We start from the raw sequence: 144,179 nt of genomic DNA, 5'->3' as shown, positions 1-144,179 counted from the left end.
GCTGCCAAGCAGACATCCCTGTGACGTGGCACATGGTGGCGATCCTGAGTACAGGAGATGGTGAATTAAGATGACAGCTCCGTTTTGAATTGGGACGTTGGTTACAGTCAAACTTGTAGATATCTAAGCACCAGGAAGAGGGGGCTGCTGAGGGGGAAAACAGAAAGAGGACGTTGAAGATCCCAGAACAACTTGAGAGAGCTTTATTGCTTCACTCTGGCCCAGTCTTCTTGATCTGAATCTTGGTCATGTGCACCAAGTTCTAGGCTGTTTCTCTTCCTTTCTTCATCTGTTAAAAAGAAATAATTCTAAGCATTAAGCAACTAAAGAGTTTAATACAGTACCTGGCTTTTGTAAGTAAAGGATGTCTCTTCCCAGGGGAGCAGCACTCACCATAAGGCCACAGTCATGAATCTTAGTGAGGGTGATTAAAGTTGTAGACGTGGGAACCTCTTAGGATCAGCCATAACCCAATCAGGGTCAAGTGCTAAATTCCCTTGTATTGTATTTATTGGGGGGTGTGCATTATATGTTTTTAAAAAGAGATTAAATTATAAATAAACATACAGTGCTCCAAGGCTGGATCTGGCTTACCAGCTCCAAGTGGCCTTGGTTTTCTTAATTCTTCATGAATATGCACCTAACATGTCATTCATTAAACAATGGAAAGCTGGAACAGGGCTAATTGCATACCTGGTAGCAGTATTCATTACAGAAGGCCCTTAATCAGATGGTTAGTGTAGTGACCCTCCCCGGAAGGTGACCTGACTAGTATCTAAAAACACTCACATGTCCAAGGCGAGGTGATGGAGGACAGGAAGTGTAACCTTTGACCAGGCAAGTGGTAACAATGTTGGCCTTTCTGCAAGCAAAGCCAGAGGAATTAAAAGGGAGTCAGTCACCAAGTGGATTGCATTTAGGGTCACCTATAAATCTCTTGGAAACATTTCCCAAAATGTTGACTTTTCTTAGTAATTTAAAACGAATGAGAAAAGGCTTTGTGCCAAACACTGAAAAAACAAATTTGGTTCCTTTTTCATGATCCTACTCCAGCTGTCTATGTCTTTATAACTTGATCATAGAGTACACTTTACTGAGTACCTCAAAGCGATAGCAGTGCTGCAAATCAAGCTGGATTCTGTGCAACTAACTATGTATTTCTTCCTCTTTTGCTGATCAAGCTGAAATTTCTTCAGTGCTGTGCAAATGTGGATGACTGTGAATTTCTCACATACTAAATAAAGTTGATGAAAATTTAAGGAAATTTATGCATTTATTTTGAAGATTCATTTATCTGAAAGACAGAGCAACAGAAGGAAGGAGAAACACACAGAGAGCTATTCCACCTGCAGATTCACTCCCTCACATGATCGCAAACAGGGTGGATTAGGCTAAAGTCAGGAACCTGGAGCTTCTTCCAGGTTTCCCATTTAGGTACAATGGCCCAAATACTTGGGCTGTCCTCTGCTACTTTTCCAGGCCAGGGGCAGGGAGAGGGATTGGAAGTGAAGTAGCCAGGACTTAAACTGAACCATATGGGATGCCAGTATCAGGTAGCAGCTGAACCCACTACGTCATGATACCCACCTCCATGAAATTTACTTTAAATCTCCTTTTGTTTTCTATTTCCCATCTCATGATATTCAGATAATGTATTGTGATGCCACCAAAAATCTCAGTGAGCCATAGGGGACCCAATTCTGCAACTGATTCTGTTTTCACCATTGCACTGTTTATTGCAGGGGTGGGGCCTAGATCACAATGGTCTTTGGCAGGTGGGCGCATATCAAATAAATGTGACTGTGAAGTTACTTCTAACCTAATCTTCAACCTTGTCCCATAATGGGAGAGGGTGAAGATGTAGGTCAGATTGTATCCTTGTTGTCAGTTCTGCCTGTCTCTGACACACCAGCATTGACCAGGTCTACTTAACGGACTGAGACAAAGTAAATGCAGCTTTGATAATGCTTCCTACTTTGACACTACATCACCTTGTTCTCCAGCAAGGTATTGATTTGAAAATCGGCTTCCTGACTTCTAAGTAATTGTCAATTCTTTTTTTAATGGAGTTCCTGTCCACTGAATATACATTCTCTCATTTTCTGCTATATTGGAGACACATTCTGAATCCCTCAGAATCACTGTTAACAGGAAAAAACAGAAGACAACAAGCAGCATTCTGCTTCATCCCCAGGAACTTTCTCTGTGGCTTCTCAAAGATTCTCTCAGCAGCCCCTGCTCTCAGGACATTTCTGAACTTTAACTTCAACCTTGTACTTAGCATTGGTCTACTTGTAAATAAGATGATCTTGTTTCCGTGTAGCAAAAGCTTCTGCCCAGGTTTTGCATTTGTTTTCTTTGGATGGTGCAGTTCTGTTGGTCTCTATGTTATAGTCGCTGTAATATAAGCATGAATTGACCATCACTTGCAATTTCTTTCTGTTTTAAGATTTATTTTATTTTTATTGGAAAGGCAGAATTTACAAAGAGAAGGAGACATAGAGAGAAAGATCTTCAGTCTGTTGGTTTATTCCCCATGTGACTACAACAGCCAGAGGAGCTGAGCCCACCTGAATCCAAGATCCAAGAGCTTCTTTCTGGTTTCCCACACAGGTGCAGGGCCCCAAGGCTTTGGGCCATCCTCCACTGCTTTCCCAGGCCACAAGCAGGGAGCTGGAAGGGAAAGGAAGCAGCCAAGTTACAAACTGGCACCCATATGGGATCCTGGGCCATCGCATGGTCCTATAATTTCATTTAGTAAAATAAACTTTAAATACGTTGTCAGGAATGAGTTAGATATGCTGTACAGGTCTAGAAACTATCAGTAACAGGAAGAGGGTATAAGTATCCAGAAAATGTCTCAGAAAAAAAACAAGTAACATACTTCTCATAAACGACTAAGTGTAAGATTTGACCTTGCTACCTAGTTCAGGTGGAGCTCTGTGACCTTGAGAGGTCACGTCATCTGTTTGCCATGTTCCCCCACTATACAAATACACATGCTAGACAAACGTACCTTAAGGTAAAGAAATCCAACACCCAAAGCAGATAGTACAGAAACTAAAATAGGACAGTTTTCTTAGATTTTAGACATTCTTCTCTATCCTCTAACTTTAGAATCCCAGACTGTTTTAGGAAAGGAAAGAAAGAAGAGAGGGAGGAAGGAGTGGAGAGAGGGAGGGGGAAAGAAAGGCTGTGTCCTTCCCATTCAACGTTCTGGTTTACAGCAATGCGAAGAACCCGTTGCATGCCTCTTGCAAAGACAGGAACCTAACAGTGTGTGCACATTCAAGGTAAGAGAATCACAGCATGAGACATGTATTCCTTTAAGGTAAAAAGAGGAAAGTGAGCCAATAGTGTCACCCATACTTTTGTTTCCTTTCCTACTAAATTTCTGTTTTAAAATCAGACAAGTGACTTCCTGTCCTGGTCATGGCAATTTTTGAAAAGATCCTAAACAGAGGTTCTGCAGCGTCACCAGAGCAACAGGCTGCAAACAGGCATGGGGACACGGGAGCGATCAGTGTTGTGACACTTTGGATCGCCTCAGATCCTGCACGCTCTGCATTCTGTGGCTGCCCCACGGATCTCACTCATACCATGCTCTCCACCAGGTTTGTGCCTTCTGCACTCTTCCATTCAGCTTTACTAAAAAGCTTTTCAAAGATGACATTCGAAGACAAAGAATCAAATTCCAGAATTATCTAAACCCCAATAACACTGGAGACATGAAATTCACAGAATCATACAGCTCAGGGTACATGATAAATAGCACTTTTATCCTTTGGGTTTCCAGTGTACTGTGGTAATGTAACATGTCACTTCTTTGTCTTTACTGGATATGTCTCCTTTCCTCTATAGAGAAACACACACACACACACACACACATATATATATATGATTTTGTGGGAAAGGTAAATTTATAGGCATATTAATGTGTTGTTTTCCAGATATTATAGTAAGTGCACTCTAATAAAGTTTTGCAAAGGCAGTAACTGCCTCCATAAAGTAAACTTAAAGGCAAAAGGTGATTCAGAAGTCAGTATGCAGCTATTGAAAAAATACCAAATTCAGTAAATAACATATTAGGACAAATTTATAAAAATAATAACAATAAGAGGATGGGGGAAAGTACAATAATTAAATTGTCAAAAATCCTTCCCTTGCAAATGCTGGGATCCATATGGGTACCAGTTCACATCCCAGCTGTTCCGTTTCCCATCCAGTTCCCGACTTGTGGCCTGGGAAAACAGTCGAGGACGGTCCAAAGCCTTGGGATCCTGCGCCCAAGTGGGAGGCCTGGAGGAAGCTCTTGGATCCTGGCTTTGGATTGGCTCAGAGCTGGCTACTGTAGCCACTTGGGGAGTAAAACAGCAGATGGAGGATCTTCCTCTCTGTCTCTTGGTCTCTATAGATCTGCCTTTCCAATACAAATAAATAAATCTTTTCAAAAGAGTAAAAATAAAAACCACACTTGCATTTCTCCGACTCTTGTGGCAACTTTCACCATTCTCTGTGCAGTCTTTGTCACCCACACATACTGTACAAAGACTACGTCATTCATATGCCACTGTGGGTTTTGCTTTCTAACCCTTAGGAACACATCCCATTTTCTGCACAACAAACACATTTTGTCCATTCACTATGAGCCTGACAATTTAATGACTCTTAGGCTTAAGTAGCAAAGGTTTCTACTTGAATAATCCATCTTCCATAGAATCCACGCTGCTTATAAGACACATTTGAGCTCAGAAGCTTTCCAGCACAATGTGCCAGTTCGGAAAACAGGTTCTCCAGGTGTTATGGGATTTGTCAGGATTATTCTCACCCACCTAGAAATGCAACCCATGTTTTCAAAAGCCCAGACTCTGCTCTTCCTGCCCAGCCCCAGCATTTCCTTTTGCTCCAGGGAGAGTGCTGGCGTCAGGGTGGAGGAGGTGGCAAGAGCAGGGCAGGACACAACAGCTGAAACTTACTTTTAAGCAGGGCTGAACACGAACCAGTGCCTATATGGGATACCAGTGCTGCAAGGTAAACTAGCCTGCTTTGTTTTTTTTTAAGATTTATTTTTTAATTTTTATTGGAAAGGCAGATATACAGAGAGGAGAGACAGAGAGGAAGATCTTCCGTCCAATGATTCGCTCCCCAGGCAACCGCTGGAGCTGAGCCAATCCGAAGCCAGGAGCCTCTTCCGGGGCTCCCACATGGGTGCAGGATCCCAAAGCTTTGGGCCATCCTCAACTGCTTTCCCAGGCCACAGGCGGGGAGCTGGATGGGAAGCGGGGCTGCCGGGATAGAACCGGCGCCCATATGGGATCCCGGGCGTGCAAGGCGAGGACCTTAACCACTTGCGCCACCGCGCCGGGCCCTCACTGTTCTAGTTTTAAAAAGCTGTTCTTTGTTTCATGGAAGCCTCAGTCTTTGAGTAACTGGATTTCAACATGGTAGTAGGTCAGCAAATTGTGTCATGGGGTTGGAAACTCTACCCACACAGAAAAGACACATAGCTCTCAGGAGAGTTTTCTGGAGGTTCATATTTGATCTGCCTCTTAATGCTTTGGAGTAAGACAGAGCCTTGGAGGGCCCTCAGAGCTACGTGATTGGCTCAAAGATGAGGAGTCAAGTCCAGAAGCCAAGGTCTGCATTTATACACTGCATTCCAGTGTACGCAAGCATGAAAGCGTTCCTCCCAGGCAGGCGGAACTGATTTGGGTAACCTAGTCTCAGGCCATGCTTTCTCCAGTGCACATGCGCAGTAAAGGTCTGTAGGGCCTCATGACTCGTCATTGGAAGGTGGAAAGCACCAGGTTCAGATGCTTCGAGTAGTGGTCCTCTCCCCAGCTGACTGACTACAGAGGAAGCAGGCACCACTGCCTCACTTGTCAGCAGGCTTGGGCGGTGCCAAAGGCAGCCATGTTTCTGAAGCACTAAGCACAGCTGGCTTTGAACCCATGACCCGGATCCCTTTACAAATCCCTCAAGCCATGCCAGCTTTCATGCTTGCTGTTCTTCAGGTTTCACATCGTTTTCCACAAATCAAGCACCCATTTCAAGAGCACTATGCAGAAAGCAGCCCCCTCATACATGTGACAGCAAGGAATCCTCAACTTTTGAGTTTGCATCCCCTCAACCTTGCCTCCAAAGCGAGCACATTGGTTTACAGATTCTATGTGGGGTTGCTCATGTGGGGGATTCTGTCTGCTGCTAATCTATAGAGAAATCAACCCTGCAATGCACTTTGAAGCACTCCGCCCTTCTGTAGACAATGCTTTGTGAAAAGCGGTGACAGCATCCTCCAACATGTCTGCTACGGACAGATGGCTCCTTGTGGACAATCGAGCATTTGTCAGGAATGTTAGACAAAAGGGGCTTTATGTTCATGATGCAGGGACTGCTGTCAACAGCATTTGTTCAAAATTAACTGGCATTAAAAAAAATAAAATAAAACAGGCAGCCTATCTTCTCATCGGTGATTGCACACTGCAGGGCATGCTTCTGTGGGTTCAGAACGATGAATACACGCTTTCAGATATGCATACCTGCTTAGTTTGCCCCTGACCAATATTTGAGGGCATTTTAACAAGTTCATGGAGAAAGGAAATTCTATGACAACTTAATTTTGATACAAAATATTTGAATTTCATGCACAATGTTTTCATGATATGCATTTCTCCGTGAGCTTTTTTATGATCAAAAATACACAGCAAATCAAGTTGTGTTGACTAAGCACAGGTTAGCTACTGAAGAGAACAAATTTATAGAAATTTTGACACAATTACAACTTCTGGAGTATTTTGGAATATTAGTTCTTTCAAAAAGACTGTTGTTTTTATCACCTTACTTACTTCATGATTAAAAAATACCCAATACTTCATGATTCAAGAATACAAAAACATCTTAAAGTCAGGGACAATTAGACATTCCAGCACATATTCAGGACAATGTTTATCTTTTGTTGGTTACAGTTGTAATTTTTGCCACTCTGGGTGCTCTGTGGCTCAAAAGGCACTCATTCTTTTGAGGTCGATCAGAACCCACAACCTTCTTTTCTCTGGTATAGTTCTCGTTGAGGAATCCCCTGGTGGTGAGTGTTTGGCAGTACGGTGTTTCTTTATCCATGTACTGACTTTTATAACATGGGAAATGTTCTGTGTACCTAAACTCCTTCCCTTCCCCCTGTATAGATTTCTCACTACAAAAATTAAGTGTCGTTCTTGCACACCATTGCTTTTTGTAGACAGCAGAGCACAAAACGGGCTGACTTCTCCTTATCACTACATTTTTTAAAACTCCTGAAATAGTTTAGAATCATTTCTTCAGTAGAATACAATATGAAACAAAACACAAGTGGAACCATATCAATTTCGTCTATATTTACACATTACACTAAAAACATTTGCTTTGCTCCTATAATACCAAGTATTGCATTCTGGATAATAGAAAATAATATCTTAGTGGACTTATGATTGTTCATGAAGAGCGGAAATCAGTAACGGGAAAGGAACTTGGGGAGAGGGTTGGAAAATTCCAGAGCCCATAGAACTGTATCATAAAACAATAAAAACACAACAAAACAAAGAAAATAGCATCTTAATTCTCACTGATGCAGTTATGTATTTTATTATTATGATTACCTGCTCATAGGAATCACGTGGGATGCATATCAAACCTGTCATTGCCCGATCTGCCTTTGGAGCTCTCAGATGGGGCTAAGGAGTCTATACTGTCATATAAACACCCAGACTATCCTATGACCAGGCAGGTGGAGGAAACACTGCAGCAGTCCAAACAACAGATCCTTGAAACCAGCCCTTCAGATTCATAGTGGGAATTTTAAAAAAGAGAAGGGCAGGGATCGGTGCACTTAAGTGTATTAATAACATCCACATTTCTATGTATTTTATTATGGTGTCAGTACTCTAAAAGAGGCCTTATATGTGTAAAAGCAACTTCAGAAGCCTTCTATACTCCTAATGAACTCTCCTTTATTAAAACAGAAAAGCCTGAGGCTGGTGTTTGGTCTAGCAGTTGAGATGCTGATTATGATGCCTCCTGTCAGAGGGATGCAGCCCATTCCAGGCACCAGCTCCTGATTCCAGCAGCCTGCTGTTACAGGCTCTGGGAGCAGCAGCAATGGCTCAAGTACCTGCGTTCCTGCCCCTTATGCAGGAGACCTTGAGAATGTTTCCAGTGTCCAATTCAGTCTTAGCCCATCTGCAACCATTGTGGGCATTTGGGGAGTGAATCAGCAGATGGGAGTTCTCTGTATCGCAGATAAAATATATATACACATACATATTAAATGCATGTGTGAATATACATTTAGTTTATAAAGTATAATTTATATATTACATGTGCAATTTATATGTGTCATATAATTTATACATCTACATTATAAAATTATGTATACATGTGTGTATGTACATGTAGTCCCATCAAAAGAAATCCCCACCAAGTGAGATTCATTCTAGTTAGGTGACTTGGTTCACTACTCAAAAATCAAAAAACAAAACCTAACAAGTTAATCAGTTAAAGAAGAAAAAATAACCATACAATCATATCAATGCACACAGGAAAAGATCTGTTAGGATGCAACATCCATTTTTTTTAAAAATGTGTTTATTTGTTATTGTCTGCAAGGTGAAAAAGACAGAGAAAGGAAGAGAGAGATGCTGAGAAAAGTCCCGGTTCACGGGGATAAAAGCATCTTAATCATTGTCTTAATTGCAGGCTAAATAACCTGTCAACATCCAGTTTTGACTGAAACTCAGCAAATCAGAAATATAAGAGAACTTCAAATACTTGACAAGAGCATCTACAAAAAATTTACAGCTCACATCATACTCAATGGTGAGAGACTGAAAGTTTTCTCCAAAACACAGAACAAGGTAGTGATGTCCCTGACACTACTCTTACTCAACATAATTGTCTAAAAAGAAGGATCATGGCCCTAAATGTTAAATGGGAAACTATAAAACTGTTAAAGTGGAAAGCGTAGAACTATATAAAAATAAGAGAAAAGTCTTGGGGGTAGAGCATGAAAAAGAGTTCCTACATCTGGCACTGCACACACCACTCATAAAAGGAAATTTAGTAAGTTGGACTTCATCACTATTGAAAACTTCTACTCTGCAAAAGACTACATTGATAGGATGAGACGATCAGTTAGAGACTGGGAGAAAATAGTTGCAAAGCATGTGTCAGAAGAACACTCAAAAGTCAACAGTAAACATCGAACAATTCAACTAAAAGACATGACCCAGTGTTTCACTGGAGAGGATATACAACAAGTCCATGAAAAGACATCCAAAATCATCAGCTCTCAGAAAAGTGCAGACTGAAAGACTGATGTCACTACACACCTATCAGAATAGACAGCTGAAATTAAAAACAGCAGCAGCAGGAAATGACAACAAGAAACTGGATCATTCACACATTGCCAGTGTACACACACACACACACACACACACACACACACACACACACACACGCTCCCCAGTAGGAAACAGCATGGCTGTCTCACAAATCCTAGTACAGGACCATCATATCTAGCCATTGTACTCTAGGACATTTGTCTCAAAGAGATGAAAGCTCATATTCACACAAAAGCCTGTTCTTGAATGCAACTTTATCCATATTTATTCCTGTTGAGAACGGGAAATGCCCATGAGTTCTTCAATAAGTGACTGGACAAGGGCTAGGGATCTTTTTCTTCCAAGGGTCTTTTGGATACGGATAAGATAATTCACAAACCATACAGCATGATCAACTTAAAAATTAGTCTGTTGTGGCTGTATTAAATTTTGAGTACCACCTGCACTTGCCTTAGTGGGACTAGAGTGAAAGATTTCTGCAACTTTACATGGCCTGCAGGTTGGACGTTTCCAACCCCTGAAAAGCTGTGGTGGGTCCTGACCATGGAATGCTCCTCTGGCTGGAAAAGGAGCAACCTGAGGAGGTACACTCAGAGTTACACTCAGCGGCAAAAAGCCAAACCTAAAGGTCACATACTAGATGATTCCATTTAAATAAGAAGTATATACTTTCAAATGCATATATAGTTGAGAAAATTATAGAGATGAAGTACGACTTAGTGGTTAAGTCTGGAAATGAAAAGAAAGGTGGGGGAGGAGGTAGCTACAGACATCATACAAAGGGGCCTTGTACAATGCAAGAGTTCAGCTTTGATTGTGATAGTTATACAAAATTACATGAGTGATCAAATTGGCCAGAACTACACACACACACACACACACACAACTGAATGAATATAAAATTGCTGGAACCTGAACAAGTCCTGTAGATTGTACCAATGTCAATTTCCTGTTACAACATTATCATACAGATATACAAAATGTGAGCATTAGAAAAAATCAGATAAACATCCATGTATTTTTTTTAATTCGTATTTTGAATTTTGAATTTTATGATACAATTCCATAGAGTCTGGGATCCCCACCCCCAAAAGATTTCATGTACATTTTTTGGCAACTTCTTGTAAACTTATAATTATTTCAAAATACAGATCTCAAGGAAACTACCCTCCTTTTAAACTGGAGGACATGACAGGGAGCACTTATGAGAGTGAAGCTGGGAAATTGGATGAGGTCTTGCATGTTTAATTTTCTATAATTCTCTAAGTGGCTAAAATGAATATATAATGCAAATACAGATCCTCAGCAATCAGAAAACTCAGCACAGATTGGTGGGTTCCACTTCTAAGGCCTCTGACTCAGTAGGTTTGGAGAGGAGCCTAATCATTTGCATTTCCAATTCATCTTTTGCAAGATGAGCTATGGCTGCTGGTCTGGAACCCACACTTTTGAGAACTAGTGGTGCAAGGAAATAGGAAATCAATTGAATCTCTGCTTGTCTGGTCTGGTAGAAGAAGGCTCCTTGATCTGATGGTTAGATAATCATAGAAACTAATGTGAGCTATCCTTTCAAATTTCATTTCTTTCAAATAGACAAATAGAGAAAAATACCCGGTCAGATAAAATGTCTTTCATCTGAAATACAGGACTACTCAACCAGGTCCTGGAGAAAAAAAAAGTCAGCTTACAAAGGGAGATGGCTCCCTCTTACCTCCGTCATGGAGCGAATCAAGCCTTCGCAACAGCAAGCAGAAGCAATCTTTGTGCTCCACCTGCGCTGATGACCCAGAGCCCTGAATTTTCAAGGCTTCCCACCTGAAGGAAGAGCACCCAGTGTCTCATAGTACTAGAGACAGAGTGGAGTGGATAAAACATCCTTCTTTCATTTCACGTCCTTTTCTGTGAATGTGTATCACCACAAAGAGTCATGGCTCTGAGGATCTGACAAGTAACTCCCTGCTGAACAGGCAGGAAAGAAGCCTCATCAGTCACACACTCTGCGGTCCACGTGCAGCCTTGCTGACCAGTAGTTGGGACCTTTGAAGAGTCTTCAAAGCTACAGTTGAGAGCAGCACTTTTGAAAGCAAAGATCTAACTATTGAGCTGAGTGTCCCTAGAAGACACCCAGACACCCTAGTGAGCCACACCCAGAAGGTGTCAATCGCTCCCTTGACTTCCTGCCAGCACTCAATGGTCATCGGCCAAAAGCTCAACGAGAGCTTGCCTATCTGAAATACCAACCTTCTGCAACAGGAAAGCAACGTACTTACTGGAATGCTAAGATGTGCAAATACAGAGCTTGGGCATGCATTCCCTGGTAAGGGGTCAAGATGATTCAACATAAGGAAGCTTGGTCTATCAGCAGGACTTCTGTCAAGAAGCTAACATCCTGGAGCCATTATGGTGGCTCAATAGGCCAATCCCTACCTGTAAGAGCCAGTGTACTATATGAGCACTGGTTCATGTTCCGACTGCTCCACTTCCAGTCCACTCCCTGCTTATTGCTCGGGAAGGCAGTAGAGGATAGCCCAAGTTCCTTGGGGTCCTGTATTCATGTGAGAGACCGGGAAAAAGCTCCTGGCTTCTGGCTTCAGATCAGCTCAGCTCTGGATGTTGTGGCCATCTGGGGAGTGAATGAACAGGTAAAAGATCTTTCTCTCTGCCTCTCTTTCTTTCTGTAAACTTCCCCCTTCAAATAAAAATAAACTAATCTAAAAACAAAACAAAAAAGCTAATATTCTGGAACCTAAAGACATTCTGAACATTTCTAAGTCTTTGCCACTCAAGGCTTGCTCCTTCAATGAGAAGCATAAACATTAACCTGAGAGCTTCTGCAAGACCAAACTCTGCATTCCCTCCCAGACTGTGTGATCCCATCCCATACAAGCTTGAGCAGCTTGGCACTAAGGAATAAGGCAAGACATAGCTGTCTGTGACAGTTGGAATGTTCCTGGTATCTCAGAACTGGCTGTTACCAACACAGACTATGTTAGACCAAAACCAGAGATCTAAGGCTCTGAGTCCAAGTCTGCACAATCAGGAAAATTGCTGGAAACTGTGGGCTCTGTCCTCATCAAATGTTGTTGAAGGCCGGAAGCTTCTAAGACTTCGCCCTAAGTGTAGACTTCACATGTACCCAGAAAAGCCCAAATTCAATCCTGTTTGCCATTTTCTAAGTAAATGACTCCTTTGACAAATAACTGGGCATTTGCTAGTTTGAAGGGTTGTACTTTTGGGGAAACTTTGGAATAATTGAATACCAGGTCAAGTATTCTGGAAAGATGGAAAAGTCAGAGAATTGTGATTGTTGTTCATGCTCTCTTTGTTTTCAAATCCCTCCTTCTTAATGTTGGAGCCATAAGTATTCACCAAGTGAAAGGAAAGAGAGAAGGAAGGAAGGAAAGGAGAGAGGGAGGGAAGGAGGGATGGAGGGAGGGAAGGAGGAAGACATAGGAAGAGGGAGGGAAGAAGGGAGGGATGCATCAGAGATATCCTAGGGTTAGAGTTGACTTGGTTGGAGTTTAGCAAGCTGCTTTTTGACTTGGGTTACATACATCTATCTAACAATACAAACTTTGTAATAATCATAGTCATCAGCCATGACATTTGAATAAGTAAAACTTAAGACTTACAATTTCAGCACCTAATTTAAACCTTTTTAATTGTATCACCTTTTTAAAATATGTGCTAGATGATGATTCCTATTTAGAATTGGGTTGATCCTGTAATCTTCTTTTGAAAAGATGTACTTTTGATGAGAAGGTAAATTTTTCCTTATTTTCCATTGGGTAACTATTGTGTAAAATGTTGGAGAAAATTTGAGGGCCTGGCGCAGTAGCCTAGTGGCTAAAGTCCTTGCCTTGCGCACACCCAGGATCCCATATAGGTGCTGGTTCTAATCCCAACAGCCCCACTTCCTATCCAGCTCCCTGCTTGTAGCCTGGGATAGCAGTTGAGGATGTCCGAAAGCCTGGGGACTCTGCACGTGCATGGGAGACCCAGAAGAGGCTCCAGACTCCTGGCTTTGGATCGACACAACTCCGGCTATTGTGGCCACTTGGGAAATTAATCAACATACACAAGATCTTCTCTGTCTCTCCTCTCCGTATATCGGACTTTCCAATAAAAATAAATAAATCTTTAAAAATATATATTGGAGGAAATTTGAGACTTTGAAAGCCTACTGTTTGCATCCAACTTTTCAAGAAACCATATTCACACCTGTGTTCTACCTTCTGGAACTAACTAACTGGAATGAGGAGATATACAGACAAATGAGACTATTTTACAGGAAAAAAAAAATGAGTAGAACTTTGGAAGTCAGACTATGGGGGACAGGTAAAGAAGACACAAGGACCTGGCTTAGAGATTAGCAGTGCTGTCAACAGTAGCAAGAACAGGCGAGAGAAAGTGAGGCGGGTTGTGAACAGGAAAATGATGGACTTAGCTTTGAACGAATGAGTTGGATATAGCTGTGAGATGTGGACTAGTACCAGTCACTGAGAGATTAAAGTGGAGTGAACAATTTGTATTAGCAGGATTGGAAGGAAGAAAACAAGCCATTGACAAAGGAATGAGCAGAACCTCAAAAGGAAGATGAATTTATTGAAGATGAAAGTAAGTCAGACAAGGGCTACCTTTGAAAGTGGAAAAGCTATTTCAAATTTAAATTGCTAGGGAATTAAAACTGAAGATTTGAAGAGAAAAGCAGTGGAAACATCAATGTCTGAGGACTTTCAAAGTACAGAAAATTTTCATTTGAGGCTTCCTAAGTAAAAGTTTCAGTCGAGGGTGATTAAAATGAACTTGAAATGGACAACAAAGGTACAGGATATGTTTTACCAGAAATGTATCATGACACTGGAAAAGGAGAGAGTTTAATCTGATAGAAGGAGTTGTTTGACCATGACTATAAACACAGGTGGGAAACAGCATTGGCCCCTCAAAAGCTTCCAGCTGTCGTATATCCTGGGAGGCAGTGGATGATAGCTTAGCTACTGGCATCGCTGCCACTGGTGTCAGGAAATTGCATTTTCTGACTCCTGGATTCAGCATGGCCCAACTGTGGCTATGGCAAATATTTGAGGAACCAGTGGATCAGTGCATGGCAGACCTCCCTATCTCTCTGCCTTGCAAGTAAAGTGGGAAAAAATAAATGACTTAGTATGGCTTCAGAATGATGGTGTCAGTCTTTTTTTTTTTTAAAAAAGAGCAATTTATATAATATGTTTAGGAAGTATAACCTTTGAATTGTAGCACTTTATAAAGAAATAACAAGGTAAGAGAAGAAAGAAAATCTCCAAAGAAAATGCCAGAGAGAAAAATAGAAGAGAAAAAGATTTTAATTTTCATATTAGTAGAGCCTTTCATGTGCCTAGCCTAGTAAAATATAAAAGTCTGGAACCTAATATTCTAAGGATGTAATTTCAGGACTTTGGAAACAATGAGAAAATTCAGAAAAGCCTGGGTGTGGAGGTAATGTTTACATCCCAAGCAAGGCATAGGACATCCTCACCACCAAAGCAGAACCTAGAAGGCGATGGAACACTACCTTCCAAATACCGGGAGGGAAATTGCTGGCAGGCTAGAATCAGAATCTCAGCCACACTACTGATCAGGTAAGGAGAGAAGAAAATCACTTCTGGAAATTCAAGGATGAAAAAAAAAAAAGTATATCCACCCTATCTTTTATTAAAGGCTATTAGGCCCAACAAGAGGGTAAAGCAAGAAAGAGGAAGATATGGGATTCTGGAAACTACGATCTAAGACAGGGAAAGGTAAAGAGAATCCCAAGAAAGGGAGCTTCAGAAAAAGCAGCAAGAAGCTGATGCAGACCCAAGCAAGTGCCAGGGAGAGTTGGAAAGAAGGTCCTAAGAAAAAGGCTGGCCAATTTTCTTTGATTATAGTCAGAGAAAGTTTCCTCCTCTGTCCACGACTGATGAACAGACCAGAATAAAACTAGAAAACCAAGCAGATGAGAAAGAGAGATCACATTTTCAAATATATTTTAAGATTAGAAACATCTAGGATAGCAAATGTATATTTCAAATGTAATGACCAAGCTTGTTCACCAATCTCTCAAGTTTTCTAACATCAAGTTAATACACCTGCTTAAAGAAGAAAAACGAGATGGTTGTGATGGAAATCTATAGCCACAGTTATGAAAGGTGGTTTTGAAAGGAGTTCAATGACTTTAAGGTTACGTTAAAAGCTCAAGTACTTTCTATTCTTTATAACACCTGTCACTTGCTCTTTGGCTCTCTGCTCATTCTGGTAACTGGAAACAATACTGGAGAGGTGACACAGAAGTACGAGATCCCCAGGGCTGAGGAGCTACTATTCATTTCCACATTGTCTGGATGTCTAGTCAGTAGACTCCTTCATGAATTTTTCTTTTTCAACTCTCCAGCTGAATAGATTTTCACTGTGCAGATGAACCCACAGTGGTTCACAACACATCTCAGCTTACACATAGAAACGCTTCAGTGGGACAGAAAGCAGCACTTTATTCAAACAAGAGATTAGGGATGAAATAGTGGGCCTATGGTTGTTTCTGACGTTTGAAAAGGGCTGAAGTATTATTTGTATTCCCTTGCTGGATACCTAATAACTTGCAAGAGAAGATCCCACCACATTACACACACTGAAACTCTAACCAATGCAAAGTGAAATTTTCCTTTCGATTTTTCATTTCTGGATGCTGACTCCAGCCCACAATATAAACATTTTCTTTTATTGATTTTCTTATAAAATGTATCCTTGTTAGATTCATTGATGACTATACATTACTGAGGCACCTGATAAAATTTCACTGTGTTACTAGCCCTGCTCAGAAAATGCATTTTTGCCAGATGAAAAGAGTACTTCCCAAGATGAAGATGAAGCTGGATTTGAGGTGGGATTCCAGAGACTGGCATCTTTGAAAATGCATTAAGAAGGGGAGGGGAGGGGAGGAAAAGGAAGGAAAGGAGAGGGAAAGGAAGGGGAAGCAAGGGGAAGGAAGGGGGAGAGAGGGGAGGGGAGGGGAGCAGAGGGAAGGGAATGGAAGGGGAGGGAAGGGAAGAAAAATGGGAACGAAAAGAAAAGATGAGCCTTCCCTTCCCATTGCACATTTAATAATATAAAGCTTTAGTTCTTCAAGACAATTTAGTCTCTCATGACTGGCCTTGTGCATTGCGCCTTCTAAATCTTTCTGGTCTTCAGTGGCCTCTATCTGATTCACATGAATTAATTTGAGCCAGAAGATTGGCTAAAACAATTCAGGTTTCACAATGCCATTGCATTAGCAAATTGTATACATATATAATCCAGTTATTTTGTTTTTTAAATTAAAAAAAATGTTTTAATTTACCTGACAGATAGACAGACAGATGGGTATATAGGGAAAACTTCCTTCCATTGAATCATTTCTCAGATGCCTTCAGAAGCCAGGACTAGGTTGGAGACAGAACTGGGAACCAGGAATGCAATCCAAGCAATCCAAGACTCCCACATAGAGGCAGGAACCCAACAACCTGACTCAACACCCGTTGCTCCATAGAGTCCTACATTCCAGCAAGAAGTTGGAGTCAGGAACTAGAATTAAGAATTTAACTCAAGGATCTGATTGTAGCACAGCACATTAAACCACTGCCTATGATGCCAGCATCCTATATTAGCTCCCATTCTAGTCTTGGCTGCTCTACTTCCAATCCAGCTCCCTGCTAATGTGCCTTTGGAAAGTGATGGGAGTTGGTCCTATTGCCCACAGAGTTCCAGGCTCCTGGCTTACAGCATGGCTCAACCATAGTTAAGGTGGCCATTTGGGGAAGGAGACATGGGACAATCTCTACCACTCTCCTTCCCTCTCCTTTTCCTCTCTCCCTCTCCTTCTTCCTCTCAGCAATTCTGCCTTTAAAAAAAAAAACTAAAGCAAAAATAAAATAAATTTAAAATGTAACCCAGTCACTCTAATATGGGACATAGGAATCCTAACCGCTAGGCTAAATGCTGGCTCCCTATTTTTATATTTAGGGATGTCATACTAAAGTGGTCCTCCTGATCAAAATTCCAGACACTACACTGTTAACAAGAATAAATACATTTTCAAAGTTTAGTCAGAGATTTTGAATTACTACCAGAAAATTCCATTTAAAAGGAGAAAAAGATGTTAGCGCTTAGGCAGGGATATGGCCCAGCAGTTATCATGCTTACATTCCCAGATCGGAGTAGCTGACTGCCACACCCTGCACCTGCTCCAATGCAGACTCAAGGCAGCAGGTGTTGACCGAGGTAGTGGCATTCCTGCTCCCCACCTGGGAGAGCTGGACTGAGCTCTCAGCTCCCAGCTTTAGCCCATTCCAAGCCATCGTAGGCCTTGGAAGAGTCAAATCAGTGATGCCTCCCCACTCTAATTAAAAAAATAAAAAATAAATAGTGTCATTTAAAACTTTGATCTTACATATTCATTTGAGATAATTTACTTGTCAGTTAAATTTTCTCTCACTCTGGGCTGTTCCTAATGGAATGGCTCATGGAAACATTGGTTTCAGAAACGAAGTTAAATTTTCTTCTTGGTGGGAAAAGATTTTTAAAAAGCAATTTCCTGCTTGAAATTAGGATGATTGTTAATTTTAAAATAACAAAAGTATTGAGAAACCCACTGGGATAGGCAACAGCAAATTTATGAATAAAACGAATTTTTTTAACTAGTACTTCTTGCCACATCAAAGTTGACATATGATATGGCAACAATTCCTAATTCAGAGTAATCTGAATTAGAAGGCTTTTAAATCAATGTAGTTTTAGTTCTTTAAACCACACTCAATAACTCATACAACTAGCAAGGCATTGCTAAATTGAGATTATTGAAGGAACTGCTTAAAAAATAAAGAAATAGCTCATAATTAGTGTGGCAACTGTACATGATCAGCTACTTTCCCAGACTGGAAATAACATATTACACTAAACTTTGCTTCTATGTGGATTATTAATCAGATTAGCAAATACACAGCCCTTTGCCCCAGTCTAAAGGCCAGAGCCTGTCTCTGCCTTGCTTAACACATCTCTGCTGCCCATGGGTTACAAGCAGAACATCGGTCAGCTTCCAAAGAGCCCAACTTGTGTTCCTTGTGACCCACTGGTTTCTGCTCAACTCAGAATAAGTCATTTGTATATTTGCATGCCTTCGTTTCCCCTCTTGCAATGTGACCCAGAGGATCTGTGCATATTCCAGTGAATCAGCTGTGAAAATTGAATTTGATTCGAAGAAAGATGACCAGGCAGACAGCACTCCCCTCCACGAATCATCCTGAGAGCATTTGACCACAGTTAACACCCCTTTGGGCCATTGCAGCAAATGTGTGTAAACAACACTGCTCATGCAGCCCTTCCGAAAAATATACACTTAGGGACTTATAAACAGCATATTTTCACTCGTTAAAACATTTCCAAAATAGGCTGTGAATGACAACTTAAAAGTGCTTAAGAAAATATTATTCATTCTGTGAAAGAGCTGCTATGCCTTAGAATGCAAACGGGTCGTTTGGGACTATTTTAAAACTGGAAGCAGGAAAGAGACCACAGTCATTGCCCTCCTCCCCCTCAGACTTGCCTGTGGGCCACTCCTAGGTTGGAAGGGTCTGCTCCCTCGGGTTTTGGCTGCCTGGACATGAGCAAGACTTTTGATTTGAACAAGGCAGGAAAATGACAATGTTAGAACCAAATTTGCAGTCAAGGAAAAGAGCATAGTTTGTGTTCCAGATTTTATTTTAAAACATTTATTCAGGCTTCTCTATGATTTCAAGCTCCACAGCCCAAAGGCATTAAGCTGTATTGAAGCTTAATGGTCTGAAAAGTTTCCTTTTGAATTAAAGCACATTCAGTTACAAAAGTGTGTGTGTGTGTGTGTGTGTGTGAAGTGGTTGAGGACTGCATCTGCAACTAATCTGAAAATTCCATGTCTGACTCTGGATTTTGAGGACACAAAAATGATGTGATCCTTTCCAGTCATACAGAGGAGAAACTGTATTGGGACCAGCTGAGTTCCAACGTCAGTGCCCAGTGAAGAGGCTTCCCCATCAATGAAGGCTGATCTATAACACAGAAAGATTTAGGTGGGTGCTGGGAAAGGGAAAAGATATATAAGCATTTTTGACCTGTTATTCTCATCAAGTAGAAAATTCTAGAACTTTTCATTATATAGATGAAATGAGGTTTTTGTTATCCAGACTATCCTGGAGTTCAGGTAGAACAACTTTTAATTCACAGGTACTATTTAGATGATCTTTAATTCTCTGTTGGTCTCATGTAGTATGCATAAGTACAATAGCATATATGCATCCCCTAAATAAGTAAATGGGTGTATGTTGGGATACTCAATCATGAAAAGCCTTAGACAGCGTCTCCAGGTATCATACAGAGACACAGGCTTGATCAACCTAGAAACAGAGCTGAAACTCACAATGAATCTAACACTGACTTGGTTAAAAAAAAAAAAAAAAAAAAAAAAAAACAAAAAACTCCTTCAACGCTGCAGCGGCAGTTGCCTTAGCCCAGAGAACTTGAGCAACAATAGCTCTACTCAGTCAGCTTCTCTGTTATTGCATCCTTTTTTTTCTTTCGGTAAAAAAAAAAAAAAAAAAAAAAAAAGTGCTACCATGCATTGCTAACAATAGGACTGTAACAAAAGTACAAAAGTACAGACAGCTGGGTCCTGTGTGAATCTTCATTATCAACTCATATTGTAAAACATACACACCTGTGTCTTAGCACCAAAGAACGCAATTCTGACAGGATCATGTTCCATTTGATGCCCTGTTGGTTATGGTAGCTTGGATTATCACATATATAGAGATTCAAAAATGCTCACTCTCAAAGCAGGCAGTTTTCATATCAACTTCAATTTGTTACTTTTATTTTTTTAAGATTTATTTTTATTGGAAAATCAGGCACACAGAGAGGAGGAGAGACAGAGAGGAAGATCTTGCATCTGAAAATTCACTCCCCAAGTGAGCGCAACGGCCAGAGCTGAGCCAGTCCAAAGCCAGGAGCTTCTTCCAGGTCTCTCATGCAGATGAAGGGTCCCAAAGCTTTGGGCTATTCTTCACTGCTTTCCCAGGCCACAAGCAGGGGGCTGCCGGGATTAGAACCAGTATCCACATGGGATCTTGGAGCATACAAGGAAAGGCCTTTAGCCACCACGCTACCGCGCCAGGCCCCTGCTGTTTTTAAAGAGCTACTGTAGCGTCTGTGCAAGCTGGGTATCAGGTCTGACTTTCAATGGTTGAATTATTATTTCCTCTTTTATATGCTGCCTGGATGGAGGTTTAGTGAAAGGGGAACATGGCGGGCTTGGAGAGATAACATTCTGTCTCTCAGCTCCATGAGGAAAAAAGAGTAACCCAGACTACCCTTGAAGGATCTGAAAAATTTATTCTTAACCATGTAGATAGCATTTCAAAGCAAGGAAATATCTCTGCCCTTCAGAAATGTAACCTTACATTAAGGAATTCCAATGACCATTATACATGGACATTGGCTTTTAACAGTTCCTGCTATTAATTTTTTTTTAGTTTAAATAAGTAGATTCTCATAAAGTTCTTTTTATAAATTTATTTTTATGTTATCTAAAAGACAGAGAGGTGAGAGAGATCTTCCATCTGCCAGTTTACTATCCCATTGTCCACAATAGACACAGCTGGGTCAAACCCATGGGCCTGGGCCACCATCTGAGTCTCCCTCATGGGTCACAGGGATTCAAATACTGAAGCCATCACTGCCACCTTCCAGAGTGTATAGTAGCAGCAAGTTGAATTGGGAAGCAGAGATAGACCTCCAATGTAGAATGCAGGCATCCCAAGTGGCATTTTAACCACTATACGAAGCACCACCCTTACTCATAAGATTTAATGTATCTTATTCTAACTGTAAAATGCCAAGGCCTGCATCAAGGTACAGAGGGCCAGTAGAATCCAAACATGGAGAGCCTCAGAAATGAGGTACACAGTCCTGAAGTGGTGGGAGTTCATTGCCAGATGGACCAAGAGGGTTTGGCTGAAATCCACATGCACAGTAGTTTTTCATGCTCTCCTCCACCCTGCAAGGCCAGGGGTAGCAAATGTATCCTGGAGAACCAGGCTCAGGGACATGAGACACAGCAGAGAGCAATGGGCAGATGGAGTTCCCTGGGCTGTTCACATTAAACAGTGTCCTGCCCTTAATACATACAGGGCAGACACTGTGCTGTAGCAAGCAGATTAAATGCTTGCTTGGGGTGCTTAGACCCAATGAAAAAGGGCTAGAGGTTGAGTTCTGCCTCTGCTTCTAATCCAGTTTCCTGGTAATATGCATCTAGGAGACAGCAGAGAATGACCCAAGTACTTCACTCCCTGTTACCCACATGGGGGACCAAGATGGAATTTCAGGCTTTTGGTTTCCACCTGGTCAGGCCCGAGGCATTGGCATGTGGGGAGTGAACCAGCAGATGAAAGTTCTTTCATTCTGTCTTAATGGAGATGGTCCCAGACTGAAACAACAGATAATTGTATTCGGAGGGCTGTCAGTGAAAATGACAGCTCATGATTCATATTATAGTTAGCTTCATCAATTGACGAGTTCCTCATATACAAACAGCGTCTTAATCTCAAACACACACTTCACTGTTTTCTTAGTAATTTTTCTTTTGAATCTGTTTTCCTAAGAGAGTAATCAGACAAGTGGACAAAGATGCAGCTACAAAGATGCTTAGTACAACATTACTTGTTACAGAAGCAAATTGGAAACCTAAGTGCTTCTGGCAAAATAAGATTGGCTGAATGAATTTTATAGCAATTAAAAAATGTACAGTAGATGAAAGGACATGGAAGGATATCAATAGTCCAGTGATGGTGGGAAAGCAGATTTCAAATGCAGTGTTATGATTCCATTTATGTAAATGCATGCTTATCTGCATAGAAATCCAAAAATGCATATATAATGTACGTTTTATATGCATAAAAACATGATTTAAAAAAATAATAGTTATCTCTAGGAGGTAGGATTCCAAGGAAATTTTCATTCTTCCCTAATGTTTGCATATTTTATCAAACATATAAAAAGAAAGCCAAAGATTATTCCAGTTTAGAAAATAAAATATTATGAAAAATTTACAATATGGACCTTGGTCTTAATCATAAACTTACAGCCAAGAAATACCAGATATTGTCCAACCCAAGTTGGGAAATCCTCTAACTTAAGGAATAGAAATCTAAAGAAATGAAGCTGGCAGAGAGAGGGATGAGTGAGATAAACAACAATAGCGCAGAGAGCAAAAACAGCTTCTTCGAAACTATGATTTGTATTTTCAGCATGACACGAGGAATATTACACCCGTGAAATGAAAAGCTGTTATAAAAAGGGAATAAGCAAATAACAGAAAAATACTTTAGGAAAAAACTATATGATCAAACTAGAAGCAAATAATAAAACAACAGAACAACCTAAGAAAACCTCCTAAAGAAATAATGAGGGAAAAATGAGATTAGATACCAACCCAGATTATGCACAGTTGGCAAATGTAACTGACAAAAGGAGGGAAAAAAACCCAGAAAATAATTGGGACAAGAGTATCAAACAAATGACATATGAATGATTCCAAGAAAAAAACGGACCATAAGTGTGGAAACCTGAAGAACAATAGATCCTTTGAGGGCCTGGCATATTAATGAATAATGCTCTCATCATGAAAATTTAGAATACCAGAAATCAAGAGAAAACATTAGTAGCTTCTAAAGGGGAAAGTAGGAACAAGTTATGTATGAAGAATTAGGAATCAGAACCACATTTGATTTCTCCAAGACTACATGGGTACTCAGAAGACAATGAAGCAATGATGAAATGAGTTTCAATCTAACATCCTGTAATCAGTCATCCTAAATGTGGGAATAGTTAACACATTTTGTGATTCAAAACACAGAAATCATTCCCTCCTCTGATGTTTTTTTCCCTTCAGACATTCATCCCCCCGCCCCCTACAAAACAGCACAACAGAATAATAATCAGGGGAGCTGGCACTGTAGGTGAAGCCATCACCTGTGGGGCTAGCTTCCCATGTGGGCTGCTCCACTTCTGGTCTGCCTTCCTGCTGATGGTCTTGGAAAGCAGAAGAAGATGGCCCAAGTACTTGGGCCCTGGCATTCCCGTGGGATATCCCAGAAGAAATTCCTGTTTCCCAACTTTGAACTGGCCCAGCTTCAGTTGTTGCAGCCATTTGGGGAGCGAATCAGCTGATGCAAGAGCTCTCTCTGTGCCTCTCCCACTCTCTCTGTAACTTGCCTTTCAAATACTTCAAGATTTAAAAGACATTTTTTAAAAATAAGCAGGAAACTAGAGGGGTGGGCTCTTGACCCCCTAGTGAAGTTACAGCTTTGAATACTCACATCCCACATCAGAGTGTTGGGGTTCAGGTCTCAGCTCCCAATTCCAGTTTCCTACTAATGTGCACTCTGGAAAGCAGCAGGTGTTGGCTCAAGTGATCACATCCTGTTAGCCACAGGGAAGACCCAAATTGAGGCCAGACGGAGTTCTTGGCTCTTGGCTTCAAAAATGACAGAAAGTAGAAGCCTTACAAAGGGTTGGAAGGACAATATGTGCTTCAAGAAAACAAGGTATGGATATAAGAAAAGAGGCAAAGAAGTGGCAGGTGTTACAGCACGATGGGTTAAAGATGCCCACAGCTCCTCAGATGCCCCCAGTCCATATCCAGAGTTTGGGACCAAATCCTACCTCTGTTGCTGAAACAACTTCCTTTTAATGCACCTGGAGGCAACAGGCAATGGCCCAAGAATTTGGATCTCTACCATCCATGAGGGAGACGTGAATGAAACTCCCTGCTTTGGCCTGGGCCAGCCCTGACTGTTGGAGTCATCTGAAACACGTGAATGGAAGATGTCTCTCCCTCTCTCTTTGTAAGTCTGTCTTTGAAATAAATAAAAATAAATCTTAAAAAAAGAAGCAAGTAAAAAAAAAAAAAAGTAAGTCCTCTTGGTACAAGTCAAAACTCCCTAGATGGTTGACACAATCAACAGTTCAAAAAAGAGCAGAGCACATTTGTTGTTTAGAAATATGCAAGTCGCAGGTGAAAGAACAAAAAGTCACTGAAGGATAAGGGACAGAGATTCTCACACAGTGAATGACAGAATCTCTCTTTGTGGAAGATTGTTTCATAGCTTTCGCGTAAAAGTCAATATCAGCTCTATTATCTACACAAAGCACCTCAATTCTACACTTAGAAAACTAGGATGTAGTGTCCTCCAAGCATTTCCACTCATTGTAGGTCTGCAAAATCCCCCAGGCCATGTTTAAACTGGCTCAAACTAGACACTCTACTGGCCTGAATGAGGCAGACACTCCTGCTTGCAAAACATCAGTTTCAGAAGTTTCTGGGCCAGTTGTCTAAAGCATGGGAATGTTTTTGCTTCCCCACCATAAGTGGTCCTTTAAAAAAAAACATGTATTTATTTGAAAAACAGAGAGAAAATTCTTCCATCTACTGGTTTACTCCCCAGATAGCCATAACAACTGAGGCTGCACCAGGTCAAAGCCAAAAGCCAGAAATTCCGTTTGGGTCTCTTCTGTGGGTGGCAGCATCCCAAGTCTTTGGACCATCTTCTGCTGCTTTCCTAGTTGTGCTAGCGAGGATCTGGATCAAAATAGTAGGTGGGAATCTTACCCAGGATTTGTACTGGTGCTTTTATGAGAGACCAGCATCAGAGGCAGCAACATAACCTGTTTGCCACAATGCCAGCCCTCCAGGAGAAACAGGGAGTAAGAGATGACTAACACAAGATCCTGAATAATGACTGCTTCGTGTTGTAGTCAGAAAGAAGGGATGAAAGGAACCATAGGCTATTGGAGGGGTTTATGGTTTTGTTTTGGTTTTTTTTTTTTTTCATTTTATTTGTAAAGTGGGGAGAGAGAAAGTGTACAGGGAGAGAAGTAAGAGAGAGAGAGATCAAGAGAAAGAGATCTTCCATTTGCTGTTTCATTTCCCAAACGCCAACAATGGCCAGGACTCACAATAACAGACCAGTTGAAGGCATAAGCTTCAAATCCAGTCCACATGGCCCACATGGCTGACAAAGATCGTTTTCTTTCCTCAGAGAATGTATTAGCAGCAGGAAGCTGGAATCGGAATTGGAGCCTGGACTTCAACCCAAGCACTCCACTATGGAATGCGGACATTCCAAGGGGTATCTCAACTGCTTCACCAAATGTCTGCCCATAGATTAATCTGATAAGAAGAGTTTTTGTGTTGGAATGTAGGTTTATTGACATTCATGCTTTCTAAAATCATATTCATAAATGAGCCTTGAAGCAAGATCAATTAAGAAAGCATATCATCAACCAAAAATAAACCACTTCTATGTACCAACAGAGAAAAAAATTTAGACTCTTCTTTATTTAATGATACAATAAGTGATATATTTATTTGCCTGTATATTTAGCAGATGAGAACAGCAAATATTTCTTAAGTATCTCCTAAGGGTATGTTTATAATTATTAAGGGAAATAGGATCCAAAGATTATAGAGTAGTCATCTTGATCTTTTGGAATCCAGAAGTTATATTCAAGTGTACAGACATACATATATTCATTTCTTTATGCATCCTATAAGCAGACACAAAAATGAAAACACCGTGAAAAGAGGAGTGCTACATCTCAGTGGTTGGTACCTGTGAAAAGCAGATTACACCAGGGACGTGGGAAGTTCAGAGGTGGTCCGGACTGGCTTCAGCGGGGTCCTGGTGCTTCGGAGCCCCACGGGAGTCTTTTGAAAGAGAGTGTTATGCTCTGATGCTTCTCTCCTTTATTCCTCATATGTTCCTAGGAGGTAGGCCATCCTCTGAGAGAAGCTAGGTATGTGATAGGTCTCATTTGACATCTATTTCAGCACTATTGAATTTGAGATGGTTATTTTCAGAAGCAAATAGAATTAAAGAAATAACCAGCAGCCCACATGCAAGTCTGGCTAGATAGTGGCCAGTGTTTCATGATTAGATTTTAAAACTTCAAATTGACTAAAACAAAAAATCAGGTAGATTTTTTGAGTTGGCTAGAAAGATGATTTTTCTGAAATCCAGGAATAGAAGGTGCCTCTGTTTCCCCATCTGCCCATCCCGTTCCTCTCCCTGCCCCCCAGTCTGGGCGGTTGGCACCATCAGCTGGGAGTGCGGTGCTGGTGATGGATTCCTGCTAATCCACCCTCAGCCTTTCTCCTGTTTCCACCCATGATGAATGGCCACCATTACAAGATGGCGACTGGGGTTAGGAGTGCAGCCTAAGGGAGCTCGCCCCCACAGGGGAATCAAAGGCTAGACCTTGGCCTCTTTTGTGTGATGCTTTAACCTATTGAACTAAACAGCCCCAGAAAAATAAGGATGCTTGTCACTGACTTGCTGAACAGAAATATGCTGAGAAAATAAAAAGAGAGATGTTAAGAGCTTTGCTTCCACAATAAAGTAGCTATTTAAATATCCGCTAATATTGTTAGAAGTCAGAAGCAGGCAGTGGCAATAAAAGCTCATTCTCTAAGTCCACAACTGGTTAGAGACTACGTGTGTCTACAAAATGAATTTGGTAAGATTATACTTATTTTACAAACATCAGTACTAAGAAAGCAGTAACACAAAGTTGGGGTTTTTTCCCCTTAGTTTAAGCCCTTCTTCTATATGTATTATATCCAGCCAAGCAATAACCAAACAGATTTTTCTTCTTAAATTTCCCCAAGTTCAAGGATATGGCTTTGAGCATGTCACAAGCTTAATAAAACAGCCTAGCTGTAAGTATGCAATAATCGCTCATTTCCTGGCCATTAATTCAGACATCATGCAATCACTCAAAGGCATCCATTTTCCGTTGCTGCTATTTTGGGGACTGCTGCCCTATTGTCATCCCTGCCTTAGACCCCTGGCTTAGTGGTCTTTTAATTAGAGCCAGCGAGAATGGCAGGCGGAGTCAGCCTGCTGAGGGTGATCCATCACACGGCTTGCCTTGCTCCCTGGCCCCTGAGATGACTGTTTATAAACAGGATCTCTTGGATATCAAGATAGCAGTTTAAGGAAACAGAAGAACAAATGGTGACCGTTTTGCAAACTAATTCCCTGAGATGATAAACTCTCCTCCAGAGCCATACTGCCTGACACTATTTAGGTTAGATATCCAAATAAACTTTAGACCTGATGGCTCTTTCAAACGTATTTTATCTGAGCCTGCCCTCCAACAAACTGATTCCCTCATCTAACAGTCGCCCAAGGTATTAACTTTGAGACATATAACTTAGCAGTTGGGTCTATTTTAGTGGATCTGTTTTTTTGTGTTTTGTTTTAGCTAAATCCTCTCCACATTGTTCAATAACAAACTCCATTTCTGGAAAAGGGGGAAGGGAAGAGTCAGTTCTAAACTGGTAAGTTACTTTCACTGTCATTACAGAAAACACTAAAGAGTATTACTGTTTAAGCTCACTTTGCTGGTAAAGCCAAGATCTGAATCTATTCGCTCAAAGAAAGGACATGGAAGACCAGAAGTTGTACTAGATTGTCACTCAAGTCAGCTTTGTACAAGCCAGCATGTGTGTTAGCGCTGCGGTTGCAGGCACACAGTCCCTGTGCCGGAGAAACGGCCCTGCGGTCAAGGCAGCCATGCTGGCGAGACTGAACAGAAGGGCATGACCCTAATACAGCCCTGGTGAAGGCCAAAGCACATCCGTCCAGACACAAGTCCCAGCTCCTCCACGCCCTGGCCCCACAACCTTGGGGAGGGTAAGCATCCCAGGCACACTATTTTCTGGATTTGTTTGCTTCCAATTCCTTACAATCCTCAACAAAAAAGTAAAAATGATCGTTTTATATATTTAAGTTCTTTGAAAAAAAATTATTTTCATTTACTACAGTAATGTGTATGAGAGCAAAAGATCTTTCATCACCTGGTCCATTCCCCAAATGCCTGCAAAAGCTAGAGCTGGACCATGCTCAATTGGACCAGGAACCGAGTCTCTCACACTGGCAGCAAGGGCCCAGGCACTTCCACCACCTTCTGCTTTCTCCCAGGGTACACACTAACAGGAAGCTGAATCCGCAGGGAAGGGAAGAATCAGATCTAGGCACATTCCCCAGCAACAGCTCAAACCACCAGGCTATAATGCCCATCCCTTAATTTTTAGTCTTAAAAGTCTACCAGAAGCATTTTCTGACAGTAATATTATTGGCCCTACCAAAAATATGCTCCTCAAAATACACCTGTATTAAGCATAAGGAAACTTCTTTTTCTTATCATTAAACAATAAGACAAAAGAACAATTTATATAGTGTTTATATTATACCAAGTACGTGCAGGGGCAGGCATTTGGCACAGTGGTTAAAATAAAACCTAGAGACCCACATCCCATATCAGTAGACCTGGATTCAAGTTCTCACCCTGTTCCTGATATCAGCTTCCTGTCAGTGCAAACTCTGATGGGCAGCAGAAGAGGGCTCAATTGTTTTGCTCCCTGCCACTCACATGGGAAACCCATGTGGAGTTCCTGGCTAATGGCTTTGGCCTGGGCCAGCCCTGGCTGTTGCAGGCATGCAGGGAGTGAAGCAGCAGATGGAAGCTCTATCATCTATGTATGTGAGTATGTATGTGTGTATGTATGTATATATCTATCTATCTATCATCTACCTCTTCATCTCTCTGCCTTTAAAATAGATAAAATAATTTTTAAAAACCTTATGCCTAAGAAAAGTACAATATATGAGGGCACATATATACATTATGTGTAAACAATATGCCACCTTATATAAGGGACTTGAGCATCTTCAGAATTTTAGTGTCTGAGGGGGATCCCTAGACTCAATGCTTTGTAGACACTAAGTGATGGCTATATTATTTTTTATTATGGTATTACACTAACACAGTGTGTGGATACATGTTAACTTATTGAAAAACTCCTTATTGTTGAGCATCTATATTGTTTCTGTTATTCACTGTAATAAATTGTGATGAATATTTCACTTGTCTTCTAAAAGACCTTAACAATAACACTAAATTGTAATATTCTATGAAAAAGTGTTAAATTCTAATCATATGTGCATACAATTCAATAGGTGTTTTAGGTAAATATCCTGTAGCTTTTAAAATCTTTCTTTGAAAATTTCTGTTGGGCCCGGCGGCGTGGTCTAGTGGCTAAAGTCCTTGCCTTGAACACACTGGGATCCCATATGGGTGCCGGTTCTAATCCCGGCAGCTCCACTTCCCATTCAGCCCCCTGCTTGTGGCCTGGGAAGGCAGTTGAGGACAGCCCAAAGCTTTGGGACCTTGCACCCATGTGGGAGACCTGAAAGAAGTTCCTGGATCCTGGCTTCGGATCGGCATAGGATCGGCCATTGTGCTCACTTGGGGAGTGAATCATCGGACGCAAGATCTCTCTGTCTCTCCTCCTCTCTGGTTATTTGAGTTTCCAATAAATAAATAAATCTTAAAAAAAAAAAAGAAAGAAAATTTCTATTCTATTTTTGAAATAATGCTTTGTTTTACAAATACTGCTATACAATAGTTACTTAACTCATTATTGAATGACAAATGCAATTGGCCTTCTGGTCTACGGCCAAATAATGACTCACTACTGAAGATTCAGCAATGAGCAAGATTTTAAAAAAACTTCAGCCATCGTGGCATCCACCTTCCTGCAGATGAGATGGACAAAACAAGTGTACCGGAAATGAAAAGTACATCAGAAAGTGAAGAGTGCCTTAGAGGAAAACAGTGAAGAGAGAGCTATGTGGTATCTGACATGTGGGCAAGGTGATTTTTAAATAACATAGCCAAGGAATTGTTTTGGGGGGAAGGGGTTATTTGAGCAAAAATGGAGGAATAGAAGTGGAGAGTGATCTTGGCTGAGTGAGCAAGACTCAACACGAAGGCCCATTTGGAAGGGCTGAGTGGGAAAGGGAACCTCATAGGATATATGCTCAGCGGAGCTGCAGGGGTCAGGCTTTATCGGGAGTTTTGAGCCTTTGAGAGAACTCAGAGTTGAGCTGGAGGACTTTTGTTCTTAACCATTGTATTCATGCAAATTATGAAAAAATTTGTTTCTTTTCAGGGTATTGTTTCCAAGTGAATATTATTAGGGATGAATCACATTCCATATATTTTAATAAACTTTCTTCTCATTGCAATTACCAAAAATATGCCCTGTTGTAAACTTGCATATCCGAGTGGCTACTTAAGAGGTGCTGACACTGCATGCAGTGGTTAGCGCCACCTGAGACACCTGCATCCCATATCACATTGCTTGGGTTTTAGTCTCAGTTCTGCTTCCAGTTTCAGCTTTCTGCCAGTGTGTTTCCAGAAGCCATGAGTTAGTAAATGGTTCAATTACTCAGGCCCCTACCATTCATGTGGGAGTGGGAGATCTACTCTGAGTTCTCTATTGTGGTTACTTGGGAAGTAAGCCAGTGGGTGGAAGATTCTCTTCCCTCTCACTCTCTCAAGTCTAAATAAGCAAATTTCTTTTAAAGGGGGGAGGGGCTGCTACTGAGCTTAAGAGCTCTATTCTTTTTTAAAATAGATTTATATATTTTTATTACAAAGTCAGATATACAGAGAGGAGGAGAGGCAGAGAATAAGATCCTCTGTCTACTGATTCACTCCCCATGTGGTTGCAATGGCCAGAGCTGAGCCAATCCGAACCAGGAGCCAGAAGCCTCCTCCAGTTCTCCCACACAGGCGCAAGGTCCCAAGGCTCTGGGCCATCCTCGACTGCTTTCCCAGGCCACAAGCAGGAAGCTGGATGGGAAGTAGAGCAGCCAAGATTAGAACCGGCACCCATATGGGATCCCAGTGCGTTCAAGACCAGGACTCTAGCCACTAGGCTAGTGCATAGAGCTCAAGAGCTATATTTTTAAAGACCTGTTGTTGCTTCTTGAGAGAGAGAAGTATAAAGACTAGAAACACACAGCAATTACAAGCAAACATTTTTCTGATCTCAAAAATTAGTTTCCACAGAAATCAGAATTGGGACCATCTGATGTGCTATAACATCACAACAGAAAGCTCCGGGGGTGGGCGGGAGAAAAAGATGATGCCAAAACATCCAATACATGACACACTTACAAGGATAAACGTGTGGAAGGATCTCTCAAAACCTGAATTTGATATAGCATTGGAAAATGCATGCCAGCATTTAGAAGCCATGCAACTGGAGCTCTAAAAATTCCAGGAGCCGGCTTTCTCTACCATTTTTCTGTAACCAAAGAATGTTGCATGGCATCCAAAAATGGAATAACTATTTATCCTTCTAAGAAATATGCACTGAACACAGATCATGCACCAAGCACTGTGCTTGCTGCTAGAAATACAAAGCTTATAGTCTAACCGAATGACACACTGAAGTGATCAAATGTGATTACTTCTTTCCTAGACATACTCAATGCTGTAAGGAAAATGAAAATGTAATGGATGGAAGGCCCCAGCAAGCTAAAGGAAGTGGTGGGATGCACGGAATGTAGATAGGTTGAAAAGATTTGGTGATCCAGAAATACAAACAAGCCCACAGGGAATCCAGAGATTGTTTGTGAGGCTGCTCTATAAGGTTAAAGTGCAAAGACAGAAGAATGGAGTCTGCACTGATGGGAGGAGGTAGCGATTTACCTCTATGCTTCTAGGCACAAATGTACATCAAGATCTAGATATCTTGCAGTTCCTGTTTTCACACTCAATATCTACATGTGGTGGGAACTCAGATAAAAAGCAAATAAAACAATCAAATAGCTGAAGCAGTTTTCACAGTAAGAAATACTAAAAAGAATCAGAGTCCTTACTCAAGAAATACTAAAAGGAAAAGTGTGCCAAAATCTACGAAAATAATACAAGTGCTGGGCCCGGCGCGGTGGCGCAAGTGGTTAAAGGTCCTCACCTTGCACGCCCGGGATCCCATATGGGCGCCGGTTCTAATCCCGGCAGCCCCGCTTCCCTTCCAGCTCCCTGCCTGTGGCCTGGGAAAGCAGTCCAGGACGGCCCAAAGCTTTGGGAACCTGCACCCGCGTGGGAGACCAGGAAGAGGCTCCTGGCTTCGGATCGGCGTAGTATCGGCCCGTTGCGCTCACTTGGGGAGTGAATCATCGGACGGAAGATCTTCCTCTCTGTCTCTCCTCTCTGTATATCTGCCTTTCCAATGAAAAAATAATAAAAATAAATCTTTAAAAAAAAAAAAAGAAAATAATACAAGTGCTTACTATACTTTTTCAGCAAACCCAAGTGACTAAATTCTAGGTGAAATGCACCCCACCTATATGCTAACTCTCTCTATAGTAAATGTCTCCTATATACAATACATGTGTGGTCCTTAGGTGGTCCATGTGGAAAGCACAAATCCCAGACTTCATCCTACTTGTTTTCCACCCCACTCTACCTTCCTGCCAATCTCCTGAATCCAAATCTTCAAGAGAAGACTTGGAAATGTTTATCTTAACACAGGGAAAATTTGTAGATGCTGTTTTAAAAGCATATACTATAAACTTTCAGTGTTAATTGCAAAAGGGTTCTGACCTAGCCAGTAGTATTTTCTGCATATACAAATCAATGATACACAGAGAGCTTGAATCATCTTAAAGGGTGGTGCCTGGTTAAAAAAAAAAAAATACAGAAGACATTCTGTATTTGAAACTGGATGTCTCATGGTGACTGGGGATCCTTGCAGGGGGCGGGGGGCGGGAACACCACTCATCCCAGTCATTGCCAACATTACCCGTCTCACCATCCCTTGGAAACCAAAAAAGCTCAAGCAGCAGTAGTTAACATAGCCATATCAGCAGTCAAGTAGCACATACAAAAGAACTTCTTTCAGAATTGTACCCTGTTTCCCCAATTTCTTCCTCAGCAACAAGTTGATGCAACCTTTTCCCCTCAAGAACCTTCACTGAGGTTGGAAACACCCAGCCTTTAGCCAATTAGAAAGTCATATATGTAGAGAGGAAGAGAGACAGCGAGGAAGATCCTCTGTCCACTGATTCACTCCCCAAGTGGCTGCAACAACAAGAGCTAAGCCGATTAGAAGCCAGGAGCCAGGTCAGGTCTCCCACGTGGGCGCAGGGTCCCAAGGCTTTTGAGTCATCCTTGACTGCTTTTGCATGCCACAAGCAGGGAGCTGGATGCTCCGGCTAACTCCTGGGTCCCTTTCTTTTCTCCCCTCAAAATACCCTTTTCCAAGATTCCTTTTTTCCTTCATCTGTCACAGCCATAAATAGCCAGACAAAGAGACTGAGGTGTACATTACATTCTCATTCCTGGCTTGAACGTATCTAAGACTCTGCTGCTACAGGGCACATCACCACAGCCACCCCCCTGCCACCAAAAACAGGTATAGCATTCACCTGCTTGTCAAATAAAAGATCTTTACACTCACAACTATTATCTTAGCACCCCTGCACACATCAAACAGGAAATTTTTAAAAAACATATCTGAAGTAGAGATTGTTTTAGCAAATTTCAGCTTGATGGTATTTGAAATACTTAAAGTCAGAATCAATAAAATTATGGAACTTCAACATCCTAGGAACTACTACAAGCTCTGGGAAAGAGAATGCTTTTCCTACAATTTGCATAAGTCATCAGCATGTGGCAGACAGATGCAGCATAATGAAAATGGTTCAGAGATACTTCTGAAACATACTTGCATTTCAATACTTCACAGTAAGTGAACGTATTCTAAGTGTGAGCTCAATTAAGCAGACTATAAACACAACTGTTTCTCACCATCCCAGTTCAAACAGCCAAAGGACTCAAGATTATAATCAATTTGAGTCAAATTTGATCATTTGCTCTTTAGTTATTTCTCTTTATTTTAAATTTATTTATTTTTATTGGAAAGGCAAATTTACAGAGAGAAGGAAATACAGAGAAAGGTCTTCCGTCCACTGATTTACTCCCCAAGTGACCCCAATGGCCAGAGCTGAACCTCTCCAGAGCCAGGATCTATGAACTTCTACCAGGTCTCCCACGTGGATGCAGGGTCCCAAGCTGTTGGGCCATCCTCCACTGCCCTCCCAGGTCACAAGTAGGGAGCTGGAAGGGAAGTGGAATAGCCAGAACATGAACCAGAGCCCACATGGGATCCTCGCAGTTGCAAGGCGAGGATTTATTCAGTGAGCCATTGCACCAGGCCCTTGTGACTTCATGAAATAGTGACACCCATGGTCTGAAATGTCTAGAAGTAGCAGGACTCCCTGCATGGACAACATAGTAAACTAAGAGAAGGTTCTCTGGGCAAACATTTTTCATATGTTAAACAAGTGCAACACTCTAGAAATCATGTTTACAACTTACTAACAGCTACCAGCAATTTGATTCAGGCATAATCCGCCTGCTATAGCTAGGTGACATATTAGAAGACTTATGTGAGTCTCATATGAGGAAAGAAGCTATCACTCAACAGAAGTATAACCTGCCATTTTCAAAACACCTGTGACTCTCAATAAGGACCATGTAAGGCCTTTGATAACAGTAATTCTCCCAGTCACACACATGCCCAGGAAGGGGATAAGCTCACATTATCTTTTGTGAGTTTTTTTTTTTTTTTGCTACCCCATGTCATTAAGGACTAGCTGCTTATAGAGGCAGACTCTTGTTTAGAAAAAGTCAAGTTCTCTGGAGATGTCAGAAACCAATCTCTTTTCATTATTCAGTATTTTATATTGCAGGATGCTTTTCAGAATCAATTACAAGCCAACATATTTGTTCATCTGGCATGTTTGTGCACCCTCCACACACATCAATGTTAGTTTCTTGTTTCCCCTCCAATTCACTGGATAATAGATCTTAGTGCAGAAGTGCTTCTTTCAATTAAACTTGCAGTAGATCTAAAGGTTTGGATTGTAAGCTCATTACAATGGGAGTAACATAGGAGAACAATACCATTGCTGGTGGCCCTGACTGCCCAGACATAAGAGGAAGAATTCCTCACAGCAAGTTTCAAATTGAATCTTCGTGTGAGTGGATTCAATTCCTATGAAGGACACAGAATCAGACATCAAAATTCAATAAACAGAGCCTCTGAGCATGAAAAATCAGTAGTTGTGAAATATTTGAGAAAAACCAAATATTGAACATGGACTCAGAACTTTGTTCTATTGTGACCTGTGGGAGGCAAAATGGAAAGGCCCATACTCCAGTCAAGCCACCCCACGGAGCAGCTGGGAGCCAACTAGGCCCGGGCTGAGGGAAGGCAGCCGGCATTGTTGCCATCAGCAGGAGGGTGTTTGTGTTTAACTCTTCTGAGGTTCTAATACAAAACAAGTAAGATGGACCAAAGCCCCCAAAAAGGGTGTGCAAATCAACATCTATAAAAGCAACAGAAACATAAGGGATTGGGCTTATCTTTGAAACACTTCCATGCTAACCTCCATAGACAAATAATTGTGTCAAATAAAAGAATGTTCTTCTTCCAAAAAGCCTAAGAACTGAGAGTGTCAGAGCTAGTAAATAAAAATAGAGAACACCTTCAATAAAACAGACAGGATAGAGTGTTTAAAATCTGTTGCATTGTGTCATGATGAAAGTGAATTGCTATCTGTTTGGTTCACCCTGTAAATGGGCACATCCGCTAGGGCTGAACCAAACTGAATCCAGGAGTCTGCAATTCCATTCACATGTCTTGTATGGGTGGCAAGGGCACAAGTGCTTGGATCATCCTACGCTGCCTCTTCAGGTGTATTAGCAGGGAGTTGGATCAGAAGAGCATCTGGGGTATGGGGAGGGGTGGGGGGAATCCCCAGCGCCTATAAAACTGTACTACATAATACAGTGTAAGCAACAATAAAAAAAAAAAAAAAAAAAAAAATTGTCATCTTTACATTTTGGCCCTACAAACAAGTATTTTATCAGCATCTTCAAGAAGTTTAGATTCTTGAATGCTAAGTAAAGAATATTCCAAATTAACACTACTCCAAAGGTTTTCTGAATCATGTTTACCTAATGTCAAAATCCCCCAATGTACCATTGTAGTGCACTATTTAAAACAGATTAAAACAGTACATTTGTAAATGATCATCTTACTGCACTTACCACTATGGATATAAAGCAGCATAGTGATGATGGTGACTTTGATGAGGAAAACTGCTGTTTCAAAGATGGAAATGCAATAAATCCTTGTTTTCAGAGCTCCTGGTTTAATGCAAGAGGGGGCAGACACAGCCCTAGTGCTGTAACTGAACGAAAGTAACTTCTCTAAATGAAAACAAATCGTACTTCTCTTCTTGAAATTTTGGTACTCAGTTTCTGAATGCCCTGTTTTAGAAGTTATTTTTCTGTGGGAAACTGGGAAATTGAGAAATTCTTTCTAAAGTCCATTTATCAATTGATCCAAAGACATGCAGCAAAGCACTGATTTGGAAACATCTACAGCATTTGCTATGTCTGGTTAAACTGTAAAACACAGTTTTCCACAGCAGTTGGCACCAAGAGCTCAATAAGGAAAACATGCCATATGGCCTTAAGTTCATACAGCAGAAGCAGGGACAGCACCATATGCTATTGAATCACCATTCACAGGTATTTCCCTGGGCTGAGAAAGAACTCCAATTATATCATAAATAAAACATAAAGATGGCCATGAGATTCTCCTGAAGCATCTGCATGTTACCTTCTTAAAAGTAGTAGAAAACCTACTTAAAGGAAACCCTCGTAAGGGACCACATCTGTCTTACATATATTGTATATAGTGATGGTAAGAAGCGAGAGCTAACAATTGCAGAAATAACCAGCCCAATTTGCAGGACGAACTAAGAATGGCATGGATGGGAAGCTTTAGTGAACCATCACCTTGTAAAGATTCGGGATGGACGACTGCCTCACAATGCCCATGCCATTCAATGTATGCTTTTATTTTTACCTAGGCAACGTGCATGATACAGTCCATGACTAAACATAATCCAACTTGATTTGTGTTGCCGCGGTGCTCCAAAGAACAAATCTACAAAATTACAACATGTGAAAGCTTAACACCGTGATGTAAGACAGCGGTGGCACGGTTCATATCTTAAACTGACAGACTGATGGTGATTATTGCAAGGACAATGCCCTGCATATGTCAAACGATTTGCAAATAATTTATGTCACCTTCCCCTCCATTATTGTTTTTGCAGAGGACATAAACTGTGTCACCAATATTAAACTGTCTGCAAAAACAGCCGAGCTCAGCTTTCTCTTCTTGGAGAGCACGGAGCCATCTGCACCCAGACAAACATGCATATGGCCATCATTTGTCCAACATCTTACACAGTGTGAAGGTTTTTTACTTGAAATGCCAACCTGTGTGGCAGATGATGTATGTGTTTCCTCAGTCCTGTGATTACCAGGCTCGCGCCGCTGTGCCGCGCTCTCACCTCATCAGTTCCACAAGGCGCACTCCAAGGTGTGTGAGGCATTTGCAGCAATATGGCTTCTGACATGCGGGGAGGCGGAGGCGTCCCGCCGTGAATATCAGACTCCAGATTTGGCTTCAGTTAGGGGTCAAAGTCTGACCTGAAGAAATTAGCGTGGGGAGAGATTTAGGACTTGAAAATAGCAATTTGAAAATGTGAATGAATATATTTTGATAAAGGCGAAAGCAAAGGGCACCCTTGCTGTCCCTGGCTGAATGGCTGTGCCCAAATGCCTTAGAAATGATCCACGTTTTGTTTCTTTGAAAGACAATGTCGTGGGAGGCATACTTGTTAGCACCAGCTGGAAACCACACTGGGTCGACCTGCAATGAGCAGATGCAACTACTTTCAGAGACTGGCCATCACTACATAGCAGGGGGTTTGTCAGCCCTGTAAAACAAAATGACAAGATCTTCTACAGATCCACGTAGTTTTAGGAACACTTACATATGATTTTCTTTAACACACACACCGCTACATGAAGAAATTCATGGAAGGATTGGGCACCACAGGCAGGGGATGCCCACAGCCCACACTGGAATTTGAGCCCTAGCTCCACTTCTGATTCCAACATCCCACAAATCCACACCCCAAGATGCAGCAGTGATGGTTTCCTGCCATCCATGGAAAATATTCAGACTGTGTAATTGGCTCCTTGCTTCAGCCTGGTCCCTGTTCTGGCTATTCTGTCAAAATGGAAGTAAAAGCTATAAATGGAATTAAAGTTACTTTAATGCAAAATCTCAAAATCTATGCATTCAAAGAGTCCTCACAAAGCTCATGGAAAATACATTTTGCAAAAACATTATGCATGGCTTTACATATTTTTCAAGATTCATGTATTTGTATTGGGAAGGCAGATTTACAGAGAAAAGGAGATACAGAGAGAAAAGGTCTTCCATCTGCTGATTCACCCCCCAAAGCCTGCAACGGCCAAAGCTGAACTGATCCAAAGCCGGGAGCTTCTTCTAGATCTCCCATGCGGGTGCAGGGTCACAAGGCTTTGGGCCATGCTCCACTGCTTTCCCAGGCCACAAGCAGGGAGCTGGATGGGAAGTAGAGCAGCTGGGACATAAACCAGCACCCATACATGGCAAGGATTTAGCCACTGAGCCACTGTGCCAGGTCCTCTGTGCATCGATTTCAAAAAATAAAATTTTGTACCAAAGTAAATTTCTCTTTTAGTTCCATGTCCTTGAACATTTGAAGTACTCTAGGGTAATCATACACACTCAAAGGTATATTCATAAAGGATGAGAATAAGATCTCATACACTGTGATTTCTAAACTCTGTGATGATTTTTTTTTTCACTTTTAAAAGTTCTTTAAATGCTAGCCCTTTAGGTCAAACAGAAAAGATGGTATTTTTCTCTTTCTTTTTTATCAGATAGGGAGAGGAAGCAACAGAGGAGGATCACTAAAAAGTTTAAAGATGGTCCCAAAAGGATATTTCAGACATCAAATAGCCTTTATGAAACCACACATTTTGATGAGTTAAGTGTAAATTCATCAGAAACATATGGATTTACTTTTCTATAATATTCACATGGACATAAAAATATCTCCCCCACCTCCCTTTTTCAATGATGGGTGGGTAGAACTAAAAGAAGACATGTGATGGTTAGTCCTTATCCACTGGCACTTACCATATTCAGACATAACTAAAAAAGTTTCCAAACACGGACTTTCAACATTTGAAGAAAAGTACCTAATTTTAATAAAAAGAAAGAAATCCTCAAAATTAATTTATAAAACAAAAATCCATGTATTCCAAAACAAAAACATGTCTGACTTAGGACCACTTATGTTTATGAGAGCAAGCAAGAGGTCGTTTAAATTGTGGCTCAATGGGATTTCCAGAAACTGAATACTCTCCATTGAAACTAACAGGCAGGCAACAGAATTTCCATCAATATTTGCCACTTCTGATTACCTGTAATTCTTTCAATTAATGCCAGGATAGAAAAAAATGGAAACATACATATGTTAGCAATAAAACTTGAGAAAAACAAGCATGATGGATTTTGTGAATTTATATTTGGAGAATTTTTAAGATGTGGCCAGCAGCCCCCTAGGAGTTGATCCTGACAAGTTTAATTTGCGTGGCTTTAAGTGAGCCTTGTCAAGATTGGCAGAGCTAAATTATGGCTAGCTTATCCCTACCCCATTCCCAGTCATTTTTTTAACACCTAAAAAAAAAAAAAGGAAATGGCTAATAAAGATCTCTACATCACAGAAGACTCTGTGAGAAAGTTGTTTAGACTGTAAAAATTTATGCTGCTTAAAATCACCCGATGAACACATCCATTTGGATATCTAATGCAGCATGTTCAACACTGGCCTTACTACAAACTCCCATCATTTCCTTTACCAACTCTGTGCTTTGTGTGACTCCTCAAATGGCCATGATGACCAGGGCTACACCAGGTTGAAGCCAGGAGCTAGGAGCTTCGGCTATATCTCCCATGTGGGTGCAGGCACCCAAACATCCATGCCATGCTCTGCTGCTTTCCTATGTACATAAGGAGGGAACTGGATCAGAAATGGAATAGCTAGGGTTTGAATTGGTGCCATATGGGATGCCAGCATTGCAGATAGCAGCTTAACCTACTACAACCCTGGCCCTTTAAAGTCAATTTAATATTTATGCATTACTTTCTTAAATTGTTTTTCATAGGCATTAACGTTTTTATGCATTTTCACTTATACGTTTTTATTCAGATTGTACTCTTGAGAGCAGGACTTACTTCTATTTTATTTGCCCTTTAGAACTTAACAAATGAAGTACAGAAGATGTTCAGTATTTGGGTGAATTCGTTTTGATTGATTTCTATTAGTGGATGGTTTGGAATTTCCATTCAGCTCCTATAATGGGAGACCATATACAGATATTCTGAAAACTTGCTATTCAGTACTTTCAATTTAACATGTATTTTACTTTTTTGTTGACTTTAACTACATACCATTAACTATTATCGAAGAAATATAAAGTAACCTTTTTGACGGGTTATTTAGAAGTTAAGTCTTCCTTTAATGTTATTTTTTTTTCTGAGAAAATATATACAGAGATGGTTTTCTCTAACTCCTATTAAAAAACAGGAATGCAACAATAATCAATAGCAATTTAGACATATTGTAAGACACTTTGATAAAATATTAAATGGAGGCCTGCATTGTAACATAGTAAGTAAAGCTACTGCCTACCATGCCAGCATCCCATGCTAACACCAGTTCAAGCCCTGGATACTCCATTTCTGATCCAGCTCCCTGCTAATGGCCTGAGAAGTCAGCAAGTCTATGTAACCATGTACCCCTGCACTCATATTGGAGACCCAGATGGAGTGCTGGCTCCTGGCTTTGTTCTGGTCCAGTACTGGCCACTGCAACCATCTAGGGAGTGAACCAGTAAATAGAAGGTCTCTCTCCCTCCCATTTCTCTGTAACTCTTTCAAAATTAATAATTACGATCTTTTAATGATACTGAATGAAAAACATATAAACCTATGTCTTATTTTCATGTATTTTTTAAAGGCGTATTTATTTGAAAGGTATACTTAAGAGAGAGGATGGAAGAAAGCGAAAGAGAGAGATTTCCATCCACTGGCTCATTCAAATAGCCCCAACAGCCTGGATTAGGCCTAGACTGGGCCAAGCCAAAGCCAGGAGCTTCACCTAGCTCTCCTTTGTGGGTGCAGGGACCCAGGCACTCAAGCTGTCCTGTTCTGCTAACTAGAAGCATATATAGTGGAGCAGCTAGGACACAAAATGGCACCCGCATGGGATACAGTGCCATGGGCAACTTAACCCACAACACCACAATGCCAACCCCAACATAGATCATTTTAAAAGAACTTCTATAGGACCCGGTGGCGTGGCCTAACGGCTAATAGTCCTCACCTTGAACGTGCCAGGATCCCATATGGGCGTTGGTTCTAATCCCAGCAGCTCCACTTCCCATTCAGCTCACTGCTTGTGGCCTGGGGAAGCAGTCAAGGACGGCCCAAAGCTTTGGGACCCTGCACCCGTGTGGGAGACCTGAAAGAAGTTTCTGGCTACTGGCTTCAGATCGGCATAACATCAACCGTTGCGCTCACTTGGGGAGTGAATCATTGGACAGAAGATCTTCCTCTCTGTCTCTCCTCCTCTCTGTATATCTGACTTTCCAATAAATAAATAAATTTTTTAAAAAGAACTTCTATAACACAAATATAAAATTCAACATTTCAATCTGCTACTCAGGATTATTTTCTTTTTCTATTGCTTTGAAAATACTAATGACAAATGTTTTCAAGATTATTTTTATACTTATTGATGCACATTTTCTGAACAGCCAACTATACCAATCCCGGCCTTTTGGCATTTGTCCAGCTCTTCATGCTCTTTAAAGTCCTACATCCATTGTCTATCCAGAATAGACCTGGTTGTCACTATTGTTCTCTCACTACGTTTTTGAATCTACAGTGTATTTATAATGTTTGTTTCAATATTCTTGTCTACTAATTCTGTCATCATTTCCTTTTTTTTTTTTTTCCTACTGATTGAAGTTTCTCCTCTTGCCTATTTGCACACTGTGTCAGTTGCTAAACATCTGTGAATTTTGCATTGCCAAATGTTGGAGGTTTCTGTGTTCCTCAACTATTTTAAGGTTTTGTTCCGGGATGCAGTTAGGTTACTTGGAATGAATTCAATCTTTTTGAGACTTGGCTTTTAAGCTTTGGTAAGCGGATCCAGAGAGCCATTAGGTCTAATTTGGCCCTCAAATGGAGACAATACTGTTTGCAAACTCTGCTTGGTACGTGTATCAGAACGGTCTCTCCATGTTTGTTAGTGCGACTCTATTGTTGGCCCTCTGAGAGCTGAGGACTGCTCAGCTTCCTTTTTGCCAAAGGTCCTCCCCAGCCATGAATCCTAGTGGTTTCTTCGCTTCTTATGATGATGAAGCCTCACTGAAGACTAACATCACACTCTGCCAATCTCCACGCTGTCAATCTCCAGGACCAGGCTTTGTCAATTCTGGTCAGGAGAACCTCAACCTTGTTGAAATTTGAATCTCTCCTCAATTCAAAGAAACCTTCAATGTAGCAACCCAGAACTGCCCACTAGGCAGAGACTGAAGCTGATTTGGTGGAGCCCCTCAGCTGGCTTCCCTTCAGGCAGGGATCACTTCCTGAACTATCATTCCCTATCCAGAACCATTGCTTCCAGTATTTTGCCTGGGTTTTTTTTAGTTAAGGCAGAAAGATTAATCTAGTCTTTATTACTCCCATCAAGACTGGAAGTAAACCTTCTTAGACAGCATTATGAAAGATGAAAATTGCTCTAAGAGATCAGAATGAAAATGAACTTTTCTTATTTGGAATCGTCAAGGACCAACCAAACCAACAGAAATGAAAATTCATCCTTTATAAAATAATCCCTAAAACAAGTGAATTACGTTCAAATTTTTTTAAAACGTCAACTACATTAATAGAGTAAAATTTTTAATAAGAGGAAGCAATCCAAAACTTTATAGGTAGTTTATCTTGTTTCAAAATCACTTCAACTTCTTGAAGGTCACAAAAAACATTTCAATAGTCAAGATATATATTCTGACCAATGTTGAAATATAAGTTGCTCATTCCAGTTACTTGGTAACCAAAAAAGAAAAGACAGAGAAATGAAATAAACAAAACATTGGTCTGAGCAAGTTGGTAATTTTTTTTTCTTTTGTATATGAGCCACTTTGTATTGGTAAGACCAGATAATGAGTAGCACTTTTTCTTTGTAACAATTCATTAATCAGAGAAATGATCCTTACTAGTGTTTAGATGTTTTACTTAATTTGGTACCTCTGGCCTGCTGCCCCACTTGTGCCAAAATTATTATTTCTCACCCACCAGGTGATAAATAACAACTTCAGTTGTGATTAATACCATGAATCCTTCAACCTGACTGAGGTGAAAAAACTTGAGACCAGCAGAACAAGTGGGTGGTAATTGCTGTGAGGACTGTTGCAGCTCAGCTCAGCTTGTGAGGAGGACAACTCCAGAGGAAATGAAGCGTTCGCTCACAGTCCAGCTGATCCTACCAGCTTCATTAAGCCCATCTCAGAGACACTTGCCATTTGAACACCAGAGCCAGGGTTTTTCCCTCCCAACACTAAGTTTTAAGTATCTTCAAAGAAAAGAAACCCACTAACTTGTTTTTGCATCAATTTAAATATTTATTGATGGATGAATGAATGAATGAATAATAGATGAGAAAATAAAATCCTTGCCCAAGTACTAGACATTGTTACTATGGGTCATTTGAGAGCTACATCTGGTCCTCTCTTGTCATTTCCCTAATAACGCAATTGTGCACAAATGTTGTTTTGCTAAACCCATGCAAAATAAATATTTTCTACTGCTAGGAAGAGAACTGTTAACAATGGCCAGCAACTAAAGCCACATGATACTGTCAGCTTTATCACTTACCAAAAGATACCAGCGTAGAGACTCGGTGATCTTCAGTGAAGCAGGTGGTGGCACAGGAATTGTGTAGACTTCAAACACTTCCCAGAATACTCATTGTCTCCTGATTGAGAACTGCTTTAGATTGTGCCATCTCTTTTAAGTCACATAAGGTAATGAATTCCAAATGGAGACAACCAGTCACACCTGACCTACTGGCATGTCTGTTTGGCAAGCAAGCTATTTTAATATTTTTCATGCTTTCAGACAGAGGAATGTATTATCCAGTTTAGCACAATCCCTACTGTTTCTTTTATCTAGTACTTTTATCTATTTAAATCTATTCATCATAAGTCTAGCTTCTGAACTGAGCTTGTGATTCCTGCTAAATCAAGATGTATCAAATAAAAACAAAGTAAGAAAATAACTTGCATAGAGGTATATGACAATATAGATTTTCAAGGATCACACATTAGGCCCAAACTTTTTCAACCATATCTTCTAGTTATATTCTTATCTACACAAGAAACACTAAGCATGGTGTTGTGACCACTTAAAAACTGCATCAAAGTATAATTAACACTGGGAATACAGAAGAGGGGAATAGAGCCCCACTCTGGATTTCAGAATAACTTCTAAGGACAGCTTTGAGCATAACTGTAGTGGAAAACAGACAATAAGATAAGAACCATCTTCCCTCACTAATGAAACATCTCATAATTCCTAATGATAAGTGAAACATCCATAATTGAAATTCTACACTATTGAGCTGTCATTGATTCATTCTTTAAAGTAAAAGGAAATAGAAGACTAAATACATTAGTGACCATAAAATGAATTGAATTTGTAGTCAAAAATCTACTCCCTCCCCCAAAGCTGGTCTGTCTCTCACCTGTTTCAGAGCACAGAAGAGAAAACACCTCCCAATTCATTTAAATCAACTTTGAGATGTGATCTACATAAAATAGGATAGCACTATAAGCTTCATATTTATATATATCATATAAGCAAACTCAAAACACAGAATTTTTCCATTAGTCCTAAAATGCATTCTTCTCTACATTCAACAATCTCTCTCCAATTACTGATCTGTTGTCACTACAGATTAACTTTGCCTACTTAAAAATCTTATATACATATACATAAATACATGCAGTGCATGTACTCACATGTCTAGCTTCTTCCTTCCAACATAGATAAGGTCTTAAGAATCACCAAGATTGGTGTGAATAAAATTTCATTCATCTTTATGATTAAGCAATGCTCTGCTGTTGAACTGTTCTGTAATTTACCTATTCGCTGCAGATAAGCTTTTGGGTAGTCTCAAAGTCTGGATGATTTTGAAGTAAGGTGCTATGAACATTCAGGTGTAATCTTTGCAAAGACATAGTCCTCTTCCTCTAAGTCAAATGCAAGTGCAAGCAGTCGCATTGTGATCGTATCTTTGAGCAACTGTAATTTTCCGAAGTGGTTGCACCAATTCATACTCCCACTAGCAGCGTATTTTTCTGGGGGCCAGTGTTATGGCACAACATGTCATTAGGTAACTCGTGACATCAGCACTCAAAATGGATTGTTGGGTTGAGGAGTTGTTGCCCTGCTTTCAATCCAGCCTTCTTCCATTGTGTCTTGGGAGGCTATGGATGATGGCACTTGCCACACAGGATGAAGCTGGGGCTCTTGCCTTCAGCCTGGCTGAGCTCTGACTACTATGGGCAGTTGCAGAATGAACCAGTGGAAAGAACACCTCTGTATCTCCTTTTCTCTTTCGCTCTGTCTTTCAAATACAAACATAAATAATAAACATGTAAAAAAAATACGATTTCCATTGTGGTATCATCTTTGACCCTAGGCTATAGCAAAGTGAGCTAACTTCTAAGTATTTAGGGATTTTTTGTTGACTTTCGTTCACTCAGCAAGTACTTCACCAAATTTGTCCCTGAATTTAAGCAGCAGCATTTCTTACTCAGAGTACTTTACCAACATTTATTGAATGAATGAAAATAAGCACTTTGGAGGATGCACACACAAAATAGCATTACAACTTCACTCTCATGAGCATTAATCCAGTAATGAAATATGATACTGAGCAATAAAGACCACTGTTCAAGAATTTGTAGATATAGCACCTCTTTGTGCTGTCCAATTAAATACTCAGTATTTCTAAAGTCTCCCACGAGATAGATACCAGAAGCCTAATCATTTAGAAAAGATTTTGAACATCGCAGTCAAATGACTTCTAATAAATAACATGGAGGATCTAATACTCTGAGTAATGTGTGAAGATTATGTCTTGCTCCTCAATGTTTTAGGAGATATAGTGACCGAATTGTCATAAACTGGAATTTCAACAGCCCAGGACAAAGCACAGGAGACAAAACAGCAACACCGCTCTCTTGCAGAGCAAATCTTCTGCTAAGCAGAACCTAAAGGCTTTATTCTTTCCCCTTAGCTTTCATATGTGAGCACAATGTAGTTGAAAACTATACCTTGTATGTGATACCAGTTTCCCATTTTCCTCCAAAAATTTCAATACAAATTAAATCAAATGCACTTAGAAACTTCAGTGTTCTTTGCTAGTATTACTTTTGACTTAAGTTTTAAGAGTTTAGTGGGTAAAGTATGTAAAATCAAAAGGTAAACATGAAAACAGAAGAATATTTTGCCTAATACCAATTGGTGGAGTCAGTTTCTGTTCACATGTTCTATGACTTTAAGATCTACCACAACCAAATTAGCTCCCAAGACTGTGCCTACCTGGGGTTAAAAATAAGCAAGCCACGGGGGTGTAGGAATCACTCTGCATGGGTGAATAAGGCTTTTTTATTTTAAAATCCCACCTGTTGATAGATCTCTAAAACCTTGGTTTAAACGTTTAAACGTTAGAATTGGGAGGGATACCCTACACAAGACAAATAGCTCAAATCATAAAAGACTGATCTTCATTTTGACTATATTAAAATTAACAACTTCTATACACCCAAAGACAACATAAGACAATGAAAAGAAACACTGTAAACTGCAAGGAGATATTTATAACCATTATAACTAGCATTAATAGCTATACTACAAATGGGCTTGGCATAAATCACTAGACACAAACAACCCAACAAAAAATGGGCAATGCTACTAACTTTCTCTCTCCATTTCTCTCTCACAGACACATCCAAAAATACATATACACAACCAAAAAACCAATAAACATAAAACAGTTCAATGACAATCTTAAAAACTACAAATGAAAATCATTTTACAAAAAATTAAAGTCTAATAATCGCAAATGTTGGCAAAGATATGCATAAACCTTAAACGTATAAAAATCTTAAGCATATAGTTAAAAATCTATTTAGAATTACGTAGTACAATTAAATATACACAACTGACAACTGAACAATTACATTAAGTATATGCTGTGGAAAATCTCTTAAATTCTTGTACAGGTAGATATATACACGGTTATCCATATGCAGCAATTTTTAAAATTTTTTTTTCATTTGAAAAGTAGATTTACAAAGAGAGAGGGAGAGATGGAGAAGCTCTTCCATCTTCCAGTTCACTCCCCAAATAGTCACAACACCTGGAGCTGAACTGCTCTGGAGCCAAGAGCCTAGAGTTTCTTCCCAGTTTCCAACATGTGTCTAAGGGCCCAAGGATCTGAGCCGCCTTTTGTTGCTTTCTCAGGCAAATTGGCAGAGATTTAGATCAAAGTAGAGCAACCAACACTTGAACCAGAGCCCATATGAAGTGCCAGCACTTCAGGGAGACTTACCCTACTACACCATGGCACAAGTCCTAGGCAGCTATTTTTACAACAAAACACCCAAATGAATCCAAGTCTAAATCCAGAGAACAGAGAAATGCAACATTTATACATAGTTTATTGTAACATAATAGATAAGGTTTTTAACCACTGCTAGGATTAACAAAATGAATCAATTTTAAAAATGTAACATCATATGAAGAAAGCCAAAGCACAAAAGGCATATAGTATCACTTCATTTATAACAAGATAAAAAATGGGGAAATTAAATCATGGGGAACAACTAACAAAATTCAGAATAACAGCAAATCAGGAGGGATGGAAAGCTGAGATTAGATGAAACAAGTGCCAAACTGAGATCTTCTAAACTATTAGTAACATTCTTTTTCCACCTAGACTTGAACGTAATACTAAGAAAAACACATTTACACGTCTTTTTTTTTTAGTAATATGTATTTGATAGGCAGAGTTATAGTGACAGAAAGATATTCCATCTGCTGGTCTACTTCCCAAGTGACAGTCACAGTGACAAGGTTGAAGCCAGAGACTGGAACTCCATCCTGGCCCCATGTGGGTGAGGGTCCAAGAACTTGAGCCATCTTCTGTTCATTTTCCAGGCATATTAGTAGGGAGCTGGATAGGATATGGAGCAGACGGGACTGGAATTGGTACTCTTAGTTTAGGTAACAGATAAACCTACTGTGCCAACAATGGCAGCCCCTGAGTACTACATTTTAAAAAGCAAATTTAGATAAATTGATACAACACATATTATTAAGTTAAAAAAATTTAAAAACTGCAATACAGATTGGCCTTGAGTCATAACTGCTAAAACAACATAGTGGTTGGTAGGCAGGTCTCAGGGAGCTTCTGTCCAGCAGGCACTGTCTACGGGGTGAGGTGACAGTCTCCTTCTGCAGCAGAAACACTGGAGACAAACTGGCACTGAGGGAATGTCCGTTTATTTGAGAGAAGTCACAAACCTATATATGGTGGGAAAAGGTCACAGGCAGAAGGTGGTCCCAACAGTACTTCCACCTAGCAACAACACTGTGATTGGCTAGCAGGTATGTCTATCTCTCTGGACCCTCCAATGAAGTTAAAGGTCAGAAAGCACAGAGAGCTGTGTCTTGAGGCAGGCTCCTTGCCCACTGAAAAACAGGATGAATATAACATTTGACTTACTACAGTTGTTTACAAAGGAAGTTCTAGCATAGTTCTTTAAAGAGGCAGAAGAGAGAGACTGGGGTGCAGCCCATCGCTCTTGTTGCAGAGACTGGAGTGCAGCCCATTGCTCTTGCTGCATGCACAGTGAACAGGCCACATTTGGGTCTCAGCCAGCCGAGACTCCTGTCAGGGGTCCCCTTTGGAGAAACAGTATGCCATATGCCTATGGCATCCCACATGGGCTAGGCAGGCAGAGATCCAGGGGCAATCTCCCACAGGCAGGTGGGATATCCTTTCATTCTTCTCTCCATTTTTGTATAGGTATGAAGTGAGCAATAATAAAATTTCTTACAAAATCAGTTGTTTATCTTGAAAGGCAGAAATATGGAACTCACATCTGCAAGGTTCACTCCTCAAATGCCGCAATGTCCTAACCAACAAAGACAGGAACCAAATCTAGGCCTCTTGCATGGGTGGCAGGTATCAACCAACTTGACCCATCAGGAAGTGGAAATTCCAGGGCACAAATGAGTATTTATTTCAAGAATCAGAAACCTAGCTCTCTAACTTATAATACAGAAAGATGAAAAGAACAGTTTCCTATCTGAAAAACAACAAATGCTAGAAAATTTATAGATTCACCTTGATTCTCAACCCCATGAGAAAGCTGATGCCAGGGCCCACATCAGCTTGCAACACTGGTACCCAGCATTAGAGCACCAGTTTGAAACCTGGCTGCTGCAGCTCCAAGCCAGCTCCCTGATAAATGTGCCTGGGAAAGCAGTAAAACACAGCCCAACAACTGGGCCACTGTCACAAAGTACTTGGGTTTCTGCCAGGTGGGAGACTCAGATGGAGTTCCTGGCTCCTAGCTTCTGTCTGACCCAGGCCCAGCTGTTGAAACCATTGGGAAGTGAACCAGAACTTTAGAACAAGAAATATTATTAGTGACAGTACAGATACATGATATAATGTAGATGAACTTTGAAACATCATGGTAAATGAAAGCCAAACATAAAAAGCTACATAGTACGTGATTCCACTGATATGAAGTATCCAGAAAATGGACATCTATAGTAACAAAAAGTAGTCTGTGGGTTTTCAGGGACCTAGAAAACGGAAAAAGGAATGCTTGATACAGGGTTTCATTTGGGGATAATGAACTAGTCTGATGTGGTAGTTACACAATATTGTGCACATACCAATCACTTTAGTGTTCACTTCAACATGGTTGACTACTATACATTAAAGAACTTGTTAAGAAAGTAGGTATCATGTTAAGTATTGTTACTACAATAAAGCTAAAAAGAAAAAGGCTTGCTAGGGGAATGATTATGCAACAATGCAATTCCACCCCCTCTCAGGTTCCAGGTGATGACAGGTAAATATCACAGGTGGGCAGAAGGGACTACATGGGGGGGGGGGGGGGGGGGGGGGGAAGTGACTTCCAAGCTGATGACCCTGAACAAGCTGCCTAAGACCGCAACAAACCTAGAGATCAGTAACAGAACATTATGTTGGAAATTCTCAAATATTTCCAAACTTTACACTTATAAATCCCATGAATGAAAAATGAAACAAAAGGGAAATTAGAAAATATTTTGAAATACTTAAATAACTCAAAATAAAAGTACATTATCAAAATTCCCTCCACACAATGCACAGAAATAGATTTAAATATATATACTCAAAAAAGAAAATCTCAAAATTAGTCTAAGCTTCCACATTAACAAAGGGTGAGATCCACAAACAGTTAAGTCAAAAGAAGGTAAAAGGAAATAAGAGCTGAGAAGAACTGAAGACATGAAAACTACAGAGAAAAAACAATGGTACCAAGTTTGTGACACAAGCCAGTGAAAAATGTAAATGTTGGCCACAGAAAAAATAGTTTACAAATGCGAAAAAGGAAAAAAAAAGGATATTACTACAGACACCACAGACATTTAAAGGTAACAAAGGGCTAGCAGAACAACTCTAGAAAATGGACATACTCCTTGAAAGGTGCAAGCAAAAGAGCATCTACGAAAAAATAGATAATCTGAATAGTTCTAATAAAAAAAACTGAATTGTAGTTTAGAATGCTCCCATAAAGAAACTTCACAGTCTCAGTTGTTACACTGTTGAATTCTACCAAACAATGAGAGAATAACTCTAGATCTAAACTCTTCCCATATGTGAGAATAAGCAGCACATTTAAGGAAAGCAATATTAATATGACACCAAAATGGGAAGACATTACACAACAACTGGAGAACAGCATCTCTCAAAACTATGGACGCATACAAAAAAGCAAATCAAATCCAACAATATGCAAAGGGATAATATATCCTAATTAAATGGGGTTTCATCCCAGGAAACCAAAGCTGCTTCAGCATTTGAAAATCAATTACTGTGACTTACCATTTCAATAAATGAAAAATTTTAAATGTGTTGTCATTTCAACAAGTGTACAAAAAGCCTTTGATAAAGTCTACAACTGTTCATGACCTTAAAAATTCCCAACAAAGCAGGAATAAAAAAGAACTTCCTGAATCTGATAAAGGATACAAAAACATACTACTGGTCAAAGAGAGAATATTTATGCCTACAATCATGAACAAGGCAAGCCAGTCCGTCCACTTCTACCACTTCTGTTCATCACTGCATTGGAACTTCAGTAAAGCAATACAAAACAAGACAATAAAAGACATACAGAATGGAGAGGATGAAATAAGAAATGATGTTTCATACCTATTTCTATAGCATCATTGATTTTTTTAAGACATAGCATATTAGAAAAGTTACATTTAGTGTTTTTAGTATTTACAATTAAATTTTTGGCAATACTTCTAAAAAATTACCTTACCTCCTCTACAAAAGAAATTAAAATGTATTATTAAAATACTCCTATTTGGCATTATTATTGTGATGCAGTATTAGGCCATCACTCACAACACGGCATCACCTATTGGATTGCCTGTTCAATTTCCTGAATGCTCTGCTTCCAACACAGCTCCTTGCTAACGTCCCTGGGAAAGCAGCAGAGGATGATCCAAGTGCTTGGGCCCCTGCCACCCATATGGAGACCCAGATGGAGTTCCAGGACTACACTGCTCCCAGCCACTGCAACATCTGGGGAGTGAAACAGCAGATGGAAGATATATTTCTCTGTCTTTTTGTCATTCTACCTTTCAAATAAACGAATAATTAACGCTGAAAGAAAAATTCCTGTCTAATCAAGTATATTCTTAATTAAATTTAGATATGAAGAGTACACAGCTTTAAATGTTAAAGCTGTGCCAGCTTTTAAAATCATCCACATTTCTAAGCATACATGTGTTAAGAACATATTCCCATCATCAGGCATGCGATGTGTCTAAGTAAAGTATCTCACAGTATGTAGCACACCTTACTTGCCTTACAAAAGAGTGTTTATTTCACACTTACAAAAAGTAGCTATCAGAAAAATCAAAAGGAAGGAAATATGACATCAATAGTTACTTAAACTTTATTTTAAATGCACACATTTCAAAGAAACAAAAATTTCCAGGTACTCAGTACAACATTATCAAATAAAACAATTCAGAATTATTTTAATGTGTATACAAGTAACAGTAAAAAGCACATGTTTAGGATATATTATATAATTTGTTTTGAGGTTTTGAAACACAATGTTTTTGGTTTTAAAATTTTGATACCAATATACATTGGAACATTCAAGTAACACATTTTTCAAAACTTTGATTTTGGGGGATCATAAACTAAATTAACATAGAACTCTAAGACAACCTGCCTTTACCACGCTCTTCAAAGTAGTGCTGCTCAATTCTTCTGCAGAAAGCAAGGAGGTTACTATAGTTTTTCACCTTCTCAGAAAGTTCATCATTGGTCAACTGGGTAGTAAGAATAGTATACAAATGGCCAAATACTAGTGCATCAAGTTCAGTAGGCCTAAAAAAATGGAAATGAGAGCAACTTAACTAATACAGTAGAAAACAGTTTTTAAAATATTTTATTCATTGTTTTAAAAGAAAAAAAGTCATATAAGAAATCAGTATAATTTGAAAAACTGTTTTTGTTTAGTTATTAAAAACAACTTATGGCTTACAAGTTATATAATTTGCTTTTTTAAAAAAGTAGTATTCTTTAAACATTGCAAATGAATATAGAATAACAGATCATATTCTTTTATTGCTTAACTTACCAGATAAAACCGGCAGGTCTCCAATGTGCCAGGAACTTTGTCAAGTAAACGTGTGTATGTATTTATATGTATGTGTGTGTGTAGATACTCTAAATTACCACAATTTACTAAATATTTTAATAGATAACATGAACAAAAGGCTTTGAAGGCAGAGAGGATTCGGTTGTGATCCTTGCACAACAAAACTGTGATTATCCAATCACATAGCGCCAACATGATATAAACTTAATTTTACCACTTTTAAAAGAATTTAGATTTCTAAAGGACACATAAAGATGGTTCCAACATAAAATTTTCCAGTTTTCCTGCTTCAATTATATGTTACTAACAAGAAAGTGAAATCTATTCTATCACCAATGCTTTATAATGCTTTATCATCAATCTGTATTATATTAATTACTAATGCAAGATTACTAAAAGGAGAAAATATCATAATTATGAATTATTGCTGCTAGTCTCATAATAATAAAGCTTTTGAAAACACAGATACTAGCCTATCTAAATATGAAAACATACTTCAGTTATCTAATTTGGCACAGTAGATTTGGGGGATCACTGAGATCTAAATTAGAATCCTTCCAGGTGCTGGGGGACTTGATGGCCACTGATGAATGAGCTCGTGAAGTTGTGTGGCTTTAAATAGTATCTTCACTTCACTACCTCTAAAATTAAGGAGTTCTACAGAAGTCTGTGGAAAACATGTACTATGAAAAAAAAAAGGCATGAATTTCAAAATTTGTACCAAAATGAATTTAACTTTTAATTCCATTATCCATGAACTTTCTGAAATACTTGTGTCATATTCTTTTCCCTAAATTCTAGATTCATACAATTAAATTCTAGATTCATACAATTAAAGGCCTTCATAACATCTCAACTTCAGAATTAAATAAGTATCTCAAATCTATTTGTCCCCCATTTCCCCAAACATTATTTACCCAGTTGCTCAAGACAACGTTCTAAGGGCAACCCTTGAATCCTCTTTTCCCCTCACCCTTCCTATAACCCTAAGTAAGTAGGCTGAGATACCTCCAAATATGCCCAGAACACCATCACTTGTCTCATTTTTACCTTCTAGTCTGAACTACCATCATCTCTCACCTGGAGCAGAGCAACAATCTTCTAATTACTTCCTCCTACTTATTCTGCATACCACTGCCAAAGTGGCTCTTTTTTGTTAATGCCATCAAATCTCAAAATTGCATGCATAAGATATTCCAATGGACTTCCATTCCACTTGTACTAAAATGACCAACTCCTTACATAAGGATACAAAAACTTAGATGATCTGCCACCCATATACCTCTTCTACCTCTCCTGCTAGTCTCAACACACAATCAAAGCTGGCTCTGCTTCCTTCATCTGAGCACAGCAAACTAAGGCCAATCTTGAAACCTTGACATAAGTTATTCCTTTGTTTTCTGGAATATTCTTCCCCGACTTACATGTTGGCCCTTTCTTGTAGTTTTTGTTGTTACTGTTGTTTTAGAATAAGGCTTAAGTGTTACATTTTCATGCCTGACCACACAAACTGAAGCGGACATAGTCACTATCATATCATGTGACCCCATTTAAATTCTCTATGTAACACTTAACACTATATAATAGTTGTTGTTTATTGTGTGTCTCTTCCACCAGAATGTGACAGAAAAGACCTTCTTTTCTCACTATATTCCTAATCTCTACAACAATGCCTGGCATAGGTGGGTTCCATGAATAAATAGAAAAATGACACACACATCAAGCTCTTTAAAGGCAACCTGGCAAACAGCATTTGCTTATGACTAAAGCAGATGGGTTATTTTTTTATACTATTGATGCACATTCTTTCAAAGTCTTCTTTCACACTCCATGAATTATTTGTCAAAATCAGAAATGTAGTCTACAGCTAAGTTAAGAGGGTAGCAAACAGGACTGCTGAAAATATGACCAGTGTCCTTAGACTCAATAGTTTCAGAATTTCATTTTTATAGGCAAAGAATCAATAACAGATTCCTTGATCAGACAAGAATTTAGTGCGGAAAACTGGAGCTCTGAAACACACTGATACCTAATATGAACACCAATTCTTCCACATATCCCTAAACGTATTTCTGAAAAGGTGGATCTATCTCACCAATATGGCATTTTTCCCCTGATCTAGCTAACCACTACTTCTTGTACAAGGGCCTAAAAAAGGTGAATATGTGCCCTGAACAGGCTTTCAGCAGTGTATATGGGCACTCTTTATTGGTAAATGAAGATTCCAAATAAGTTCAGATATGAAGGTGTGCTGAAATCAGAGCATTTCCCAAGCACTCCTGAAGAAGTCAAAATAGTAACATTGGCACAAACATTAGCACATCCATATCATTCTAAAGATGCTAAATTATATATGGGTATAAGCACCCAAAAATTGACTTGCTGTTACATACAGATAGCAACCTTATGGAAGTTGCTTTAGAACATCTATCAGGAAGCAGAACACTATAGATTAAAACAAAGCACACATATACATAATTTTAAAGCATATTTTTTTGAAACTTTCCTCCTTACATTGATTCTGCTGTAAATGATGAATGCTCACAATTGTTTCTTTCAGAAAAGTACACTTATGATGGCAGTTACCCAATTGTAGGCTATGGTAAAATTCTGAACTACACAGATAAAATGGTCACTTTTTACCACAGAAAAATTACACCTCATAAACCTGACATACAAAAAAGACAATAAATTAAGAAAATATTTGTAATTCATTTGAAAGACAAAAATACAAAAAATAAATTTTCCAGTATTACTACTGAATTGAACTGAATTTCTACTGAATTGAACTTTCTACTGAATCAAGCCAAGAACTTCATGTAGTTCCAGAGTTTTAATTATCTTGCCATATCACAAGGAGAAAAAAATAATTTTCTACTCTTACGGTTTACCAATTGGTTTGTGTACTATCACTTGGATAGAAGTAGGAATTTTCCGAAGGGTTCTAAGAAGTTTCAAATATGTTGTTAAATTTATAGACTTCATATTAAAAAAATAATCCAGAGTGATAAATATATTTTCAAAGTCCTGAGAAATCTGCTCCCTTCTTTTTGTGCATTATTATTATTCTTTCCACATTTCTGTGTTTATCTTCCACTCTTTCACTTGAATAACATAAACAGTATTAGAAACGTGAGCATTTTCCTAAACTTCTCCAGTTTAAATTTTTATAGTGCTCATGTTTTTTGTTTTCTTTACTTATTATTATTTCATCTTTCTTTCTTCTTTATGACAACTTTCAAAATATTATCTAGTTCCAAAATCATTAATATTGTCTGGATGTTTTTTTAATTTTTCTCTTCCAATATATTACTGTCATTTCTGTACACTACTGGAAATAATCTACAGATCTTTTCTTTATATACCAATCACCCAAGTGACAATTTTGACAATGACTATTTCTTGCTGCAAACCCTCCCTTAACTATCCTCTTCTCATCGCAGCTGGTGAAGTCATGTGGTTTCTATCCTCAGATCTTCATCATGCCTAGCAGGTAAGCTGGGAGGAAGTTGGCTCTAATTTTAGAGGGTAAAAATGAAGATACATAGAAAGCTAACAGCAACCAGGCCATCGGTATACTTTAAAGCAAAAAATAAAATCCAGGGTTCTAACCTGGAGCTTAATATTATATACTTCCTCTTTTAACTAAGTATCTCACAAAGCAATAACACCTGCTACAGATAAAGAAATGGAAAAAATTTTACTGTAACCAAGTGAATACAAGTTACCATTTCCTAAATGTTACTTATTTGCATTTTAAAATGAACTAAATGACTGGATAAAATTAAAATTTAAATCTTTTGCAAACTTCACTTTTTACTATTTATTAGCAGAATGGGCAGCAGTAGGGTAAAACTGACTTTAAAATCTACATCTTATTACCAATTAAACAACTCCTCAAAACTAAACCTTTGGTTTTGCCATTGTTCTACATCTGAATTTATTACAACATTAAATATAAGTATATCCTTATGAAAAAGAATTGTACCTTGACATTTTCTGTGTTTCACGTACCAAATGTTACTAACACATGAACAATGAGTTTAACTGAGAAGAAAACTGAGTTAGATTCATTCTTCTGTCTTCCACTAAAGATAGCATAAACAACAAAATTAATTCTTAAGACAAAATAATGTACCTCAAATAATAAACATACTCTTGCTGAGCTTTTCAAATCCTAAGAATTACAATGTCCAAAGGATAAGGAACTACATAATGCTCACATCTGGATGATTTCTTTTGTCTTGGGAACTAAGCAATCTGCACAGCAAGCATCATAAAAAACAGGAACCAGTTGTCAAATCTTTACCATGATTTCAGGGTGTGACTCTGACCTCTCAACAATCAATAGGCCTCAAATTTAATTTTAATTAAGTTATATATTTATATATATATATACACACACACACACTATTTGTGTTGTAATATAAGTGCTTTTAAGTTATCAGATATTTTTACTTATAAAAATTAATAGCTTTAGAAAAACATGTTTGGAGATGGATATAGAAGATGAATGTCTACAAAGATAATAAATAACAGCAAATAAAGCCTTTTAAAAATTATCAATGTAAAAACCAAACAATTTTCATTGAAAAGTCAAGAAAAAGTCCAACTCACTAAGTAAACCACAGATATTAAAGTAGCTTAATTTAAGCTTATAGTATACATAATCAGCATAGATAGCTAACTCCTATATAAAAGAATTATATTTTTAATAAAGGAAAATTCATTGTGAGGCCTACTGTAGAAAATCTTTTTAAAGTTGCAAAAAAAATCTATAAATAAACATGAGCTATTCCATTTACATATACATAAACATATACATAGATCTATATCCTTTATATTCAATGTGTCTTATAAACATTTAAATTTACTTCCAAAAGGTGAGTTTCATTATCATTTGACTATCATTTTATTGTTCGGCTTTATTGACTTTTCTAGTACCCAAGGTCACTCCTACATAGATAGCTATGGTTGCACTAATATCATTTTTTTGTTTGTATGTAGTACATATTTGGAATTCTGCTAAGATATTGTTATTCTACACATAGTACCTTGAACAGTCTCTGGGAATCTTTATCACCTCATACTTCAATTAAGAGAAATTCTTAATGATAAAGACATTTTAGAAATTATAGGTCACTAGAACCTAGTATCATTCCTGACAGCCAGGAGGTGCTAAGTAACATTAATGAGTGCAAAAGTGTATTTTTCCATAAATACTTCTTAAAATAGTAATTTAGAATAACAGAAATACAAAGCCTAAAAATAAAAGGACTAAAATTAAAATAAAAAAATAAATAGACTTTCTTACTGCTTATTGAAGAAATATGGCTGTGTTCCCAGTCTTTGAGAAAGAGCTTGACAGCATTGGTCTACGTCTTCTAAGACCTAATGAAGACAATGGGCCCAAAAATAAGCAAATAAATACACTGCAAGAAGCAAAACAGTAAAGTGCATCTAAAACAATTTATGTCACAGTGGATGACAAGCATGCAAATTTAGGTTAACTGTTTATGTTTAAATCAGATTACCATAAAAATGACACATATAAGAAAAAGGATGTAATTCTGGGAGCAAATTTCCTCTGCATATAAATACATCTAAGTTATTTATAAGGATTACTATCCAGAAAGTTTTTCTGTATAAGTTCTAAAATAACATTTTCCTGAATGCATACATCCAAATAATTTTGTAGATATTTTTAAGAATCTGCTTTATGAATTTGACACTGTTGGTACACCATAAATAAAATCAATGAAGTTGTTTTCCCACTAGAGGACATGAATTTTATTTACTTCATCTCTGTTCATTTCCTTGATCCCCTTGTGGCCAACAGCATGTATCAGTGAAATGGTTGGCTAGGGCTAGCAATAGCCTTGACAAAGAGACATTAATTAGCTTAACAATGATCAAACTTATAATCTGTACAAGATGCATGTTTTCAAACTGTGCTACTTTGGTAAATTTAACACCAAAGAAAAACAGACAAACTAAGCACTGCACTAGATTTAATAGTTTTCTTTTAAACGCCCTGAAGCTGCAAATCTATAGTTATTGACATAAAATATTATCACCCTATATTATGCAATGGAAAAAATTCAGATTACATCAGCAGGAATATTATTCATTTATAGAAAATGTTACAAAGAGACATTGAGATGACTACTCACCAAAGAAAGGACAGCAGCAATTTCTGGGTGGTAGGGTTTTAGATGATTTTTTTTTCTTCTATACTTTTCTACACTATATGATTTGCTTTGTAAAAAGCACAATTTTTATTAAAAAACTACTTAAAGTAAGAGAAAATAATAGCTGTTTTTGCTACTTTTGTACAATGCTAGGTTCTTACACAAGAGAATCAATAAAAATCAGGAACTTCTAATTAATGCAGAAAACCTTGAATGTCTTATTAACATTAACCTAAACTGACCTGGTCCAGAGTCTTGTTACCCCATCCTATGGCTTTCATTTTGCGTTTGATTTCCCATTGTTTCTGATAGGCCAGAATATGATTCAAGGGCCAGGGGTAAGGAGATCCATATCTGGCATGGGTGATCTAAAGCAAAAAAAGATGTTGTCAGAAACATTGTTCCTAATAACAACGCTCACTGGTTTTTATAAACAGAATTCTAAAATAAACATTTTCAGAAAACATAGAGTACTTTGAAAAAAATATGTAAGTTACAATCCAAACAATTAAAATTTTAAACCATTCCCTTTAAAAATATATAAACTCTTATGTACTTTGCAACCAGTTATATCAAACAATGACACATAGCTTCCTTAAAATGTATGTGCAAGCAAAATTAAAGTAAGTGAAAAACTATATCACTAATGGTATAAACCACAATGTTTCATTTATGAGCAGGGACTTGCAATTCTGAGCAAAAGTGTTTTCTCATTAAATTTTAATTAAGATAAATGCTGCAGATCCACTCACCTCCCCGACTGTAGCTTCATCACACCACTGAAGATACAACTAGGAACAAAAGAATAGTCACTAAAACTTTAGAATACCAAAAGGGAAATGGAGAAAGGAAATTATTTCTTGCCCTGCTAAATTGTTAAAAGCCAACTTCGTCAGTCACATAGCGAAGAGCTGCTTTTCTCCCCGAGTTAATGTTCTATACGGTCATTAAATAATGGTGGCACTAAATAAAAATATTTCTTATTCACTGCACCTTTAAAATCGTTAAAGAATTTCAGAGGCAATAATAAAGTAAATGTCAGAAGACCAAAGTAAAATCAGGAGTTGACTAAAAAAAAAGAATCACCTCTCTTTCAGTCTGTATAACCACCTCAGCCCTAGAATCACTTCACTGTGCTCCACTTCTAACTTTTAAAAAGAGTCCATGAGAAAGATTATATTTAGTGAGAGAATACCAACTTGAAAAGGTCACAGATAATTCCCAGTCCTACTATCATGTGTTGTACCTCTGCAGTCAGCAGCATGTTGTTGACTAACTCCATATAAGCTTTCATTTCTGCTTTCTGAACTTCATCCAGCCCATCACTAAGAGAATGGCCCTAAAAGGAATACACAAAACTTTTAGTCACCTCACAGACAAGTAATACAACAAGCACAAATCCAACAAATTAATTTCCAGAATGCCTCACAAAATAAATTTATTTAAAGGTAGACCTAATATTCTATCACTATAAAACACTAGTGAGTAGTTTTTATGTTTCCATACAGAAGTATTTTCCAATGGACAAAATCACGTCATCAACTACTTCACCAAAGAAAATAGAACAGTCAATAAAACTTGTGATTTTTGTTTAAATGACTGACATGGCTTCCTTCTAAGGTAATTGAAAATGGAAAAAAAAAAAAAAGTTGGTGGAAAAAATAAGAAATATGCATTAATTTTAAATTCTAATGCATTGTGGTAATGAGTAGACAATGATAGGGTAAAACCTTTAACTAAATCTGGCAATTTGTTTGTAAGGTTGTTAAAATGCATACCCCATGACATCCCAATAGTTCTTTGGGAAGTTATCCTAAGGGGATGGAGAACTATACACAGGTATATATTCAAAGAAATTTATCATGTTATTAGAGCAAAAAACAAGGCCATAATTTAAACATTATACTAATAAAAACATAGAATAGTTTTAATATACATCTGACACAAAAGAATATCACACAACAATTTAAAAGTATGACACAGAGACCAGCACAGTAGCCTAATGGCTGAAGTCCTTTCATGCACCAGGATCCCATTTGGGTGCCAGGTCACATTCCGGCTGCTCTACTTCCCATCCAGCTCCCTGCTTGTGGCCTGGCAGAGCAGCAAAGGATGGCTCAAGGCCTTGGGACCCTGCACCCACTTGGGAGACCTGGAAGAGGCTCCTGGCTCCTGGCTTTGGCTGGGCTCAGCTCCGACTGCTGCGGCCAGATAGGAAGTGAATCAGTGAACAGAAGATCTTTCTCTCTGTATATCTGACTTTCCCATAAGAATAAATAAATCTTAAAAAAAAGTATGATGATTCCTATATATCAGTAGTCAAGAACATGAAGGAGTTTCCAAACATGCTGTTGACTTTAAAAGACCTATTGCAAATCAATACATATTGCTAATTAACACATTTTATGATCTATGCTTTTCTGTATATGCAAAAACCAAAATTCTCATAAGCACAAGTTAGAAAATTATCTGCCATTTTGTAAAGACCAAGCTACCTATTTTGTCACTGACTTACATTACAAAAAAAGATCAACTTACATTTTTTAATATTTTCCAGTGGTTTGTATTGGCATTTTATATAACTGTTAAAATCCACATAAATGTCAAGACACACTAAAGAATGATGAATGTCTTATTCTAGAGTAAATGTGATCTAATACATTTAATATCTTTATTACCTTTGCTTTAACGAATTGGACTATTGGACCAAGTTCTGAAACTACTTGATTTCCCACATGAATAAAAGGCACTTTACCTGTTAATGGAAAAAAATGTGCAAAAGCATTTCAATACATTAAAGTTTATGTTAAGAAGTTAACACAAAACTCAGAAGTGTTTATTAATAGAAGGGTTCCATAAAACTATAACCTTTAGAAATCATAATTAGATGTGTATTTTAAGCTCTTTAAATAATCTTTAAAAACTACTATCCAATTTCAAAACAAAAGAAAAAACACAATGAATTCATTTATAAAATTCTCAAGAGGATATAATAATCGATCACAATATTCCCTTTTCATAGCTAGCACTAAAAAATCACAGCAGTAACCACCAAATATCCAAATCACACAAGCCAGGCTAAGGTACTGGTTCAATGATCACTGACAGGTTTGAAAGAAATTTGACTGAGTTTTCTTTTCTCATCAGGACACAAATCCATCTTTTTTACAACTTATATCTAGTAAGCCTTTTTACCCTCTCAAATTTTAAATATGATTTTCATTAAGCTGAGTATTTTAAACACATAATGGTACAAAAACAAACACCCTTGAATCCAAATTTGAAGAATTTTTAAAATCATTCATCTTTGATAGTATATAAAATTGTAAATTATAATACAAAGTATATTTCCAATGCATGAGGGGGAAAGAAACAAGCATTATGATTATCAAAACTGGTTTATTTAAATAAATGCCACACTAAAAAAGAATATTTCATTTTAATAACTACTTAATGCGATTACCAGGGCCGAAGAGACCAAAACAGTCTCTTAAAAGCCCAGGCTTATTCCAAATGCCCAATGTTAAAACTTGCTGTCATTCCTAGTTCAAACAGAGTTCACACTGCTAGCAGGCTTCTTCCTGTTCCTTTTCAATAGATGTTTCTCCTCTCTGGTTCAGTCTGCCTGGGGGTAATGGATGAGACGCACAGCATCAACAAAAGCTTCGTCCATATCCATGGGGGTGCACACTTCACAAAGGAAAAGCCAGAGTTCTGGACCACAGCAACTCAACAGACGGACTTAGAAACCACTTCCTTCTTACCAGTTCTCCACTTCTTCCTGCTACTGCTTCACAGGTCTTTTTTAAAAGGGATCTCACTAAGTAATGGGTCATACTGTTTCATAAATTTGCTCTAAAATCTTTGGAACCACTATATTATACAATACTACTACAGTTAGTAGAGATCCTAAGAAAATCTATGAAAAACTAGTACCTAGAATAAAACAATATGGGGACATACATCATTTTTAGAGCAAAGTAGATTTCTCCTTTTCTTTAACCAGTTTCAGATTCACAGGAAAAAAAATGTTTGATTATTATTTTTAAAGATCATGAAGCAAGGAAGCAGTGTAAGTAACCAAATAAGTAACATATAGAAGGAGATATATAAAAACCAAACAACAAATTTGAAGTGAATGTTTTCTGATGCAAGAAATAGCCGATATCACATCCTAAATATTGCAATTATCAAGTAAAGGCAGAGATCGTTATTGTCTGGCACTAATAAAAGATCATTAAACTAATAATGAGTTGTGCTTTTCACTCTGGGCAGAATACTAACCTTTAAAACTTACTTCCAAAGTAAATACAAAGTAAATGAGAATAAACTGCCAAGCAAGTTTGTAGTTTTAGAGAATATTCAAAATGGAAAGAACCTTAGTTGTCATCTAATCTGACAACCTCATATAACAAATGCCTGTCACTAAGACTAAAGGAAGAAAAAAGGAATTTACAAAGCAAACAGCATTTGACAAAGTCAGAGAGGAATTAAAGATCCTGTGTCTCGGGCTTGGCGCCATGGCCTAGTGGCTAAGGTCCTCGCCTTGAATATGCTATGATCCCATATGGGCACCGGTTCTAACCCCGGCAGCCCCGCTTCCCATTCAGCTCCCTGCTTGTGGCCTGGGAAAGCAGTCGAGGACGGCCCAAAGCCTTGGGATCCTGCCCCCGCGTGGGAGACCTGGAAGAAGTTCCTGATTCCTGGCTTTGGATAGGCACAGCACCGTTCATGGCGGTCACTTAGGGAGTGATTCATGGGACAGAAAATCTTCCTCTTTGTCTCTCCTCTCTGTTTATCTGACTTTGCAATAAAAGTAAAAATAAGTGTTTAAAAAAAAAAGATCCTATATCTCTTAGCCAACTGGTCTTATGAAAATTCCAGTCTCTACTTTAAAAATCTTTCATAAGGGTCCAGCACAGTAGCCTAGTGGCCAAAAGTCCTTGCTTTGCATGTGCCAGGATCTTCCTCCCTGTCTCTCTTTCTCTCTGTATATCCGACTTTCCAATAAAAATAAATAAATCCTTTTAAAAATCTTTCATAAAACATCAAATAAAATTTTTTTAATTTCCAGATCATTCTAAATCATGATAAAAGGAATAATTCGAAGTATAATAAAATGTAAATATCATGTTAGAGATAGACATTTTCTTTCTTTCTTTAACTATTTTCTTTCATTTTCTTTATTTAGAAAACTAAATTCAATGGAAATTAAATAATCTAGCCATCAAAGACTCCTATGAATGAATACATATGCATATGCATATACTACTTATGTGTCTGCAATATTTATATTTGCTTTCCATACTTTAAAACAAGAGGTATCTACTGGGTATAGAAATTGAAAAACAGATGAATGAACTACATGATTTCTCGACAAAGATTTTGAAATTAGTATCAGACTACCAATAGATACCTTTTTGTAAGTGTTCATAACAATTTTGAATCACTATGCAGAAAAATCTAAATAAGACACAAAATAATTTATGTCACCAGAATTCAGTAAAGCTTATAAAATCTTATGTATAAGATCAACACAAAAATGAATCATGAATGTCCTCCAAGAACCCAAGATATGTTAACACTTATAGGTACAGAAATTATTTTATAGGAGGAAATGTTGCTTCATGGGTAGTAGGATAAAGCTAATTAAAAGTGATAGAATTTTATTGCATAGTAGGGTCACTACAATTAATATTAATGTACTATAAATTTTTCTATTAAATTAGGGACATTTTCAACATTAAAATATTAAATCTCTGAAGAGATAAATATATTTATCCCGATTAGACATCCCATAAATGTACACATGTACAAAACATTACATAAAACCCCACGAAATAGTACAACGTCTAAATTTTTTTTAAAGATTTATTTTATTTGGGGCCCAGCACAATGGCTCAGTGACAAAATCCTTACTTTGCAACCACCAGAATGGGCACCGGTTCATATCCCAGTTGCTCTACTTTCCTTCTAGATCTCGGCTTGTGGCCTGGCAAAGCAGTGAAGGATGGCCTGGCAAAGCAGTGAAGGATGGCCCAAAGCTTTGGGATCCTCTGTGTGGGAGAATGGTAGCAGCTCCTGGCTTCAGATGGGCTCAGTTCCAGCTGTTGTGGACACTTGGAGAGTGAACCAGTGGATGGAAGATCTTTCTCTTTGTATCTCCTTCTCTCTGTAACTTGCCTTTCCAATATAAATAAGTATCTTTTAAAAATAAAAACATTTATTTTATTCAAGGAGCAGGGTGATGCGAATGATCTGAAAAAAGACAAGGTAGACTGACTGACAGGGCCTCCATCCGCAAATGGCCACAACGACCAAGGATGGGCTGGGCCATAGCCAGCAACCCAAAACTCCGTCCATGTCTATCTGAGGGGTACAGAGACCCAAGGACTTGAGACATCTTCCACTGCTCCCCCATGCTCATTAGCTTTTTAATGTGAAGTCATGCAACCAGTACTGAAACAGTACTCCAATATAAAATGTCTGTGCTGAAACAATGGTTCCAGCAATAACAATTTAAAATAGAAAGATAGATATATATCAGATTGATTTAAAAAAGTGACATAGAGAGAAGGAAAGAACAGACAGAGTCTCCATCAACAGTTCACTCTACATATGGCTGCAACATCCAAGACTGGAAGCCAGAAGCCTGGAATTCCACTGTCTCTTTGGTGGGTGGCAGGGACCCAAGGGATTGGGCCATCTTCTACTGCTTTTCGAGCAAGCACAATATCAGGGAGCTATACTGGAAGTGGAGCAAAAAGCACCCCCTATACCTCCAGGCCCCTTCTAGGCCCCTTCATAATTTCTTTTTAAATATATATATTTATTTATTTGAAAGGCAGAATGATACAGAAATAAGAGAAAGTATAACTTTGATATGATAAATTTTTCTTTAAAAACGTTTAATTCCTTTATAGAAATGTCTTCTAAATGCAAAAGTACAAACTTAGTAAATCTATGCATTCACACAAAATTTTCAGTCTTTATGGGATGTTGTAGCCCTACATTTTATAACCTTTTTTTTTTTAAGATCATTTATATTTATTGGAAAGGCAGAGAGAAAGGTCTTTCATCTGCTGGTTCACTCCCCAAGTGGTCACAACAGCTGGAGCTAAGTCTATCTGAAGCCAGGAGCTTCTTCGAGGTCTCCTACTCGGGTACAGGGTCCCAAGGTTTTGGGCCATCCTTCATTGCTTTCCCAAGCCATAAGCAGGGAGCTGGATGGGAAATGGAACAGCAGAGATATGAACCAGCATCCATATGGGATCCCGGTGCTTGCAAGAAGAGGATAAGATAATTGAGCCATCATGCTGGGCCCTACAGTTTATAACTATTACTCACTTTCCAGGAATGTAAAGTGAAAAAAAAAATGTTTAATATAAGTCACTCCTAAGTTATCACCATATCACAGCGAAAACAAGGTGTTTCCCAAAAAAAGCTATATTAACCCACATCAATCAGTTACTCCCAATAATTTATTCGTGAAAGAATGATTCTATGAGTTATTATTGCTTAAGCAAATAAGCCAGTCTCAAAAAGGCAAATATCATGTTTCCTGTCATTTTTAGCCTGTGTCTATACACCCATAGAAATGTGACCTTCCTACTCCTTACTTTTTGAATATTACGGTTAGTGGAAAAAATTAAACCTTTGATACAGAGTAGATTAAAACTTGCTTTTGCAAAAACTGATGCAGAAAGAAAGGAGGCCCAGCAGTAGGCAACTGCCTATATTGCCTTGTACCTGGGCAAGTGTTACACTGCTGGGAGAAAAGGGCATTTGGGGCCTAGTTCATGCCAAATCTGTGTTAACTATACCAATACCAGCACACCAGCATAATTGCCTATTCTATTTTTCCCCCTCTTTAAAGATATGTAGGGAAGGCAGGGATGCCAGGCCAGGACACATTGCCCCAGGCCCCTGGCATGCTGTGTGCCTCTGGGCAGTGACAGGGCTACACACTGCTCAGGGAAAGAGGTCTGGGGACATGTTCGAGACGAACAGCTGAGGGCATGTTTGACAAGGGAAGAACGACTTCCGGAGGCCTACACAGAGAAGGCTACTGCACTCTCAGGTAGGCAAGGGAACTGATATGAAGTGGTTCAGAAGGGGGAAACTGGAAGGCATGTCTGGGTCACGCCAAGCCACCCGCCCATGCAGAGAAATATCACCAACCAACCACTGACACATGTCAAACCTGAAGCGGGAGAGCATGTCTGGCTGGACTAGACCGCATTACTCACAGGGAAGTACATGGGTAGGTTGTGGGCCATATCAGACTGCACCGCAGCACCCACCAGAATACAACAGAACTGGATCTAGGGGCAGATTCTATAGGAGATTTGTGAGCCCACCTCTATGGGATTGCAAAACCCACTGGTTTACATAAGACCTGACAGTGGTGATGGGCCATTCTAGGCAGGATTGTGGAACTTACCAACACTTACAAGAGCTGGGGCTGAGAGGATGCCAGACTGGTAGGTGAACTTCACTGACTACCCTGCTGAGCCTGAGAGATAGGACTCAGAGCCACAATGAGTGTGAGCTGGTCAGGCTAGGCCACAACACCGACTGGCAAGTACCTGGACTAGGTGCAAGTCCCATCTGGCTGGACCACAGTACCCCTGGCAAGCATAAAAAGGGGTGGTGGGGAACTGTGGGCACTCGCCTGCTAAGTTGCGCCTCCTGCTGATGAGTGCGAGAACCAGTGCTGGGGAATGGGCCAGGGTGGTTAAGGTGACATACATGCAGGTTGGGTCTAGAAGCAGGTCAGACTGAACTAAGTCACAGCACCCAGGGGTGTGCATAAGAGCCAGATAGGATGTGGGATGGGCTGGGTTAGGCTGCAGCAAATGCCAGCATGTGCAGAAACCAGGACTGGGGACAGGTCTGGTGGGGGTTATTCGAGTTGTCCCAACTAGGCCGCTGCACCCACTGGTACGTATGAAGGCTAAACCTGTGGTGGGATGGGCTGGGCTAGGCTGCAGCATCCATCCGTTCACATAGATGAACTGAGCAGTCAGCTGCAACCACCAATACATGCATTGGCTGGTGCAGGTGTCAGACTGAACCCAGCCCTGCACTAGCTGGTGCACACAAAAGGCAAGTCTGAGGTCTTCTCAGGCAAAGTTTAGGGGATTCCCCAAGTGGATCACTGGATTCAAACTCTGGTCACAGGAAAAAAATCACAAGATAGATGGTCTGACCTTGAAGAGCATGTACCAGGATGGCGCCTCTCAGTTACCAATGCCTGTGCAGTGAACAGCATGCCCAAATGCACACAGGCGACATGACAGCTAGCTCATCTAGGCAAACAGAAGACGTGCAGTGTCTCATCAGAGGATGGAAAGTAGAACAGCTTAGACAATTCTGCTGGTCAAGCTTGGTAGCATGTTCCTGGGTCTGTAAAGCACTAAGGCAAACTTGGTCAGGAAATAGACCTCAGAAAAACTGGAAACCAAAGCATTCAGTGATGACTCAAAAATCCAATGAGCAATTAATTATTCCAGAATCTTTCTTCTTTCATCAGTATTACAGGAGAATATAATTTAGAGAAGTGTTTTGAATAACAAATGGGTTTGTCTCCAATTTGTTTTCAAAAGAGGAAAGTCCTATCTAAGATTGGATAAACTAAGACCACTTCCTTTTTAGCAGATAGCATCTCTGATCCCATGGGAAATGAGTACACACACCAACCCTAAGTCTGTCAGATTTGCAATGAATACTTTAACAAAACTACAGGGAAATCCTTTAAAAGGGAAACCAAAAAGCAGGGTTTAAAAAAAAAAAAAACAAATAGGTACCAATGGACTCCCACTATAACTCTACCAGTTAAGAATATAAAAAGAGAAGAAAAATATACACTTACCAGATGGAGACATATATTCTGCATTTGCCCTGCAAACCACTTTGATGGGCAGATTACACATTTGCAAAAAGGCCTGTAAATCAACAGAAGGGTAGTAAGCCTGGAGAAATCAGACACATATTTGAACAGAACTTTTTATTCATTTCTTTCTTTTTTTAAAAGACTTATTTTTACTAGAAAGTCAATTACAGAGAAACACACACACATATATTTGCAATCTGGTTCATTCCCGAAATGGACTCAATAGCAGGAGCTGGGCTAGTCTGAAGCTGGGAGCCAGGAGCTTCCTTCAGGTCTCCCATGGGGTTGCAGAGCCTCAGGGCCTTGTTTTTCCAGGCCACTGGCAGGAAGCTGCACTGGAAGTAGACCAGCCAGGACTAAAACTGCTGCCCATATTGGATGCCAGCATCACAAGGTGCAGCATACTCCGCTGTGCTACTGTATGGCCACACTCACTTCTAAATCTAATAAATAGTTCATACATTAATTCTCTTTTGGAAAAGAATGAAGGATTTTATTTTCACTACAAAAATAATTTAACTTCAATACTAGTGAATACATTAAGTTAAAACACTTAAGTATGTATCACTTTTTAAAAAGCAAATTATTAATACTTATTACATTAGTTTACAATACGGGCCTGGTGTGATGGCTCAGTGACTAATTCCTCAACTGGTGTACACCAGGATCCCACAATGGTGCTAATTTGTGTCTGAGCTGTTCCACTTCCCATCCAGCTCACTGCTAACAGTCTGGAAAAGCAGCAGGAGATGGCTCAAGTCCTTAGGCCTCTGCTCCCACATGGGAGACCTGGGAGAAGTTCCTGGCTCCTGGCTTCAGATGGGCTCAACTTTAGTCATTGTGTTCATTTGGGGAGTGACTCAGTAAATGAAAGATAAATCTCTCTGTCTCTCTCTCTCTTTCTCTCTCTCTCTCTCCCATACTCTTCCCTGCCTATGTCTTTCAAATATAAATAAATCTTAACAACAACAACAAAAAAGTAGGTCTCAAACCAGGACCCACACAGGAGGCCAACATTAAGGCATCTTAACATACCACACACAATGTCAACTCAAGAAAAAAACTACTCTCTGTTTAATGCACTGACGTTTTGGGTTTCTATCACACACTGACAGACTTATAGCTAATTAATTCACCTATTACTACTTTTTCTACATTTAAATACAACCTCATCTGATGAAAAATGTACTCATCTGCGTTGAAACAGAAACTAATAATCCCATAAATACTATTTTCTGTTTTCCCGTTTTATAGCAGTATAGTGAGTCCTACCGATCCACAAAAATGGACATATATCTGATCATGTGGACAGTTAGATAGAAAAAAAGAATCAGAATAAATGTAAACAGTTCTCAAAAATCCTTAATTAGAAGAAAAGGAAGAAGAGAGAAGGACAAATTCCTTGGTATTGACACACATAGCTTCCAATGATGGAAACTTAAGATCATTTAAACACAAAGGCAAAAGGCAGTAAAAAGTGAAATTAAAGCCAGTAGGATTGTACGAGGTTCCTGTAAAAGTAGAAAGAACAGCTGAAAAGGATTTTCTGTCAGTTTTTGCTGCAAACAGGAGACTTCCACCATAATACAAGGATTGATACGGAATCAATGCTGACTACAAGCAAAGCAAGAAGGACATGAAAATCAGGAAATGCTCACACTTCACTAAAGGGAGCAGAAATCATTTGCTGAGAATGATAGAATTAGAGAAGACTGAGACTCTAAAAGAACCATTTTATCTCCTCCAGGCCTAAATTATATCCAACAGTTAATTACAAAACTATTTAATGTACAGTATTTTTACTAAGCTACAGGCACAGTGGTATGCACATTAATCAATATTTCAAAAAGCTACATTTCACTAAAAGAACTAAGCAAAGTTAAGTTCTATAAATCCATGCTTCCTTTTTAAAAAAAATATTCATTTTTATAAAGATCTGTTTTATTTTTGTATTGGAAAGGTAGATTTACAGAGAGAAGGAGATCTTCCAACCATTGGTTCACTCTGAAATATCCACAACAGCCACAGATGAGCCAATCTGAAGCCAGGAGCCAGGAGCTTCCTCCAGGTCCCAAGGCTTTGGGCCGTCCTCAACTGATTTCCCAGGCCACAGGCAGGGAGCTGGATGGGAAATGGAGCAGTCAGGACATGAACTGGTTCCCATATGGTATCCTGGCAATTGCAAGGTGAGAATTTAACCACTAAGCTACAGAACCAGGTTTCTTGCTATTTTATTATTTAAGAAAATAAATAATGAATTTAAAAAGACATCACTTTGGTACAGGGATTAAAGCCCTGGAGTGTGATACTGGCAACCCATATGGGCACCAGCTCAAGTCCTGGCTGTGCCACTTAGGATGCAGCTCCCTGCTGATACACCTGGAAAAACAATAGGAGATGACCCAAATGCTTGGGTACCTGTCCTTGTGTAGGAGACCTGGAAGAAGCCCCTGGCTTCTCACACTGATCCGGTCTAGCCCCAGCAGTTGCAGCCATTTAGGGAGTGAACCAACGGATAAGAGATCTGTGTCTCTCTTAGCTGTGTCTTTCAAATAAGTAAAAAAAAAAAAAAAATCTTTTTTAAAAACCAAATCCCGGCGGCCCCGCTTCCCATCCAGCTCCCTGCTTGCAGCTCCCTGTTTGCCACCTGGGAAATCAAAGAGGACAGCCCAAAGCCTTGGGACCCTGCACCCATGTGGAAGATCTAGAAGAAGCTCCTGGCTCTTGGCTTCAGATAGGCTCAGCTCCAGCCATTGCAGCCACTTGGGAGCGAATCATCGGACAGAAAATCTTCCTCTCTGTCTCTCTTCTCTCTATATATCTGACTTTCCAATAAAAATAAATAAATCTTTATAAAAAATATAAAAGCAAAATCTTATCATGAGTGTCTTTACCAACATAAAACTTCAAACAAATGCAACTGTTGACTTATCTGGCCATTTTACCTTTTTCTTGCTGGATGACAGAAACCTCTGAGAAGTTCCAAAATAGTATTTTCACTTCCAATATCTTATTCAAACAATAGGCATGATATACCAACTAAAATATATTATACTTAATAGTGATCTCATATAAATTTTAACAATGCAGGAAAACTGATCAACTCTTACTATTCAGGACACTTTATTTCCAACTAACCCAAAGGAATGACAACATAATTTGAATAAAGAACTAATACATTTTATCAAAATGTTTCTTAAGAACTTCTCAAAAGATCTTATCAGATTTTTCTAAAAAAAAAAAAAAGATTTGTTTAGTAGAAAGGCAATTTCAGGCAGGGAGAGCAACGGCCAGGGCTGGGCCATGTGAAAGCCAGAGCGAGGGGCTTGCTCTGGGTAACCCATGTGTCCCAGGGCTGTCCTCTGAATTCCCAGGCTCATCGGCAGGGAGCTGGCTCAGAAGCAGAGCAGCCACAGCACAAGCCAGTCCTTTGACATGAGATGTCAGCATTACCGTGACTTAACCCTGTGGACCACTATCCTGCCCCAGAATAAAGCTTTCCCACTAGCTGTTCATCATGGTGGCTACTAGTCTCTGGTTGCTTTCTAACCTAATTTAAATGTATTAAGACTGAATACATTTTAATTCAATTTCTGACAGTCAGTAGGCATATTTAAAACAGTCAACAGTTTCTAGGGCTAGCAGCTACCACTGTATTTATTAAATGGTTCAATGGCACAGACACAGAATGTTCCATTCTCACAGTGGTACATAACAGTGTACACTGGACAGTATGAGTCTGTAACAATGCTAACCAGCGCATAACAGCAATCTTAGCAAGAGAGGCTGAGGATTATAAAAATATAACAGCACAACAGTACAGTCCACAAATACTGTACAAGCAAACAATTAAGTTTTGACAGTGATGACAATAAACACAATATTTCTAATTACAGAAAAAAACTAATACAGGGTTACTCATCTGTTGAGCAACGGCTAAAGCAATAAAGCAAATTTACTAATGTGTAAAACTTAGAACTGGTAAATGAATAAGCTGAAACTCCAGGCAAGAAATACATCTATTCTTTGAATATAAATTAACTGAATATCTAAATGAAATGGTAAGGGATTTTTAAAACTATAACAAATATAGATGCACACAGAACAAAATAAGCAGTACCTGAATTCTAAAACCCTGAGGTCTAAAAAGTTTGACGAAGTTTTAACATACTAAATAAACACATTTATCTCTCTAAAGTTTCAAAACACGTATTAAAATGATAGAAAATCAGGAAAGGCACAAATACAGAAAGGCCTACAGAATGGAAGAAGCGGCAAAAGCAGACCAAAGATGTCAACCAGAGATTTATATGTAAGCCAGAAAGCAGCTTTAGCAGGGCAGAGGAAACGGAAACCTGAGTGCAGCAGAAAAGAAAATCAATACATTTACATCACAACAAAGAAGATTCCAAAATTGGAAGCACCAACTAGCACAGAGGGCAGAGGTGAGGTGCGGGATGCAGAGAAAGCTCGGGTGAAAAACTGTACAAATACCAGAGAACCAGCCCTCCCTCAATCTGGCAGGAAACAGAAGTTTATTCTCTGACGAAATCAAACCGAAGAGACTCCTGACCCAGGGCCGCGAGCGCAGGAGAAGGCAGGGGGGCGAGGCGGCACAGTGAGAAGAGCAAGGGTAAGGTGAAGGACATACACACCCACCGCAGCGCTCCACAGCACCTCTTCCTCAGCAGCTCCCAAACACGCGATACCTCTCCGGCGAAAAGCACATACACACACTGCTGGGTTGAGTAGGGCAGAGAGTGGAGTGGGGACAGTGGGCAAGACAAATAACACCACAACGTACCATTAGTCTACTATGACACCCCATGTAAATAAGGACTTCATCTCCCCGTCAACATTTCAGTTCCTCACTCTTAATTATCAATTGTTAGCAGAGATCAATAATTGACACTATCAAACACAAAATGTACAGTCAAGCAAACCACAAGAAATAGAAGCAGAAAATCCAAAAAACAGGAAATAACCTCAATGAAAAGTTAGACTAGTTACTGTGTATTGGGTACTGACTGCTTGTCAAGAATTTGCATGAGAATCTTGCCCTATGAGACAGGTATAACAACTACTATGAATTTAAGATGAGAACACAGAGGAAGAAATAATAAGAGATGATTAAGCAAGGAAATGAAAAACGGAAGGCAGGATCGAAGGGGGAAAAAGGAAGTCCAGCGCCTGGTCTGGTACATACATAACAAGTGATGACTGCTAGCTCAATGAATGAAAAAAACACATGACAATGTGAACAACAAATTTTTTTCAAGATTCATTTATTTTTATTGGAAAAGCAGATAAGATTTGTGGACAGAAAGAGAGACAAAAAGATCTTCCACCTGCTTGGGTCCCAAGGTTTTGGGCCATCTTCCACTGCTTTCCCAGGCCACAAGCAGGGAGCTGGATGAGAAGTGGAGCAGCTGGGAAATAAACTGGCGCTCATAAAGGACTCTGGCATTTGGAAGGTAAGGATTTAGTCATTGAGCTATCATGCTAGGCCAGTGAAAAACAACGTGCCCATTGTAGTCAACATTTTTTTTTCTTTTTCAAAGATTTATTTTATTTTTATTGGAAGGGAACTTTGGATTTACAGAGAAAAAGAGAGAAAAAAAAATCTTTTTGGTTCACTTCTAAAATGGTTGCAGTGGAAAGAGCTTAGCTGCTCTGAAGCCAGTAACCAGGAGTTTCTTCTGGGTCTGCCATGCGGGTTACAGGGTTCCAAGGCTTTGGGCCATCCTCTACTGCTTTCCCAAGCCACAAGCAGGGAGCTGCACAGAAGGGACAAGAACCAGAACCCATACAAGATGTTGGAACTAAAGCAATATATTTTAAATGAGAGCTGGCATTGTGGTTTAACAGATTGGGAGGCCACCAGAAATGCCAAAATTCCATAGAGTCCCCAGTTTGAGTCCCAGTTGCTCCACTTCAATCCAGCTGCCTGCTATTGTGCCTGGGAGTGGAGAAGATAGCTATTGCAGCCATTTGAGAAATGACTTAGAGGATGGAAGATCTCTCTCTTTCTCACCCTCTGCCTCATAACTCAAATAAGTAAAATAAATCTTTAAAATTTACATGCAGTTAAATCTCCAATAATGAGAAACAAAAATAAAATGCCGTGAAACCATTAATGTAACATTTATAGCCTTTAAAAGCAAATAATGTCACTCTTCAACTGGACTTTAAGATTTATTTTTATTGGAAAGGCAGATCAGATTTACATAGAGAAGAAGACACAGAAAGATCTTCCATCCACTGGTTCATTCAAATAGCCACAATAGCTGGAGCTGAGCAGATCCAAAGTCAGGAGGCAGGAGCATCTTCCAGGTCTCTCCACGTGGGTGCAAGGTTCCAGGGCTTTGGGCCATCCTCTACTGCTTTCCCAGGTAATAAGCAGGAACCTGGATGGGAAATGAAGTTGCAAGGACACGAACCAGTGCCCACATGGAATCCTGGCACTTGGGTGGTGAGAATTTAGCCACTGAGTCATTGTGCCAGATCCTCAACTGGAATTTTCATACTAAAGTCCAAAAGACATTTCTCATCTGGAATCCTCTATAAAGACTACCAAATAACATTAAAGCAATATATACTAAATGTAGAATTGCCTTTTGTGTGTTTGTTTCCTCTTAAGTCCTATGCCTAAACGTTATAGTTGGGCTGTACAAGACTAGTTTATTTGTTCGTTGTGAAGATTCATGGTGCACTAACTTGACAGAAGAACACAGTTTTGAATATATAAGAAGACAAATCAATACATAATTGAAAATACAGGAAAATAAATCAATGCATATTTGAATATACAGGAAAACAAATCAACACATATTTACTGAGCACCTACTATGTATCAGGGACAATATAAGCACAGAGCACAGAACAGTTAACATAAAGTCTGAGAGCTTGCAGAGTTTACATCCTAACAGAGATACATAACAAGCAAATAAACCGGAAGATATGTGTGGTAATTCCTGCTACTTACACAGTTAAAGAGTTATCTGGGTATGGCTATCAAATACAAAGTGGTCAGGTAAAGTCTCAGCAAAGGAACTTGTGGATAAACTTAAGAAGGTCTGGAAGTAAGCCATGTACCTACCCACAGGAATAGTCCAAGTTCAAAAGCATAAACAGGTTTGTGTATCAACTGGTCCACTTTAGGAATAGTGTTAATTATATAGGAGTTAGAACATTAATAGTAAAACATGCGAGCAGAGAGGAAACCAAAAGTTCATGCAGGGACATTTGTAGGTAACTGTTTTTACTTTGAGTGTGACAAAGAATCATCAGAAGGTGTTGAGCTGAGGATTCCGGGAATCTGACTGACATATTAAAGGACTACAAACAGCTGTACATGGATTAAACTATAGAGGGTATTGCCATGAAAGCAGGAAAACCAGTCAGGAGTGCTTTGTAATGACTCAGGCAAGAAATGAAGATAACCTGGAGCGGGGTGGAGGGTGCGATCAGTCATGGAATGTAGAAACTCAGATTTTGGTTCTGTATTTCTAAAATAATTTAAAATGTTTACTTATTTATAAATTTAAGAGGGAGAGAGAAGAGGGAGAGGAAGGAAGAAGTGGCAGGGAAAAGACTGCCTACCTGCTACTTTATTCCCCAAATACCTTCAACCACCAGGTCTGGTCCTGGCCTAAGGTAGGAGTTGGAACTCTGTCTGGATCTTGATCCATGTGGGTAACAGAATTCCAAGCACTTGGGCCATTAGCTGCTGTTTCCCAGACACATTTGGCAGGAATTTGGATGGGATCTAAAGAAGCCACAACTCAACTCCAATATGGGATGTTCCAAATGGCAGCTTATGTGCCATGATGACAACACCTTAGCTATATTTTTAAGAGAAGATCAAGAGAATTTGCCAATAACTCAATGTGGACACAGGATAAGAACTCCCGAGACAATTCAAAGTTTCTGGCACACACAACTACAAAGACAAAACTGCCATTTCCCAAGAGAGGAAAAACTGAAATGAGCAGGTGTGGTAGTAGGAAAGGAATATAACTTCTGACAGGAAATGAGTAAAAACAACTCTGCTCTTTTTTCTGAGAGTCAAAATTGTTAACTAAAGGTGCAGCTATATGTTCTGAAAGCCAGATTCTTCTAAAAGAAAAAAAAAAGGTTTATTAACCAAAAAAAAAAAACAAAGTTGAAAAAACAATGCTAACATCCATATGGAAACAAGAGATCCCAAATAGCTAAAGCAATCTTAAACAACAAAAAGAAAGGCAGAGGCATCAAGACACCAGATTCTAAGACATCCTACAGGGCAGTTATGATTAAAACAGCCTGGCGCAAGAACAGACATGGAGAGCAATGGAACAGAATAGAAACCCCCAAAATTAATCTACCTATCTAAAATCAAGTTATCTTTGACAAATAAACAAAAATTAATCCCTAGAGAAAGGACAGTCTGCAAGAAACAGTGCAGAGAAAACTGGATCTACACATGCAGAAGTGTGAAACAAGGTTCTTACCCCACACCTTACACACACACACACACACACACACACACACACCTACTTCAAAATGCATCAAGGACCAAAATCTACAACTTAATATCATTCAATTACTAAAGGAAAACATTAAGAAAACTCTGCACAGGCAAAAATTTCTTAGAAAAGACCCTAGAAAAACAAGCAATAAAAACAAAAGTAAACAAATGAGATTACATCAAGTTAAGAAGCTTCTGCACCAGAAAAGAAACACTCAACAAAGCGAAGAGGCAACTGAGAATAGAAGAAAATACTTGCAAAATATGCATCTAATAAAGGATTAATATCCAGAATATATAAGAAGCTCCAGAAACTTGGCAACAACAAAACAATCCAGTTAAGAAATAAGATAAGGATATGAATAGGCATTTTTCAAAGATAAAATGCAAATGGCCAACTGACACATGAAAAATGTTCAAGATCACTAGCCATCAAGGAAATGCAAATTAAAATCAAAATGAGGGCCCGATGTTGTGGCCTAGCAGCTATGGTCCTTGCCTTGCACATGCCAGGATCCCATACGGAAGCCAGTTCGTATCCCAGTACCCCACTTCCCACCCAGCTCCCTGCTTGTGACCTGGGAAAGCAGCTGAGGATAGCCCAAAGCCTTGGGACCATGAGCCCTTGTAGGAGGAGGCTCCGGGCTCTTGGCTTCAAATTGGCTTAGCTCCAGCCATTTCGGCCACTTGGGGAGTGAATCAATGGACGAAAAAATCTTCATCTCTGTGTCTCTTTCTTTCTGTATATCTGACGTTCCAATAATAATAAAATAAAACCACAATGAAGAATGAAGTTTTAATCCACCCCATATAGAATTACTACCATTCAAAAAAATTTTTTTAATAAATTGCTGGTAAGTATGTAAGTGAAAAGGCACCTTAGCACACTGCTGTGAAATGTCAAGTAGTACACTCACTATGGGAGAGAATACAGAGATTCCTCAGAAACCTGAAAATAGAACTGTGTGACCCAGCCATCTTACTCCTGGACATTTACTGGAAGCAAATGGAATCAGCAAATGGAACAGTTGCCTGTACCTCTATATTTATTACAGCTCAATTCACAATAGCTGAGATAGATCAAGCCAGATACCCACCACGGAAAACTATTCAGCCATAAAAAAGGATGAAGTTCTCTCTTTTGCAACAAATGGATGCAACTGGATACCATTAAGCTTAGGAAAAATAAGCCACTCTCAAAATCATAAATATCACAAGTTTTCTCTGTTAAGTGGCAGTTAATATAGAATACAAGTATATATATATATATACATATATATATATAAGTGAAACAGACATCTTATGATATAAATGTCTTTTTTAGCCCTTGTTTATTTTCCTATGGAAATATGGTATTCCTACTTTTTACCTGCTGAATATTATGGTCAGTGGTGAACTAGGCCTGTTGAATATTATGGTCAGTGGTGAACTAGGCCTGTGATTATGGGGAAGATTATAATTACATCTTTGCAAAAATGAATTTTAAAAAAGGGAGCTAAGGCTAGGACTGAGCTGGAAGAGGGAAGAGATAATGGGTGAGAAGTATGGTTATCTTCTTAGAACTGTACCTATGAAATATATGAAATCTGTTTCCTTCATATTAAAAAATAATAATCCCCCCAAAATTAAGACTGTCAATCTCAAAGACCATCCTCTCCCTTGCAGACACAACTGACTGAAGTATCATTTCTGCCATCATTTCTGTCATCACTTTCACACAGATAGCACCATCAAGGTGTTAAGAAATGAGTACAGCTACAGATACTGTGCAGAATACAAATACAATGAAAGACAATTTCTGGTTTGTTCTTTACTATTTCCTACATCCATGATCTACCAATGTCAAAAACTAAAAAGTCAATTTAACTTCTTGGCTTAGTAAGAAGCTACAGTGGCAGGTATTTGGTCTAGCAGTTAAGATGCCCACATGCCACATCAGGGTACAAGTATAAGTACCCGGATCCTGACTTCAGCTTCATGCTAAGGCAGACCGTGTGAGGCAGCCAGTGCTGATTCACGTGACTGGACTCCTGCCATCCACAAGAGAAAACTAGATTGAGTCCCAGGTCTCAGCTTTGGCCTTGGCCCAGGACCAGTCACTGACAGCCTTTTAACAGTAAACCAATGAGTAAGATCTCAATCTACTTCTCTGCCTCTCAAATAAATAAATATTTTTTAAATCATGCTTAGAAACTTTGAGATAGCAACACTATGCTGTGATTGTATTAAAGTTTGTAAAGCTTCAGAACTCAGTTGAGAAAACAACAAAACTGACTCTTCTGGATGACTAGCAACACAATCAGCCTGATGCTGTCTCCTAGAAATGAGATCGCTGTCCCTGTCATCACTGAGAGTAACTCAATTACCTGTGGCTGAATCCTAAGCCACGTCACTCAGCCTGAACAACATCAGCACATTTCTACCCCTTCAGTAAACATGAATTAGGTAATCTACCAGTATCTAATGAATCCTGGAAGACTATACATATACATCTGAGAAACAGGAATTTGTCATATCAATCTTCAGAGTCAGCATAGAGTATGAGGCGTTAACAGAACAGAAGCCTCCCTGGGACAGAGCTCGGGCTAGAATCCTAATGAATTTCTAACCTGATAAATTTTCTTTATCTCATAAGCTTTCTCATTTCTCAAATAAGACAATTTATTTGGCATTTCAATTGAAGTGCTATATGTAAAACACTCTACAGAGTTCAATCAATATAAAATATTATTAATATTTAGTACAAAGGGATTCAAAAGGGCTGTAGAAAACTGAAATTTATAGGTAACATGCATTTCCATGTAATTTTTGAAGCCCTTTACAGTAACAGTACTAGCAGTAATAAATACTTGTTCATATGCATGGGAAGAAAGTCTACTTGAACTTAGTGACTTTTTTAAAAAGCTATTACTATTCAATGTCTTCTTATGAGAAAAAGATAACTTACTACATACCAGAATTTAATTTTCTCTATTTCTCTAAAAACAAAATAGCAAAATTATGCACTAACATAAAAAGCAATAGTGAAAAGATAAAGTAATATAATTTTCCCCAAAAAAGGTTCTTTTGAAAGTAATTAACACAAGCCAATGTATGACTCATACATTTTCAATGTTTATAATTATATAGGATCTTTTCTAACAAAGTAGAAACCAAATGACGTCAAGATTACTTTGAGTAATTTTTTGAAGTCCTGCATGCTGGTGAAACTGATGGATGAACTGCTAAAAGATCTATGAATAAGAGCTCCAGTAGGGCTCCCAGACCACATGTATCTTGCTCAATACTCCGTCCTCTACACACAATAAGTTATCAAAATAAGTCATAGACATTCCTAACAACAAATACAAATATACCTTAAGCCATAGAAAATTAGTAGGCTACCATAAAGATTAACATTTTACAATGGCATAGAACCAAACCTCAATGCTTTAAAAGCTTAGATGTTAGGGCCCACATTCTGAAAGCAATAGAAGATAACCAGAATAGGATTAACTTATTTACAAATTACAAATTACATATAAAAAGATTTACTACAAGTGAAACTTGTGGGGTCAAACTTTTATGGAAAACAGTTATAAAATAGTCAAAAGGCACACAAAAAAATAATCTTTGTAACCTAAGAAACTAAAATGATAGTGGAGTTTACTAACCATTTAGACCTGAAAGGAAGCTGCTTTTTCTGAGTTCTTCCTATTAAAAATGGCAACATCTGTTGCTTACAGAATATATAATTAAACATATATAAAAAGAGATAAATAAGAAAAAAATTAAAGTCCTCAGGATAAGTGAAATTACAGATGGCGATATACTCATATAATTTCATTTTAATGAACAGTGATAATACTAAATCATTTGTTAATGAGCAGTACCAACTATCTTCTTTATTCCAAAGAATAAAATGAACATTTCTCTTACAAATTACTTACAATAATATGAAAACTCTTTAACAAGAATAAAAGCAGCACTGTTTGCCAATAGAAGCAAAATAATTCAATATTTTGAACAATTATTAAATAACTTTTAAAAGATTACAGTGACTAACACTATGGAATTTAACAGATTACAAACATGGCTTCTAAATTATATAAGTCATATTAATAGTCCTTCAGTCAATGAGGGACAATCCCCTGCAGTCCAACCAGGTAAAGCTCTCCTTAAAAAGCAGATCTTGGATTTTCTTCTTCAGGACAAAGCTTCTATTCATTTTATAATTAAATTTGAACAATTCTATGTAAGAATTCACTCAGAACTATTCTCAAGCAGGCAATGCTATTTTCAGGGCACAAAATGGAAATGGTTCTGAATATTAATTCATATCCTGTTTCACAAGGGCACAAAGGGAAATCTGTGACAACAACTGAAGAATTATTTTCCACGTTCCTGAAGAGGCATGTTTTAAAATTAAAAACCATGAACAAATCTATCCATGAAATAATTCATTTTTATATCAAACAGCTGCAGATCGTGTAATTGAAATAATGTATCTAAGGTTACAAATAAAAAGTGTTAGGTATCATTCTTAAAGTGACAGATTAAGTTCCTAATCCAGTTACTGTAATAGCCATATTTGTAGTTTAACATAAATTAAGACCTTAATTATATTTGTGACTTTTTAAACAAAATAACAAATTCCTTTGTACCTGTGAATGTAATTTATAGCAAAGCCAAGTTCATTTTCCAAACCAATCTATTTCACACTGCAGAAGTACTCTGGTATAATGGTGTAATGCAATTCTTGTTGTAGAATGTTGAAAGAGTAGATCCACTAAAAGCACAGAAGAGGTTTGAAGATAAATGAAGATGCTATTCATTCAAGGGTAATTTCATCTTAGAACTATATGAAAGATGTTTCACTCACACGAGGTACTGTACGGCCTCAAATTTAAGTGTATTTTCAGCTCAAATATAATGCTGCTAGATCGATTATGTTGATACTGTGTATCTAATAATGAAGAATTCTAGCCTTTTTTTGCTTAGAAAATTGACTCATTTTTTTAAATCTTACTACTACATCTTTATTGTTCTGTTTAACAGCAGCAATTTTTTTAATCCTGCTTGCTATTCACTTTTTAAAAACAACAACAAAAATGAGTATGGTTGCTACACTAACTTGCCATCTCTCACAACTATAGGAGTTTTAATTTTTGCTAAGTTAAATAATACATTAACAAATCATTACCCTGTATAACCATTTTACATTATTTAACTAATTACTAAAAATGGCAATGCTAATAGTCACCTAATTCTATACTGAATACCCAATGCTTCATAGCCACAAATCCTTCAAGACTAATTTAAATGTTTTACAAACACCAGTCCATTTTTATCAAGAGACTAGCATTAATATGGTTTTTTCAATCTGCTAAATTATGTTTGCAATTTAAGTTCACAGTTATATATACTTACATCACTTCAGGTATTATAAGTATAAATCATTGTTTGCTTTAAATACTTCTAGCATATGAATAATAATGCAATGTAAGATAATCAATATACAGAGCTTAATAACAAGAAAACATCTGCAACCTCTATTTTGCTTCTTTCAACACTAAGAACACTTCATAAACTCCCTTATCTGATCAATGCTCATTAAAGCCTCTTTGCCCTTAGCATTCCTTTCCTTCTCCTAACCCTCAGAGTAAATAAAAATAAAAGCTTCATATTGAAGAGGACAGTAAAAATGAGACAAGCAAACTATTAAAAATCTACAATTTCCAGCTTTATAAAACTTTTTAAAAGCCATATACCTTCCAAAATTCCTTTTCATACAAAAATTGTTAATTCTCTACTATAACACATCCACTGGGTTCAGCCTACTTTTATTTATATCGGGCTTAAACTGATACTTTATTTTTTTTTAAGGTTGAAAAAAATTTATTTTATTTTTATTGGGAAGGCAGATATACAGAGAGGAAGAAAGAGAGGAAGACCTTCCATTTGTTGATTCACACCCCAAGTGGCCATAATGGCTGGAGCTGTGCCGATCTGAAGCCAGAAGCCAGGAGTCTATTCCAGGTATCCCCTGTGGGTGCAGGTTCCCAAGACTTTGGGCCATCCTTGACTGCTTTCCCAGGCCATAAGCAGGGAACTGGATGGGAAGTGGAGCCACCGGGACACGAGCCGGCACCCACATGGGATCCTGGCATGTACAAGGTGAGGACTTCAGCTGCTAGGCTACTGTGCCAGGCCCTGCACAGGCTCTTCACCAGAAAAAGTTTTCATGGGTTTTATTTATTTTTTTATCATTATTATATATTTTTTTAAATTACATTGCATTATGTGACACAGTTCTATATAGGCACTGGGATTCCCCCCACCCCTCTCCCAACTCTCCCTCCATGGTGGGTTCCTCCCCCCCCCCCGCCCCCACCCCCCATTGTGCAACCACAGTTCAGGTTTAGTTGAGATTCCTTCATTGCAAGCATACACCAAGCATAGAGTCTAGCATCTCATTGTCCGGTCAAGTTCAGTGACTTCTTGGGGAGACCCTCCCCGGTCCCAAGGCAGAGCCAACAGAGTAGAATCCCGGTCAATTAAAAGCCCCGAAATAACATCAGCAACAATATATAACATTAAAGGATAAATTGACAAAGTATTGAGCAACCAATTTGTCAAAATTGGATGCATGGTCTTAACAACTTCCTGTGACTATTTCAATGACATTTCAACAATTGAGGTGCAAAACAGTTTTAGAAGGGTGTGCAGAGAAATCTTCCATACCTTGGTGAGGAGTACTTAATCCCTGTGTCCTACCTAGTAAGGTGTGTGTGAGTCCACGCTGACCAAGCCTTCCTTGTTGTTCTCTGCCTATCCATTCCAATTTGTGAGTGTGTGTGTGTGTGTGTTGGGGGGGGGGGGGGAACTCTGGAGCGTCCCTCATGGTCATTGCAGAGAGGGTGGGGACCCGAAGTTGGAACTAAGTAAGAACCAGAGATAGCTCCTCTCCCTAGTCCTGAACGGAGTTTACTGTTCTTCTGTTTCTGAAAACCACTCAGGCTTCCTGGTTGTTGTTCCGATGGCCTTGGATCCTATGATGAAAGATTCAGCTTCTTCCATCCCGTGGGGTAGGTCCAAAGGGGGAGGGGATGTCCTCTGAGTTCTCGGCCTCCAAAGGCATTCCAGTCCCCCGTGGTCTCTTTAGCAGTTGGGATGTGGTCCTTCCCGCCCGTACCGATAGCCCTTGGTGGGGATCCAGGAGACTCCAGGTTTGGGATACAAGCCTCCTCCTGTCCACCTGCTCCACTCTGTGGTCCCCCACTGCTCTGTGCACATGACCTCTTGTTAATAGGTTGTCAGGGTCGCTCTTGATTCCCCCTATATGTCCTTGTAGTTTTACTATTGTCTAATGTTGTCTTGAATCTATTGTCTACAAGTTACCTGTTATGTGCCTGAGAGGTTACACTACACGGCTTCCTCACACGTTCACAGGAGATGGAAGGTTTCTTTGCTCTCCTGCTCAATTTCTGAGTAGTAAAAGGTTTTGAAAATATATTTGGTTATACAATTTTAAAAACACATGGGTTGAGACCATATTAGGTAGAGGTCCATCGGGGGAGATTTACGTCATTGGGAATCTTTAGGGTTGATTCATGTACCCAAAGCCCTGAGGGTTCATCATGGAGCTTTCTAAGCAGCAATCATAGAAGGCAAATCCCAGAGCTCCCTGGCCAGGTGGCCAGCAGGCGGAGCCTACCGCCAAATGGCGCACTGGCCGCCCAATACCGGCTCCGGACTCGTGCATGGTACCGGTCGCATGAGATCCAGGCATGGGACGCTACTTGTCCCGGGGACCGGAAGACTCTTTGGTTTTCTTTTTACACCTGCTTGTCATTTCCGCTGTCGGGGCCTGGGTCTCACCTTTCCACACAGGCAGTGGGAGATGAGCTGAGGCTCCTGGTGGCTCTAGGCGCTGAATCTCACCCATGGCTATGGCCAAAGCCAGGGCGATTTTCAACCAGCGCCATAAACTGATACTTTAAAACTGTCTATAACCTTCAATAACTTACTTAAAAGCAAAATGGACTCAATCAAACCTAGAGCTCAAATTCATTTCCTCTGCAACTCTGCAGGTAAGTTGTCTATGGTGGCCACATAAATGGCTTGACAAGTTTATCGCACCTGGATTTGTATACTTACAGCTGCTCTCCAATGCAACCACCAATCAGCAGCCCCAAAAGACAGAGATCCATCTGCTCTCCTACAAACATTACACTAGGCTATTACCATGTAACTGCTAATTAATATGTCCACCTAAAAAGCATCATTTGCTAAAAGAAAAAAGCAAACGTCAGCTAAGTATTTATCAGCAGATCTGACACATTAGTGCTCATGATCCAGTATTAATGGAGTCTACAAAAATGCTGACTTTTTAAAAGTGATATAATGTATTCAACAAAAATAAAATAAACCTTTTTTTTCTGTTGTTTCCCATTCATGTTTAAAGTGCTTACTCACCAAGGGTAGGAGAAACCAAAAATATAAAATAGTCCCATTACCCTTAGCTTAAATGTTATTTTTTACTTAAAATAAAAAATACAGTCAACCAGAAAAGACATCAAAAGCACAAGCAGTTACAACAAAAACACACAAATGAAACTTTATAAGCTAAGAAGCTTCTGGTCAATAAAGTAAGGACACAACCAATAGACTGAAAGAAATTGCTTAAACACTACACAACAGACTAACATCCAGGATCTACAAAGAACTGCAGAAACTCAACAGCAAAATAAAAAATCCAGTTAAGAATTAGGCAAAGGAGAGCCCGGCACACTAGCCTTGTGGGTAAAGCCCATGCTTTACACATGCCAGGATCTCATATAAGCACCAGTTCTAATCCCAACTGCCCTGCTCCCATCCAGCTCCCTGCTTGTGGCCTGGGAAAACACTAGAGGATGGTCCAAAGCCTGGGGACCCGGCACCCAGGTGGGCAACCCAAAAGAGGCTCTGGGCTTTTGGCTTCAGATCGGCTCAGCTCTGGCTCTTTCGGTCAGTTGGGGAGTGAATCAACACACAGAAGATTTTTGTCTTTGTCTCTCCTCCTCTCGTATATCTGACTTTCCAATAAAAAGAAAATATTTTTTTAAAAAAAGAAATAGACAAAAGAAATTAACAGATATTTCCTAAAAGATTAATTTTAAAGGGCTGATAAACACATGGAAAAGAAAAAAAGCTCAGGAAATAACCCAAATGCCCATCAACAACTGAATACATAAAGAAACTATGGTGCATTTACACCATGGAATACTACTGAGCCATAAAAAAGGAAATCTTCCCATATTTGCAACAGAATGGTTTCAGCTAGAATCCATTATGTTTAGTGAAATAAGCCAGGCCCAAAAGGGCAAATATCATATGTTCTCTGAGTACAAAGCACACACACACATGTATATATACTAACTATACAAGGGAGATTATCTTATGGGGAAGTATTGAGGTAGTGGTTATACACAGTACACATTTCTACTACCAAATAATAATGGGACTCCCATTGGTAACTTATAAATACACCTTTACAACACTGTATTTTCTATGTTTTCCTATACTTACCATGTCATGACACATTTCAATATGAGAAAGTTAAGCTTCTAACCATAAGTGATTATGCTTTCGCAACACCATGGGGACAAACAGTGGAAGGGGATATTGGGGAGGGAGGAAGAGCAAGAGAAAGGATGAACTCTTCTGCTTATGAAACTGTATCATGGAAAATGGATAAATAATTAATAATTTTTTGAAAAAGTAGGATTAGCCTTCTCATAAAGCATTCTAATAATAATCATCAGTTTGGGACATTCTAAAACATAAATTCAAATTTCTTTAATAACTGGATTAAGCCCAACAAAAAAAGGAAATTGAATTTTTTAATGCTTAATATGTCAAATGAAATTCGAAAATGTACTAGAAAGTAACACATTACTACATAAAGACACTCACAAAATATATATGTATGTTAATCTTAGAAGCGAAAATAGGTGGCAATTCTACATTTAATATCATCTCACATTTCTATTGCTTTCATTTTTTAAAAGAATTTTCCACTTATTACCTAAATTGAACTCGCTAATAATTACATAATATTGGTTAGAACCGCCTCTATTTCATTTCAAAGATCCAAAAGCTAAGAGAAGTTAATCTTTCATGCCTTAATGAAAACTACAAAATAGAAGATACTACTTGCTCAGCAATGTCAGGAATGATTTGTGATTAAATGTTCGCTAAGTTTGAAGTAAAATTCAAAGATCAGTGTCACCAGACAAGTGAAGTGCTATGAGCTGGGTACTCAACTTAGGTTGCATTGCTACTGGCCAACTACTACTTAGGTAACTTTGGAATCAGGGTTGAATCTATCTGCCTTACCTTCCTAATCTACATGAATATCTGAATAACAATGCCCAGCTCCTAGGGTTGCTCTGTGAGAGGACAGTGATGTGTTGTCAGAAAATTCAATGAGTTGACAAGAACTGAGGGCTCAGCATAGCAACAAGCACAAGGCGCACCCAACCAGTGCCGCCACGTTTTGTTTCCCTCTACAACCTGTAACACTATCGCCTTGTGCGGGCAGAGAATCTCCTGAGCTTCAATTTTCAAACCTTTAAAATGAGGATAAAAGAAGCCAGCATGGTGGCTCAACAGGCTAATCCTTCTACCTGCAAGCACCAGCATTCCACATGCCAGCCAGTCTGTGTCTCGGATGCTCCAATTCCAATCCAGCTCCCTGCCTATGGCCTAGGAAGGCAGTGGTGGATGGCCCAAGTCCTCAGGACAGATTTGTGGGAGACCTGAAGGAAGCTCCTGGCTTCAGATCATCTCAACTCAGTCGTTGCAGCTATTTAGGGAGTGAACCGGTGGATGAAAGATCTTTCTCTCTGAATATTTGCCTTTCTAATAAAAATAGATTAATCTTAAAAACAAACAAACAAAAAAGAGGGTAACAATGATGCCCTGAGTTAGGGTTTGGGTAAGGACTGCAAGCAGCTCTTTATTCAGTCCCTTTCACAATAAAAGCATTCAATAACTATTGCATTTAACAATGTTCTTAGATACAAAAGTGTCTCTAAAAATTCTTACATATAGTATTTAAATTATGTTGGCAGTTTTAGCCATTAAGCTTTCATTCCTCCAGCTGACATTGATTATGCATATTTCTGTCAAAGAATCAGGAGAGAAGGAAATAACCAACAGTATCTATCACATATTTACAACACATCAGGTACTTTTCAATCTACCCAACAACCCAATCAGATTGTTTCCATTATATCTCTATTTTATGGACCAAGAAACAAGGTGTTCCATCTACACTATGCTACATTTAGAATGGAGACCAACTACTCCATCTAAAGACAAAAGACAGCATACAGGCAACAAATAAAGACACAAAATGCTTAAGAAAAATAAACAGTTTTAAAGAAAATGTGTATAGTTCATACATACTTGACCCTACTGTATTATCTACACCTACATGACCCAAGAGCCACCAACCACGAGTGGCTCCTGACTATGTGAAATATGGCTGCATAAACTGAGATGTGCATAAGCATAAACATCAGGTTTTAAACTTTAAATGGAAGATAAGCAGAACATCTGATTAATAAATTTTATATTGATTGTAACTACAAATGACAGCATCTGGACAGACTGGATTAAATAAAAAATATATTATTAAAATTAATTTCACCTGTAACTTTCACTTTTTTACACTTATTGAACAATTAGTTTGGGTTTAGCAGGTAAGAGGAAAAATAAAAATTGTTTTAATTAACATAAACATAAGTTCTTCAAAGCAGAAGCATTATAGAACGGAAGATTTGTCTTTTTCTGTGTGTCTGTGAATACTATCCACACACCTACTTCATAGAAGCCAGAACACACAAGCCTAATCCTTCACTATATCCAACATGAGATTACATTAGGACCAGACAAATACTTCAGGTGTTATCAATACTTTTTGGATAAGGGAAGGAAAGTAAAGACAAGAGGGAAGTAACAGCCACAGGCATAAAATTTATCTTTTTTTAAACTGAAATCGTAACGCTTACCTTAATCATAAAAGATCTAACCACTTAGCTTCAAGGGTATAATAAATTCCAAGTCTGCATGGTAAGTAAGATTTGAAATTTCAGATGACTTAACTTGTAGGCTATTAAACTATCTGATGCTCAGTATCTTCTATCTCCTAGAAAATACCCAGTTTATGGATACCTGTCACATTGTTTTGATCAATTTTATACATCAAACCTGATGTCTTTAACTGATTTTTCTAAACGGATGCTGGCACACCAGATAGGAGAAAATTACTCTATAAAGTTTACATCAGATATCTGGAGAATTCACATTTATAGTCATGGCTACTATCAGCTGTCAAACCAAAGAATATTGAAGAAAACCAAGAATTTTTAATATATGCTGGTTAATTTATCATCTAAGTGACATATATAGCATAAAATAACCAAAATGGTTAAGCAAAATCTTACATTTTAAAAGGTCTCTTCTTTCTGGTTTTATTTTTAATAAAAACTATGATTTGAGGGATCATGATGAGAAAGTAAATTAGTGGGAAGCATAAAAACAGAATTGATAAAGTACACAGTAAAATTTACTTTTTCTTCTTCCCTTTCTGGGTTATTTTAAGTGTTAATTTTTCAGTGGCAATATGTTGACATCCAAGCTTGGATTTGAAGCAGTTAAACCATCTTCTATTCCAGGTTTCTCTACCCTGACACTACGTACATTTGGGACTAGATACAAATCTTTGCTGTAAAGGGCCTGGTTTATATATTTTAGGATGTTTAGTAGCCTCCCCCTACCCAAAAATGTGTACACATTACCAAGTGTCTTCTAGGAGATGAAACATCTACACACTCTAGAAATACAGATCTATTCCTACCCAAAATGCTGTGATGTGTCTAACTTACTATTTTATGTAGTTGTAAGGGTACTTCACAGGGCATCCCCACATAGCTTCAGTACGAACACAGGTAAATGTGCTGAAATTATATGCAAAACAGTCTGGGTTGCTCCTAACTATGTGTGTAGTACCCTGGCATTTCTGAAAACATTCTGTAGCTTTGTCAGATCCTGTATTATCCTCAAAATGACCACTTAAAAAGAGGTTAGGAATCAGTGCTTCAACAAAAAAATATTTACTGTACCCTGAAGTTCTTTTCAAAGATATACCTTCAAAGTACTTAATTGACAGTCAGTAATTTACTCGTGCTATTATCAGGCAAAACTACTTTTACCACACTTACAAACCATTTACCCAACAAACATTCATAGCATATCTTATGTGTTAAACATAAGCTAGTAGCGTTTAAAAGCTCAACTTCAGTCCATCTCCCTCATCTAAATAAATAAAATGATGACAAGCAACAATACAAAGTCAATATTTATCTCATATTACTGAGAATTTCTCTTATCAAAAGGTAACATTAAAAAGGGAAAATACTGGTTAACAATGGTAATATCTAAAGACAAAATAAAGGTAAATAAATAAACAATTTTGATTCTCAGTAAGATATACAATAAAGAAGAAACTTAAAAGATAGGATGAATATTCATTCTAACAAATCATCATCCAAAGCATATTTCTTTTCATCTTTTCCTTCCTCCCCTGCCTTAAACAAGGAACAAGGAATTATATCTATTATATTTCCATAAAGAATGACAATATCAAATACTGTTATTAAGCCCATGGAATAGCAACTTAAATATAAACAAAATGATCTAAAACTAAGTCCTTAAAATGTAACAAAAACTTAATAAACACTTCCTGCACTTCCCTTGCTTTCTGTCCTCAGGAAGCCCATCCTCAGCTCAAATAAATACGTGTGCCTTAGATTTCTCTTTTGAGTTATCTTTGAGAAGCTATACATTAATATCCTCTTTGTGATTCAAACCTTCAACTAAGTGAACAGCAGCTAAGCATATAAAATGTTTGAATAGCTACATTATAGTTCTAAAACCTACATGAACATTTCTTTTTGTAAAGCAAACAATCCCCAAGTATCCCATTCTTTCATATACAGCTTCAAGTTTATAGGGCCACTAATCTTTTTTGGATTACACAACTGTGATATATAACTTGCAAAGCTACTGCATTCAATAAGTGGTTTGGGGATAATAAACACTCATGTAATCAATAAATATAGAAGAAGTACCTAGAAAAAATATGTCTGCATCAAGATTATCAAACGAATTAAGGGTAGCCAGAGCACAATGAGCAGAATAAAGCTTAAAAATATGTACCAAATCAATCTTTACAAATAAACAGACAGTAATTCTGAGTCCTAAATGAACATCGCTCTAATTAATCAATACCATATCTAGCCAAAAGCAAAACGGCAGCAAACACCTAGATTGTGCACAGTACACAAGGTGACTTTTATAAGCAGAATGAATAATGACGATTTTTGTTTATTTTACATACTGACAACAATTAACTGAACAATATATAATAAAACTATCATTACAGAAAAGTGATGTTATACTGATAATGGTAAATTACACCAAAAAATTTTAATATATATTCTCAAGCTTTCTGTCATGGGAAAAAAATTGCAGTTCAAAATAATGCAAATCACCTAAGGCATAAAAAAAACTACATAAATTAGATTATTTACATATTTACCTGCACAGCAAGAGAAGCTGCATTGTCAGAAAGCAAAATTTGCTCTCCTGTGGAAAAACAATAAAGGAGTCAAAAGCGCAACTACTAAACAAGTCAAATATATCTATATTTTTATTTTAAAAAACTATCCCTATGTTCATTAACAAAAATACAGCCTATCACTATATGTAGCTCTATATCAATGCTACTGTATAATTATGATTTTGACTAATTATAGAATGTAAATAATGATGAAATAAGATTTGCTATCAAACCATCTAATCATTTATTGCATTTTATCAGCAATACTCATAATTAAAATCACTCATTTAAAAACAAATTCATTTTCAAGGTTTTAAGAACTATTGCTCATCTTTTCATTAAAATTAAGCAAAACAGTATCTACCCAAACCCCACTAGTTAAAAGCAAAAGCATTCACAATCATATAAAACCAGCTTGCAGTTAATATTGCACAATGTGTCTAGGTCTGTCACACAAAAGAAAGATGACAAGTTCGCTGCAATAAAAATTCCATGCTTAGAAGACTAGAGCTGCTTGCCTATTAGTCTTCATTACTTTGCAGTATTCTGACAACTGTAGCAGGCTGCTGAGCCCCAAATGGGGTCCATAATGTGATCTGATGATATATGAAGAGCTGCTAAAGGGAGCCTGAACCATCCTAGCCCATACATTTTAACAGTTCCTTTTTACTGAGAGCCCACTTTACCACAGGACTTCAAAAATCTGCTGTCTCAGCTATTGGTGCAGTAAATCTGCCAAGTGTTCCTGCAACCACATCATTTTGCACTGCCTCCAGCAGCCAATATAATGAGTCAATAATAAAGTAAGGACCTTATAGGCCATGAAGAGTTGGTTTACACTAGTAGATACAAGTTTAGGTAAAACCATCTAGACAAATTGTACAAGGGAATCTCTATTTCTTATGCTCTCTTTGCAGTAAATTATATTACTAAAGGGTACTTTTCGTAATAAATATTAGTTGCTACAATGCCATTTTTAATTGTGAACAAGAACCTACCTTTCAATTGCTGATATAAGGTAGCATTTTCAGGCCAAGGCTCTGTAGCTGCAGAAACAAAGTCATAATTAGGCACCCAGAATAGAAACATAAACATAAAAGCCTATTATTAATTACCCAATTTAATAAGCATATACATTTGCCCAGAGCACTGTAAAGCCAAATATTGATTACCTTAAATGTGACACCTAATCACCCCAGCACAGATTCTAAGGTAACCTGTAAAACTAGGTTAGATAACCCTTTAAATCCACGTTTAGTTTATTATTTGGTGATTGGTTTTAACGAGGAAAAGGAGGAAGAAGATATCTTGCGCAATCAAAAATAAAAATATGAAAAATAAAAGAGCCTAAAACCTATAATTCCTCTATCCTCCTTCAACATAAACATCCAAAATGCATACAAAAATACCTATAAAATAGAAGCTGATGTTTGATTCACTCTAGAAAAAGACAATGAAATAATTTTATAATATTTTACTACAAACTTAACAAAGTAAAATTTCAAACAGATGACATTGTGTAGAATAATCAAATATATCCCTGTCAGGCTATACATCTTTCCTTTTCAGCTATTAGTATTTAAAATACAGAGGAATGCTGTTGTATCCTAGATGTGTCACTGCCTTGGCCCCACTACTAAAACTGCACAAAAATAATTAAGAGCACTCTGTGATGACATATTAAGTTCCTACTACATGAAAAGTACAGTTACTTTTAGGCCTAAAGTAAAGCTAGACTTTGCAGAGGAAACTGTAATTTCTCAACCAGAGAAGACTCTAATTACACAGAATATTAGCAAATTAGCAACAGTCGAGATACGCACTCAATTTGAATACTGTCTAATCAGCCACATTTAAGTAGCAGTGGCTCTGCTGATGAAATACACAGGATATTGTCTGCCAAATTTCTGGAGAAAGCCATGAAAGAGCAGAATCAAGAACTCTAATACAATAACTACATTTGCTCACAGCATAAAAGTAAATCTGTAACATTTGATAATAATTTGGGAATTTTCCTATTAGGCTTTTACTAATCCAATCTCTGTGATACAGTAACAAATCATTGTCTGGAGATTTATTTTTTAAAAGAAAATTTATATATGTGAAGTTTATTTTTAAATTGATTGTTTAACATATATTAAAACTCCCTGGGTCCAGCGCAGTAACCTAGTGGCTAAAGTCCTCACCTTGCATGCGCTGGGATCCCATATGGGTGCTGGTTCTAATCCCAGCAGCTCCACTTCCCATCCAGCTCCCTGCTTGTGGCCTGGAAAAGTAGTCGAGGACAGTCCAACATGTTGTGACCCTGCACCCACATGGGAGACCTAGAAGAAGCTCCTGGTTCCTGGCTTCAGATTGGAGCTCAGTTTCAGCCGTTGTGGTCACTTGAGGAGTGAGTCATCAATGGAAGATCTTCCTCTCTATCTCTCCTTCACTCTGTATATCTGACTTTCCCATAAAAATAAATAAATCTTAAAATATATATATTATAAGCTTTATATATATATATACACATATATATATACACACACATACATATAAATACTCCCTGAAGTAAAGAAGAATTCTTTAATTTGTATTTCCTTACACTTCAGAACAAAAAGAAAAATACAATACTATTATTTTAAAATCCCAAATGTTACTTCTGGTTTGATTTGCTTCAGCTCCAAACAATTAAACTCACAATCTTACGTATTTGCATAAAGGCTACTGAATTTCTATGCATACACTAAGAAGGCAATGAAATTAAATATTCATTATATTTTGCTATAATTTCTAACAAAGTAAAATTTCACCAAGACTCCAATAAACTTACATAAAACAATTTTTAAAATGAGTTAGGGAAAGAAAAACAAGCTGATATCAGCAAATTACTCAAAAATAACCTTTTAGGATAAATTGTATCGTCAGCACACCTATATTATTTACATCTATACCAGATACAACACAATGAGGTCCATTCATTATAAGATCCTAAACCATTGAAGATTAAATTTTATGCATTATATTAATCTTAAGGCAACAAACAGAAATAAAATATATAACATTTTCAATATTAAAGCTTAATTCTTGGCAGGCACAGATGTGTTGCCTGCATCTATATATTCCACATTGTTTCACATACAGTTGTTATTCAGTAACTATGTGTAGAAAAAGAAAAGACAGATATTTGATTAAACCTGTCACATCATCCCTTAAACATTCTGGTTAATAAAAGTTTTATTGAATGTAGTATTATCATCCTGTTAAAGTAGCAGAGTGTACTTATTAAATAGTCTGATAATTTTAATTTTTGCTTAGATTGTGTACATATTAGATATGGATTACAAATGTTCAAAACAATGGAACAAAAGGATTAAATATGCTGAATATGAGTACTATGATAATAAAGCATTTACTTCACTAATTTGTAACATTACAGAATTTTCACATTAAAAGAAATATGTGTGTTTGGTAATAACATTAAAACTTATTTCAGGAACAGGCATTGTGAAACAATAGATTAAGCCATGGCTTCCAATGCTGGCATCCCATACTAGAGTGCCAGTTCAAATTTCAGCTGCTCCACTTCGATGTAGCTTCTTGCTGATGCAGATGGGAGGCAGGGATGATGGCCTGAGTGCTTAAGTTTGGGTCCCTGCTTCCCAGAGAAAGGACCCAGATGGAGTCCCTGGTTCCTTGGGTATGGCCTGGTCCCACCCTGACTATTGTGAGCACCTAGGGAGTGAAACAGCAGACAGAAAATCAATCTCTCTCTCTCCTCCTCCTCCCTACCCGCCCCCCACATTTCATCTTTCAAATAAATAAGTAAATCTTTAAAAAACAAGTTCATTCATCATTTTTCTCCAAATGGGATCTAACACATTTGTATAAAAATAACAGAAATTTTACAACTTATTATCTGACTGAAAATGAAAACCAAAGAGGCTACTTACAATTACCAAAAGCTCTCTTATTAAGAATCAAACGTTGGATTCTGAGATGAAAGGGGAAAGGTTCTGCTTTATGCAAATACAAACTGTTTCAACTCAGAAATTTTTATTGACCATGGACTTTGTGGCTTACCAAATTGAGCTCCTGTGTGCCATGCCAGCATCCCATATGGGTGCCATTTATGGTCCAGCTGCTTCACTTCTGATCCAGTTTGCCTAGGAAAGCAGCAGAGGATGTTCCAAGCACCCACATCAAACAGGAGACTCAGATGAAGTTCTTGGCTCCTAGCTTTAGCTTAGTCGAGCCCTCGCTATGTGGTCAATTGGGAAGTTAACCAGTGAATGGAAGACCTCTCTCTAAAAATTCTACCTTTCAAACAATAAATCTTTTTCTTTCTTATATAAACATTTATTTCTTTTTATTTGAAAAGCAGAGTTAGCTAAGGTAGAGACAGAGAAAGACAGACAGGGAGAGAGATTTTTCATCTGCTGATTCACACCCTAACTGGGTAAAATGGCCAATCTAGTTGGTCCAAAGCTAGAAGCCAGGAGCTTATTCTAGGTCTCCCACATGAATGCAGGAGCCCAAGGACCTTGGCCATCAGCACATCAGCAGGGAGTTGAAATGAACATAGAACAACTGTGTTGGAAATGGAACATCTGAACTTGAGCAACGTCCACATGGGATGCCAGGGACACTGGTGGAGATTTAACCTACTACACCATGACATCAGGCCCATCAAATAACAAGTCTTTCTTTTAAAAAAAAGAAAAAAAAAAGATTGAAAAATAATTCTCAGAATGTAACTCTACTAAAACATATGGTGATTCTTTCACAAATAGAATCTATCATTCAGAAAGAGAAGGCAAACTGAGCAATATAAACCTAAATAACCATGTTATTTTAGCAGCTAGGGATTCTAGCATATTCTGTATCAGTAGAAAATCGATGGTAGGAATCACACAAAAAGCATTCAGGTATAGCCAGGCTCATGGGTGTGTAATCTGTGTGATTGTACAGAGCCTGTACATAGAAGGTTCCATGCTTGGTTTAGTGTTTTGTTGACATAGCTATGAAAGTCTTATTTTTTAATGAAGGACCTTGAAATTCCATTTTGCCTTGCTTGCTATGTGGCTATGTAGCTAGTTCTGTGTCCAGGGAAGTCTTCACTGACTCCCTGAATCATTCAAACACTCCCTTCATATGCTCTTATATGTAACATGCACATCTCTTGGCAGCTCTTCTTACAGGCAACATTTTTACACCCATTCAAGTAAACTATTTAATTCTCTCTGCACTGGAAAATAAGTACCATTAATGCTTACCACTTCATTCCTAAAACCTAGTATATAACAAGCCATGAGTAAACGTTGCCTAATGTTTATTTTTATTTTTACCACTATGATTACGGTTATTACTCAATACCATTTAGGCTAAGATTGCAGCATGTAAATAAAAAGAAAATGCATGATAAAACATGAAAAACAAAATAAACTTTACCCAGACAACTTCAATACTACAATTAACAATACAACTCAAAAAATATTAAATTACATAAAAATAGCTTGAACTTAATTTTGTTAATTTACTTTTTAGCTGTGTTTTTTTAGTCTATATTTTATAATGTATATGACATATGGGCTCTGCAATGAAAAACCATATGATTTCCACATCTATTTGAGCCTTCTTGTTGGTGGGTAAGGTGGCTGCACCCCTCACCAGAGTACCTGGACACAAATCCCAGTTCTGCTTGCTGACACCAGCTTCCTGCGAATGCAGACTGTGGGATGTAGTTGTGCTGGCAGTTAACTGGGGTCCCACCCGACTCTGGGATCCTGGATTGAGTGTCAGACCTGGATGGAGTTGCAGGTTCCTGGCGTCAGACTGGCCTGGCCCTGGCTGTTACACGCATTTGGGAAATGAACCCACAGATGGAAGTAAATGCTTGCTCACTGTCTCTTCCCCTCTCCTTCTACCTCTCAAATAAAAAGGAAAAATTATCCTTGGAAGGACATCATAAGACATGGGAAGAGGAATGGTGACATGCGTTGATTAGCCAGCAATATTATCTGATGAAAACTATATATTTGATATAAAACCTCAAATAAAAATATCCAGTTTTAGGGTTACAGTATAAGTTGTTTTTAAAAAGGCAGAACTTATTTAGGTATGTTTCCCCTATACTTTATAGGATTATCTAGCGTACTACAGGGTGTGAACACTTCACCACAAAGTGGGTAACATGCTCTAATTAAACAGCTCTTTACTTGATGTTACAGCAGAAAACAGCCATTCGTGTAACTCTAGAACAAGAGTCTTCCTCTCTCCTGCTAAAACCATCTTATTTTTAAAAGGTTAAGGAAAACTACACATGAATTACTAAGAGCAAGGACCCCAGCCTCCCTAACTATTGAACAATAAGATTCTCGTATCCAACCCGAGGACTTCAAATTTCCCCATATACTTCATACTTTCTCACCTTCATGCTTTGGATCAAATTGTTCTCAACTCAGCATACGCTAGCTACTTCATTGCTATATGCTCAAGCTCCACACCTTTTTCTAAGACTATGTTTAAATGTCATTTCCATCAAAAAAGCTTTCATAACAAATCTAATTTCTCTCTTATCTACACTGTACATAGTCATCTCTACTTGTTTCATGATGAACATTATTTTCCACTCAATCATAATGTCACACTAATATTTTCTTTCTTGAAGGTAAATTCCTAGAATGTAAAGTTCTTGTAGTCCTGAGGTTACTTATTAAAATCTTGACTTCTCAATTTCTCCAACAGAAGATGACATTATAATAATATATGCTAAAATATGAAATTCAAATTAATCAAGATTTAAACGTTTTCTCAAAGTATTATCTAAAGCTATTATTTTCACTGCAAGAGTTCCAAACTAAAACTATGTACCTTTTAGGAGAAAATTCTTCTTTCATAATAAGGAAACTACTACCTCATTTCCAGATTGAGGCAGTTAAACTTAGTTTCAACTAAATGTAACCTACATTAATTCACCCTTTAAAAGAATTGCTTTTCTAATACTATTCACTATCAAAAGACACATTAAAGTTTTATTATTTAGTAAAGAACTTCATTATCTTATAGCTGTAAAAAAATTACATATAGATAAAGCAAATGTTAGAGTACCTTGTAACTAATCACATATCCAACCAATGTTATTTAAAAACTACTTAGCCCTTTTCCAACTTTTCCATTTTACCCAGGCCTTGATTAATTTATATTTATTGTCTTAACAAAAACAGAAGTCTATTAAACTGTTAATTTTGGAGCCAGGGTTGTGACAGCAGGTTAAGTCACCAATCACAATGCTGGCAATCAGAATGCCAGTTTGAGTCCAAATCACTCTGCCTCTCATACAGAAGCAAAAGATAGGCCAAGTGTGTGGGCCTCTAACACCTTCATGGGAGAGGCGGGCAGGGGAAGGAGGGGGAGCATTTCTGGCTCATGGTTTTCAGCCTGGCCCAGTTCACAGCTATTGTGCCATTTGGTAAGTGAACCACCAGATAAAACACAAAAAATCGATATCTCTCTATTACACACACACAGATGCTGCCTTTGAAATAAATGAATTAATGTTTTTATTTTAGAAATAAAAAAGTTTCACTCTGGGCCTGGCATGGTAGCCTAGTGGCTGAAGTCCTCGCCTTGAAAGCATCAGGATCCCACATGGGCGCCAGTTCATGTCCTGACTGACCCACTTCCCATCCAGCTCCCTGCTTGTGGCCTGGGAAAGCAGTAGAAGACGGCCTAAAGCCTTTGGACCCTGTACCCTCATGGGAGACCTGAAAGAAGGTCCTGGCTCCTGATTAGCTAAGTTTCAGCGTTGCGGCCATTTGGGGAGTGAACCAGGAGATGGAGCATCTTTCTCTTTGTCCCTCCTTCTCTGTAAATCTGACTTTCCAACAAAATAAATAAATCTTTTAAAAATGCTACTTACTAAAAAAAATTTTAACTTTTTAGGGGAACAGGGTTTTTTTTATCAAAATTAGTATTTTTTAAATTATTCAAAGCTCTTACAAGTATTTATAATGAAGGAGAAATAAAGCTAAAAAGAGAACATATATCCCTGAGTTTCTGAAAGCCAGAAAAAATATAATAAATAAATCAACACTAGATATGTAAACAAGTCACATAACACCACCCACAACCCAAAAGAACACACATTTGTTTTTCGCTCATTTTAACTGTTTATAAGCTATTTATTTTCCAGTTTTACCAACCAACTTCATAAAAGTAAAATAAGTATTTATTACTAACCCACTATAATTTCTAGTGAAATGACTATTGATCACTAAAAATGTGTGTGTGTGTGTGTGTGTGTGTGTGTGTGTGTGTGTTAGTCTCTTAAAGACTTTATATTTCTTGGATCAACTTAGGTAGTAAAGTCATTAGTGGCAGGCAATCTATCTATCGCATTCAATTCAAAGTATTTCACAGTACGAAAGTGCTGTGACCCTATAAACAAATCTAATCACAAAGTTTATCTCTTAAGGTCTAATCAAAAGGGACAAAGAAGGGCCATGAAAAAGGTGTCGTGTGTGTGTGAGTGTGTGTGTGTGTGTTTAAGGTCCTCATTCTTAATGTACAAGATGACTCCTATGGCTTATGAATGTAGGTGAAGACATAATTTGTAGAATAATAGGCACTAATATTACATGCTGCTTCAGTTCTGTCATTTTTCCAATCCATCAAATTGATTAATGCTATAATAACACTACACAAACCTATCATTTGTGCACTAATGAAGTCAAACCCAGTTTATCCTTAGGCAACTAGATTCCAAAAACTCATAGATGTCATCTCTGCAGCCCAGCAAGACTATTTCGACAGTGCTTTATAAAAGGAGTAACAAACATGTGTCTCTGTCTCCAAATTTAGATGGCATTCTGCCAGAGGTGTAAATACAAATACTGCTAATATAACAGGACACTCAAAGAGCATTTGGCGGCTCTTAAACATGGACAAGTTACTGCAACACACACAGAGAAAAGAAGGAAATAAATTTGCTAATTTGACATTGATGACTACAATGATATCAACATAGACACTAAGTGCAAAACCGAACAATTTTTCAAAAATACGATGTGAAGGCTCCATTTAAAATAGAGTTTTAAGATGTTTAGACTTAAAACATGACATATGGGACTTCACAAAAGTCGGAACTATCTCGAATAACTAAAGCAATCTTAAACCATAAGAACAAAGCAGGAGATATTACAATACCAGATTTATAGACGTACCTGAAGATCAATCTAAACAGAACAGAAATCCCAGAAGTGAACCCACACACCTATAATCAACTAATCTTTGATATGCAAATCAAAAATCAACCCAAGGAGAAAGGATAGTCTCTAGCAAACGATGCTACCAAACTGGATAAACGCTTACAGAACTAAAAAACAATTAAGTCTAAATGAATCAATGAGCTAAACCTATGACCTGACACCATCAAATTACTAAAGGAAAACACCAGAAACATCCTGCAAGACATAGATAGAGGCAAAGATTGTTAGAGAAGACCCCAAAAGCACAGGCAATTAAGCGAAAATAAGCAAATGGGTTTACATGAAGTTAGAAAGCTTTTGTACTGCAAGGGAAATAGTCAATAACGTGAAGAAACAACCAAGAGAATGAGAGAAAATATTTGCAAATTACACAACCGATAAAGGACTAATATCCAGGATTTACAGAGAACCATAGAAACTTAACTAAACAAACAACCCAGTTAAGAAACGGGCAAAGGACATGAACAGATATTTTCAAACAATGAAATTCAAGGGGCTACACAAAAAACTGCTCAGGTTCCCTAGCTATTAGAGAAATGCAAATAAACCACAAAGTGGTTCTACCTAACTCCAGTGAGAATGGCCTAAGTGCATAAATCAACAAATAATAACTGCTGGCAAGGATGTAGGCAAAAAGGTATCTAATCCATTGTTGGTGGGAATATAAACTAGTGCAATAACTATGGAAGTCGGTAAGGATTCCTGAGACAACAGAGAATAAGTCTACTACATGATCCAGCCTCCCACTACTGGGGATATATCCAAACAAAATGAAAACTGCATACTAGAGAGGCATCTAAAACCCCATGCTTACAACAGGAAAAATCTAAATAGCTAAGACATGGAATAAATCCAGATGCCTATTGACAGATTAATGAATAAAGAAAATGTGGTAAATTTACTCCATGGAATACTACTCAGTCGTTAAAAAGAATGAAATCTTGCCGTTTGGAAATGAAAAATCATTATGCTTAATGAAATAAGCCAGTCCCAAAAAGACAACTACCATATGTTCTCTCTGATATGTGACAACTAATACACAGAACACACAAATAAAAATTATAACTGTACAAGAGAAATCAGCACACTAGAAAATAATGACTATATGCAGCATGTGTCCTTACTCCCAATAACAGGATTCCTATTATTTTTAATTATATTTTGTTATTTTATTTCCTTATTCTTCCTACACTTGTCATGTCCTGATACATTTGTATAGCAGAAACTAAGTCTGTAACTGTGAAATTAATGACTATGTCTTTGTAATAATCTGAGGACAAACAACAGGAGGAAGATAACACGGAAGGAGAGAGGGAAAAGGGGCGAGAAAAAGGAATGTTCTCCTGTGCATGTATATCTGTATTGGGGGGGATATTTATATTTAAAAATGGACCTGTGATGGTTATGTATGAGATTCAACAGCAACTCAACCTGAAAACTATAGTACAAGTCAGAGAGCACTACATATCAAATACTAATGACAGGAAATAATAAAAGATTGTACCCCAAGCTGCTGCTTTATAGAGAATGATTCATGACATTATAGAGGAGCCATAAGCAGGAAGTGCCTCTTCCCACAAAGGAAGTTTAAAGCAGTTTTCCCATTACCTTAGAGATCAGTGTTCACAGCTCACATCAAAGAATGGGGAAGCACATTGTCACACTGTCACTGCCCTGAACTTACAAGGCAAGCAGGCAGCACATGTGAGTAACACAGTGGCAAGGTTACTAAAACTCTGTCCTGCCACAAGGGTAGATTGAGGGCTCTGGAAGTAAAGATCATGTTTTTGGATAAACTAGACAAATGTAAGACACAAAAACAACAGGAACCCCCAACTTGAAGAAGACTTTTCTAGAAGATTCACATCCAAATCCTTCCCTTAGTTACAAATTATCATAAATTCTCAGGAAAAATAAGCTTGTTGCAGACAAGAAAACCCACTGTGTATCTTTCATTGCCTGCTACCTATAAATATGTACAGCACTCCTTTCAGAAAGCTAATTTAGCCACACTGTTCAAATCAATTGCATCCTCAATTCAATGAATATTTACTGCATATAATATGCCATGTACCATTCTAAGCACTAAATATATAGTTACAAATGCAAAATAACTACTCATAAGGCATTTATAATTTAATAGTACCATGTGTCTTATCTCTGTATGTGTTATCTTTATAAGGTCTAGAGTTACAACTTCTAACAAACATGGATATCTCACTATGACATAAATGTTAACTGACATACCTATAACAAGGGCTATGTGTTGCACAAAAAAATGTATACACTAGTGCAATATCCCCAAAATGCCAAACTAATACCAACTTACTAAACTATGGCAAGTAACTCAAATAATATTTCACACTCTGTATCTTCAGTCAGCAAGTTATTTGGAATAATTGTTTAAAAAGAAAAGATTAAAATGACCATAAGTCAGACACTGAAGGATACAGTAAAATTAATAACACAGATGGGTCAAAACATATTACCAATCTGGAAGAAGATGGAAAACACAGGGAAACTATCCAACGGCAGAATTCTCCTTCACAATCAAAGTTTGAGCCCATATAAAAATAGAGAATAATGGAAACCTATCTCCTCATCAAACACGACCTGGATTTCTATATTAGCAGATGACAATGATGATGATGATGATTACCAAATATACAAAGAGTTCTTGACGACTCACTAATAAGTATGGCTATGGCTTAACATACAACATACTTTAGCAACAATACTGCACTGTCATAATGGTATGAGTAATGTCATAATGTCATGAGTACAATGTTCAAGAATAAGTCCCTTGCAATAAATGAGATAAAGTCACACTTACTTTCAAACAAATAAGGCTAAAAGATAGTTACTATTAAATATAATCAAGTAGGAAAGTAAAAATGAATAATTATGATATTCAAACACAAGCCATACAAATTTATGTGAAACTGAAGGTGAGTTTCAAAATGGTATTCAAAGATCAATTTCATAAAACTGACAAACTTCCAGAGGTTATCAAGGATCAAGAGGACAGGCTAAGGTAAATCAATTTAATTTAAAATCTTCCAGTCTTTCAAGAAAAATGCATATGTGTCATGTGTCATGTTCTCAAATGATAATGTTTAGACTTAATCAAACTATAAAAATGATTCCTGATTTTTTTACTACTATCCAACAAGCAGGTCAACTTCATATGATTATTATGAATTAAAAGGCAGCTAGGATTCGACTTTTTACTATCTTTTTGAAAACAGTAATCTGAAATTCAAAGAACAGGATACACTGGCACTATCTGAGGTTTTCTCAGCAATAGAAACAAATATGAGATCAATAGCAAAACTATACAAGAACAGATGGCTAAAATTAAAAGCACAATATCTAGCCAACAGAACAGAAATAAGAAAACTGCGTCACATAACTAACAGACCTCAACAATATAAACCTTCAAAGTGCAATTGTTCTCTCAATCTAATCCTAGAAAATAGAAAACAGTCCTCAAAGTTAGGAGTTCTCCCTATGGTAGGAATAGCACCCAGCCTATCTTCCACATGGTCACTGTTCCAAGCATGTCTTACACACTTGTCTCATCAAGGCTACAAAGAACAATCCATCCCTCTTCCTTCACTCCTCCCAACCAGCAACGCACAAAAGATTCCCTACTGGAACCCCTCCACTGACCTCATACCTCCTGAATTCCTGGCAAAATTGTAAGATCCTCAAAAAAAATTTTTAAGTAATGAAATAACTTAGCCTCACCATCACTGAATTCTAACACAAAAATGAAAACAGAAGTTAACAACCCCCCAGAGACTTTCATCCAAAATAATAAAGACATTTAATTGAACAAACATGTTATATAACATCCAAAATTATCACAGACTATAACAAAAAGACCAAGATAAACATAAAACTGTCATTGCCTGCTAGGATCTAATTATTTAAGTAGAAAGGATAACTGAGACACATAAAACCATTAACAATTAGTGAATATACGTGAGCCAGGAACAACACAGAGATTTTCTACAACTTAGTGTTTAACTGCTTGTAGACAAGTTGCTTAACTTTTTGCCTCAAATATCTCAGGGTAAAAGGAAGAAATATTAATTATAAGACTGTTGAAAGAACTAACTGTAAGTGTCCTATACAGTCCCTAGTTGACAGAATACATTTAATCAGTAACTACTACTGAGCCAAAAGTGTGTATAGCATTACATAAACACTCAAATAAATATGCCACAGTAAAATAAGAACAAATTCATAAGAAAAGATGAAATCTGAATCACATCCAAAAAATAATTAGAAGCATGACAGCTGCAAAGTGAATGGTAGGGAGGAGTTGAGATGTTTACCAACACCAAATCTAAAACCAGCCTCTCGGACTCAGCTTGAGCAAAGGGAGGTCAAACGCTCAGCAAGCCCTCCTAAACTAGCCATCTCCAGGCAGATTTCTTTGATAGGACAGACCCCTTCATGCTGAGAGTATCATTACAACAGATTTGTCTGTCTTGCTCAAGAATGTAAGTACATCAAGGGCAAGAACTGTTTTACTCATTTTTGTACCCAAGCACCTAGCACAAATCAAGTACATATTTAAAAAAAAGTATATATCCTATAAAAGGGGTTTAACCCGGGACAGAGGAATTGGGGGGGGGGGTTGGAGGAAATACAGTCTCCTGTCTAGATATCTAAAGCCTGAATAATACGCCCACAAAATACTGCTATAACTCTGAAAATGCTCAAATTCTGGCTGCCCCATTTCCCATCCAGTGCCCTGTTAATGCACCTGCAAAAGCAATGGAGATGGCTCAAGTTCTGGGGCTCTCGCCATTCATGTCAAAGAATCAGACGGAGTTCCTGACTCCAGACTTTGGCCTGGCCCAGTCATAGCTGTTGAAGTCATTTAGAGCATGAACCAGCAGATAGAAGATCAATCAATCAATCAATCAATCATTCAATCAATCAATCTCTCAAATAAATTACACTTTTTAAAAAAACTGACCTAACTTAACCATAGGTAGTAAATTAAACAACGCAAACTCAAGAATTCATTTTACCTCCAAATCCTTCAATGGTTCCCTAGCCAGTTATGCTCACCAAACTCACCTCCAGAATATACAACAAAAATCCATGAGCTTTTGGCGAGCAGTTGATCTAGCAGTTACGATGATGCTTGGGACACACACTTTTCATATCAAAATGCCTGAGTTCAAGTCCTGGCCCTGTCAATTCCAGCTAATTCCATTAATGCACAACCCAGGAGGTAGCAAAAACGGTTCAAGTAGTTGGTGACCTGCCACCTACAGGGAGGTCCTGAACTGAATTCCTGCACCTGGCTTCAACACAGCCTAGTTCAACACGTTGCAGGCATTTGGGGAGTGAACCAGCTGATGGGAAAGTGTTTCTCTCTCTCTCTCTCTCTCTCTCTCTCTCTCTCTCTCTCTCTCACACACACACACACACACACACACACGTCTTCCCAATACCCTCAACTTTTCCATAAAAAAGCCTTTGGAGAAAAAGGACGGAACCAGGTAAAGCCACAAGACACCAGCAACCCACATGGACAGTTCATGTCCCTCAACTACACCTCCAATCCAGCTCCCTGCTAATGGCCTGGGAGAGCAAAGGAAGACGCTCCACATCTGGCACCATATACACACATGGCAGACCCAGATAAAAATCAAGTTCTTGGTTCCTGGTTTCAGCCTGACCCAGCCCTAGCTGTTGCAGCCTCCTGGAGAGTAAACCAGCCTATTAAAGATCTGTCTCCTCTTCTCTCTCCAATTTGTTCAAATAAATAACTTTTTCAAAAAGAGAGAAAAAAGATAATAGGTATACACATGTATGTTTGGACAGAAAAGCGACGTCCGGCAGGCTACACTAGTTTGTTTTTGTTTTAAGATTCATTTATTTTTATTGGAAAGATAGAGCTACAGAGAGAAGGGGACACAGAGAAAAAGACCCCCATCCACTGGCTCACTCCCCAGGTGGACACAATGGCCAGAGCTGAGCCAACCCGAAGCCAGGAACCCGGAGCCTCCTCTGGATCCCCTATGCGGTGCAGGGTCCCAAGACCTTAGGCCATCCTCCACTGCTCTCCCAAGCCACCAACAGGGACCTGGATGGGAAGTGGCACAGCCAGGACACAAACCAGTGCTCATATGAGATCCTAGCACATGCAAGCCAAGAATTTAACCACTAGGCCATTGCACCAGGCACAGGCCTCACTAATTATAGAGAGTTCTAATCAGTGTGACTAGTTAATTCCCAAAGATACTTCAAATTGGCTCAAAAGAACCTTCTGCATCTCTAATATTATACCTTGCTAACTACAGCAGATTCTGTTTTTTCTTTCTTTTTAAGATTTATTTTATTTTATATTTGAAAGTTAGAGAGTTACAGGGAGAGGGAGAAACAAAGAACAAGAGATTCACTTCCCAAATGGCCATTATAGTTGGATCCAGGAGTCTTCCTCTGGTCTTTCATGTTGGTGCAACAGCCCCAGGACTTGGGCCATCCTCTGCTGCTTTCTGAGGTCATAAGCAGTAGCTAGATCAGAAGTGAAGCATCCAGGACTTGAATTGGCACCCAAATGTCAGAGCTGCAGGCAGAAGCTTAGCCTACTTTATCAAGGCACAAGCCCTAAGTTTAGAATCTTAAATTAATGAACAGCAAAAATTAAAAATAATGGAATCTAGGGCTTGGCACAGTAGGTTAGTAGCTAAAGTCTTCGCCTTGCATGCACCCATGATCCCATACAGGTGCCAGTTCTTTTCCTGGCAGCCCTACTTCCCATCCAGCTCCCTGCCTGTGGTCTGGAAAAGCAGCTGAGGACAGCCCAAAGCTTTGGGACCCTATACCCACATGGGAGATCTGGAGGAGGCTCCTGGCTCCTGGTTTTGGATCAGCACAGCTCTGGCTGTTGCAGCTGCTTGGGGAGCAAATCATCAGAGGGAAGATCTTCCTCTCGGTCTCTCCTCCTCTCTGTATATTTGACTTTCCAATAAAAATAAAACAAATCTTAAAAAAATAAAAAATAAAATAAAAATAATAGAATCTAGTGAAAATAAAGGAACTTCATGTTACTTTTTAACGTAATATTTTCTAAATTCATAAGAAACATTACTTAAAATTATAATGCCAAAACATCTTCTCATAAACAAGACTAATACCAAGAGTTAGCTACCAAAATTACCAACCCTATAGTAATGATGTTAAATAAATTACATAATTTATTCATAAAAAAGTCTGGGCTTACCTAGTTATGAAACATGATGTGGGGTGGGCTACTACAGTAGCTGAATACTACAGTCACACAGCCAGCAGGATAAATAAAGACATCAAAAAAATTTTTTTAAATCTAAAGGTTAGGGCCAGCAATGCACACAGCAATCTAAGCTTCCACCTGCAGACACCAATTTGAGTCCCAGCTGTTCCACGTTCAACCCAGCTCCTACTGCATTATCTGGGAAGATGGCAGAAGACAGCCCCAGTCCAAGCGTTCAGGCCTCTGCACTCACAGGGGGAGCCTGGGAAAAGCTCTTGGCTCTTGCCTTTGGGCTGGTCCAATTCTAGTCATTGTGGCCATTTGGGGAGTGAACTATCAAATGAAAGATATCTCTCTCTCTCTCTCTCTCTGACTCTTCAAAATAAAAGCAAATAAATATTTTTAAAACTTTAAAAGTTAAGCTATGAAGAAAATTCTTTGGCTAATAAAACAATCTTAAAGATAAAAATATAGAATCAGCACAAAAAACACAGCTAAGTGTATAAGCACAATGAAATGCATTTTATGGCTTCTATTTTGCCAACACAGTTAATGGGAATTGTCATGACAAAATGGGAATTGTCATGATGGTTTTTATGAAAAGAATCTTCTTTATTACTAACCAATCAAATTTCACTTTTATTACTGATGTAAAAAAGTCCAAAGCCATGATTCATTTATAGAGCATACAAAAATAGGAAAAGTGTTCAAGAATAAAGGATCATTTACAAAGCAATAAAAAATTAAAGCATGCATTTCTCTTACTGGCAAGCCAGACTTCTATTCTACATATAAATGTCTCTAGCCAGATTTTACCGAATATTATAACTTCTGTCTCTGAACAAAAAATGAGGAGCCTGAATTCTCAATATTTCATCTCTATTTGATATCTTCAGTCCATCTGATACCAACCACTTAGGAAGTTCAAAAAAATATCTGATAACTGTTAAGAAAGTCTAATGGGGTTTGCTTTTAATTTTCACTCAGCTATGGAAGACTTGAGTTAATATTCATGACTCAAAAGTCTTCACAAAAAATATGACCAACAAATGTCATGAGATATCACCACCAAACTCTTTAAGTTCAAAACTAGAAACCATGTAATTGTATACACGAAAATTAAAACTCACAAGACAGCCCAATAAGGGACTATTTCAAAATCAAAACACATGTTTTTTCAAAGGATCCTAGTGTCAAACCAAAGTTTTCAAAAGATAACAGGACAATGTCTTAAGAATTTGGTTTCTGGGGGCCTGGTGCAATAGCCTAGCAGCTAAGGTCCTTGCCTTGAAAGCACCAGGATCCCACATGGACACCAATTCATATCCAGGTAGTCACGCTTCCCATCTAGCTCCCTGCTTGTGGCTTGGGAAAGCAGTTGAGGATAGCCCAAAGACCTGGGACCCTACACCCAGAAGCTCCTAGCTCATGGCTTCAGATCAGCTCAGCTCCAGCCATTGCGGCCAGTTGGGGGAATGAGCCAACAAATGTCTCTCCTTTTCCCTGTGAATCTGCCCCTCCAACAAAGACAGATGAATCTTTTTTAAAAAATTAGCTTGCAACCTACTTATGAACTAAGTGTTATAAAATGAGACCACAATGTTGTCAACAGTTTACTTTGCCTCTAAGCTGAAGTATAAACTATTTTGTCTTTCTTTTGCTCTACTACCTGCCCTTCCAATGTCATGCTTGCTTAGGCGGGAAGTGCCACAGTACAAAACAACTCACAGCACTTTGAAATGTGATATTCAAAAAAAATGAAATAAAAAAAAATAAGAAAAGAAATGTGATATTCAGTTCAATACCTTCTCAATAACTCTTTGTTGCCTCGCTGAATACTGAAGTATCCTCAGAATACGACACAGTATCTTCATTTTCAAGAGCAAAAGAAGGTAATCCATTGTATTATTTCAATTAAGTATTGTGAGTTTCAATATTAAATATTCTGATATGTAGGTTTAACTGTTTTTACTATCATTTTCATGTTCATCCCCTCTGTTTTGCAAAAGGCTTTTAATCTGTTTTCTGCATCATCCAACTTCCACGATTCCTCACTACTCACCTGAGGAGAGGCAGACTGGAAAATCCTTTATTACTAAAAATAAAAACAAATTTTTGAAAATATTTTTATCATTCTTTATTTCAAGATATTTCTGTAGCAGCCCTTGAAAAACCACTTTTCTAGCTAAGACTATAAGTTAGTTACTGCTGCTACACTAAAGCTATTAACAAATTTAAATAATTAAGTATCCAAATGCCCATGATGAGATAAATGAAATATTTAAAAATATCCTTTATCTTTAATATAATTTACTGAGTTTCTAAATAAAGAACAGAATGGAAATTGTCCTGATTTCAAAAATTAATAAATCACAATATGATGAAATTACCCAATGTGCTTAAAATCTAGCAAATCACTGGAGAATAACTCACAAAAAAAGAGGACACAGAAATAAGTAAGAATACTTTGAGCATTTTCTGTTATCCAAAATGGTAATGGGATAGAAGAAGCTAAAAGGTAAAATCCACAAAGACCATTTCCTCTTACAAGGAAAGGTTCCTCTATCATCCTTCCTCCCTCTCTCCCGCCTCCCTTCCTTTCTGTCACTCAACCTACACAACAGGTAAAAATGTTTTTTAAAAACTTATTTATTGGGCCCGACACGATGGTGTAGTGGTTAAGGTCCTCGCCTTGCAAGCGCCAGGATCCCATATGGGCACTGGTTCTAATCCTGGCGGCCCCGCTTCCCATCCAGCTCCCCGCTTGTGGTCTGGGAAAGCAGTGGAGGATGGCCCAAAGCTTTGGGACCCCATGTGGGAGACCCGAAGAGGCTCCTGGCTTCGGACTGGCACAGCTCCAGCCGTTGTGGCCGCTTGGGGAGTGCCTCATCAGACGGAAGATCTTCCTCTCTGTCTCCTCCTCTCTGTATATCTGCCTTTCCAATAAAAATTTTAAAAAATAAATCCTTGGGGCCCGGCGTGGTGGCACAAGTGGTTAAGGTCCTCACCTTGCACACCCGGGATCCCATATGGGCAGCCCCGCTTCCCTTCCAGCTCCCTGCCTGTGGCCCGGGAAAGCAGTCGAGGACGGCCCAAAGCTTTGGGACCCTGCACCCGCGTGGGAGACCCGGAAGAGGCTCCTGGCTTCGGATCGGCATAGTATCGGCCGTTGCGCTCACTTGGGGAGTGAATCATTGGACGAAAGATCTTCCTCTCTGTCTCCCCTCTCTGTATATCCGCCTTTCCAATAAAACATAATAAAAATAAATCTTTAAAAAACAATAATAAATAAATCCTTTTTAAAAACTTATTTATTCAAAATCATAACTTACTATTTCTTCCATGTTAAGCCAAAGAAACAATTCAAAAGCCCTTTCCATTGTAAGTAATTTATCCCAAGGAACCACTGAATATATGCACATATACAAACACTTTTAAAACAAGGACAAGAGAATAAACATATACAACCCTGATAGCTTTGAGCCTCATCACCTTTACTGAACTACTTTGGCTGAAATCCCTTTCTACTGGATCCCTGCAGGTTAAGATACAAAGGTCTCTAGCAGAAGATGGGAAAACAGAAGAGAGGTGTTTTTATAGCACAAAAACATCTACGTCCCTGCTATTCCAACCAGAATGTAGGGGCTACATTGAAGGGACTTGCTGATTTAAAGTCTTTAATTAGCCACCTTAACATTAACCAACAGGAAGATTATACGGAGTGTTGAAAAGACTGCCTAAGGCCAGCAGAGCACAGCCCAAGTCTAGAGGACCCTGCCACCCATGTGGGACACCCAGAAAGAGTTCTCGGCCCATAACTTCACCCTGGACAGCCACAGCTGTTGCAGCCACTTGGGGGTGAATCAGCGACCAGAAGGCATCTCTGTCACTCCCTCTCCTTCTCTGATACTCAGCCTTTCAAATATACCTTTGCTTAAATGTGTACATTTAAATTAAATACATCATTTATGGTGATTCTTTTTAAATCTAGGGGAAAATAACAAGAGTGCTTTGTCCATTAAAGTTTTTTTTAAATTTTAGTCCATTTTTTCTCCCAACATTTTTTTTAAAGATTTATTTTGTTTTTATTGGAAAGTCAGATTTACAGAAAGAAAGATCTTTTGTCCATTGGTTCACTCCCCAAGTGGCTATAACGGTCAGTGCTAAGCCATTCCAAAGCCAGGAGCTTCTTCCAGGTCTCCTACATGGGTGCCCAAGACTTTGGGCTTTCCTCTACTGCTTTCCCAGGCCACAAGCAAGGAGCGAGCTGGGGAGCAGAGCAGCCTGGACATGAACCAATTGATGCCCATATGGGATCCCAGTGCTGCAAGGCAAAGACCTTAGCCACTAAACTACTGCACTGGGACCCCAACATTTTTAAAAGAATCTAATTGACAGGCAGAGTTACAGATAAAGAGACAGAAATCTACGATCAGCTGGTTCACTCCCCAAAATGGCTACAACAGCCACATCTGGGCCAGGCTGAACCCAAGACCTTAACCCAGGTTGTCCACATGGACAGGAGGAGCTCAAGCCCTTGGCCCATGCTCTACTGCTTTCCCAGATGCATTAGCAGGGAGCAGGATTAGAAGTGAAGCAGCCAGAAATTGAATCAGCACTCATATGGGATGCTGGAGTCGCAGGCAACAGCTTAACTCGCTGAAGCACAACACTGTACCCCCAAATTTCTTTTTAAAGAGTGTGCTCTCTTCACTGGCACATATAAGATCTGTGGCTGGGAACAGGCCTGGATGGGTAGCTAAGGGGAAGCCTCAGCTAAGCAGCAGTTCCCACTGGTGAGCATGAGAGCTGGAATGGGGGCAGCAATTCAGGCCAGACATGACTACAGTACCCCTTGCAATGGGTATGAACTGGGTCTGGTGTGTGCCAGACTGGACTAGACTCTAACACCCACTGGTGCTCATGAGAGCCAGGGTGGGTATAGGACAAGTGGGCTATGTCTCAGCACCTGCTGAACTACATGAGAGTTGTTACTGAGCGTGGACCAGGTGTGTATTTGCTATAGCACCCAACAGCAAAGAACCGTAATAAGTATGTACCAGTCAGGCAAGGTCACTGTTCCTGCCAGGACAGGGGGTGGACTAAGTCAGTCCGGGCCAAGGACCAACCTGTGGGTGTGAGGTCTGCCACTGGGAGGAAACCTAATAGAGGAGCTTGGGGAATTCTTTAAGGATGCAGTCCCTGCAGATGAGCAAAAGAAACAAGGCTAGGAGCAGCCCAAACCAGGGCAGGTTACAGTATTCTCCAGCTCACACATGGGGCAAGTCTGGGGGCAGGCCAGGCTGGGCCAGTTCATCACACCCACTGGCAGATCTAAGAAGCAGTACAGGGTGCAGGACAAGACAGGTCAAGAAGCAATACCAGCCAGTTCACATTAGGGCCAGGACTGGAAGCTGGCAGTGCTGGGCTAGGCTAGGCTGCAGCACCCACCAACATGAGCTAAAACTGGGGGCAGACCAAGCTGAGCCAGGCTATAACACCTAGTGGCAAATGCCAAGGTGAAGCAGGCCATGCCATACTGGGTTACAGCAGCCACCAGCACACATGAGACCTGGGAGTTTGGGGAGGGGAGGTAAGCCCAGTAAGGAGCCTATAGGGGGTTCCCCTGCTGGGTCACTGTTCCCATTGGTGAGCATGAGAATTTGGAATCAGGGGCAGACCAGGCCAGTCAAGGCTAAAACATCTGTTGCCCTGCATGTAAACTGGGTTAGAGGGAGAGCCAGGCTGGGCTAACCCACTGTACCCACTGGTGCATGCATAAGACAGAGTAAGTGCAGGCTGGCTGGGCTTTGCCACAGCATCAGGTGGCAAATACTGGGACTGGGGGCAAATCCTATCAACTGTAGAACTACCTGGAGAGTGCAAGATCCAGGACTGGGACTTGGCCCAATAGGGAAACTGTGGACACCTCTCTGACGGGTCGCAACTCCCACTCACAAGCATGAGAACCAGGGCGGGGGGCAGACCTGGCTAGACAGGCAATAGCACCTGCCGGCATGTGTGTGGGCGGGGTAGTGGGGTTGGTTTGGTTGAGCTAGGTTTCTATGCTCATTGACATATACAAGAGCTGAATGGGATATGGAACACAACTGGATCAGTCTACTGTACACACTGGTAAACACAGGAACCAGGTCTGGGCACAGCGGGGGTCATCGGGGATCCCTCCGATTAGGCCGCAGCTCCCAGTGGTGTACATGAGGGCCGAGTGTACATGAGGGCAGGGTGGGCAGGGCTGCGGCATCCACTGGTTTACATAAGAGCTGGGGCTTGAGTCAGAACTCAGCCAGCAACCCGCAACTACCAGTGTGTGCAAGGGCTGATGTGGATGATGGACTGAGCCAGACCTGTACTGGCAAGCACATTAGAGTCAGATCTGGGATCACTTCAGATGAGGTTTCTTTGGGGATCCCCACATTTGAACTGCTGGACTCATGATTCCAATCATGAGGACAATCACAGGATCTGTGGTCTGACCATGGAGCGAACATGTCAGAGCTGGGCCTCCTCAGAGGCTAAGATGGAGCAGTGGATGGATACCCAGATGCACATGGAGGATACGGCAGTCCACTGGGCCTGCAGAGGACATCTGGTACCATAACAGAGGAAGGAGGGCAGAACAAATTGGTCAACTACCCCAGCCAAACACTGACAGCAAATATCTGGGCAAACGGAAACTCTAAGGTAGACTATGTCAGCCAACGGACCTCACAAGGATTTCCTCATCCTTGGATCGGCAAGATCAACAGCATTTCAGAACTATCGAAACCACTTGAACAGAACCCTCAGACCATACTCCACATCACAAACCCTGGGATAATATCAGGTGGCCATTCCCCATCCCCGGGTACTAACGCGGTTGGGAGGCTGGGTGCAGCTTCTCCCCTTATCGACTGTCTTTCCCAATATAGGAGGAAGTAGAAAAAATTTGGAAACAATTCTCTCACCCACTTTCCCCTAACCCTCAGCCTTCCCACCCTAGTCAACTATGTAAACATCATCAAAAATAAAAATGTTTAAAGAGTTTTTATTTACTTTCTTGAAATTTATTGTTCCTTCTGGAATACAGATTTTTCAGAAAGAGAGTGAGATCTTCTATCGACCGATCTACCCTCAAACTGAACACAACACTCAAGGTTGGTTTAAGCTGAAGCCAGGAAACCAGCATTCCAATGAGCCTCCCCTGCAGATGGCAGAGGCCCCAGCACTCAGGCCATCAGCTGCTGCTTTTCCGGACACATGTGCAGGGAGATGGCTCAGAAGCAGAACAGTCGGGGCATAAACCAGTGCAAAGCGTAACACACTGTTCAACACTAGCCCCTGTTTCTCAAAGTTGTAAATCTGAGGATTAGAATATATTCCTTTAATATGAAATAAGAATTTTCTTGAGAAATTTAGACTCACCAAAAAAAAATTTATTTTTATCTGTTTGAAAGACAGAGCAAGCGCTGGCTTTGGCAGCACATATACTAAAATTGAAAGGCAGAGCAATAGGCAGCAACAAAGACATCTTACATCCCCTGGATCATTCCCCAAATCCCACAATAGCCAGGGCTGGACCAGGCTAAAGTCAGAAGACAGGAGCTTCATCTGGATTTGCAAGTGGATGACAGAGCTTCAAGCACTTTAGCCAACATCTGCTGTCCCCCACAGTGCACATCAGCAGCACTGGAACCAGACATGGTACTCCAACCAGTCACTGCAGTACGTGATGCAGAATCCCAAGAGACAGCTTAACCCACTGCATCAAAATGCCTGCTGAGCATGGCATTTTAAAACCTTAATCTGGGTAGTATGATTTCAGGTGATTCATACTTTATTACATTTCTCTGGATTGTTTTCATTTGCTATAACAGCCCTTTATTAGTTTTTAAGACTTATTTTTCTTGGAAAGGTAGATAAACAGAGAGAAGGAGATTGAGAAAGATCTTCCACCCACTAGTTCACTTTCCAAGTGGCTGCAACAGCCAAAACTTAGCTGAAGCCAGGAGCTTCTTCCAGGTCCCCCACACAGGTGCTGGGTCCCAAGGCTTTGGGCCGTCCTCTGCTGTTTTCCCAAGCTGCAAGCAGGGAGCTGGATGGGAAGCAGAGCAGCCAGGACTCAAACCAGCACCCATATGGGATCTCAGCATGTACAAGGCAAGGATTTGACCACTGAGCCACTGCACTGGGTGGTGGTGGTATTATTATTATTATTAACCACAATAAGCTTTTCTTATTTGACAGGGAAAAAAGGGATCAGATATACTTAAAACATACTCAGAGTCTTAACAGACATACAGAAATTACCCAAACATAGTAGATATTTCAAGCACCAAGAATGAACACTCAAAACAGAAAGGGTGATCAGGTAAAGGGACAAGAGATGAGGCTGCCAGGGATGGGGGATCCCGGGGGGTTTGGGTCTCCTGTCTCAGGCCCTGGGACCCACCTACTAAGCAAATGTCACATTTGTGAGACCCAGGGGAGGCAGATCTGGTGATGCTTGGGACACCTGGCCCAGGTACTTGGACTCACCTGCAAGAACGTGTCCTACTTAATGAAAAAGGTGGAGCAGTGGGCACAGACCCTGTTGTAGAAGGAGAATATGGCAGCACATATGGTGCTGTAGCAGAAAGACAGAACTAACTGGACAACTACCCCAAACGATGACAGCAAAAAGTCTCAGTGAATGGAATCAATGAACATCGGGAAGGAGACATCATCCTCGGACCAGTGAAATTGGCAGCATTTCAGAACTATCCAAACCACTTGGACAGAACCCTTGACATATGTACACACTGAGACTCTGGGTTGATACGAGGTGGCAGTTTCTCATCCCTGGGTACTGGGACGTGTGGAAAGTCATGAGTGTTTTCCCCCTTTGTCTCTCCCCTTCCCCCAGAAACAACAAGAAGAAACAGCCAATTTGGAAGCAATGAATTCACCCAATTTTCCCTAAACCTCAACCCTTCCCACCCTCATCAACCATGTATTATCATTATTAAAAAAAATAAAATTAATAAAAAAAAGAAGTACACACATAAGTAAGATAAAACATAATGGGAAAAAAGGCTGGAGATACAAATTTGAACTAAGTTACGTGCCTCACTCACTCTTTTAAATGGACAAAAGGAAACTACAACAGGCAATAAAACCAGAGGAAAGTGATGTTTTGGCAGCAAGTTAAGCTGCCTGCTGCTTGAAACACCCACATACCATATCATAGCTGAGACAGTTAGGTCTCAGGTATCTTGCTTCTGATCCAACTCCTTACTAATAGCCCTAACAAGGCAGTAGAAGTTGGTCTGAATATCTGGGTTCCTGACAACCATATGGGAGACCCAGAAGCAGCTCCAGACTCCTGGTTACAGCCTGGTCTAGCCCCAGCTATTACAGTTATTTGGGGAATGAAAAAAGTGGATGGAAGATTTACCTGAGTGTTGCCATTCCTCTCTGTTGCTCTAACCTTCATGTAAATAAATAAATATGGAAGAAAAAAAAAAGAAGGCAAGTCAACATTCTAGAAAAATAGGGGGCAGAGACTTAGGGGCCACTTGTCGGCTACTCCAGTTCCAATCCAATCCTCTAACCTGGGAAAGCAGGGGAAGGCGGCCCAAGTGCTTGGGCCCCTGAATTCACATGGTAGACCCAGAGGAGGCTTCCAGCTCCTGGCTTCAGATCAGCATAGCTCTGGCCATTGCAGCTGTTTAGGAGTGAACCAGTGGCTGGAAGACCTCTGTCCCTTCTCTCCATCATTTCACCTTTCAAATTAATAAATAAATCTTTATTTAAAACCTTTTAGGAAAACAGAAGTAAAACCAAAACAAACAAAACTTAAACAGGCTTACAGTATCTAGAATCTGCTGCAAGGAAACCTGACTGGACGCAGGGAAGTCAATTCAGACACAACTATAACAATCCACCTGAATAAAGACAAGACCTTGAACCAAGGTAAGAGCAATAAATACACAATAACTCTTATCAAGGAGGTAAAACTTGGTGGAGGACCCATGGGTAACATAGTGCTATCAATGGTTTACTTAATGTGAGGAATTTACAGAAGGTTCCCAAAAAGATGTCCTTATGAATAGGGTTCTCAAGAAAGTCCCTTCAAGAATATCACAAATACATGCCATCTGTCTTGAAATGTTTCCAATATCAAATAATGGACAGTCAGCTCATGTCCACTGGCAGTAAGACTAACAGGCAAAATGTCTGCAATGCCAAAAATTGCAGCTCTCAAAAACAAATTCATAATTAGCTATAAAGTAATCACAGGACTATGTAGATACATATCTCTAACCTCTTCTGTATTTTGCCAGAAGTACAACTATATTACTGCCAGAAACAGCACTATGAACAGCTGTCAGAGGCAAACCAAGATTTCAGGTATATTATGAACGTAGTCTCACTTTCTATCATTTCTTTAAAAAATCTTTTTTAAATTACAACCAATTTACAAAGTAAAACATATTCACTACAATAATCTGAATAATTCAAGAATATAGTTTCTAGGGCCCAGCATGGTGGCCTAGCAGCTAAAGCCCTCTCCTTGAATGCACCGGGATCCCATATGGGCACCGGTTCTAATCCTGGCAGCTCCACTTCCCGTCCAGCTCCAAGCCTGTGGCCTGGGAAAGTTGTTGAGGACGGCCCAAAGCCTTGGGATCCTGTATCCACGTGGGAGACCAAGAGGAAGTTCCTGGCTCCTGGCTTCGGATAGGTGCAGCACCATCCATTGCAGTCCTTGGGGAGTGAATCATTGGAGGGGAGATCTTCCTCCCTCTCTCCTCTTCTCTGTGTACCTGACTTCGCGATAAAAATAAAATAAATCTTAAATATATATATATATATATATAGTTTTTCCATTCTCCACTAATAACCTACCCACTATAAGAAGTTACTACTTAACACTAGTTGGACATTCTCTTATAAATTTTGTCTATGTAACATATCCATATTTATGTAGGGTTTACTTAACAACAATGGGTTCATATAGTATTAAGATTTTTTTTTCAGAGGTACATAGTGAGAGGGAGAGACAGAGAGGGAGTGACCTTCCACCTGCTAGTTCACTCCCCAAGTGGCCCCAACAGCCACAATGAACCAAGCCAAAGCCAGGAACTTCACCAGGGCCTCCAATACTGGGGCAGGGCCCAAGCACTTGGGTCGTTCTCTGTGCCCCTCCTCAGACACCAGCAGGGAGCTGAATCAGAACTGGAACAGCCATGACATGAGCTGGTACCCACACGGGATTCAAGCATCACATTCAGAGGGGCACAAGCCACTAAGCCATAATGCTGATCCTTCATATATTATTCTATAACTTGTTTTTCTTTAATAAAATTATAGTTTTCAAACCCATTTATTTAGCAGGAGCACTTCTTCAGTAGCTCATACACCTTGAGTATTTCTAATCCAAAATCCAAAATATTCCTAATCTGAAACTTTTGAGTCTCCATGTACCATAAGTGGAAAATTCCACACTTGATTTCATGTGATGGATTGTAATCAAAATTCATATGGGATACACTTCACGTGATTTATGTTTAGTCTTCAGTCCACTCCCCACAGAATCTGTGTATGTGCAAACACTCCAAAACGTGAAAATAGCTGAAATCTGAGACATTTCTTGGATGAAGCATTTCAGGTAAGGGATACTCAGCCTGTACACATTCGGGCATTTCTGGGTGTTTTTTCTTTTGCTATAACAACACTACAAATATACAAATTATATAATCACTGTACATTTAAGTATCAGTCTTTCAATTTCTTCCAGATAAATCCTTATACATAAAATTCTGGGTCAAAGGATAACTATATTAAATTCCCAAACAGTATTAATAAATTACAGACATAATAATCTGAGGTTGTTTTCCTTCCCCAGCAGGTAGTAATTATCATACTCATTTTGCCAGAATCTAACAAGGTGTGAAAATTGCTATTTATTGTTAACAACAGAGAGCTCCTGTTCCCTGTCCGCATGCATTTCTCCTTTTATGAACTGTTTGGTCACACCCTTTTACTCTGTTGAGTTGTCTTTTCCTTGCCAATCTGCAGAAATGTATTAATAGTGTCTTTTATCATACAAAGCTTTTTAAAAATGTTCTGCGATCAAATTTGCCAATATTTTCCTTTCAGATTCTGGATCTTGCTTGGGCCTCGTCTGCTGGCCAAAATTACTATAATAACTTCCCACACTGTCTCTTGTCCATTATGACTTGGTTTTTGTTCTTTTCATACATTTTGGCTCTGATCCATGTGAAATTCATTCCTACAGAATTATGACTTAGGAACTGTTCCTACATCAATTTACTGAGTTATGCGTCTTCATATTCCTCCTCCAAGGATCCCAGATACTGCAACCAGCTAAGACAGCAGACAAAATTCCTAGACATCCTTAAGTTTCACCAAGAAAAAATTCTAAATGTATTCAAAGACATTCATCCTTTTCTCTTTAAACGTATCTGTGCATGCTGTATATGAACATCAGCATACACTGTGAAATCTATGTCATGGTAAAATATAAACAATCACTGCTTAAAACCTCAAGATTATCCACCAGCTGACTAGGTGCTCAGGGTACAGTGGGACATGATCCTGTATTCATGAGGCTGATGACCTAGGGGGAGTTTCTCTCCTAGGAAACAACGGATTTCAGTGGAAAGAAGGAAAGGAATGTATAGACACACAAATGTCATGCCATGAAACACATGTTGGCAAAGGTCAGGCCACATGCTGGACTTGCCTTCTCCAAACCCTACCTTCTTCTTGCTAAGGTATCTATTTGACCCTCATGAGCTTCTTGCTACCAGCCTCCTGTGGAAAACGCCACGCCGGAGTTAAGGTTCACCCATCTACATACAACTAGGAATACCTACTTTCCTCACTGGCTCAACAGCACTGAACTCCTTTCACTAAATAAACAGAGAAAACGTGTTACAAATCTACTCCCATTAGTCCTGTTCAGTCCATCGAATTGAAACTCCTTCTTCAACGTACATGTCGGTTTTAAAGACACTTCAACGCACTTTGGAAGACCTGCCCAATCCAGAACATTTGGTAGCCCCGCCCGGCCCCTCACCTTAACCCTAATCCTCACCTTGGGGTCCCAGAACCTGAAAACTGGCCCCACTGCTGGACCCCAGGCCTCGTGGCCACGCCCCCCTCAGCTGCATCCCAGCCCCGCCGACGAAGCACCGCCCAGGGCAAGCCGACCAGCCACTGCGAGCTGACCTTGGCCTCAGTTTCCTCCTCCGTGAGCTGGCACTCGGAGCTCGCGACCAGCCCTCACGGCCCAGCCCTGAGGGGAGGATTTCCAGCCCAGCACGCCCCTCCGCCGCCCGCCACCCCCACCGTCCACGAGCGCTACCTGCGATCTGGGAGACGAAGGCTTCCGCCACCAGAGACATGTCGGCTGGGCGGCTCTCCGCGGTCCTCCTCAGAGTCCTCCTCCGAAAGTCGGCGGCTCCGGACGCCTGACGGGCCTGACCCGGTGAAGCTCAAGACGCGCAAAGCCCACTCAGGTGGCAGCGCCAGGAGCAGCCGCGAGGCCCCCAAGGTTACCACCAGGCCCAGCCGGGAACTTCCGGTGCCGCTGACAGCGGCGGCGCGAGCGCTTCCGCCGGCCCCGCCCCGCGCCCCGCGCGTCCGGGGCGGGAACGGCTGGGCTCCCCGGCGCGGCTCCCGCCTAGGGAGTCCTTACTGCCCTTTCCCGTAAGCGGTGGATTTCTAAGCCCGCGATAATGTTTTTATACACCCACTAGACCACAGGCACTTGGTAGCCTTTTAAAAGGTATTTGGTTGACTTCATCGTCTCAGCGATGCGTCCCGATGATAGGGTACCGTCCCTGTTGAGCTGAGGAATCCGGCTTGGAGAGCTCACACTGCCCAGACACTCAGCTGAGCCCCAGGTTCAGTCCCACGCGAATTCCCTGGCTCCCACCAGGCTGCTGGGTTGAATAGTTTGGGACACGCGCCAAGTGTCTGGCTATTCAGTTATGGAAATACCATCGCGGGAGAGCAATGCTGTAGCCGACCCTAACCTGGAAAGTCCGTGTGCCTTTGAACTCCAGACACTGGAAATGAAGTTCAACTTGGGGGATAAGCTGCTTCCTCCCAGAGAGAGAAGAGGAGGAAATACAAAAACCCTCAAGTTTACACGAGGAACAAGTGTTAGCATCGGGCCAGTCCCCTTTCCCTGATGAGAAGCAGGTTCAGAGAGGTGAGGTGACTTATTTTAAATAACACAGTCAAAAAAAGTTGGCGTTGTGGCTTAACGCGGAGTGATGCTGGCATCCCCTGTGGGCCCCGGTTCGAGTCATGGCTGCTCCATTTCTGATTCAACTCTCTACTCTTGTGTATGGGAAAGCAGCAGAGGATGGCCCAAGTGGTTGGGTTCTTGCATCCACGGAGACTCAAAAGCTTTGGGCTCCTGATTTCAGATGGGTCCAGGTCCAGCCATTGGTCCCATTTTTGGTAATAAACCAGCTGATGAAAGTTCTCTCTCAGCTGTGCATTTCAAATAAATAAAATAAACCTTTAAAAATTAAAAAAGTAAATGAACTGCCAGAGTGAGAAGAGCAACAGATTGGACACACATGCAAGAGAAACAGAACAAGAACATGACAGAGTAGCCTGTTGATTTGCTTAATTTCTGTTAAGGATCCATGGTTTGATGCATGGTACATCAGTAAACTGATTTGGCTCTGATGCCTATCTTTGCTATTTGATTTGATTTGATTTGACTTGACTTGACTTGATTTTAGAAAATAAGAGTTATAGGAAGAGAGAGAGAGAGGTCTTCCATTTGCGGTTTCACTTCCCAAATGGCCACAGTGGCCACGGCTGAGTCAGGAGCTGCTTCTAGGTCTCCTACACAGGTAGCAAGAGCCCCACCACTTGGGTCATCTTCTATGCTTTCCCAGGTCATTAGCTTGGAGCCGGATTGGAGATGCAGCAGCCAGAACTCAAACCAGTGCCCGTAAGAGATGCCAGTATCACTGGTAGTAGCTTTACCTAAATGCCATAATGCCAGCCCCAGCTATTCTATTTTTAAAGGCAGAGAGAGGAAGAGAAAGACATTTTCCAATTGCTGCTTCATTTACCAAATGAACACAACAGTCAGGGCTGGACCAAGCTAAAGTCATAAGCCAGGAACCCAGTCCGGGTCTCCCATGTAGGTAACAGGGACCCAAGCACTTGAGCCATCATCTGCTGCCTCCCAGACACATTGACAAGAAGCTGGATTGCAAGCAGAAATCGCACTCAGTCCTGGATAATTCCAGTGTAGGCTGTGGGCATCCTACTCCATGCCACAATACCTGCCCCACCCCCAGGTCTTTGCAATTACAGCAGTTATGTTGATGGTTTCTACCTATGGTAATTCACCAACAGAACTGTATTGTTCTCAGTTCCGGAGGTTGGGAAGTTCAAGATCAGGTGCAAGCAGATCTAGCATCTGGTGGGGATCTGCACCTGTGTCTCATAGATGGCAAGAAGATGGCAGAAGGCAAGAGACACCATCCACCTCCCTTCGACCATTCTTTGAAAGGGCACTAACCCCAGGCCCCAGGGCTGAGCCCCAGTAACATAAACCCTTTCCAGTTGCCTCACCTCTTGATGCTAAAACATGATGATTCCATTTCAGCATAATTCAGTACTCGGATATTCAGACCATGGCAGCTGGTTTTTAGAAAAGACAAATAGGTCTGTTGATGGCACAATCTCTACCCAACTCTTCATTGCAGCCAGAGAAGCAGCACCATCAGCACCATATGGATTTACTTTTTCACTTTGATTGACAGGTCCTTTGCTTCCCACACAGGCAAATTTAGGCTGAAAAGAATCTAGAATGTGGGAGGTCTTTATTATTAAAACTTAAGTCCAACAAAATGCAGATGTCCTGACGGTGCCCACAAACAAGCTGTCTTTGTAACACAGAGCCAACAGGAGAAAATATATTCTGCGTCTCTGTGAGGTTTGAAACTGAATATCTGTTTAAGATCACCACAATTAAGGGGAATACAAGAAAATAAGCCACTGGAATTTTTGAGAATGAAGTTATGAAACAAAAGTGCTGAGGAATCCATATGTTACTTAAAAGATAATCACACTATTTTTAAAAATAAAATATTAATGCATGACACTAACAATCCTATTGTTTAACTAATAAAATCACTTTTCTGGCCAAAATACTCTATCATAGAATGTTTTGATGTCTCTAATCCATCTTGTGTTACTGTATTAAAGATTAAAATCTACAACTACCATGATGAATGCAAGCTTTATTGCTATTAAATTACTAAGGCTTTTAATCTCCATTTTATTTTCTCTAACAGAATGCTAATATTTTAGGGAAATATTTTATTCTTAAAAAGAGTGCTTATAGGGCCCTACATGTTAGCCTAAAGGCTAAAGTCCTCGCCTTGCATGCACCAGGATCCCATATGGGCACTGGTTCACACCCAGGCTACTCCAACTTCTAATCCAGCTCCCTGCTTGTGGCCTGGGAAAGCAGTCAAGGACAGCCCAAAGCCTTGAGACCCAGCACCAGCGTGGGAGACCCGGAAGAAGCCCCTGGTTCCTGGCTTCAGATGGGCTCAGCTCTAACTGTTGTACCCATTTGGAGTGAACCAGTGGATGGCAGATCTTTCTCTCTGTCTTGCCTTCTTTGTAAATCTGACTTTTCCACAAAAATAAATAAATCTTTAAAAAAAAAAAAAGAGTGCTATATCAAAACATTCTTGTCTGAGATTCCTTCAGAACTGCACTATGGATTTGACAACGATGAGGTCAATTTAGACCCTTTAACCAAGTTAGTTACACCTTCCCTGTTGGCAGAATTAGCCATAGTTTATTCATCAACCTGAATAGAGAGTTAAACAGATAAAAGCACTAAGCTAACCGTGTTCTATCTCAGACTTTCTGTTTACCCTTTAGCAGTAATCACTTCAAAACTAGCAGAGAAGCAGGAGATTGGTAGAGGGATTATGGCAATGCTTGGGTGGCTTGAATCCCATGTCAGAGCACCCGATCCAAGTCCCAGTTCCTGTGCTTCTGATTCCAGATTTCTGGAATGCGCACCCAGGGAGGCTGCAGGTGACAGCACATGGCTGTGGATCCCTACCGCTCATGTGGAGTTCCAAATGCATACTTTGCATCTGGCCCAGGGTGAAATATACCTTCTTTTTTAACTTTAGATTTAAAACAAAACAAATAATAACAACAAAAACCAGATCTCCAGACAATTGCAAGTGATATAATTTGCAGGTTTTACAAAGATATTTGCTAAAACAGAAATATAATGGTCATTCATCCTTTTATCTCAATTCTTTTCCTTCCATTTTCAATTCTTAGAAATAATAAACAATTCAGAACTGTGTGTATTTCACTTTTTTCTCACTTTTTGTGTGTTAAGCCAGTACAACTTCATGTAAACTATGATATATTTGATCATACTTTGGTAAACAAAAAGCATAGCTTTCAGTATTTCTTCTATGCCTATTATCAGTTTGAACCATAGGTTAAGAGCAAGACATGGAAATTCAGGGAAAGGTTGGCATTCTGAAAACATTTGAAGCTTACTAACTCTGCAGATTATGTTGTAATAAGGATACACGTTTATAAAAATGGAAGTCTACTTCAGATGCGCCAAGACAGGTCTAAAAATTAAAAGTAAATATCATATGTTTTATGTAAATGCAGAATTACATTTGCAAATTTAATATGTTTGTGTTTGTTAAACTGTATGTATTTTTGTAAATGCAAAAATAAAACATTGTGGAGCTAGGGCTAGCATGCTGCAAATAGGCTAATTCCTTGCCTGCAAGTGCCAGAATACCAGTTTGTGTCCCAGCTGCTCCACTTCCAATTCAGTTCCCTGATAATGGTCTGGGAAAATAGGGGAGGGTGTCTTGTCCTCAAGACCCTGCACCCATGTGGGTTATCCAGAAGAAACTCCTGGCTTCAAATAAGCTCAGCTCCAGCCGTTGCAACCATTTTGGAAATGGACAACTGGATGGAGGGCCTCTTTCTCTCTGTAAATCTCTGTAAATCTGCTTCTAAAATAAAAATAAATAAATATTTTAAAAATAAATTAATAAAATATGGTGAAAGTATTACAATAAAAAATTAACATTGATATAGCACAGTAGACCGTTTAACTGAGCTTATTCTAATTTCTCCAGTTATTCTACTAACATTTCTTTTGTGTGGTACAGAGTCCAGGTTGCACTGCATTTATTGATTATTTATATTCTCCTCCAATCTTTGTCTTCTGTGACACTGACACTTGAAAAACACTGGTCACCTCTCTTGTTGATTGTCTGACATTTGTCATGATCATGGGTGATTTTGTGTTTGGGACTAAGCATACTGCCTTAAGTGTGCTTTTCCCAGCACGGCACAGCACAGGGTCCGGAGCATTGTGTGTCCTTGCAGGCAATGTTAACTTCGATCATTTGTGGAAGGTAATGTGTGCCCAGTTTCTCCACTATGAAGTTACTTTTTCTTCTTTTTCACTAATAAGCACATTTTGGGAACCATTTTGAGACTACACAAACTCGTCTTTATGATCATACTTTGTTCCTAATTTTAATATCTATCCATGATCTTGTTTGTAACAATAACTACTTTGATGTTTGCCTAATGATGAATTTCTATTTTTAACATTTATAAATTAGAATCATATTCTAAGAAGAGCTGTGCCTTCTTTCTTTTTATTTGTTTTTAATTATTTGTGTCCCTATAACTTCATGGGTACTTTAATTATTATACTGATTATCATTTTTTAAAACTATCATTGTTTATTACTTTATACTTAAATTTTTGCAATTTTTGGCTATTGCTATATGTCTCAAGTTGATTTCTGTGCTAGTTCAACGTGTTCCTATAAGGAACAGAGTTATGATGTTTCAGATTAAACCACTGCCTATAATGCCATTATCTGATGACAGTTCATGACTCAGTCTCTCTGTTTCCAATCCATCTACCTGCTAATGCACCTGGGAAAGCAGCAGAAGATTGCATAAATGCTTAGGCCCCTGAACCCATGTAGGAGACCTGGATAATGAAGCTCCTGGAGCCTGGCTTCCACCTGGCCCAGACGAGGCTGTTAGGATCACTCTGGGAGTGAAACAGCAGATGAAAGATTTCTGTTTCCTTCTCTGTAACTCTGTCTTTCAAATAATTAAAATAAAAAATCTTAAAACACACACACACACGTACTCAATACCCCTACAACATTTTTTAGCATTTTTTTATTATGATTAAATGGCACTAGAAGATGTTTCAGCCTCATTTTGTATTTCTCCCCACCCCAGTCACAGAATCAAGCATTTCCTGTGGAGCCTGGTTTGTCTTAATGAACCCTGATGCCTAGAAAGCCAAATCCAGTTCCAGCCATGCTCAGTGCTAGACTTGTCACTGTTTCTGGCATCTCTCAGTTGACAAAGCTGGAGAGAATGTGTGTGTGTGTGTGTGTGTGTGTGTGTGTGTGTGTGTGTGTGTCCGTGTGTGTGTACCTGAATGTGTGAAACCAAAACATCATATTGACATGATATCTTCTATTTTAATCCAACACCATCTTTCTTCCAATGAGATTGGCATTGTAGTACAGTGGGTTAAGCTGCCGCCTGCACTGCTGGCATCCTTTGAAGGCATCAGTTTGTGTCTAGGCTGCTCTACTTCTCCAGGTTAATGGCCTGAAAAAAAAAAAAACAGCAGGAAATAGTCCAAATTCATGGGTCCCTGCTCCCATGAGGGACACTCAGAAGAAACTCCTGGCTCCTGGCTTTGTGGGACCTAACTCTGCTCCATAAACACATTAACTAAGCATCAATTAATTAAACACTTATTTGATTAATTAGTTAAATAAAAATTCAGCACAACAAATTTCATTCTAGCCTTCCCCTCTTATTTTTCCATAATTTCTTTCTCTGGCAATGAGAAATCTGGCATTGATCCTCTACTATGCATTTGGTCTGTCATGGCGGATGCATGAAGTGGTTTCAAAATAGTAAGTTCAACTCCTCAGGAGAGAGGATAAGCACACTAGAATATGAGGGTAGGCTAGTGCGTGGAACATGGAACTAAAAGATAAGGTTATTTCAGTGTCAACAACAAAAATATTTAAAGCTTTATTTTTATGTTATTTTGAAAAGCAGAGAGAGAGGCAGAGAGAAGTGGTAGAAAGCCACTAGCTCGTTCCCCAAGTGCCTGCGACGGAGGCTGAGCCGCACCAAGCCCTACCCAGGCAGTCATGGTATCTCCCGTGCGGCTGGCCAGGACCCAAGCACTTGGTCCATCTTCCACTGTTTTCCCTGACACATTAACATGAAGCTAACTGATAAGTGAAGCCACCCAGACTCAAACCAGCACTCTGAAATGGGTTTCCAGCAACACAGGGTTTTGCTTAACCCACTGCATCACAAACCCAGCCCCAAAGACATACAGGAAAGGGGTCTTCAAAATTTTTGCACCAAAATAAGCTTTATAAAAAATGTTTATTTATTTTTGAGGTAGAGGAGACAGTGGGAAGGACCATGCTCCCATCTACTAGTTCACTTCCCAAATGCCTACAGCTACCAGGGCTGGCCAAGGTCAAGGCCAACAGCTGGGAACTCAAGCTCTGCTTCCCACATGGGGGATAGTAACCCAATCGCTTGGACAATCTGGTCTGAGTCAACAGCAAATTGCAGTCACAAGGCGGAAAGGAAATCGAACCCAGGCACTCTAATTTGGATGTAGATTTCTCACCTGGCCAAATTTCTAACCCCTAAGCTTATTTTTTTAATTCCATATTTTCACAATTTTTTAGAAGATTCCCTTTATTTATTTGAAATAGTTACAGAGAAAGAAACTAAATCTTCCAAACTCTGGTTCACTTATCAAATGGTTGCAACAACAACCAGGAGCTTCATTTGTGCCTCCCACATGGTGACGGGGACCCAAACACTTGGAGCATCTTCCATTTCTTTTCCAAGGTCATTAACAGGGAGCTGCATCAGAAGTGAAGCAGCCACATTGCAGGTGGAGGCTTAATCCACTGTGCCACAACACTGGGAATGCACTCCCCCACACCTACATAAATCTTTTCATTGCCAACTAGACTATAGCTATTCAGATTTCTTTATTTGTTTCCTCACTTTACAAGCCAAATATTGTTTTTCTAAGATTATTAGTTCTAGTTTCTACTTCAGTGTGATTGTCTTAGTCATGGAAGCACTTAGGCTCATTTATTACTCTTCACATTCCATTTGGAGCTCCTCCATATTTTGGCTAGTTTCATTATTTATTTCTGGGGGACAGAGGTCTGTGGGATGTTGCCAAGTTTCTAGGAGTCAGATCAGTACAAAAAGACCTGCCAGGTGAGTGTCACTTCCCCATCATTCCTTCTGCATGTTCTGTCGACACTGGTCTTACTCACTCCCCTTCAGTAACTAGTCTCATTTTTCTGATTTGTCTTCCCTGTGTTTCTTTTGCACAAATGAACAAATGAATATTTTTTTAATCTGCTTCCTTTTTACACAAAGCATTTTTAATTTTCTTCAATGTCATTCTTTTCTCATATTCTTGTTTTCAACATTTTCCTGAGTGTTCTTAATGTGTTTGTTTTCTGCGTGAACTTTGTATCAACTTATATAGTTCCATTTTAAAATGCCTCCTTGGTATTTTTATTAGAATTACGCTGAATCTATAAGTTGATTTAAGGAGAACTGACATGTTTATAGTGTTGACTCACCCTATCCAAGAGTAGGGGATGTGTCTCCATTTACTCAAGTTTGCTTTTCTGGCTTTCAGAAGTGTTTTAAGTTTTTCACATCTAGGTTTTGTACATTTTTATGATGTTTATTTCTGAGTATTTAATCTTCTTTATTGCCATTAAATGGAGTTTTCTGTAACTGTATGGACTGTGACTGGTTATCATTTGTATACATAAGGGTTATCCATTTTGATTATTTCACCTTAATTTTCAAATGTTGGATAATAACTTCGGTGACTAAGTAGTACTTTTTCCTTCGTGAATGAAAAAAAAAAAAGCACCTAGAGTGGTGTCAGAGGTAGATGTTTTGGTAAGTTAAGCCACCACTTGGGACACCCAGAATCCCATAGCAGGGTGCTAAGGATCAGGTCCACACTTGCTTCCGATTCAGCTGCCTTCTGTGCACTCCAGAAGACAGCAGATCATGGCTCCCGTCCTTGGGATGCACCACTGGCATCGGAGATCAGATGGAATTGCAGGCTCCCGGCTGCAGCTAGGCTCAGCTGCAAAGAAAATGAGAGCTGAGTAGTTGACATTATTTGAAGATGATTCTAGTGCTTCCCAACATGCTGGACTGTCTCAGCAGTCCAGTTTCTTCAGAATAATACATATCATTAAAAAAAAACAACTATTACAAGGTCAAAGGGCTTGAGCTTGATTTAATAGAATATTGGTTAGGATGCTAGCATCTTGTATCAGAGTACCTGGGTTCAAGTCCTGTCTCTGCTCCCAGTTCCAGCTTCCTGCTAATGCAGACCCTGTGGAGCAGCAATGATGTCTCAAACAATTGAGTTCCTGCCACCCATAATGAGAGACCTGGATTGAGTCTCCAGCTCCTGGCTTCAGCCTGACTCAGCTTCATCCACTGTGGACATCTGAGAAGTAAACCAGCAGGTACAAGCCACCTGGCATGCTCTCTCTCTCCCTTCTTTTCCTTCTTCCTCCTTTAGAAATAAGTAAATAAATAATTATTTTAAAATATTACAGTGTTCAAAATGTTTGGAAAACACTGACTCAACTGAAGCTAAGCAGATACCTTACTGTTAGACTTCTCAAAGTTAGCAACCCGCAGTTATAAACTGTGCGTTTCTATGTGTGATAGTAGGATGCATTTCTTCAGAATGTCCCCTACCAACTCCTCCGAAGTCTCCTTGACCTTTTTTGTTGTTGTTGTTGTTGCCAAAGGATCTCTTAAGGTGAGACATCCCTTGCAGCACATGTGGTACACGTGAGTGCATGCTGTCAACTGATGATCCTCCCCCTCCACAACTTTCTTCTCACGTTACAGAAAACAGCAAGAGCTCTGAAATATTGCTGCAAAATTTTCCCAGTGCAGCCAGAGCTGAGCAGCCTTCTAAATACTCTGATGCTGGGGAGAGAGAGAGACGCTACAGCAAGAGGACAGACTGAGGAAGACGCAGGATATCTCAAATACAAGCCGACAGCATCGGTTCCCAGGCAGGCTGACCGCAGAGGGTCAGAAAGGCCCTGTGCTTCTCAGAAGCAGACCCTTCGCCCTAGGAGGAGGGTAGCTGCAGGCTCCTTCCAGAAGGGAGCAGGCTGAACCTGCCAGGGACAACATGAGAGGTGGTGAGGGACAGGACTCGCCAGGACCATCTCTCAAACCACAAACCTCCTACATGGGGTTAAAAAAAAAAATGAATTCAAAATGAATTTTTTTTTCTTCCAAAGTGAAAGGCCACTTTCCTTTATCAGCAAAGGAAAAAGTACTTTTCTTCATAAACGTCTTCAAAGAAATTACAATGACAATAGAAGCCAGTAAAAGAGTTAGATGGATTTATCACACGTGAGTTCACCAACAGGCAGCATTCAAACAGAAGTCATTGTGTGCAAAAAGAAATATATGGCATAATAGTCTGTAGTAAATTAAAAAGGATGACAATTGCTTTAGTACCCAATGCTAATGTAAGCATCTTCATTCTATAAGTACTAAAGGCATTGCACAGCCTAGAGATAAATGAGTATATAGACTTGGCTTATCTGTGTCTGCCTCATGGGACTGCATGCCCTAAATCTGCTCAACTTCTGAGCAAGTTCTGGTAGCGTATTAGAGACCCCATTTCATCAGTATTTAACAACCGCTCAGCTCCACTTTATCTGCTCTGTATCTTCCCTGTGTGTGCTTACCGTGTATTATTAAACATCTTTGCGAATCTATTTTGTAACTTACACTTCTCCTGTGAATAGACTTCTGCCATGGACTCAAGCCCTCCTGGCTAGGTGGGGACAATCACCCTGGTCCCCTACCCCCACCGCCAAGACCATCCCCACTCTACCTGGCAGTTGAGATCTTATTTTCCAATTGAACAAAATCTCACCAGCGCTATGCTTTGGTCATTGCATTTCGATTATCATGAGTTCCTGGGGATTTATGCTACTAGGCCTTACCTAGAAAATCTTAACATTTTTATGATCAGCATTAATTGAAAAGGATGGAAGCTCATATCACCTGCTTGGATGACTCTCAACTGTTAATCTTCACCGTGCTTGGGCTCAGCTCACTCCCCTTTTCCCAACAACATGGCTGGAACAGGTCTCCAAGAACTTTTAGAAATATGTCAATGGGTCTGGTGCGGTAGCCTAGCGGTTAAAGTCCTTGTCTTGCAAGCACAGGGATCCCATTTGGGCACCAGTTCTTGTCCCGACAGCCCTGCTTCCCATCCAGCTCCCTGCTTATGGACTGGGGGGGCAGTCCAGGACAGACCACGCACCTGCATGGGAGACCTGAAAGAAGGTCCTGGCTCCAGGATTCTGATCAGCTCAGTTCTGGCTGTTGCAGCCACTTGGGAGGTGAATCAGCAGACAGAAGATCTTCCTCTCTATCTCTCCTCCTATATGTATATATGTCTTTCTAATTAATGGCTTATTTTCTAAAGTTTTGAACTTTTTATTTAAATCTGTAATTATGTCAACCAGATATTTTGGAATATGTAATGAATGCTCCTATTAATTGAAGTCCTTGACATCTGATGGTACCAATTGGATGTGTCTGCTAGCTCTTATCTACTGTAGATTACTTCCTGGTGAGTTTTGTAAGCTTCCGTCTGCACCGCTTGCCATGTGAAGTTGATGTGCAGTTAAGGTTGAGAATGTAGCACTCCAGAAATACTTTGCATTTACTTCCACCATAGACTGAGCCTAGCCTTTCCTAGCATTTCTACAATTGTTTTTTTCAGCATTGTGGAAGTTCCTATTCCCCTGCAGGTGAGTTCTCCTGTACAGAAGCTCTCTGTGTGGACAGGTAGATTTTTGCAAGGCTTCTCTTTCCTTCCCCTCTTCCTTCCTTCTTTCTTTCCTTTGTTCTTTTCTTCCTTCCTTTCTTTCTTTTCCTTAAGATCTATTTATTTTTCTTGGAAAGTCAGATTGAGCAAAGGAGAGACAGAAAGATCTTCTGTGTGTTAGTTCACTTCCCAAGTGGCTGAAGTGGCCAGAGCTGATCTGATCGGAAGCCAGGAGCCAGGAGCTTCTTCCAGGTCTCCCATGCAGGTGCAGGGTCCCAAGGTTTTGGGCCATCCTCTACTGCTTTTCCAGGCCACAAGCAGAAAGCTAGATGGGAAATGGAGCAGCCTGGACATATGGGATCCTGGCATGTATAAGGTGAATTTAGCCACTAGGCTACTATGCCATAGGTTTTCCTTTCTTTAAGAGCACAACCTTTAAGCCTGCCGCGGTAGCCTGGCAGCTAAAATCCTCACCTTGCATGTGCCAGGATCCCATATGGGTGTCTGCTTGTGTCCCAGTGTTCCCCCTTCCCATCCGGCTCCCTGCTTGTGGCCTGGGAAAGCAGTAGAGGATGGCCCAAAGTCTTGTAACCCTGCACCCGTGTGGGAAACCTTATAAAAGCTCCTGGCTCCTGGCTTCGGATCAGCTCAGCTTCAACCTTTGCAGCCACTTTGGGAGTGAATCAGTGATGGAAGATCTTCCTCTCTGTCTCTCCTCCTCTCTGTATATCTGACTTTCCAATAAAAATAAATGAATCTTAAACTTAAAAAAAAAACAGCATAACCTTTCAGGGGTCTAACACCTAAAACAATCATTTTGTTATGACAAGTAGAATGTAGAGAACAAATCTCCAGTGAACAGACTGTGTCCCAAAAGCATTTTATAAACTAGCTTCATGAAATATCAAACAGGATTCCCCTGAGAAATCAGATCATAAATACCGGTAGAATTTCAAAGGCAGCTCTTCAAAATCTGCCTGGTTCAGTCCTGAGCGATCTGCAGAAACAGAAGAATAATAAACTTCCTTCAGGACTAGGGAGGCGAGCTCTCTCTGGTCCTTGCCTGGCTCTGGGTCCCCACCCTCCCTTGCGGTGACCATTAGGATCACTCCAGTAACCCCTTAAACCAAACAAACAAACAAAAAATCTAGAATGGACAGACAACAACAAGGAAAGCTTAGAATCAGACAGGAAATGGCCAGCGTGGATCCAAACATGCCTCACTAGGTGGGACACAAAAATTAGTTACGCCTCACTGGGGTATTGGGGATTTCTCTGCACACCCATCCTAAAAAAAATGTACTATACCTAAACTGATAACTATGGAATCAGTTTGAATATAAACCAAAAATTGAAATGTCTATGAAGAAGTCACAGGATGTAGTAAAGAAACCGCATTTTCCTATCAACATACTATTAATCAATACCATGTCAATTAATGCCATAAGGTTGTAAATGGCTGTTGATGTTATGCTTGGGCTTTTAATTGATTGTGATGATAATTTGCTGGCTTTACCTTCAGACCAGAGATGGTCTCACCAAGAAATCATTGAAACCACTAGGATAATAAGACACTGGACTTTATGCTTGGTAAATACTTCCAATGAAAGAACCTCAACTGAATTTGAACTGTGGTAACGCAGCAAGGTGGAGAAATCCACCATGGGGAGTAGGTTCAAGGAGGGGTGGGGGGAATCCCAGTGCCCATAACACTGTGTCACATAATGCAATGCAATTAATAATAATAAAAAAAAATCTGCCTGGTTTTTGACAAAACTGAACTAACATACTAATAGTGCCAAGTTCAAGTTTTGATTGTGAATCAAACGTTACATTGTCCAAGCAGGAACAAAAGGATAAGCAATTATTTCTATGCATAGGCAAACCTCTATTTATTTGAACAAATATTTATCAATTACTAAGTACCAGTACTACACCAAATAAAGTGGAACTATCTTGAACAAGACAGATTCCTGCTTTGGTCTCACAGAAGTGCTTAACCCCAGCACCTTTCAAGAAAACAGTCCTACCCATTGCACTGCACCCTTCTCCCAAGGCCTAGAGTTTTAGCTTTGTGACTAGGTTACTGGGAGCAGTGCCATTCATTGAGACAGGAATCACCAGAGGATTGATGGCTTGGTTGGGTTGGATTTCTCAGCGCTTTTGTGATGAGGGTGGTTACAGAAGTAGTTTATCTTTTTCTTATATTGGTTGGTGGCAGTAGGGGAGATGGCATGTTGAGGAAGGAACATATAGGTGTGCTATTTGGTACTTCAGGTTTAATATATTTTAGGGGAAACAGGTAGATATCTAAAGGATAAAAAACAAAGTAATATTTCCAAAATATCATCAGAGCATTTTGGGGGAGAACTGACTTGCACCAGAACTACAAGTATAGGGATCCAGAATAAACCAATGCAAGAATGGATAAGATCTTTGATTTAAGCATGGGTTGCTGGAAGTTTTACTTGTTAAAGTGCTCGGTAGGTTATATGGTCTTGTATTTCATTTTATTTTTCCTTGAGGCCATTTTATCACAGCAACTAGCTTGTTTCCTTCAGACAAGAACCTTTCCAATTCAGCTTTATGCACCATGAAGACTTGCACGCTATATGGATTCAATAAATATTTGTCGATTGTTCCGCTGTGTCAATGTTACATTCTGAGACACATCAATAATTTCCCCAGGGTTAATAAAAGTAATTTTAAACAGTTGGATAGTCTGATGTACCACAGGCTGGCTAAATATAGCAATAATAGCTACCATATTCACTAAAATAACAGCTAAGCTGCTGTACACAATTTGGGATTAAAGACTCATTAAATAATAATGCAATTCTTTACAGTCAAACTTCTCTATTACTCCAAGACAGGCATTGAATATTCCAGCTCCTACACTTCCAGTGACTCCATTTATGCTGTTGGTTAAGGCCTCATCATCCTCAACTATCTTGATTACTTCTCTCAAGACTCATCTGTGAAGGCCTCCACCAACACCCTGGCCTTTATGCACCTCACCCACCCAGTATGCACTGCGTGTTTTCTTAATTTTGTCTATCTGGCCCATCTTCTCAATAAGACTAAAGAAAATATCTGGAGATTTCTAGTATCCTCTTTGGCTGGGAGGATAGGATAAAATGGGCACGCCGTAACTCACTGCTGCTAATGATGGTTGAAAGGTAAATATCAAATAAAGATGCTAGGGTTGGAAGAAAACTTGGAATTCAGTGATTTCAATCTGTATGTCATGGCCAGGTGCATTTATCCTCAGACTGACACATGGGCTAACCAGGGATTCTCTGCAGGACTCTCCAGACAACTGCTGAAATGAGAAACCTCATTTGGAAAACCTAGTCTTACCATGTCTTTACTATCCATAAAAAAAAAAAAGGGACAGGAATACTTGAACATTTTCTCTTTGTATTTTCAATAATCACATTTTTTTAAAGATTTCTTTTTTTCTTTAAAGATTTATTTTTTAAATTTTTATTGGGGAGGCGGATATACAGAGAGGAAGATCTTCCATCCGATGACTCACCAGGCGGCCGCAAGGGCTGGAGCTGAGCCAATCCAAAGCCAGGAGCCTCTTCCTGTCTCCCACATGGGTGCAGGATCCCAAAGCTTTGGGCCGTCCTCGACTGCTTTCCCGGGCCACAGGCAGGGAGCTGGATGGGAAGCAGGGCTGCCAGGATTAGAACCGGCACCCATATGGAATCCCGGGTGTGCAAGGCAAGGACCTTAACCACTGCGCCATCATGGTGGGCCTGATTTATTTCTTTTTATTTGAAAGTCAGATATACAGAGAGGAGAGCTAGAAAAGAAGATCTTCTGTCCAATGATTCACTCCCCAAGTGATCGCAACAGCCGGTGCTATGCTGATCCGAAGCCAGGAGCCGGGAACCTCTTCCAGATCTCCCACACAGGTGCAGGGTCCCAAGGCTTTGGGTCATCCTCAACTGCTTTCCCAGGCCACAAGCAGGGAGCTGGATGGGAAGTAGAGCTGCCGGGATTAGAACCGGCGCCCATATGGGATCCCGGCACATTCAGGGCAAGGACTTTAGCCACTAGGCAACACTGCCAGGTGCATAATCACATTTTTTAGTAATTAAGGTAGAGGAAGTAGAACAGAAGCAAGCAGGGCCCGGCGCGGTGGCGCAGTGGTTAAAGGTCCTCGCCTTGCACGCCCGGGATCCCATATGGGTGCCGGTTCTAATCCTGGCAGCCCCGCTTTCCTTCCAGCTCCCTGCCTGTGGCCTGGGAAAGCAGTCGAGGACGGCCCAAAGCCTTGGGACCCTGCACCTGCGTGGGAGACCCGGAAGAGGCTCCTGGCTTCGCATCGGCATAGCATCGGCCGTTGCGCTCACTTGGGGAGTGAATCATCGGACGGAAGATCTTCCTCTCTGTCTCTCCTCTCTGTATATCCGCCTTTCCAATAAAAAAAATAATAAAAAAATAAATCTTTAAAAAAAAAAAAAAAGAACAGAAGCAAGCAGAATGAAGTAGTAGGAAACCAAATGAAATTGTTTTCATTACTGTTATCTTTGGTACCAACTCCCAAACACAAGAATGCTATGAATTACCAAATCCTCCAAAACACTTTCTTAATGGAGGGATGGCTTCTTTGGCGTTGCATAATTTCCATGCTTCATTTTGTTTTCAACACTCAAGACAGAGTTCCTTTAGGATGCTGAGGATGGTATTGTGGTATTGTGGTGTAGAGTGTTCAGTCACCGCCTGTGGTGCCAGTTTCATCTATGGATGCGACTTAGAGTCCTGGCTGCTCCGCTTCTGATCTGGCTCCCTGCTAATATGCCTGGGAAAGCAGTGGAAGACAGTCCAAGTCTCTGCCACTCATATGAGAGACCAGGTGAAGTTCCAGCTCCCTGGCCTCAGCCTGGCCCAACTCCAGCTATTTCAGCCAGTTAGGAAATGAACCATTGAATGGAAGATCTCCCTCTCTGTCTCTCTCTCTAACTGTTTCAAATACATACATACATATGTACATACGTAGATACATACATATTTTTAACAAATAAGGGAGCATAATAAAAATAGCTGTGTTTTAAAACTGGAGTCTACTATGAAATTCTCTCAAAAAGAATTTGTTTAGTGTTGGAACATAACTACCATCGTATCCTCTCAGGGGTGTGATAATGAGACAAACACCGCCGACATAAAAATCTATTCATTTCAAGGCTATCTGTGCTTTCTAAGAGCTTAGAGGTACTACCTGAATTTTTTAAATGCCATTCAATGGAGGGATTCACTTTCTCATACTATCCCTTCCCCCATCTTTTAAACTACCAACCAAAAAAGAAATATGAATGTTACTTCTCAATATTCAGCACTTCCATTGTTGTATCTCCAGGGACTAAATTTACATTTTAAAAAAATACTAGGATGTACAAATGTGCATACCCTCCTGAGTCAATGTATCGTAGATACTGCATAATAACATCTGGGAATATTAAACTTAGCTTTTGCTGGCGACCCAATTGGCATCTTAAATTTACAGTGCAGATGTCTGATGCTGATGTGTTTTGGAAATATTTGAAGTATTCTCAAGATGGTGTTCTGAGGGTTCTGCAGTGGTTGACTGCAATCTTCTGAAGTTCTTTATATACTGGGATATACACATAGATTTTCCAACACATGCTTTTAGTGGGAAAATAACAAAAATTCAAGTTGGCAGTGTACAAAACTCTCCTGTGTTGTCTATACCTAATTCTTTTTGGCATTATTTTTTTTTTTGGATGATCAATAAGCTTTCTGAAGCCAGGCTGATAAAACTGTTCCTCTCCCCTGCCTGCCCTATAGAACCTAAATCATTTGAATGCCTTGTATTTACAAAGTACAGATATAAACAACACTCACATTTTCAAAGTACAGATATAAAATTTTAATTTTACTTCCCGGACCCGGAGGCGTGGCCTAGCAGCTAAAGTCCTCACCTTGAACGTGCCCGCCCGGGATCCCATATAGGCGCCGGTTCTAATCCCGGCAGCTCTACTTCCCATCCAGCTTGTGGCCTGGGAAAGCAGTCGAGGACGGCCCAAAGCCTTGGGACCCTGCACCCACGTGGGAAACCTAGAAGAAGTTCCTGGATCCTGGCTTCGGATCGGCATAGCACCAGCTGTTGCGCTCACTTGGGGGAGTGAATCATCAGATGGAAGATCTTCCTCTCTGTATATCTGCTTTTCCAAGAAAAATAAATAAATCTTAAAAAAAAAAAATTTACTTCCCAACATGTGCTTTTTCAGCTGGGCTTACTCCCCAGAGTAATACCTGTTAAAGGGAACTGGCTGCCTGGGCAGAAATTCTCACTGAGTGTGATGTAGAGGGTAGAATCCCTCCACATTGCTCACATGAAGCATTGTTCTTTCATTTCAAGCCCCAGCTGCTGCTTAGGGAGCTGGCTCCTGCCACTTGAGTACAGCTTGGCTTTTGTTTAAAATGCTGGTGTTTCTAATGCTGATATATCTCCATGGCCCACTACTGTGCCACATGCTGCAAATATGGGCTTCAGAATGTCTTTAAAGCAGAGGTTACCTCTCCCCTTGCTGCACTGCAGTGTAAGCAGCATATAGAAAATACATAGACCTTGAGGACATACACTCACTATCGATACGACCTTGAACAAGAACTGCTCTCTGACTCCTGGCTTTCCTTTTTCCATGGTGGCAGTATCTTTCTGATCAGCATGTGCTGAGGATTAAACAAGAGCAAGTGTTCCGAACACTCAGTGTCAGGCTCCATTAGCATGTGCAATTGCTTATTTGGATTAGCCAGTGTTCAAATGCACTTGGCTGGGTCCAGCGCAATGGCTTAACTGGCTAATCCTGCACCTTGTAAGTGCCAGGATTCCATACGAGTGCCGGTTTGTGTCCCAGCTGCTCTACTTCCCAGTTAGTTCCCTGCTTGTGGCCTGGGAAAGCAGTAGAGAATGGCTCAAACCTGGAGACCCTGTACCCCCTGAAACCATGAGAAAGCTCATGGTTCCAGATCAGCTCAGCTCTGGCCATTGTGGCCACTTCAGGAGTGAACCAGCGGAGAGATCTTTCTCTGTAATTCTTTCTCTGTAAATCTGCCTTCTCAATAAAAATAATAAATAAATTTTAAACAATCAAATGTACACAGCTTTGATTCTTTTTTTATGCAAGATGGACATAAACTTAAAGGTTTCCACTTTCAGCACTTATAAGGGTCATTGGCATTGAATTCTCACATTGTTCTGCTACCATCACCACCACTCATCTCTAGAACTTTCCTATCTGCCCAAGGTGAGATTCCATGCTTATTAAAATTCAAACTCCCCAAAACCCCTCAACCCAGCAGTCTGCTTTCTCTCTCTATGAACTTGACTCTTCCAGGTCCCTTATATAAGTGAAATCATGCATTCTTAGTTCTTTCTCCTTAACTCATAACCCAGCTTCAATTCAGACACTTAATTATTTATTATCTTGTCTTGGCACTAAATTATGAAGCTAACAGGGTCACCCACGTATTATCTACAGGATGTTGGATCCAGCCCAGTGCACCTATATCTGTATCTTACTGTCCTGATGAGATATTAGACTAGATGATGGATGATGATGTGTCTTTCCACTGTTATCTCTCCAGCCTTCTCCTTCGTGTCCTCTGGAACAGTAGTTCTTATGGTCAGCAAAGCGCTCTCATGCTCCTCACAAACTCTGCTTGGCCCTCACCAATAAGATATGTGATAACTTTTCATGCCCTGGTGACCCCTGCAGCCAGTCACCCCAGATGAAGAACTGGCATGTTCTTAGTATTTCTGGACTTTAAAAATACAACTCTCATTATTATACCAAAACCCTGCATCTTTCAGATCCCTTGTAAACTGAGATTAGCTGATAGCATTTGCTGACAGATTGGATTTGGGATCTGAGAAAGACAGGTGTCAGAGATGATGCCCAGAGTTTAGGATTTAGGGTCTGGAAGGATGGAGTTAGCATTAGCCAAAATGGAGGGGACTGGAAACATGCCTTGAAGTAGCAGGCAATAGCAGCAGCTACTTTGGGATGTGCTATCTGTGATCTGCTCTGATGCTCCTTAGTCATCCGAAGGAGATGGCAAGCAGGAAGTCTGGGAGTCAGAGGATAGGGTCTACAGGGTGAAAATGGAGACCCAAAGAAAATGGATTTACTTTGAAATACATTTTTTAAAACAAAGAATTGGTGGATGGGTACAGAAATGCATCAATATGTGATCAAATGTAATGGTACAATTTAAGTCATACATAATGGTCACTCTAAAATTCTTTGTATTTTGCTGCCTGAAATTGTTCATAGCAACGATTGGAGAGCATACTGCTTTGCACTTGTTTAGGCTCATTCATTCCATCTTCCCAGCCAGCTTCCCAGATCCTGAAGGGCAGGGACAGGTGCACCTGGAAGGTGAGTTAGGATTCTTGAAGAACCCATGTTCTGAAGATGCTGCCTGACTTCCTTAGGGTATGCTGGAAGCCAGCGATCTGCTTGGCTGTGCCCTGAGAGCCTTCTCATGACACGAGGGACAACAGAAGCCCAGAGCCCATCCCTCAGGGATCCTTATCCTATTACATATGGTCTCTGGAAGATGTGTTACACTCCACACAGGATGTAAAATTCTCAGCATGTGTTCAATTGTACATTTCCTAAGCAGAAAATTCATAGCTTTCAAAATATCCTTCAGTGGTCTGAGACTCGGAGAGGATCATCTCTTTCAAAGCCACTAGCACAAAGAGTAGTAAGACTGCGAGTAAAATATTTGATATTATATTTGGTCAGGGTGAGGGAAAAAACATAATTTTATTTGTGTACTCTAAGAAACCAAAGATACTACAAATTTGGGAAGCAATGAATGACTGGGTAGGGCCTCTCCTAATATTGAGACACTATTCCTTATCTCATATGAGCCCTTTCTAAGTGGCTCTTCCACCGCACTGTGCCTTAGTTTGCTGTCCTACTATTTTCTTATTTCCTAACTCAGGCAATGCCTACCTTGGTCTCCTAAAGGCCATATTTGTCAAGCAAATATCACAAAAACTAATGAGCACTGGCTTCAACAGGAGTCCCGTGAATCTCCCAAAGATAAGCTGAAAGAGAACTGTCTGCACATAAACTCTGGCTGTCAAAAGGAAGGAGAAGAATTGTGCAGGAAGTGAAAGAGTCAATGAGACAAATTAAAGGAAATAAAGAGTTCTGGTGTGGGTTGAACTGACAAGCTCTGGAACAAAATGATAAAGACCTTTAATCACGTCAGAAAGTCTATGAATCTGTGTAAGTACAAGGACTAGAAAATGTTAATAATAAACCTTATCCTATTACATAAGAGATGAAATGAACTGCCAACATTTCAGAAAGGTCAGATCTATCATATATTGTATCTGTATTGAATGCTTGCACTGAAAATTAATTGGAACTCTAATGAAGAATTTGCTTTGCTAAGAAAGAACAGTCTTTTTGTAATTAAAAAAATATATTTTTATTGGAAAGACAAATCTACAGAAACATCTCTCATCCTTGGTTCACTCCTTAAATGGCTACAGTGCCCAGAGCAGAGCTGATACAAAGCCAGGAGCCAGGAGCTTCTGCTATGTCTCCCACATGGTGCAGGGTCCCAGTTTGGGGCTTTCCTAGGCCATGGGCAGAGCTTGATGAGAAGTGGAGCTGCTGGGACACAAACCAGTGCCTATATGGGATTGCAATGCTTGCAAGGCAGAGGATTAACCAATCGAGACACTGTGACAAGACTAACAGAACAGTCTTTTAATGAGTTGGATGATTTAAACTATGGAAGACCCTTGAACCCCTATAATTATCAATATAGTCACATCTGTGCAAGCCTGCTATAGGCTGAGACATGAGAAGTGGGTGATCTGTCCCAGTGCAGGGAAGGGAGAGGGAGGGGAAAAGAGGGGTCTTCCCAGAGCACACAACAACTGGCCAGCCGGTGAGTGACTCCTGGCAGAGACCCCAAAGCCCACACAGCCAAGATCAGCAGAGCTGCTCAGCCACTACCCCGTTCCATCTCCCCACCATAAACCTCCGCTGTGGGGTGAGAACAA

The 144,179-nt window shown here is 39.6% G+C and overlaps 1 protein-coding gene and 1 non-coding gene across 3 annotated transcripts; both read right to left on the bottom strand.

The window, feature by feature from the left end:
• Positions 1-51,583: 51,583 nt before the first annotated feature.
• On the bottom strand, positions 51,584-122,792 carry MTX2 (metaxin 2). 2 transcript variants are annotated; one of them, XM_040971777.1, is made up of 11 exons: positions 122,772-122,792; positions 122,481-122,545; positions 93,595-93,642; positions 92,576-92,622; positions 69,417-69,489; positions 62,221-62,297; positions 60,789-60,881; positions 60,295-60,333; positions 59,785-59,910; positions 58,666-58,742; positions 51,584-53,077 (listed from the first exon to the last, which is right to left on the bottom strand). In XM_040971777.1, exons 2-11 carry the CDS (start codon positions 122,518-122,520, stop codon positions 52,906-52,908), a joined length of 792 nt encoding a protein of 263 aa, XP_040827711.1. In that variant the 5' UTR covers positions 122,521-122,545; positions 122,772-122,792; the 3' UTR covers positions 51,584-52,905. The 2 variants fall into 2 exon arrangements, with proteins under 2 accessions (XP_040827711.1, XP_040827712.1); XM_040971778.1 differs by lacking the exons at positions 92,576-92,622; positions 93,595-93,642; positions 122,481-122,545; positions 122,772-122,792 and adding an exon at positions 82,590-82,960.
• On the bottom strand, positions 85,784-85,908 carry LOC121150972. Its single transcript, XR_005883073.1, has one exon. It is a non-coding gene; the product is annotated as a small nucleolar RNA ACA64 (small nucleolar RNA).
• Positions 122,793-144,179: the final 21,387 nt, after the last annotated feature.

This window comes from Ochotona curzoniae, unplaced genomic scaffold, assembly GCF_017591425.1.
Source record: "Ochotona curzoniae isolate NIBS_2020 unplaced genomic scaffold, NIBS_Ocur_1.0 contig_2210, whole genome shotgun sequence".
Taxonomy (NCBI): Eukaryota; Metazoa; Chordata; class Mammalia; order Lagomorpha; family Ochotonidae; genus Ochotona; species Ochotona curzoniae.
This window is presented reverse-complemented; position numbering and strand designations above follow the sequence as displayed.

Excerpts from the sequence above, each read along its gene's own strand:
- MTX2 (XM_040971777.1), bottom strand. The coding sequence starts at position 122,520 with ATGTCTCTGGTGGCGGAAGCCTTCGTCTCCCAGATCGCAG. Across the intron at positions 93,643-122,480 it reads CTTCGTCTCCCAGATCGCAG|CTACAGAGCCTTGGCCTGAA; the intron begins GTAGCGCTCGTG and ends TTGTTTCTGCAG. Across the intron at positions 59,911-60,294 it reads ATGAAGCTACAGTCGGGGAG|ATCACCCATGCCAGATATGG; the intron begins GTGAGTGGATCT and ends TTTTTGCTTTAG.